The sequence below is a fragment of the Somniosus microcephalus genome, chromosome 29 (genome assembly GCF_052327205.1).
Source record: "Somniosus microcephalus isolate GS21.2 chromosome 29, FLI_Smic_1.0, whole genome shotgun sequence".
Lineage (NCBI taxonomy): Eukaryota > Metazoa > Chordata > Chondrichthyes > Squaliformes > Somniosidae > Somniosus > Somniosus microcephalus.
Genome location: NC_141015.1, coordinates 1,910,979 through 2,055,157, shown reverse-complemented (window position 1 = coordinate 2,055,157; position 144,179 = coordinate 1,910,979). Strand labels below are relative to the sequence as shown.

Below are 144,179 nucleotides of genomic sequence, written 5' to 3'. Positions count from 1 at the left end.
TTTCATCGGTACTTAAACTAAACTAAACTCTCTCTCTCTGTGTCTCTCTCTGTCTCTCTCTCTCTCCGTCCTCTCTCCCTCTGTCTCCCTCTGTCTCCCACACTGGGGCGCTCTCACTCTCTCTCTGTCTCTCTATTTCCCTAATCTCTCTCTCTGTCTGACTCTGTCTTTCTCTGGTTCTCTCTCTCTCTCTTGCTCTCTCTCTCCCTCTGTTTCTGTCTCTGTCTCTCTCTCTCCCCGTCTGTCACTCTCTGACTTTGTCTCTCTTTTTTTCCCTGTCTCTTTATCTTTTTCTGTGTGTCTCTCTCTGTCTCTCACTCTCTGTCTCTGATTCTGTGCCTATCACTGTCTCTCACTTTCTCTCTGAAGCTATCTCTCTCTCTCACTCTCTCCCTCACTCTGTCTCTCTCTCGGTCTCTCTCACTCTATCTCACTCTATCTCTCTCTCTGTCTCTGCCTCTCTCTCCCTCTCTGTCTCTGCCTCTCTCTCTCTCGCTCTGATGATATCTCTCTTGCTATCTCTTTCTGTCTCTCTCACTCTATCTCTTTCTCTGTCTCTGACTGTTTAGCTCTCTCTCTGTCTCTTTCTCTTCACCCTCTCTGTCTCTCTGTCTCTCCCACTCCATCTCTGCCTCTCTTTCTCTGTCTCGCCCTGTCTCTACCTCTCTCGTTGCCGCCCACTGTCTCTGTTTCTCTCTCGCAAACCGACTCTCTCTCTCTGTCTCTCTCTCGCTGTCTCTCTGTCTGTCTCTCACACTCAATCTCTGTCTGTCTTTCTCTGTCGCTCTCTCTCTCTCACTGTCTCTCTCTCTCTCTCTTACTCTATCACTCTCAATATCTCCCTTTCAGTCTCCCTCTCTGTCTCTCTCTCACCTACTTATCTTTCTGTCTCTCTCTCTCCATCTCTCTATCTCTCTCCGTCTCTCTCTCTGTCTGACTCTGTATCTCTCTCTCAATCTCTCCCTCACTCTCTCTCTCTGCAACTCTCTCTCCCTCTGTCTCTCTCTGTGTCTCTCTCTCCCTCTCTCTGTCTTTCTCGCTCTCCCTCTCTCTATCCCTCTCTGTCTCGTTCTGTCTTTCTCTGTCGCTCTGTTTCTCTGTCTCTCCATCTGTCACTCTCTCAAGCTCTCTCTCACACTCTCTCTTTCTGTCTCTCTCTCTCTGCCTCACTCTCTCCACCTTCTCGATCTTTCATTGTCTCTGTCTCACTCTCTCGCTCTGTCTCTCTCTGTCCCAATTTCTGTCTCTGTCTCTCTGCCTCTCTCTCTCGCTCTCTCTCTCGCGCTCTCTCTCTCTGTCTCTCGCTCTGCCTCTCTCTCTGGCTCCCTCTCTCGCTCTCAAACTCTCTCTCTCTCTGTCTCTCTCTCTGTGTCTCTCTCTGCCTATCTCTCTCTCTGTCTCTCTCTCTCTCTCTCCGTCTCTCTATCTCTCTGTGCCTCTCTCTCTGTCTTTCTCTGTCTGTCTCCCTGTCACTCTTTCTCTGACTCTCAAATTCAAATTCAAATTCAAATGCTTTATTGGCATGAAAGTTTACAGAGAACCATATTGCCAAAGCTTACATAGCAAAAAGGTACATTTTCAACATTTTGTAGGTGTCAATCGATTTGACATTTGTTGGGTACATACAATATTACTTTTAAACAATATTAATTTTAAACAGTCTTTGTACTTCATTTGGTACATTCAATATTAATTTTAAACAGTCTTAATTTTAAACAGTCCTCAGGTTGTGACATGTTGTTACATATTTGGCCCCAAGGTATGGTCTGTCTCCTTCTCCCAGGACTAATCTCAATTTTGACAGGTCATCCAATTCCTTGAAATCTGGGGTTGTTTGGCTTAGCTTGTTGAATAATATGTTTCTTGATGTGTTGAATTTTTCGCATTTTAGGAGGAAATGCATTTCTGTTTCAACCTCGCCGGCCAGACATTGATCGCATATTCTATTCTCTCTAGGCTGCCAGGATTTCTTGTATCTGCCTTTTTCAATTTCCAGTTGGTGGTCGCTTAGTCTGTATCTGGTGAGGGTCTGTCTCTGTTTTGTGTCTCTGATGGTCGTGAGGTAGTCTGCCAGTTTATATTCTCTTTTTAGGGCCCGGTAACATTCTAATCTGCTTTGGCTTTCGGTTATTTTGTTCCAATGTTCCAGGTAGGTTTCTTTGCATTGTTTAATGATTTGGTTCACTCGGATTGGTGTTTGGACGGCTGTGTTGGTCTGGGGTTGGTCAGGGTCCGGCTGAGTACTTAGTTTCAGTAGCAGCTGACTCAGGGGACTCTTTTCTGGGTTTAGCTCTTGGGTCTGAAATGCTTTGAAATGAAGGGTGTCTGGGGAGCTAGATTTGAGGTGATTTAGGAAGTTTAGTGCTCGTTTTTGGATGTTTATTATCAGTGGGTATCTGCCTAGTTCGGCTCTGCATGCATTTGTTGGCGTTTTTCTTTGGATGCGAAGGATGCTTCGGCAGAATTCTGCATGTAGGGCTTCTATTGTGTGTTTTTCCCATTTGGTGTAGCTTTGGTGATTTAGCGGGCCCCATACTTCACTACCGTACAGTGCAATGGGCAGGATTATGCTGTCAAATATTTTGAGCCAGATTTTGATTGGGATTTGGATGTTGTAGAATTTTCTTTTTATTGCATATAGGGCTCTTCGAGCTTTTTCTTTTAGTGCATTCACTGCTATGTTGAAGCTCCCTGATGCTGTAATAGTTAGACCAAGGTAGGTGTAGCTCATAGTGTGTCCTATAGTGGTATCACTGAGGGTAAACTGGTATTTGTTTTCCTGACATCTGGGCCTTTTTTGAAAAATCATGATGTTAGTTTTTTTTAGATTTCTCTGTCTCTCGCTGTCTCTCTAATTCTCTCAATCTCTCACTCTCTCACACTCTCACTGTCTCTCTCCCTCTTTCTGTGTATCTCTCTCTCTCGTGCTCTTTAAAGCTCTGTGTCTCTGTCTCTCTCACTGTCTCACTCTCACTCCCCTCTCTCTCTCAGTCTCTCGCTCTGCCTCATTCTCTGTCTCTCTCACTGTCTCTCTCTTTCTCGCTCTCTCTCTGTATCTCTCTCTGTCTCTTTCTCTCTCTGACTCTCTCTCTCTGTCTCTCTGTTTATCTTCCTCACAATCTCTGACTCTGTCACTGTCTTTCTCTCTCTGTCTCTCTCTGTCTCTATCTCTCTGTTTCTGTCTGTCTCTCTCTCTCTCTCTCTGTCTCTCATTCCCTGTCTCTGACTCTCTCTCTCTGTCTCTCTCTCTGTCTATCTTTCTGTCTCTCTTTCTCTGTCACTCTGTGTCTCACACTGTCACTCCCTCTGTCTCTCTGTCTCTCGCCCTCTCTCTTAGTCTTTATCCCTCTGTCTCTGTCTCTCTGCCACTGTCTCTCTCTCTTTCTGTCACTCTCTCCATCTGCCTGTCTCTGTCTCACTGTCTCGTTCTCTCTCTGACTCTCTCAGCCTCTCTCTCTCTCTGTGTCTCTCACTTTCCCGTCCTCAATATCTCTGTCTCTGTAGCTCTGTATTTGTCTTCCTCTCTCATTCATTCTCTCTCTCTCCCTCTCTCTCTCTGTCTCATTGTCTCTGTCACTGTCTCACCCTCTCTGTCTCTGTCTCTCTCTCTAATGCTGCCTCTCTCTAGCTCTTTCTCAGTCTCTCTGTCGCTGACTCGCTCTCTGTCAATCTCTCTCTGTCTTTGACTCTCTCTCTCTGGTCCTCGCTCTCTGTCTCTGTCACTCCGTCTCTATCTCTCTCTTTTCTGCCCTTGCAGCGCGTTCCTATGCAGAGCTAGACAGATAGCTAACAACTTGATATCTTCCCATAAAAATCACAAGGCTTGACTTTTCTTGTAAACTTTACTGAAAGATTCTTATTGTGAAACTGAAATACAATACAGAAGTGGAAGCACACATTTGTACATAAGCAAATAACTGATATGCATACACAAACTTAGGTAAGCATGAGCAACACAGTACATTTGGCATGTAACTTACCAAAACACGTGAAAACACAGCTTACTGTGAATATACATTTAGCAAACTGAAAGGCATTCTCTTACATTCACTTTAAATTAGCCCTGTACATAGTGCATCAAAATACTGCTACAAGTTAACCAGCTAGATAAAGAGAGCGAGCAATTCACGGCTAGCTGTGTAGGTTTGCTTACAGAGAAAGGTTACAAACTAAACATTTTCTGCAAAATATAGTGTACACTAATCATCTATAACATTCTCAAGTACTTACAGACAAATAGTGTCCAAGGCCGAAGCATAACAAGAGAATAACTGCAACACCATGTGTCGAGCTGCAGGTCTAGTGATATACAGCAATTTTACTTTACTGCACTTTACTGCGCTTTACTGCACTTGCTAGGTAACAAATATCCACTAGGTGGTGGCACACAATGGCAATCGATCCAAATTAAATAAACCCCTGAATTAACTTGAAAACTAACATAAATTCCTAAAGGAAGGCAGCACACCCTTTGTCTCTCTCTCTGTCTCTGACACTCTCTCTGAATCTCTCTCTCTCTCTGGCTCTCTCTCTCTTTCTCTCTGTATCTCTGTCTCTCTGTCCCTCTCTGCCTCTCACTCTCTGTCTCTCCCTCATTCTGTCTCACTCTTTGTCTGTCTCTGTTTGGCTCTCCCACTCACTCGCTCTTTCTGTCTCTCTGTCTCTCACTATCTCGCTGCTTCTCTATCTCACTCCCTCTCACTGTTTCTCTTTGTCTCTGTCTGTCTATCTCTATGGCCTAGAAATTGGGTATAGCCCGCTTGGGGCATTAGAAATGGCGGATTGCAAATTTTATAGCCAGACGCAACTTATCGACACCTCATGTGATATTGGGTTGCAGCGCCCCAAAGGTGATTGAGGCGTGAGTTCAGGCATTACACGGGGCACCTAAGGCGCTAACATGCCGGCGCAACCCAATATCGGGGCGTCCAGCCGCAGCACAGGTGTTCTCAATTACCCATGACCAAGAGACTTCCAGGCGCCGGCCAGCTCTTAAAGGGGTGGGTCAGGCAGCTCCAGCATCCACAGTCTGCGCCTTGTAGGCCTGCAAATCGGCGCAGGCCCTTCTCTGGCACAAAAATGTTGGAGCATATGGAGAGGGTGAGGCAGAGAGCAGAGCGCTTCACCAATGAGTCTCTGGAGGAATTGGTGGCCGCAGTGGAGCGCCGGCGAGATGTCCTCTACCCCAACAATGGCAGGACGTCTAATCATAAGGACTACCGACAAGCTTGGAGGGATGTTTCTCAGAGGGTCAACTCCAGTAGAATGGCGACCAGGAGCCCTGTGCAGTGCAGGAAGAAATTCAACGACCTGACTCGGGTCATGAGGGTGAGTGGAGTTAATTTAAACTTATGCATCCCTCCATTAGCACCTGACTTTATGGCTACAGGGTGTGCTATGCCCCACTGGCCATCTGTCAGCAAGCACCCATGGCCCCTTCTGGTCACCAATATGCACATTTGAGTCAGGGCATCATGTAAGGTCTGGTCCACCATGGGGGGCATGAGATGATAACCCAGGGCATCATGTAAGGGCTGTTCCACCATGGGGGGCATGGGATGATAACCCAGGGCATCATGTAAGGGCTGTTCCACCATGGGGGGCATGAGATCATCATTCAGTGCATCATGTAACATCACTTCCTGTCCTTTGCCCTGCAGGCCAAGCTGGCGAGAAACCGCAAGGAGCAGCTTCGCACCGGAGGAGGCCGTCCTCAACTGCAGCCTCTGACGGATCTCGAGGAGAGAGTCCACCAGATTGTGGGAGGATGGCTGAGTGGTCCTGTCACCACTGCAGCTGCCGACCCCATTGTCCACAGCGATGGTAAGGTTCTCTACTATTACAGCTGTCACCTTCAAGTTGTTTCCCCCGCCAGCATGCTTTCTCAATGTGGAGCCATGTCATAGCATTGCCGCACTGTTGCATCCCTTGCTGCCAAACTGTCCTTTTGCTAAAGCCACTCTTCAACCTCCCTGCTTTCAGATGCTGCATCACCAGCTCGGGAGCCGGCCCCTCAAGCTGCCAGTGCCAGTGCCTCTGGAGGCGATGACCAGGAGGAAGCCGGACCATCCGTGCCAGCCTCAGGGGAGCCACCGCATCGGGAGACCGGGGATAGTAGTTCTCTTGAGGGGACGGGCGTTGCTCTGATGAGGAGCCAGTTGCAGGAACCAGCGGCCTGCAGCAACGCGCGGGGGGTAGGGATGCTCGGGGGCCATCTCCCCGGAGGGCGAGGGAGGCCACCATGACTGCTGCACAGAGTGCAGAGGAGGTGCGTAGCCTAGCTGAGATGAGCGCCCAGGCCCGGCTCAGGCACACTGAGCTGATGGCTGCAGTGGGTAGGATGCCTGAGTCGATCGACACATTGCAGAGAGTGTGCTGGACTTTGCGGCAGCAATGGAAAGGACTGTCCAGGGCTTCGGCCCAGCAATGGAAAGGTCTGTCCAGGGCTATTCCAAGGCAGTGGAAAGGTCTGTCCAGGGCTATTCCAAGGCAGTGGAAAGGTCTGTCCAGGGCTTGTCCAAGGCAGTGGAAAGGTCTGTCCAGGCCTTGTCCGAGGCAGTGGAAAGGACTGTTTTGGCCTTGTCCGAAGCAGTGTAAAGGACTGTCCTTGGCTTTTCCCAAGCACAGGCACCTGCCACGCAGGTCCTCACTGCTGCCATGCAGTCACTTGCTGTCCTCGTCCACACGCAAATTGAGGCCACGTGAACACTCTCTGCTGCCACCCTAGCTGCATCAGGCAGGATCACCCCAGGCCCTTGCAGCACAACAGCAGGCCATGAATCTGTGGAGCAGTCGATTGTGGTGTATAATCCTGTGCAGCCCCGTCAGAGTGCTAGTGTTTCGGCCGACCACGGTGCAGGTGTCCGCTCTCTGCATGTGAGCAGTCCTGATTCCACCGCTGGCACGTCAGCAGAGCAGCTGCCACCACCTGCGCGGCAGACTGCTAGCAGACATGCCTAGTTGGAGCAGCCTGCTTGTGCGACCTCCAAGCCCAGAGGTCGTCCAGGCCGTCCCTCAGGGGCTTCAGCGCTTCCAGACACTCAGCAGGCGATCCCCAGCCTTGACGCAGCCACTGGGGTCCAGTTACGGAGGAGCTGCAGGGAGGGAAGTGGCCGACCTCGTAAGACGAGTCGGTCTCCATCAAGGGGTTACCAGTAGAAAGAGGTGCTAAGACGTCTCTATTTCTGGATTTAAGGCCGTCCACACCTGCTGTGTTTGTTTGTTATGGTTTGGTAAGTTTTGCCGGGTTGCCAGACAGTTATCTGTTAGTTTGTAAGTTATGATTTCTGTTAACATTACGTTGTCATGCTGGAAGGAAGCACTTGTTTGAAAATAAAGAAAACTTTTTATTTACAATCGAGCTGTACACTATTTACAATCATCGAGGCCTTCATAGGCTTTCAGCGAACCGGAGGGTGCTGTTCGAATCACAGCCACCATTCCATCCGAGGGGCCTAGAACCGAGTCCAGTGAGCCTCTGACGAACGGCCCTTCCAGTTTCTGGAGCCCTCCCATCTTCCTCCTCCTCCTCCTCCTCCTGAAACTCCTCACCCGCATGCTGCTCCTCCTCCTCCTCCTCCTCCTCCTCCTCGTTAGCCTGCTCTGCTGGACCTTGAGGGTCTGCTGGACCTTGAGGGTCGGCTGGCGCTGGCTGGGTGCGTCGAATTGCCAGGATGTGGAGCATGCAGCAGACAACAACAATGCACGCCACATGCTCTGGCGAGTACTGTAGGGCGCCCCTCGAATGGTCTAGACAACGGAAACGCTGCTTCAGCACGCCAATTGTGTGCTCCACAATGTTCCTGGTGGCCTGATGGCTGTTGTTGTAATGCTCTTCTGCCTGGAGCTGGGCAAACGGAGCAGGGTCATGAGCCATGGGCAGAGTGAATAGCCCTTGTCGCCCAGAAGCCAGCCTCGTGGGTGAGCCGGGGCCTTGAAAAGTTCAGCCACTGAGGTCTGCCGCAGGATGAATGCATCATGGCTGCTGCCAGGGAATTGTGCGTTCACCGCCATGATCATCTGCTGGTGATCACAGACCAGCTGCACATTAAGGGAGTGGAACCCCTTTCGGTTACGGAACTCCTCCAGATTCTGTAATGGCGCCCGCAAAGCCACGTGTGTGCAATCAATGGCCCTCTCCATCATGGGGAAGTCCGCAATAGCCGCAAAGCACTGTGCGCGCTCCCCCTGCTTCTCCAGGGTCATAGGGAAGGTGATTAACTTGCGCCTCCTTTTGTAGAGGGCAGCTGTCACTTGCCGGATGCAGCAATGCACCGCAAATTGAGAGATATTTGATATGTCCCCAGCTGCTGCCTGAAATGATCCGCTGGCGTAAAAGTTGAGAGAAACAGTGACTTTCACGGCCACCGACAGAGAGGTCCTGCACCGTATCCGCGGCTGCAGATCCCCAGCAAGCAGGTGGCACAGCTCAGTGACAACATCCTTACCAAATCTGAGCCTTCGCAGACACTGCTCCTCCGACATGGTAAGGTAGGAGACCTGCTGCCTGAAAAACCTGGCAGCGTATGGTCGGATTTGGTGACGTCCATTGGCCCTCCTCCTTCTGGCCAATCCCGGCCCTCTCTCCCTCCGTCTCTGTGCCCTTGCTAGTTGTTCAGCTAGGATGACGTTCCCCTCCAAAGCAGCTCCCATTATTCTGGCCGACGAGTAAGACGCAGTCAGCTTTCTGGATCCAACTGTTCTGGACAGGGCTGCAGGTCCCAAGGCTCCTCTGGCTCAATAAGAACAAGTCTGTGTAACTGAAGGTCTGCAACTCTCTCCAGCAGCGAGCAGTATGGCCAGGCAGAATGGCTGCCGGTTTTATAATTGTGCTGTCCCATTTAAAGAGTGCCCCCCGAGTCCGAGAAGGACCTGGTAACGTTCCATCCAACTGTCACTAATAGCGGCAGGCGGAACGGAGGGGGGCACCACTGAATTTCCGGTACGGGGCGCCAAAAAGGCGTTGCACAATGAAATGACGTCATTATCTGGCTGCGCCCGCAAGCGGGCACAAAGACATAGCGCTGGCACTAACAGGCTACTCAATATGGCAGGATGTGCTAGGATCACTGCGCACTCTCTCTTACTCAATTCTCAATTCTCAATTCAAATGCTTTATTGGCATGAAAGTTTACAGAGAACCATATTGCCAAAGCTTACATTGCAAAAAGGTACAGTTTTCTAACATTCTGTAGGTGTCAATCGATTTGACATTTGTTGGGTACATACAATATTACTTTTAAACAATATTAATTTTAAACAGTCTTTGTACTTCATTTGGTACGTTCAATATTAATTTTAAACAGTCTTAATTTTAAACAGTCCTCAGGTTGTGACATGTTGTTACATATTTGGCCCCAAGGTATGGTCTGTCTCCTTCTCCTAGGACTAATCTCAATTTTGACAGATCATCCAATTCCTTGAAATCTGGGGTTGTTTGGCTTAGCTTGTTGAATAATATGTTTCTTGATGTGTTGAATTTTTCGCATTTTAGGAGGAAATGCATTTCTGTTTCAACCTCGCCAGCCAGACATTGATCGCATATTCTATTCTCTCTAGGCTGCCAGGATTTCTTGTATCTGCCTTTTTCAATTTCCAGTTGGTGGTCGCTTAGTCTGTACCTGGTGAGGGTCTGTCTCTGTTTTGTGTCTCTGATGGTCGTGAGGTAGTCTGCCAGTTTATATTCTCTTTTTAGGGCCCGATAACATTCTAATCTGCTTTGGCTTTTGGTTATTTTGTTCCAATGTTCCAGGTAGGTTTCTTTGCATTTTTTAATGATTTGGTTCACTCGGATTGGTGTTTGGACGGCTGTGTTGGTCTGGGGCTGGTCAGGGTCCGGCTGAGTACTTAGTTTCAGTAGCAGCTGACTCAGGGGACTCTTTTCTGGGTTTAGCTCTTGGGTCTGAAAGGCTTTGAAATGAAGGGTGTCTGGGGAGCTAGATTTGAGGTGATTTAGGAAGTTTAGTGCTCGTTTTTGGATGTTTATTATCAGTGGGTATCTGCCTAGTTCGGCTCTGCATGCATTTGTTGGCGTTTTTCTTTGGGTGCGAAGGATGCTTCGGCAGAATTCTGCATGTAGGGCTTCTATTGTGTGTTTTTCCCATTTAGTGTAGCTTTGGTGATTTAGCGGGCCCCATACTTCACTACCGTACAGTGCAATGGGCAGGATTATGCTGTCAAATATTTTGAGCCAGATTTTGATTGGGATTTGGATGTTGTAGAATTTTCTTTTTATTGCATATAGGGCTCTTCGGGCTTTTTCTTTTAGTGCATTCACTGCTATGCTGAAGCTCCCTGATGCTGTAATAGTTAGACCAAGGTAGGTGTAGCTCATAGTGTGTCCTATAGTGGTATCACTGAGGGTAAACTGGTATTTGTTTTCCTGACATCTGGGCTTTTTTTGAAAAATCATGATGTTGGTTTTCTTTAGATTTACTGTTAGAGCCCAATTTTGGCAGTATTTGTCGAGTAGGTCTAGTTGTTGCTGTAATCCCTGTTCTGTGGGAGACAGCAGAACCAGGTCGTCCGCATAGAACAGGGATTTCACTTCTCCATCCAGGAGACGGAGACCTGGTGACTCGCTTTGCTCCAGCATGTCTGCTAATTCATTTATGTATATGTTGAACAGGGTCGGGCTCAAATTGCAGCCCTGCCGGACGCCTCTTCTCTGGGTGAAGAAATCGGTGCGTTTGTCTCCAATTTTGACCCCGCATTTGTTTTTCAGATACATTGATTTAATAAGGTCATAGACTTTGCCCCCTATTCCACACTGAAGAAGTTTATAATAGAGCCCTTCGTGCCATATAGAGTCAAAGGCTTTCTTGAAGTCGATGAAACAGGCGAATATTTTCCCATTTTTTGTTTGGTGTATATGTTTTCCAATGAGGGTGTGAAGGGTATAGATATGGTCGGCTGTGCGGTGTTTTGGAAGAAAGCCTATTTGGTTTTTTCTGAGGATATTATGTTTGTTAAGAAAATCAAGTAATCTACTATTTAGAATACTGCAGAATAACTTCCCTAGACAACTGTTGACACAGATGCCGCGGTAGTTATTTGGGTCTGATTTGTTTCCACTTTTATATATGGGGGAGATTAGTCCTTGGCACCAGATATCGGGAAAACAGCCTGAGCGTAATATGATGTTGAATAGTTTGAGTATCGCACCCTGCATCTCCATATTGCTGAACTTGAGCATTTCATTTTTGATGTTGTCTGGGCCACAGGCTTTCTTTAGGTGGAGAGATTTTGTTTTTGTGGCCAGTTCTTTCCATGTGATTGGGGAGTCTAGAGGGTTTTGGTTGTCTTTAATTGTTGCTTCTAATGTGTGGAGTTTTTCTGTGACCTGATGTTGACTTGGGTTTGTTTCGTTTATTGGGATGTCTTTGTAGAGGTTTTCAAAATGTGTTCTCCAGATGTTTCCATCTTGGATTGGTAATGCTTGCAATTGTGTTGTACTCAGGTTATTCCACATTTCCCAGAATTGTTTTGGATTGGTGGAGTTTTCAATTTCTTCGAGTATTTTGTGGGTATAGTTTTGTGTTTTGTTCCTAATGGTGTGTTTATATCTTTTGAGGGTTTCATTGTATCTAGTACGTAGGTCCGGATTGTTTGGTTGGTGATGCTTTTGGTTTGATATTTTTCTCAGGTCTTTTCTGGCATTTTTGCATTCGTGGTCAAACCATTTCTTATTTTTATTTTGTCTTTTGTGACGCTTCCTCTTCTGTTTCACAAGGTCGGCTTTTGCAGCTGCCTCATGGAAGATCATATTTATATCCTCTATGGCCATGTTTACACCATCTCTGGTGATCTCGTATGGGTTTTCTTTAAATTTTGATATTTTACTTGTGAGATCAGGTGACTTTAGTGCTGTGATGAATTTTTCTCCACTGTCTGGGGCCCATCTGTATGTCTGGTTTATTTTATGGAGCTTACTGGGTTCCTTTTTTGTGTCTGTAGTTTGGGCAGAAAGTTTAAGGTACATATTTATTTGGTTATGGTCTGAGAGGGGGGATTGCTGCCTGACAGTGAATGAGTTGATATCGCAGGGGTCCAGGTCAGTGATTGTATAGTCCACCACACTAGACCCAAGAGTTGAGGAGTATGTGAGTCTCCCTAGGGAGTCCCCTCTGAACCTACCGTTAACTATGTACAGGCCTAAGGCTCGGCAGAGTTGCACTACCTCCCTACCGCTTTTATTTATTTCACGATCAAGGTTGTTCCGATTTGCGATGGCTGGTGTGACATCTAAAGGGGTCTGGCCAAACACATGGTTGTTTCCCTGTGGGTCTATGAAGTCAGGTTCACAACCGGTCCTTGCATTTAGGTCCCCACATATTATCACCTTTCCTTGGGCCTGGAAATGGCTGATTTCCATGTGGAGAGTATCAAATAACTCCTCTTCGAAATATGGCGATTCTATTGGAGGTATGTAGATCGCACATAAGTAAACATCTTTTTTTGCTATTCCTATATTTTTATCTAGTTTTAGCCATACGTGTGATTTTCCCTGTTTTACCGGTGAGATGTGTTTGTCCAGTTCTCCCTTATACCACACCAATATTCCCCCGGAGGTTCTGCCCTTGCGTGTTTTAGTGTTCTTTACTGAGGGCACAATGATTTCATGGTACATTGGAGGACAGTGGGTCGGCACGTCCTTTTGGCACCATGTTTCTGTTAACACAATTATATCAATGTCTTTTATAGCTTTTAGGAATTCAGGGTCTGTACTCTTCATCCCAAAAGTTGAGGAGCGGAGGCCCTGGATATTCCAGCAGCTTATGTGGAAAGAACGCATTTATATAGTTCAATAAAACGAAATAAAATGGACCTATTTTGTGGGATGAGTGTGGAAACATTATTTTCTATAATGCTAAATGATGATTTAGTATAAATTTCATGAGGCATGCACATATATCTATCTAATAATAGTAATAATACTGATAAGATAACAATAATGATAATGATAAATAACAATATTAATAATTTCTCCGGCTTTCTATCAGGCTGTTCAGCATCGTCATGATCTTTCTCAGTTCTTGGTCTACAGTCTGTGGTCTAGAGGGGGGTCTTGGGTCAGGTATAAAAGCACGGTTCTGTTGTTGGTTTTGTAAAGGGGGGTGGGGGACATTGGTGGTCCTGTTTGGGCTCCCAATGGTAGAGGGGGTGGGAGGGCTGCGTCTTTTGGCAGTGTTTATGAGGTTTCTTGCGAAGACCCACATCCGCTGTTTGAGTAGATGTATTTCGTCATAGAGGTCCCTTGTGTTGATGTTTGGATGATGGGCCAGGGAGACGTTGGGGAGGACAGAACATCTCGTGTCGATCTCCCTGTTGGTGTTGTGGATTATATAGGCTGGGGTGTCCTTTCTGGGCAGTAGTGTGGAGATCACGATCCGCGCCTCGGGGAATTCCCTGCTGGCCTTTTCCGCCATCCTGCTCACCGCCCTAGCAGTGCCTTCCTGTAGGGTGCGTAGGTCGTTCGTGCCTGTGTGGTCCAGAAACTTTCCGTTGGAGTCGGTCAGCAGGACCGCCTGAGGGGCTGGTTTTTCAGACTGGGTAACAGTAGTCTGGGTAGGACTCGCCTGGTGGCTGGTTGTTGGCTGGGTTTCTGGGATATGTTGTGTGGCAGGAGCGGGGTTTGGGGCTTTCGGTGTGTCATCGTTTGGGGGGGTATCTGTCGGTTTTTGTGTTCCTGTGTGTGAGGACTGGGTAGCAGTAGTCTGGGCATGACTCGACTGAGGGTTGGTTGGAGCGGGGTTTGTGGCTTTCGGTGTGTCTTCGTGTGGGGTGGCATCCGGCGGGTTCTGTGTCCTTGTGTGTGTTTTTGTGTCCTCAGGTTTTTGGACCTTAAGAGGTTTGTGTTGCCTGCTGAGCCTTTCTACGGTCTCCTTCGTTTTGTTTTGTTGAGTACGGAGTTCTTTGATCTCATTTCTTTGCTCCTCTATGGTCTTTCTCAGTTTGTGGATGGTGGACTCGTGTTCTGTTTTTAGCTGTTTGAATTCCTCCTTCAAATTCTTGGCCAGTGTTTCTCTGTATTCGTTGAAATCAAGTTCTAGTTTGGCCAGATTCTCTTTCATCATTTTGTTTTCGTTGAGAGGTGTGGGGGGGGTGGAGATGGACAGGGAGGTGTTTTCCTCTGCTGGTCTCTCTTCTTCTTCCTCCACTTGGCTCTCATCATCCTCTGTTCGACTCTCTTTTGTTTCCTGTCCATTGGTCCTCTTTGTGTCTGCCTTAGTTTTCAACTGGGGGAATTCCTTTTCGAAGGAGTCCAGATTTTCCACATTCCCCTGTATCATGATCTTTCTATTTTTGTTGTAGTAGCTTATGGTTAGCAGGGGGTCATCTTTATCTAGGTTTCCATCTTTACATATTTTCAGTCTGCCTCCACTGCCAATACCTTCACTGGAGACGTATGTGTAGTGTTTTTGTAAAGTCTCCTTCCAGGAGGTGACGTATTCGGTGTAGAATATGAGGTTGTTCTTCAGCTTAGTCCCTTTGTGTGTGGTATAGTCAACGTAGAGGATCTCTGGGTTATTTTTTAGTGTTGTGTACTTGTATTTTTCCTTTGCTTTATTTTTTGTGCATTGCTCAGAATATATCATTTCCCTGCTCATTGTAGTCGTTTGTTTTTTGTCTCAGATAGATAACTTTTTTTTCTCTTTTTTGTGTCGTGTTCCACCTTAGCCCACTTTTAGGTCCAAAATTGGGAGTTTTTCAGGGGTTCATCTTTGATATAGCTGCTCTTAAAGGTTTATTTTTCTCTTTCTCTCACAGGCTCTTGGTTCGGGTAGTTTATCGTTTCTCTCGGGTTTCTATTCCTTTTCCTCGCGGGTTTGTTCTTTTTTCAGGTTTTTTTCGAACTAAATTTAAATAAAATTAAACTTTTTCCGAACTAACTTTAACTAAAATGAAACTTAGGTAGAATTAGGTAAAACTTATTTCTCCGGCTTTATTTATTTATTTATTTATTTTTCCTCTTCCGACTCTCTCACTCGCTCTCCGGGTCTCGGACTCGCTCTCTCTCTCCGTGCTCCAAACTCGTCCACTCTCCGTGCCCCGGACTCATTCGCTTTCCGCGCTCTGGGCGGATCTCTTCGCGTCGTCGTGTCGGTCTCAGGCCCCCGGGTTTTTTGATTCACCAGGCTGTTTTCTGCCCTGGTCTCCCGGTCTCCGTTCCCGCGGTCTCTGGGCTTCGCGGTCTCGGGTTCACCCTCCCCAGGCCTCTTACTTGTTTTCCCGGTTCGGGCCGCTCCTCCCGTTCTCCGACCTTGCGGTCTCGGGTTCGCCCTCCCCAGGCCTCTTACTCGTTTTCCCGGTTCGGGCCGCTCCTCCCGGTCTCCGATCCCGCGGTCTCTGGGCCTCGCGTTCTCGGGTTCACCCTCCCCAGGCCTCTTATTTACTGTCCTGGTTCGGGCTGCTCCTCCCGGTCTCCGGTCTCGCGGTTCAGGCCTCTGTCTCAGTGTGTATCTGTGATTCTCTCAGCGCTCTCTCTCGCTGTTTCTCGCTATTTCTCGCTGTTTCTCTCTCTCGCTGTTTCTCTCGCTGTTTCTCTCTCCCGAGTTACTCGGAGCAGCCGCGAACTCTGCCCAAGTTGGGAGTTGCCGTTCCCGGGACTTGTTGCTGATTTTCGGCTCTCACCTGCTCTCCGCTCCGCTGGTGCCGGGGCCGGGGGTTCGGGTTGGGTCACTTTCTTTACTCTCTCTCTCTCTGTTCCCGCGACCTCGCTCTCTCTCTCTCTGTCCCCGGGCCTTACTGTGTCTCTGGGCCGGTCTCTCGGTCTCGGTGAGCCGGGCTGTGTCCCGGGTGTCTCCGGGCTCTCGGTGTCCTGGTGCCGGGTCGCTCGGTCTCTCTCTCTCACACTCCCAATTTCTCTTTCACACTCCCAATCTCTCTCTCTCTCTCACACTCCCAATCTCTCTCTCTCTCACACGCACTCTCTCCCTGTCTTTCACTCTGTCTGTCAATCTCTCTCTCACTGTCTTCTCTCCCTGTCTCTCTCTCTTTCTCTCTCTCCTATCTCACTCTTTCTCTCTCTGTCCGTCTCTGTCTCTCTGACACCCTCTCCCTCACCCTCTCTCACTCTACATATCTCTCTCCCTCTCGCCACATGACTCTCTCTATCTGACTTGGTCCCTCGCTCTCTGTCTTTCTCTCTCTCTCGGTCTTTCTCTCTCTCTCTGTCACTATCTCTGTCTTTATCTCTCTCTCTCTGTCTCTCTCTCTCTGTCACTCTGTCACTCTGTCACTCTGTCTCTCTGTCTTTCTGTCTCTCTGTCTCCCTCTCTCTTTATCTCTCTCTCTCTAACTGTGTCTTTCTCTCCCTCTCTCTCTCATACTGTTTCTCTCTCTCTGTCTCTCTCTGTCTGTCTCTCTCTGTCACCGTCTCTGTCTCTATCTCTCTGTCACTCTCTCTCGCCGCCTCACTCTCCCTGTCTCTCTCGCACTGTCTTTTTTCTCTCTCTGTCTCTGTCTCTCTCTTTCTCTCCCTTTGCCTCTCTCTGTCTCACGCTCTCTCTCACACACACACACTCCCTCTCTGTTTGTCTCTCTGTCTCTGTCAATCTCTCTCTCTGTCTCTCTCTGTCATTCTCTGTCTCTCAGTCTGTCTCACACTCTCACTCTCAGACTCTCTCGCTTTCTGTCTCTCTCTGTCACTCTCTCTCAATGTGTTCTCTCTCTGGCTCTCTCTCTCTGTCTCTCTCTATCTCTTTCCATCTCTCTATCTCTCCCTGTCGCTCTCTCTCTCTCTGAATCTGTCTCTCGCTCTCTGTCTTTCTCTCTCTCTCTCTGTCTCTCCCTCTCTCTCTGTCCATCTTTCTGTCATTCTCTCTATCTATCTCTGTCTATCCGTCTCTCAGTCACCCTGTCTCTCTGTCTCGCTCTCTCTCTCTCTGTCTTCTGTCTCTCTCTCGCTATCTCTCTTTCTCTCTAGGTCTCTCTGTCTGTCTCTCTCTGTCTCTCTCTATCTCTCTGTCTCTCTCTATCTGTCTCTCTGTCCCTCTCTCCCTCTCTTTGTCTCTCTGACTCACTCTCTCTGTCTCTCTCGCTGTTTCTTTGTCTCTCTCACTCTATCTCTCTCTCTCTCCCTCTCTCTCTCTCTCTCTCTCGTTCTGCCTCTGTCACTCTCTAACTGCCTCTCTCTGCCTCTCTGTCTCTGGCTCTCTGTCTCTCTCTCTCTGTCTCGCTCGCTCTCTGACTCTGTCTCTCTCACTCTGTCTCTCTCTGCCTCTCTCACTCTCTCTCACAATCTCTCTTCCTCTGCCTTTCTCTCTGTCTCTGTCACACTCGCTTTCTCTGTCTTCTCTCTTTGTCTCTCTTGCTTTCTGTCTATCTCTCCTCTCTCTCCGTGTCTCTTACTCTCTGTCTCACTATCTGTCTGTTGTAGGGGGGCATCCTTTACCTGGTTTACGGTAGTTTACCTGGTCAGGCAGCCTTTTGCCACTGCACTGTGACCAATTTCAATCAGCGGTTTTGAATCGCTAAACCCTCCTTCCAGTTCTGACTGGAGGAACTTATAATTAATGATATATTAAAAACAGACAAATGGTCTGGATGCAAGAAAGTCAAATTTTATTAAAACTAAAGAAACTACACCACACGATCAAAGTAATCACGGTAAAATTGCTTAACAGGGGAAGGCAGAAGGCAAAACGAGGGATAAATGGCTACAATGTTAATTTTACAATCTTAGCAACATTCCCCTTAAATTACCACCCCTTTACTTCTCACTAGATTGTCTTGCTAGTGGGTCAGAAGCCTTTCTCACCTGCAGTCCAAAGAGTAAAAGAGAAGAGAGAGATGCTTCTGGGAAGCTATCTTTTATACCCCTTATTTGGGGGCCCGCCCAGATCTGATGTTTCTGGGCTAAAACAAAAGGTATCCAAACTGTCCACTTGTCTGGAATGGGTTTGGATAAAGTTGAAGTTTAAATGTGTCCGTTGTCTGTGATGGCTTTCGAATAAAGCTGCAGTGGTTTCAATGTGTTCTCCCATTCATGTAAACGGTTCCTCCTCAGCTTGGATGTGTCCACTTGATATATAGAACCAAATGCTAATAGCATTCAATTGCTTTGTAAAGAAAGCATTGTCCTGTGGTCATCTGGAACCGCAATTGATTGACAGTCTTGAGTGCTTAGCAAACAAAGTCCCTTTGTACATGCTGGCAGTTTCAAGCACTTGATCTTAGAGTCAATTTCAGTGAATGGATGTGCGTAAACAACCCAGTGTGCTTGCTGTCCGATGATTGGCTGATTCAAATGGGCTACTCCCCAGTGTAAACAAACAGCTTGTAGATTAACGGACCCGCCCAATACCACAGGGTGACTGACAGCTCGGGCTCCATTGAAACCCACTGCAGGGCAGCGCTGAGCTTTTTCATATGCTAACAGCCTGTCTGTTTCATATGCTAACAGCCTGTCTGTCCTTTTAAATTCTGTTTCCATGAGGTCTGTTCAGCCATTTTTAACAGTCCAAAACTCAAGAGTACATCTTTAAATAAAATGTACAATCTTGAAGTGTGCGATTTTCACAAAGTTCTTTGATTCCAGTGTCCAAGTGCTGCCCAGCTTACGAGCTTTTTAACGCAGCCTTTTGCGGTTCTGGGTATGTTTTAAAACATTGTCCAACCCAGAGACAATTTAAATCACACAGGTCTTATTATTTCCCGACCTTCGGGAGCTGAGGGGATTTTGCGACCCCTACACTGTCTCTGTCTCTCTCAACCTCTCACTCTCCATCTCTCTTTCCCTCTCGCCCTCTGACGCTCTCTCTCTCTGTACCTCTCTCGTCTTTCTCTCTCTCCCTCTGTCTCTCTCTCTGTCGCTCTGTCTCTCTCTCTCTCTCTGTCGCTCTGTCTTTCTGACTCTCTCTGTGTCTCTAACTGAATCGTTCTCCTTGTCTCTCCCTCCCTGTATCTCTCTGTCTCTCTGTCTGTCGCTATCTCTCGCTCTCTAACTCTGTCTGTCTATCTGTCTCTCTATCTCTGTCTCTCTCTATCTCTCTGTCTGTGTGTCTCTCTCTGTCCATCTCTCTCTCTCTACGCCTCACCCTCTCTGTCTCTCTTGCGCTGTCTTTCTCTCCCCCTCTCACTTTCTCTCTCTCTCTGTCTCTCTCTGTCCCTCTCTCCATCTCTCTATCTCTCTGCCGCACTCTCTCTGTCTCACGTGCTGTGTCTATCACTCTTTCTCCGCCTCTCTCTCAAATTTCTGCCTCTGTCTCTCTTTCTGTCTCTCTCTGTCTCTCTATCTCTCTCTGCCTCTCGCTTTCACTGTCTCTCTGTCTCTTTCTCCCTGTCTCTCTCTGTCTCTGTCCCTCTCAGACTCTGTCACTCTCTTTGTCCCTCTTTGTTTCTCTCTTCTCTCCCTCTCACACACACACACACTCTCTCTCTGTCTCTCAATCTGTCGCTCTCTCTCATTCTCTCACTCTCAGACTCTCTCTCTCTTTCTGTCTCTCTCTGTCACTCTCTCTCTCACTGTCTTCTCTCTCAGGCTTTCTCTCTCTCTGTGTCTCTCTCTCACTCTCCGTCTCTCTATATCTCTATCTGTCTCTCTCAAAGTCTCTCTATCGCACCCTCTCTCACTCTCCATCTCCCCCTCTCTCCCTCTGACTCAATCTCTCTGACTGCCTCTCGCTCTCTGTCATTCTCTGTATGTCTCTGTCTCTCTGCATCTCTATCTCTGCCCATCTCTCTGTCTTTCATACTCTTTCTCTTTATCTCTCTGCTTCTGTCAATGTCTCTCTCTCTCTCTTTCTCTGTCTCTCCCTCTGTCTTTCTCTCTCACTCTCTCTGTCACACACACTCTCTCTCTCAGTCTCTGTCACCCTCTCTATCACTCGCTCAGTCTCTCTCTTTCTGACACATTCTCTCTCTAGCTGTCTCTCTCAGTCTCTTTCTCTCTCTCTCCCTGCCTCACTCTCTCTGTCTCTCTCTCTCCCAATCTGTCTCTGTGTCTGTCTGTCTCTGACTCTCTGGACAGGATTTGCATTGGGCCGTGGAGGTGGGATTGGAGGTGTGTGGATGTGTTAAAATTTCAAAAACTGGTGGCGGGCCCAACCCGGCCTCCATCCGACCTCCAAGCAACTTTCATTAATTCGTGTCTAATGGCCCCGTCTCAGTCCCGCCTCCAAGAAGCGGGATAGGCCGTGAAGGCCCTTAACAAGCAATACATTGCCTCTATAATGCCATTTTGAAAGGCCTTTGTGATTTTAACACTTTTCCCCCGTGAAGCCCGCCTGTTCTGAAACACGACGGTGAAACGTTGCGGGAGCATAATTGGATTGCTGAATATCAGCTGCAGGTCAACCATTAAATAGGAGATTTGATCAGCCATCATTTCCAGGTGGCAGGCCTTTGTTGTCTCAGGTCAGGGAGAACTTTTAGAAGAATAGCTGTGGAAGTTTGGAAACTGGCACCCATCTCCATAGAGTCATAGAGTCATAGAGTTTTACAGCACAGAAAGAGGCCCTTCGGCCCATCGTGTCTGCGCCGTCCATCAATCCCTGTCCAGTCTAATCCCATTTTCCAGCATTTGGTCCATAGCCTTGTATGCAATGGCATTTCAAGTGCTCATCCAAATGCTTCTTGAATGTTGTGAGGGTTCCTGCCTCTACCACCCTTTCAGGCAGTGAGTTCCAGATTCCAACCACCCTCTGGGTGAAAAAGTTCTAAATCTCCTGCCCCTTACCCTGAATCTATGCCCCCTTGTAATTGACCCCCCTACTAAGGGGAAAAGTTCCTCTTTATCCACCCTATCGATGCCCCTCATCATTTTGTACACCTCAATCAGGTCCCCTCTCAGCCTTCTTTGCTCCAAGGAAAACAACCCCAGCCTGTTTAGCCTTTCTTCATAGATGAAACGCTCCAGCCCAGATAACATCCTGGTAAATCTCCTCTGCACCCTCTCCAAAGCAAACACATCCTTCCTATAGTATGGCGACCAGAACTGCATACAGTACTCCAGCTGTGGCCTTACCAGCGTGTTGTACAGCTCCATCATAACCTCCCTGCTCTTATATTCTATGCCTCGGCTAATGAAGGCAAGTATCCCATATGCCTTTTTAACCACCTTATCTACCTGTTCCGCTGACTTCAGGGATCTATGTACATGTACACCAAGGTCCCTCTGACCCTCTGTACTTCCTGGGGTCCTACCACTCATTGTGTATTCCCTTGCCTTATTTGTCCGTCCAAAATGCATCACCTCGCACTTTTCAGGGTTAAATTCCATTTGCCACTTTTCCGCCCATCTGACCAACCCGTTTATATCGTCCTGTAGCCTGAGGCTTTCCTCCTCGCAATTTACCTCCCCACCAATTTTCGTGTCATCTGCGAACTTACTGATCATACCTTTTACATTCTCATCCAAATCATTTATGTAGATCACAAACAGCAAGGGACCCAGCACCGATCCCTGAGGTACCCCACTGGACACAGGCTTCCAGTCACAAAAGCAACCTTCGACCATCACCCTCTGCCTCCTGCCACTCAGCCAGTTTAGGATCCAACGCGCCAAGGCACCCTGGATCCCATGGGCTCTTACCTTCTTGACCAGTCTCCTATGCGGGACTTTGTCAAAAGCTTTACTGAAGTCCATGTAAACCACATCCACAGCATTTCCCTCATCCACACACCTAGTCACCCCCTCGAAAAATTCAATCAGATTGGTCAGACATGATTTACCCTTGACAAAGCCATGCTGACTATCCCCAATTAATCCTTGCCTCTCCAAGTGGTGACTAATTTTGTCCCTCAGAATTTTTTCCAATAATTTCCCTACCACAGATGTTAGGCTCACTGGCCTGTAATTACCTGGTTTATCCCTGCTACCCTTCTTGAATAATGGTACTATGTTAGCTGTTCTCCAGTCCTCTGGTACATCCCCTGTGGCCAGAGAGGTTCTGAAAATTTGTGTCAGAGCCCCTGCAATCTCCTCCTTTGCCTCACACAACAGCCTGGGATACATCTCGTCCAGGCCTGGGGATTTATCCACTTTTTGGCCTGCTAAAACCGCTAGTACCTCCTCCCTCTCGATGCTAATATGTTCAAGTATGTCACAGTCCCCTTGCCCGATTTCTATGTCTACATCGTCTTTCTCCATAGTGAACACAGATGCAAAAAATTCATTTAAAACCCCGCCTACATCATCTGGCTCTACACACAGATTGCCACTTTGGTCCCTAATGGGCCCAACCCTTTCCCTGGTTATCCTCTTGCCCTTAATATACTTATAAAGTGTGACCTTCTGGGAAACCCCTCTCGCCAGCTTGACTGAGCACTTCCTCAACTGTGGCATTTACCAGAAGCATGGGAGCAATTTAATTCTTTCCCTTCTGGACATTTGATGAGAATGAAGACCAGCTGTGGCACCAGCAGAACCTTGAACAGCAGCAGCACCAACAGCAGCAGCACCAGCAGGAGCGCCAAGCTGCTGCTCACCCATCTGAAGCTGTACAGGCCAGAAGGAGCCAGCGCATGGAAGCCCTTTGGTGCAGGAGATACCCCCCAAACAGGGTCTACAGACAGAGGATTAGCTACCTCAACATAAGTGAGCAGCAGTGCCAAAGGCGGCTCCGACTTTCGCGAGAGGCAATGAGTGACATCTATGCAATGCTGCAGTAATACCTGCAGCCCAGTGGACCAGGTGGAACACCCTGACCAGTGGCCGGCAAATTCGCCACCGAACTCAACCTTTTTGCCTCAGGACTATTCCAGGGATCAGCAGCAGACATGAACGTCATCTCTCAGGTGGCTGCACAGTCTTGCATCATGCAGGTAACCGATGCCCTCTTTGCCATCATGCACAATCACCTTAATTTCACCAAAGATCATACAAGTGTGGTTGGATTAGCTAATCTGGCAGGCTTTCCAAGGGTGCAGGGCATCGTTGACTGCACACATGTGGCCCTTTATGCACCCCATCGCAATCCCGGTATTTTTGTCAACTGCAAGGGCTTCCACTCCCGTAACGTTCAGCTGGTGTGTGACCACAAGAAGGGAAGTTTGCATGTTTGTGCCAAGTACCCTGGCAGTTGCAAAGACTCCTTCATACTGCGCCAGTCTTGTGTGCCTCCGCTATTCAGTCCACCAGACCAACTTAACGGATGGCTACTTGGAGACAAGGGATATCCCTGAGGACGTGGCTAATGACGCCGTTGAGGAGCCCATCCAAAGAAGCTGAGGAGAGCCAAAACTCCAGCCACATTTCCACCAGGACCATAATCGAGCAAACCATTGGTCTGCTGAAGATGCGCTTCAGATGCCTGGATAGATCAGGTGGAGCCCTGCAGTACTCAGCAGCCAGGGTCTCCAGAATCGTTGTGGTTTGCTGTGCACTTCACAACATGGCACAGTGTCGTGGCTTGCATATTCCTGAGGACCAATTGGCTCCTCACATATCCTCCTCCGATGAGGAGGAGGAGGAGGAGGTGGAGGAGAAGGAAGAGAAGAGCGAAAACCAAAAACTTGCAGAGGCCCATCAACCAACGGCAGCCGTACGCGAGACCACAGCTGCCCGGGATCCAAGGAACGCACTCCTATTGGCGAGATTTGCTTAGCCTAGCCACACAAGCAATTTTGCCTCGCATCTTCTTACCTGAGCATCGACAATGGCCAAGAACCAGCTGACTCCTAGCAATTTGACCACCATACTGACAATTGCAAGTAATCCTAAGCACTCAATGTGAAAGTCCCATTAGCGAAATTACACATGCCACAAATACAGCAGTAGCCGTCAGATTTTTATTTACTTTATTCATCTGATGGCTTTTCCAAATAAAACATCAAATTGCACCCAAGTGCCTACCTTTGCGACTATTTGTGCAATCTCTTTCTCTTATGTGTGCTCCTACGTGGTGCTTCCCCAGTGGATTCAGCAGATGTGGAGGCGCCTTGCTCACTTTCCTGCTGCTCCTGTCTTGACACGTTTGGCGGGCGTCATCTTGGGTTGTGAAACTGTGAGGGCTCGTCAACAGTCTGCTGCTCCTGCAGCTGTGCAGGTGTTTGCGATGGCAATCTCATTTGGATCTGTACTGTGGTGGGGCTCTGCAGTGGCATGGAAGTGTGAGCACTTGGAGCTTCGCCCCTACTTCCTTGATGTCTGCCACCAACTTCCCTCTCATGGGTCAGGTCCCCCTCAGCGCTTGCAAGTGGCTTGAGAGCAAGCTGCTGCACATCAGGGGCGGCATGGGGACCCGTATCTGCACTGGCAGTTCTACTCAGAAGGACTTCCATGAAGGTCTGGTTTCTCTGTTCAATAGATGACCATCGCTCCTCCAGAGATGTCATTTTATTCTGAACACACACCATGTCCTCTGGCGACTTATCACTTCCAAGGAGGTTGCCAACTTTTCCATGGTGATGCGTTCATGCGCCAATGACTCCACAAATGCTCTGCTCATGTTTCCAATGGAATACTCCATTCGCTGCACACTCGCAGCGACCCCGGAGAACAAACCTGCCAGAGACACCTGCATCTGTTCCTGGAGTTCCAGCACCGCTCATCTTATAGATGACCCCAGAGGCAGATGGTCGACATGCAGCTGAGCCGAGAGGGCAGAGTCCTGCGCCCTCTGAGTAGGATTCTCCACTGCTGTTCCTGTCTCCGCAATCTGCTGATGCTCACTTGTGAACTGTGATGCACCAGGTGACAACATTACTCTATGTCCCGAAGGTCCCACCGAGGTGTGAGTGTCTGCGCTGGTGCTGGGTGCCCTGAATCCTGGTGATGCTGCGGCCTCAGAGGTTGCAGCTTCCTCTGAGGAGTCTGGAGGCTCAGGCTCTTCCTCCTGGCTAGTAGGACGAGTGCTTGCGATGGTCCTGTGTGGGAGTAAAGGAAAGAGTCAGAGATGTGATGCCAAGATTACATGCACATTGCTTATTGCAGATGATCATAACTCCATCTGTTAGAGCTTCAGAATCATTATGAGCGACTCATGCAATGTCAATGAGAGAGATGGAAAACTATTCTGTCATCAGCTTGCTGTGATGCATCTGTCTGTCCATCCCCCACTTCTGCATCTTCCTCCACTCCTACGATCTCTAGGACCACCTCCTCCCAGGTGGTGAGGTGGGCTACTGAGGGTAGCCCTCCTCCTGTCCTCGCTCTTTCTCGCTTATTGTGAGCTCTGTTTTCCTGCAATGAGGGAGACAAGTGGAGGTTGAGTGCGAATGAAGGATTGAGTGTAGAGATTCCATAGCATAGATACTTAGAAGGAGACAAACAGGGAGTGACGTGGCAAGACCAAGGGCCCTCCGTGTGTTGTCCATTGTTTTCATAGCATCATAGTGATAATGAGTGTGAGGGCTGCAAAATCGAATAGTTAGGTGAATGTGACCATAGAGAGAAAGGGAATGGATAAGGGTGCATGGATGTCATTGTCAAGTGGGATGTGGAGGAAGAGATTGTTAAGCTGAGCACTGGTGAGGAAAGGCAATGGGGATCAATTTGATGGATATGGGAAATTCATACTCACTTTTCCAGTTGAGGAAATCTACATGATATAAGGGGTTAATTTCAAGTGCTTGCTGGGTAAAAGTTTTCAGACTTGACACTGGGCAAGTGTCGATGTGTAACTAGAGCTATTGCACGTACTCGAACTACAGCCAAGAACAGATGCCTGCCCACCTAATGAGAATGTAGAAGTGGAATAATGAGTTTCTTTGATGTACCAATGACCTGATAACTTGTGACCGAAAGCAAAGCTTGCCTCCCTTATATATGATTAAAGAGGACCTCCGGTTACACGATTCATGCCCTGTTATAGATTAACGGTTGACTTATGTGTCCAGGATCCTTCTGTCAATATGTTATTTCTACCTGATGATTAATCTAAAATGTATCCTGATAGAGGAACAAAGGGATTTCAATCAAACTTGTTTGTTACACTGTATAAATATAGAACGTTTACACTGTATCATTGGAATAGTAGCCTCACCCCTTGAGTGGAGGTGCTGATTCCCCTTGCAAGAGAAGTAAAATAAAAGGCCTGTCCGTCTGACGAATCCAAGTGTGTATTGAGTCATTACCCAGAGCTAAGAAGTAAGGCACTTCTACAATTTGGAGGTTCCACCGAGATGGCTTGCTGTACCAATTGGTGAGTTAACAGACGCCGAGCACGTTGCTCGGTTGGGAAAATCCCATCGGCCGAAGGTGGTGTTTTGCCACATTTTTGGGACTTTCCCTGCCAGAAGCATAGCTGCGCACAGTCTGTTTATTCCATTGGACAGCACTGCCATCGGGTAATTGACTCACAAGGTTCGGGGGTTAAACTGCCGTTGTGACTGCTTCCCTTTCAGAAACGGAACAGAGGACCAGCCATGAGGCGCTGACGCCCCGCGAACAGGATCGTGCAGAAAAGGACTGTAGGAAGCGCTGAAATAAAGGTACCAGAGAGAGAAGGTTAAGTCAGGAATTTGATTAACTAAGGAGCTAGCGATTTATTGGAAATTGAACTAGCAAGGTTCCAGCTTGCTGAGAGAGAAGGTTAAGTCAGGAATTTGATTAACTAAGGAGCTAGCGATTTACTGGAAATTGAACTAGCAAGGTTCCAGCTTGAAGTTAGCTGGGACAAATTGAAGGCCCTTTTTGCTAAAGATTTGGCTAAAGGGAGTAGGGTAGAAGGAGAGAAGAGCTTGAAGTTAGCTGGGACAAATTGAAGGCCCTTTTTGCTAAAGATTTGGCTAAAGGGAATATGGTAAAAAGAGAGAAGAGTGGGCGGTTGTCTGAAACACAGTGTCAATGTTTAATGTTTATGAGAGTGAGTATTTAACTACTTGTTATTATCAATCAACTTTGCAGCTTTGTCCAGTAAGGCTGCATAGGTTGGGGATTTAGTAACACTTTGGTTGTTGTTTAACAAGTGTATTGTTTATTGTTTATTGTTATATGTATTAATGTTTAGTCATGTCTGATCTGTAGAGGCGTCCCACGCAGATCATAGAGTGTTACGGAATTGTTGTATGTTTTAACTAAAATATTTAAGCTGAAAAAAAACTGCAGAAGGGGTTGGAAAAGACCCAAGCCGGGGAAGTGAGTCCCGCGGCAGAATGTATGGTTGAGAAAATAGTGATGTCTTTTACATGATCCACTAAGCTATTGTGGATTCAGTATTTTCCCCAGTTAGAAATACCTTCCACGAGGGTTGAGAACCCTCGAGTTTTATACGTATGTATAGTTTATTAATCTGATCTGTAGGGGCGTACAACGCAGATCATGGATTGTCACGGGAGTTTAGATTGTTTTAAGTGAACCATTTAAGCTGCTAAAATGAGTGCTAGCGCCAGTAAGCCACCCGAGAAAGGCACGCCAGCAGCCTTTATGTTAAAGAACTGGTCAATCATCCATTGATCACCTACCAAATTGGTCCAAATGGACTGTAAATAAGACTAGACCCTTTCCCTCAGATAGTCATTTAACATAGAAAGAATTACTTGCCTCGAGAAATGTTTAACGGACGAGAGAGAAATAGAGAACAGCCAGATAAAAAGACTGCCTCTATGTTTGTTGAGTCAGAAAAAAAAATTACCCCGAAGAAACACCTTTCTCCTCTATTATGGTAGGATAACAAGGTAACTATAGAAGGATGAATAGAGGGGAATATAGAGGAAGACGTGGTAGAGTAAGAGGGTATGGACGATCTGGTAATTGTTACAATTGCGGACAACCCGGACATTGGGCAAACCAATGCCCTGTGAAAAATCGTCAGAACAAAACCTCCAATAATGGACCTCCGTTAGAGAATAAAGGTCCTAATTTCACTGTCCATAACCCTTTTTCGGACCAGTCAGGAGGTTACCCTACAAACGGACAGGGATTTAGGAGAAATAGAGATCAGAATTACTGACTGACACCAGCAGCCCCAGACCACCAAATGCCCGTTGTTTCTTTAAATTCACGCAGCGAACCTGAAATTAAAATGCAAATAGCTGGGAGACCTATGTCATTTTAGTAGATACAGGAGCAACCTTTTCAGTGTTAGGGAAAGGATATTCTGAAGGAATGCCTATTAATGGGAAAAAGACCCCGATAGCTGGATTGGCTGGAATACTACAACGCTTGAATCAATCGACTCCCCTCACAGTAAAAGTAGAAGAATTTGAGGAAGAACACTCCTTTCTGTTATCAGGAGATGTCTCTATGAATTTATGTGGAAGAGACTTGCTGTGCAAAATTAATGCTACAATTATTTGCTCCCCAGGAGTAATGGTAGAAATCCAAGTAGATAAGGCATATGCGTACCCAGTAACAGAAATAAAACACCCTGTTCTTTACGCATGGGAAATTGCCGACCCAAGTTTGAGTCCCAAACTTGTCAGTCTGTTAGGAGCGTGGGGATTCGTTACAAGCTCCATAAAACAACACCAGGAATCCCTGAAACTAGGGAAATGGCATTCAAAATTGCACTGCACGGCCTGCTATGACAAAACAGGACAAGATTATCAGCCGTTTTTAAATTTAAAATACCTCCTAACTATTAGACTGCACAGCCCTATAAAGTTACAATTAATCCAGCTGCACCATTACCCAAAAGGTCACAGTATCCATTGTCAGAGAAAGCAGAAAAAGGAATTGAGCCAGTGATGGAATCATTGTTAAAACAGGGAGTTAACGCCGGATAGAATAAAGGTCGTTTGCAACACATCGTTGCCAAAAACTAAAAGAGAAATGAAGCATTTTCTAGGAATGACTGGCTATTGTAGACAATGGATATTGAACTATTTAGAAATAACCAGACCACTATTGGACATGAGCATGACAAATTTGGAAAATTCGCGGTTACCTGACTTCCTCGGGAACCCAGATTAAAAATGCACAAGAAGTGAAAAATCTTTTACTAGCTATTCAGAGACGTAAACAGATTGCAATTATTAAGTGCCAAGCGCACACGGGGCATTTGGACAAGGTTGCGCTTGGAAACGCTGCTGCAGATAGCGCTGCTAAGTCAGTAGCTATATCAAGTACTGAACGACAAGTTTCAGCCTTCCCTGTTAGGGAAAAGCCAGAGATACCGCAGCCCCCGTCCTTAGATGATGTGCTGACCCATCAAAATAGGGCCAGTTCTGATGAAGTAAAGGAATGGGTTGTTAATCATTGTTTTAAAAACACTGACGGCTTATGGGTTCATCATGACGGCCGCATGGTGGCAGCCAAATCATTACTATCACCAATTGCCCGATGTGTTCATAAATTCACCCATGCGGGCAAAGAGGGGATGGCGGACTGTATCCTCAAGACCTGGTATGCACCAGGAATCTCAAAATTGGCAAAACAAATTTGTGAAAATTGTATTATCTGCCAGACCATGAATGCAGGAAAAAAAATCAAGAAGGTACAGCCCGCATCCCATCCAAACCCCATGGGTCCTTTTGTACACTTGCAAATGGATTTTATTGAACTACCTGTGTGCATGAGCTTTAAATATGTATTAGTTATTGTTGATATGTTTTCAAGATGGATTGAAGCGTTTCCTTGTAGAAAGAGTGACGCCACTACTGTTGCTAAATGTTTATTGAAGGACATTGTACCTCGCTTTGGGATATCAGCAAAACTGTCAAGTGACAATGGGTCCCATTTTACGGGAACAGTGATTAAGGAACTATGCAAAGCTTTACAGATTAACCAGCACCTTCATTGCAGTTATCATCCACAGTCGGCTGGACTAGTGGAAAGATATAACGGGATGCTGAAAAACAAGCTTGCAAAACTATGTAAAGAAACTGGACTTAAATGGGTTGATTTGTTACCCATAGCTTTAATGACAATGCGGTCTGCTACCAACAGAACTACAGGATTGTCGGCTCACGAGATCGTCATGGGAAGACCACAAAGATTGCCTTTTTCGGCACCTTTAACAGCTAAACAAATGGACATCCATAAAATGGAGGAAGATATGTTGAGTTATTGCATTGCACTAACCAAATGCATTTCTAGTTTCCATCAACAGGTGAAGGAAGCCCAGGTCGATCCCGCTGAAGGAAAGTGCCATACTTTCGAGCCAGGAGATAACGTCTACATAAAAATCTTCAAACGAAAGAATGGCCTTCAACCCAGATTTGAGGGACCCTTCCAAGTACTCCTGACCACAAACACCGCTGTAAAAGTAAAGGAGCGACCAACATGGATACACGCGTCCCATTGTAAGAAGGCATCAGTTGAAGACAATACACTACCAAGATGAACTGGATTTGGACTCTGATGAGATTGTTCCTTTTGTTAACGATAATTGAAACTGCCATATGGATTTACCCAGATCCTCTGAAAGGCAAACTATGTATAGAAGAATGTGTACTTTTAACCAAAAATCTCTTTTATGTTATATGCTATAATGAGACCATGAAAGTTCAGCTTCAGGACCATACTATGCAGGTACCCCCGTATCAACCCCTAAATCTTAGGGTAAGACAGGGTAAGATAGTAGAAGAAGATAGTGGACAGAGGCTTGATAAGCTGTGGGTCACATGCCCTGATACTGTATTACCAAGTGACAAAACTGTGAACGGAGGGGTTTTCTGCAATGGTAATTCAAGAGGAGGACTGGCCCTGACAGCTAAGTTAATGTTTTGTGATAATCCTTTTACACAACCCCTCGTTTCAACATCAATTACTCAGAAAAGAAAAATTAATAGGACCGCTAGGAAACAAGGAGGGAGAAGTAGAAGACTGTTAAATAAGCATAACTATCATCAAGTTAATACCTTTGTATACATGAGCTATCTGTATGCTAAAAAAACAGAACCTTGCCAAATGCTGGATATGCAGCCACATCCCTGTGCATGCAGAGGGTGGAATACCTCTAAGGCCCATTCCCTTCGAGATAGAAGAGATGGTAGGGTGGTTATTACAGTCTAATACCACCTGGAATAAGGAGGCAGCCAGTACATTTCAGACCCAAAATAGTTTAAACCCAGATCAGTTGGAAAATGAATGGAAAGATGCAGGATACAACCTTATAAAATTTGAAGGGTGGTTTCATCCCCTATATGATAATCGAAGGAATCCAGAGAGTCTATTAGTTACGTCAATGGGAACCATAAATAAAACAAAAGGAGAAGTCTGTCTTGTAAACGACAATGGAGAAGGATTGATGGTTGGATGGAGTGAGTGCAAATGTAACTACACTTTGACTAAAACTACTACTAAACCACCAGGTGCAATCGAATGGCCTTATTGGGGATGGTGGAATCTGTCCACAGTACAAAATTTGACTAGCAAAAAAATCTGGAAAGGAGAATACGGAATAGGAATGATGCACCAGATATGGAACAAATTTGAAGCCTATAATAACACCTATTTCATCTGTGGGCATAGAGCATACCCTTGGTTACCACAAAATTGGACTGGGTCATGTTACTTGGGATATGTAGTGCCCTATATACATCATATTTCATCTTTGGATAGCCACCCTGGGACACGAGTAAAACGAGCCATTACAGAAACTGAAAGGTTCTTTGCTATAGCATTTCCCTGGTATGGAACAGGGAAGCTGGCAAGAGAATCTATAAACATGGCAGCAGTGCTGGAACAAATAGCCAATGATAAACGCAGAAATGGTGGCTATGCGCACTGTTGCTTTACAAAACCGCATGGCTCTGGACTAATTGTTGGCAAAAGGGGGCACATGTGCAATCATAAAAACCGAATGTTGCACCTATATCCCAGATAGCTCAGAAAATATCACCAACCTGGTAAACCACATAAAGGAGGCTGTAGAGAAACTACGTCAACCTGAACCATGGTCCATGTGGGATTGGATTTCAGGATGGGGAGGAGCACTAGGAAAGCAAATTTTGGAAACCTTAATCGCAATTGTGATGATAATAATTTTAATTAGTTTATTGATTGGTTGTTTAAAATTATTGTGTACAAAAGTCCTTTCCTTATTAACGTCAACTCCTCCAGTACCAATGATGTCTGAATATGAGGATATTAAGGGTGAGACCTTTGATGTAGAGTTTCTTAAACTTAGCGAAATAGATTGTCCTTAGAAAGGACAAAAGGGGGGAATGAGGAAATCTACATGATATAAGGGGTTAATTTCAAGTGCTTGCTGGGTAAAAGTTTTCAGACTTGACACTGGGCAAGTGTCGATGTGTAACTAGAGCTATTGCACGTACTCGAACTACAGCCAAGAACAGATGCCTGCCCACCTAATGAGAATGTAGAAGTGGAATAATGAGTTTCTTTGATGTACCAATGACCTGATAACTTGTGACCGAAAGCAAAGCTTGCCTCCCTTATATATGATTAAAGAGGACCTCCGGTTACACGATTCATGCCCTGTTATAGATTAACGGTTGACTTATGTGTCCAGGATCCTTCTGTCAATATGTTATTTCTACCTGATGATTAATCTAAAATGTATCCTGATAGAGGAACAAAGGGATTTCAATCAAACTTGTTTGTTACACTGTATAAATATAGAACGTTTACACTGTATCATTGGAATAGTAGCCTCACCCCTTGAGTGGAGGTGCTGATTCCCCTTGCAAGAGAAGTAAAATAAAAGGCCTGTCCGTCTGACGAATCCAAGTGTGTATTGAGTCATTACCCAGAGCTAAGAAGTAAGGCACTTCTACACAGTGCGCAGAATGTCATGAAATATCTTTCTGCACTGAATCCAGGTTCTGTGGGTTACTGATAATGAGTTGACCTCCTCTGCCACCTGGATACACACAGCCTTGGTCTGCTGGGGAAGCTTCTTCCTCCCTGAAGAATGGAAAGCACCTCTTTATGAGCTCTTGCTCCCTCAACTAAAGCCTGCAGGGCAACATCGTCAAATCTAGGAGCAGACCTAAATCCTTCACTGGCCAGTCTGCCTCCAGATCCCTCTAGCATGAAAGGCCAAAAGGTTGGCAGTCTGCAGAAGAACGAAGGCTTGTTGCAGGCCTTAAATGCAGCAGCAATGATGATGTCATCGGATGCAACTTTCAAACTGGAGAAACTCATTTGCCATGGGTTCCCAAATGCTGGAACTCAATTGGCCAATTAAGTTAAATTCGCATCAATCTCCCAGATCGATTTTGATTCGGGTGGAAAACACAAAATGCGGATTACACGATGCCAGCCCGCCCCTGAATCAAAATCCAGCCCAGAGAGTTACACAGCACAGAAAGAGGCCCTTTGGCCCATCGTGTCCGCGCCGGCCATCAAGCCCTGTCTATTCTAATCCCATTTTCCAGCACTTGGTCCGTAGCCTTGTATGCTATGGCGTTTCAAGTGGTCATCTAAATGCTTCTTTAATGTTGTGAGGTTTCCTGAATCTACCACCCTTTCAGGCAGTGAGTTCCAGATTCCAACCACCCTCTGGGTGAAAAGTTTGTCCTCTAAACCTCTTGCCCCTTATCTTGAAACTATTCCCCCTGGTTATTGACCCCTCTACTAATGGGAAAATTTCCGTTCTATCTACCATATCTATGCCCCTCATAACTTTGTACACCTTGATCACTTCCCCTCCTCAGACTTCTCTGCTCTAAGGAAAACAACCCCAGCCTGTCCAGTCTCTCTTCATAGCTGAAGCGCTGCAGCCCAAGTAACATCCTGGTGAATCTCCTCTGCAGCCTCTCCAATGCAATCACATCCTTCCTATAGTGTGTCGAACAGAACTGCACACAGTATTCCAGCTGCGGCCTAACTAGCATTTGGCACAGCTCCATCATAACCTCTCTGCTCTTATATTCTATGCCTCGGCTAATGAAGGCAATTATCCCATATGACTTTTTAACGACATATTCTACCTGTCCTGCTGCCTTCAGGGATTTACGAACATGCACTCCAAGACCATTTGAAACTCTGCCCTTCCTAGGGTCCTACAATTCATTGTGTATTCCCTTGTTTTGTCAGTCCACCCAAAATTCATTAACTCACACTTTTCAGGGTTAAATTCCATTTGCCACTGTTCAGCCCATTTAACCAACCCGTCTATATCATCCTGTAGCCTGAGGCTTCACTCTGCGCTATTTACCACTCCACCAATTTTTGTGTCATCTGCAAACTTACTGATCATATCTTCCACATTCATATCTAAATCATTAATGTACACTACAAACAGCAAAGGACCCAGCACCGATCCCTGCGGTACAGCACTGCACACAGACTTCCAGTCACAAAAGCAACTTTCGACCATCAGCCTCTGCATCCTGCCATGAAGCCAATATTGGATCCAATGTGGCAAATTGCACTGGATCCCATGGGCTCTTACCTTCTTGACCAGCCTCCCAAGCGGGACTTTTTGAAAAGCCTTACTGAATTCCGTGTAGACTAAATCAACTGCACCACCCTCATTAACACACCTAGTCACCCCATCAAAAAATGCAATCAAATTGGTTAGACATAATCTCCCCCTGTCAAAGCCATGCTGACTATCCTTGATTAATTCTTGTCTCTCCAAGTGGAGACTAATTCTGTCCTTCAAAATATTTTCCATTACTTTCCCTACCACTGATGTAGGCTCACTGGCCTGTAAATTCCCTGGTTTATCCCTACTATCCATCTGGAATAACGGTACTACGTTAGCTGTCCTCCAGTCACCTGTGGCCAGAGAGGTTCTGAATATTTGTGTCAGAGCCCCTGCAATTTCCTCCCTTGCCTCACACAGCAGCCTGGGATACATCTCGTCTGGGCCTGGGGATTTATCCACTATTAAGCCCACTAAAACCGCTAGTACATCCTTCATCTCAATACTAATTTGTTCAAGTATATCACAATCCCCCTGCCTGATTTCTATGCCTACGTTGTCCTTCTCCATAGTGAACACAGATGCAAAATATTAATTTATAACATCACCTACATCTTCCAGCTTTACACAAAATTTGCCACTTTGGCCCCTAATGGCCCCTACTCTTTCCCTGGTTATCCTCTTGCGCTTAATATACTTATAAAACACCTTGAGATTTTACTTTATTTTGCCCGCCAGAATTTTTTATGCCCCCTCTTTGCTCTCCTAATTTATTTTTAAAATACCCCCCTGCACTTTCTATACTCCTCTAGGTCTCCCACTGTTTTAGTCCTTTGTATCTGCCAAAAGCCTCCCTTTTTTTCGTAATCCATTCTTGTATATCCCTTGACAACCAGGGTTTCCTCGAAATGTTAGTCCACCCTGGACATTTACGGGAACATGTTGGCTTTGTACTCTCTATGTCTCCTTTCTGAAAGACTCCCACTGCTCTGATGTGGACTTTCCTACAGGTAGCTGGTCCCAGTCCACTTTGGCCAGATCCTGCCTGATCATATTAAAATCGGCCTTCCACCAATTTAGACATTTTATTTGAGGTCCATCTTTGTCCTTTTCCATGTCTACCTTAAATCTCACCGAATTATGGTGACTGTCACCAAAATGCTCTTCTAATGACACTTCTACCACTTGCCCGGCTACATTCCCTAGAATTAGCTCCAGTACCGCCCCTCTCTTGTAGGACTTTCTATGTGCTGGCTCAAAAAGCGCTCCTGGATGCACTTTATGAATTCCGCACCCTCTAAGCCTTTCACACTCTGACAATCCCAATTAATATTGTGGAAGTTGAAATCCCCTACTATTATTACCCTATTATTTCTAAACGTCTCTGAGATTTGCCTATATATCTTTTCTGCTATCTCCCCCTGACTGTTTGGGGGCCTATAATGTATGGGCTAATCATGTTCTTAATTCTTATGTTCTTATATTCTTATGTTCTCATGTACTCTTTGTTTGCGATCTGTAGACATTATTTTACTGATTTTGTTGATTGCTGTTTGCCTTGATTTGACTTGTTCAGTACCCAGTGTATTTGATTCCTAGGGCATTTGCTACTATAGCCTTAGCTTTACGGAAACATTTCAGCCCAAAACATAGTGTTGTTTCTGAGTTTTCTTTTCCACTTACAGTGCCCTCCCTCATTTCACAACATCTGCCAAATTGATCAATTTACTTTGAGCATTCTATCCTTTATTATTGAGGTAAATTAGCAATGATAACTGTCCCAACACCGATCTCTGGAAAGCCCACTCAGTTCTCCCCCGCATTGACCTAACTCCTGTAACATTTATCAATTGTTTTTTTACCATTTAGCATCTTTGTTATCCAGCAGATCAAAGATAATATTCCAATGTTTGACGTGTTACTTTGAAACGTTTATTCCCATAATTGTTCAAATAACTGTAACTAATATCAGTTGCCCTGGGACAGAACTGCACGCTGGAGATTTCCCTGCCATAGAAATAAGGGCTGCTTTCAATGTGTCACTTCACAGTTTCCACCGGGCCTGATATATCCATCACAACAGGAATCATCGCTCCTCAAAATAAATGGATCTCCCGCTACTTCATCGGATAGAAGCTATTTACTACCCGATTCTCGCAGCCGTTGGTATTCCTGGTAAGTGGTTTTAAACAAATACTAATTGAATACATCTCTGTTTACTATATGGCTTCTCATGCTTCTTGTCTGACGAAGCGGCAGATTTTCTTATTCCTCTCTTGCACAGTTATGTAAGCTGTAATGTCAGGTTAAGCCTAATGTTCCCGGTTTAATTAACGTTGTGTATTCTTTCACACTCCAGCTTCTAGTGACGTCACCGTGCTTATTCTGAACTGAATGTCTTGCAATCTGGTTTCAGGATCAAACGTCATTATCACGTGCGATATAGGGTCGCCTGATTTAACCTCTGTACCATGTAAATAACTACACAGAGCTGAATAATACCGTGACCCTCGCTTTCTCCAAAATTTACTTTGAAATAATTGAAACTGTATATTAATGATTCCTCTGCTGTTGGAAGGAAAGAAAGCACTACCCAGTCACTTTATTTCTATTTCAGCAAAATGTCTTTTGAATTGTCTACAGTGAGCATATCAGTAATATTTGCTAAAACACAACACAACGTTGTATAAGTTTACGAATTCTGAGGTCTGATTTTATTTATAATTTGAAGCAATGTTCAATCATGTCTGCACCTTGAGCACTTCCGTGGATCACATGATTCAGCTCTGTCCAATTTTGTCCTCTCAGTCCTGTTTTTGTGTTTTACTGCAAAAGGTGCTGCTAACTATAACTGAATTACATTGGAAAGTGTAGCGGTTTCAGGTTATTCCTCATCAAGTTCCCGTGTATCATTGGGCATCCTAAATTACCATGATAATGCAGGCGAGTCGCGCAAGCAGTTGCTCTGTTCTTGCTATATTTTCCCAATTAGTAAGTCGTGCAACATATTATTGAATACAACCCTATCAGTTATCTTTACACTGCTTCATTTTTGAAACGACTCCACTGTAGTTATAATTTATCATTATAAGGTCCGATCCAATATGCATGTTTTGACTTGGTTTCCAGAGTTCCGGAATCTAATTCGAATAGTTGTGTGTTCAAGTCTAATTCTGATATTTACACCTATAATATTTAGGTAGTGCTGCGTTGTCAGAGTTGTTAAACCACGGTTACTATTTTAAACCAGGTCTCTGTGCAGGTGGCACAGTTCTCAGAGTTCACCCGTTGTTGTTGCCAGTGTTGCAGTCTTAAACCAGCAAAATTAAAATTGTTGCCCATTGAATCCCACACGTTTGCGCATTGGCTGCAACAACTGTGTTAACAGTTCAGAAATTAATTGGTGCTTAGAAATGTTCTCAGAAAATGAATGGTGCCACAGAAAAATGCAATTCTGTGTTGCTATTGTGCAACGCATACTGTTGCTAAACTAATGTGGACTTAGGTAATTTGTAGATATACCAATCATTCTGTGGTTTATCAAAGGGCAGCGCGGTGGCATAGTGGTTAGCACTGTTGCCTCACAGCGCCAGGGACCCGGGTTCGAATCCGGCCTCGGGTGACTGTCTGTGTGGAGTTTGCACATTCTCCCTGTGTTTGCGTGGGTTTCCTCCGGGTGCTCCGGTTTCCTCCCACAGTCCAAAGATGTGCCGGTTAGGATGATTGGCTATGATAAATTGACCCTTAGTGTTAGGGGGATTAAATACGTGAGGTTACAGGGATAGGGTGGGATATGTGTTGGTGTAGGGGTTATGGTGATCGGGTGGGATATGTGTCAGTGCAGGCTCGATAGGCCAAAATGGCCTGTATCTGCACTGTGGGGTTTCTGTGATTCTGTGAAAGTAGGGTCATTACAGTAACTACACCACAACGGGTAGAAATGAGAAATAGCAAGGGGAGGAAAACGTTAGTGGGTGTGATATATAGGCCTCCAAATAGTAATATGGAGGTGAGGGAAGGCATAAAAAGGGAAATTAGAGAAGCGGGCGATAAGAGCACAGCTGTCATCATGGGTGACTTTAATTTACATATTGATTGGACTACCCAAATTAGTAAAAATTCTGAGGAGGAGGAATTCCTGGAATGTTTTCGGGACGGTTATCTGGACCAATATGTCGAGGAGCCGACTCGAGATCAGGCCATTTTAGACTGGGTATTGTGCAATGAGAAGGGACTTATCAGCAATCTTCTTGTACGAGGCCCCTTGGGTCAGAGCGATCATAATATGATCGAGCTCTCAGTCGAGATGGAGAGTGAGGAAATTGAATCAGAGACTAAGGTCCAGAACTTAAATAAAGGGAATTACGAGGGTATGAGACGGGAATTGGGTAAGATTGATTGGGTGGTGTTTCTGGGGGGATTGACAGTGGATAGACAATGGCAAGCATTCAAAGATAGAATGGAAGAATTCCAGAACATGTTTATACCGGTTTGGCATAAAAATAAACCTAAAAAAGTGACTCAACCGTGGATAACGAGGGAAATTAGGGACAGCATAAAATCAAAAAAAAGGGCATATCAACTGGCAAAAAAAAGCACCAGACCGGAAGATTGGGGGCAGTACAGGATACAGCAAAAGAGGACAAAGGGATTAATCAGGAAGGGGAAAATAGAATACGAAAGTAAACTTGCAGCAAACATAAAGACAGACTGCAAAAGCTTTTATCGGTATATCAGGAGGAAAAGACTGGTAAAATCCCAAGTCGGTCCCTTGCAGTCCGATTCGGGAGAATATATAATGGAGAATAAGGAAATGGCAGACCAATTAAACTCATACTTTGGTTCTGTATTCACAAAGGAGGACACAAATAACCTCCCAGGAATATCGGCAAACATAGGGACTAATGAGAGGGAGGAGCTGACAGAAATTAGTATCTCTAGGGATATGGTGTTGGGTAAGTTGAGGGGACTGAAGGCCGACAAATCCCCGGGGCCTGATAAACTACATCCTAGGGTACTTAAGGAGGTGGCCCTGGAGATAGCAGATGCTCTAAGGATCATCTTCCGGAACTCCATTGACTCGGGAACAGTACCCGTGGATTGGAGGGTAGCTAATGTTACCCCAATATTTAAAAAGGGGGGTAGAGAGAAAGCAGGGAATTATAGACCAGTAAGCCTTACATCGGTTGTGGGCAAAATGCTAGAGTCCATTATTAAGGATAAAATAGCGGAGCACTTGACAAATGGGGAAAGGATCGGACAGAGTCAACATGGATTTACAAAGGGTAAATCGTGTTTGACTAATCTGCTGGAATTTTTTGAGGAAGTAACTGGTAAAATAGATGGGGGAGAGCCAGTGGATGTGGTGTACCTTGACTTCCAGAAAGCCTTCGATAAGGTTCCACACAAAAGATTATCATGCAAAATTAAGGCTCATGGGATTGGGGGCAAAGTATTAACGTGGATAGAGAACTGGCTGGCGGATAGAAAACAGAGAGTTGGAATAAACGGCTCGTTTTCGGAGTGGCAGGCAGTGACCAGCGGGGTGCCGCAAGGATCTGTCCTGGGACCCCAGCTGTTCACAATATATATAAATGATCTGGATCAGGGAATTGGATGCAATATTTCCAAATTCGCTGACGACACTAAACTAGGAGGAGGGGTGGGCTCTGATGAGGATGTCAGGAGGCTGCAGTGCGATTTGGACAGGTTGGGGGAATGGGCGGATACGTGGCAGATGCACTATAATGTGGATAAATGCGAGGTTATCCACTTTGGGTGTAAAAACAGGAGGGTAGATTATTATCTAAATGGCAATAGATTGGGAGATGGGGAAGTGCAGAGGGACCTGGGTGTTCTTGTGCACCAGTCACTGAAGGAGAGCATGCAGGTGCAACAGGCGATTAAGAAGGCAAATGGTATGTTGGCCTTCATATCAAGGGGGTTCGAGTATAGGAATAGGGATACCTTACTACAGCTGTACAAGGTGCTGGTGAGACCGCATCTGGAGTATTGTGTACAGTTTTGGTCGCCCCATCTGCGGAAGGATGTTCTTGCCATGGAAAGAGTGCAACGGCGATTCACCAGGCTGATACCTGGAATGGCGGGAATGACCTACGAAGAGAGATTAAATAGTTTGGGCTTGTACTCACTGGAGTTTAGAAGATTGAGAGGGGATCTCATCGAAACATATAAAATTATGGCAGGCCTGGACAGGCTGAATTCAGAGAGAATGTTTCCAATGGCCGGGGAGCACAGAACCAGGGGCCACAGTCTAAAAATAGCGGGCAAATCATTTAAAACAGAGATGAGGAAGAATTTCTTCACTCAAAGAGTGGTGAGCCTGTGGAATTCCCTGCCACAGAGGGCTGTGAAGGCTAATTCAATAAATATTTTCAAGAGAGAATTGGATATATTTCTGAAGGCTAAGGGGATTAAGGGTTACGGAGAAAAGGCGGGGACGGGGTACTGAACTGGTAAGATCAGCTATGATCTCAGACGAAGATCAGCCATGATCTCATTGAATGGCGGAGCAGGCTCGAAGGGCCGAATGGCCTACTCCTGTTCCTATCTCTATGTATCTATGTAACTGAAAAGTATGTCTTCTGAATATATTATTTTTACTCGCCTGCCCATCAATATGAGTTCAAAAAGAGGTTCTATTTTGATCGAGCAGTGGTTAATGCAAAACGCAATTATTTGTACATTTTAATGTTAACTTCAGCAAATAACTGAAGGGAAAATGTATTTATTAGGAAGAAGTGGTTGGTAGTGCTGTTGGGGAGGATTTAAACTGAAATGGCAGGGGCTTAGAACCTGTGCAGGGAGACAGAGGAAAGGGAAGCAAGGATAGAAACAAAAGAACGGAAGGAAACATAGAAACATAGAAGATAGGAGCAGGAGTAGGCCATTCGGCCCGTCGTGCCAATCCGCCATTCAATGCGATCATGGCTGGTCATCCAAATTCAGTACCGAGTCCCTCCTTTCTCCCCATACCCCTTGATCCCTTTAGCCTTGAGAAATATATCCAATTCGTTCTTGAATATATTTAATGAATTGGCCTGTACTGCCTTCTGTGGTGGAGAATTCCACAGGTTCACCACTCTCTGGGTGAAGACATTCCTCCACATTTCTGTCCTAAATGGCCTACCCCTTATCCTTAGACTGTGACCCCTGGTTCTGGACTCCCTGACCATCGGGAACATCATTCCAGCATCTAGTCTGTCTAGTCCTGTTAGAATTTTATAAGTTTCGATGAGATCCCCTCTCATTCTTCTAAACTCCAGCGAGTACAAGCCGAATCGATCCAATCTCTCCTCATAAGTCATTCCTGCCATCCCAGGTATCAGTCTGGTGAATATTCGCTGAACTCCTTCCATGGCAAGAACATCCTTCCTCAGATAAGGCGACCAAAACTGCACACAATACTCAAGATGTGGTCTCACCAAGGCCCTGTACAACTGCAGCAGGACATCCTTGTTCCTGCACTCAAACCATCTCGCTATGAAAGCCAACATATCATTTGCCTTCTTAACCGCCTGCTGCACCTGCTTCAGCGACTGGTGCACAAGGACACCCAGGTCTCGTTGCACTTCCCCTTCTCCCAATCTATTGCCATTCAGACAATAACCTGCGTTCCTGTTTTTGCTAACAAAGTGGATAACCTCACATTTATCCACGTTATAATGTATCTGCCATGCTTCTACCCAATCACCCAACCTGTCCAAATCTTCCTGGAGTTTCTCGGCATTCTCCTCACAGCACACACGCCCACCCAGCTTTGTGTCGGTTGCAAATTTGGAGATATTTCACCTAGTTCCCTTGTCTAGATCATTAATATATATTGTGAATAGCTGGGGTCCAAGGACCGATCCCTGTGGTACCCCACTAGTCACTGCCTGCCACTTGGAAAAAGACCCGTTTATTCCAACTTTTTGCTTTCTGTCTGCCAACTAGTTCTCTATCCAAGTCAGTACCTTTCCCCAATCCCATGTGCCTTAACTTTACACGCTAAAAAGGAGAAAAGCAAAAGTGGAAGGCAGAGTAATCAAGGGTGTAAATCTAACAGGGCTATAGTAAATACTAATTCCGAAAGGACTCTGAGTGTTACAAAATCAAGCCTGTAGGGTTTGTGTCTTAATGTGAGGAGCATTTGTAATAAGGTGGATGAATTAGCTGCGCAAATAGATGTAAATGGATTTGATATAATTGTGATTGCGGAGACTTGGCTCCAGCATGATCAAGACTGGGAGTACAACATCCAGGGGTATTCAATATTCAGGAACGACATGATAAAAGGAAAATGAGGTGGGGTAGCATTGCTGGTTAAAGAGGAGATTAACACAATAGTAAGGAAGTATATTAGCTCTGATGATGTGGAAGCAGTATGGCCAGAGCTGAGAAATACCAAGGGGCAGAAAACGTTAGTGGGAGTTGTATACAGACCTCCAAAGAGCAATGCTGATCTTGGGGAAGACATTAAACGGGAAATTATAGATGCATGCAAAAAGGGCACAGCAGTATTCATGGGTGACTTTAATCTACATATAGATTGGGCTAACCGAATTATTAACAATACTGTGGAGGAGGAATTCCTAGAGTGTATATGATATGGTTTCCTGTACCAATATGTCGAGGAACACACTACAGATCAGGCCATCGTACACTGGGTATTATGTAATGTGAACTGATTAATTTGCAATCTTGATGTGCGAGGCCTCTTGGTTTGGAGTGATCATAATATAATAGAATTCTTCATTAAAATGGAGAGTAATGTAGTTGACACAGAGACTAGGCCCCTGAATGTAAATAAAGGAAACTACGATGGTATGAGGCACGAGTTGGCTAGGATGGATTGGGGAACGTCACTTAAAGTGTTGACGGCGGATAGGCAATGGCAAATATTTAAAGATCACATGGATGAACTACAGAATTTGTTCATCCCTGTTTGGCATAAAAATAAAAGAAAAACGGTGACTCAACCACGGCTAACAAGGGAAATTAGAGATAGGATAAGATCCAAGGAGAGAACATATCATTTGGCCAGAAAAAGCAGCAAACTCGAGGATTGGGAGCAGTTTAGTATTCAGCAAAGGAGGACAAAGGGATTAATTAAGAGGGGGAAAATAGATTATGAGAGTAAGCTTGCAGGAACATAAAAACTGACTGTTAAATCTTATATAGATATGTGAAGAAAAAAAGATTGGTGCAGTCAAGCGTAGGTCCCTTGCAATCAGAATCAGGGGAATTTTTAACGGGGAACAAAGAAATGGCAGACCAATTAAATACATACTTTGGTTCTGTCTTCATAAAGGAGGACACAAATAACATCCCAAAGAGGTCGGGGAACATATAGTATAATGAGAGGGAGGAATTGAATGAAATCAGTGTTTGTAGGGAAATGGTGTTAGGGAAATTGATGGGAGTGAAGGCCGATAAATACCCAGGACCTGATAATCTGCAAGCGAGGGTACTAAATGATGCAGCCCTAGAAATAGTAGATGCATTGCTGGTCATCTTCCAAAATTCTATAGACTCTGGAGCAGTTACCATGGATTGCATGATATCTAATGTAACACATGTTTTTTAAAAAGGTGGTAGAGAGAAAATGTTTAAGTATGGACTGGTAAACCTGACATCGGTAGTGGGGAAAATGCTAGAGTCCATTATAAAATATGTAATAACAGAGCACTTGTAAAACAGTGACAGAATCGGACAAAGTCAGCATCGATTTACAAAAGGTAAATCATGCTTGACTAATCTACTGGAATATTTTGAGGATGTAACTGGTAGAATAGATAAGGGAGAACCAGTGGATGTGCACTGTCAGAAGGCTTTCAATAAGGCCCCGCATAAGAGATTAGCGTTCAAAGTTAAAGCACATGGGATTAGTGGCAAGGTACTGTCTTGGATAGAGAGCTGTTTGGCAGGCAGGAAGCAAAGAGTTGGAATAAACGGCTCTTTTTCTGAGTGGCAGGCAGTGACTAGTGGGGTACCGCATGCATCGGTCCATGGACCCCAGCTATTCACAATATATATTAATGATCTAGACGAGGGAATTGGATGTAATATCTCCAAGTTTGCAGACGTCACAAAGCTGGGTGGCGTATGTGCTGTGAGGAGGACGCCAAGAAACTCCAGTGTGATTTGGAAAGATTGGGTGATTGGGCAGAAGCATGGCAGATGCAATATAACATGGATAAATGCGAGGTTACCAACTTCGGTGGCAAAAACAGGAAGGCAGATTATTATCTGAATTGCAATAGATTGGGAAAAGGGGAAGTGCAACGAGACCTGGGTGACCTTGTGCACCAGTTGCTGAAGGTAAGCAGGCAGGTCCACCAAGCGGTTAAGAATGCAAATGGTATGTTGGCCTTCGTAGCGAGAGGATTCGAGGACAGGAGCAAGGATGTCTTGCTGCAGTTGTACGGGGCCTTGGTGAGACCACACATTGAGTATTGTGTGCAGTTTTGTGCACTTTATCTAAGGAAGGATGTTCTTGCCATGGAGAGAGTGCAGCGAAGATTCACCAGACTGAAACCTGGGATGGCAGAAATGATGTATGAGGAGAAATTGGGTCGATTAGGCTTATATTCACTAAAGTTTAGAAGAATGAGAAAGGATCACTTGAAACTTATAAAGTTCTAACAGGACTAGGCAGACTAGATTCAGGAACGATGGCGGGAGAGTCCAGAACCAGGGGTCACAGCCTAAGGATAAGGGGTGAGCCATTCAGGACTGAGATGATGAGGAATTTCTTCACTCAGAGAGTGGCGAACCTGTGGATTTCTCTACCACACAAGGCAGTTCAGGCCAATTCAGTAAATATATTCAAGAAGAAGTTAGATATATTTCTTAAGGTTAAAGGGATCAAGGGATATGTGGAGAAAGCAGGGACAGGTTACCAAGTTTGGATGATCAGCCTTGATCTCATTAAATTGTAGATCAGGCTCAAGGGGCCGAATGGCCTACTCCTGCTCCTATTTTCTATGTTTCTATGTAAAATTCTTCGCATATTTCAGTGTTTAATACTGTAGATATTTGAGTGTTTAATTCTTTGAATATTTGTGTTTATTATTTGAATAATTCGGTAAAAGATTCGTTTGATGTTTCAGTATTTACTTCAGTGGTTATTTGAGTGGATAATTTTGGATATTTTAATTTAATTCGGTCAAAGTTTGGGTGCATAATCGGATGGATATTTCTTTGTATATTTCAGTATTTATTTCGATAGATTATTGAGTAGATATTTCGGAGAACATTTCTTTGGATATTTCTTTAAAACATGAGTTGCATAATTCAGTAAATAATGATGTTGATAATTTAGTAGCTGTTTATTTGTATAATTCATTTGAACGTTTTGCTCGAACTTGCCGATCCAGTGCAATTTCTGTCAATGTAACATGAGGTTGTTTTAAGAATGTAACGTTTTGCTTCTGTCGGTTAATTTCTCTTTAAATGCACACCGACTTTTCTTTATTGAAAACCTTTCATTCGGTCCGTCGCTGGCGGTATTACACTTTGATATTCCAAAGTTTTATCCATGCTCAGCCAGGGAGCCCACACCGACACCATAATCAGGGAATACGCACAGGTGAAGGTAGAAAGTTACTCAGCTTCAATTCCACCGGAGCCTCCCTTATGGGAACCCGGCTGTCCAAACATCTGGTGTATGCCCTTTCTGACGCTGGCTTCACTTCAGGCGATGCTGTCCACTTCATCTGGTTGCAGCCTCTCTGCAACTGGGTCTAAAACTAATTGGATCATAATAATGCAACACATTCAGCAATTTATTACATCGTTCTCGCTTCTCAACCACAGCGAGCTATTCTGCAGGTTTGTCAATTAGTGGCACCACCTCTTGTTTTTGCAATGGACTGGCTTCTTCGCATTAACCAGAAGCTGATTTTAAACGAGTGGATTCATATCTTCGAATTGAACCTGCAGCCTGTTCACTCCCCATTGTAACTGCACACTGCACAGTCCAGTATCCATTGAAAATCCGCCCTGCCCATTTCAATTGCACATTACCAGTCCCTGTTGCTCCTTAACTCTGAACAGTTCCCATTGCTCCTTAACTCTGACCAGTCCCCATTGCTCCTTCACTCGGAACAGTCCCCATTGCTCATTCAATCTGACCAGTCCCCATTGCACTTCTCTCTGTTCAGTATCCATTTGTCCATCACTTTGACCAGTCCCCATTGCGCCATCCCTCTGACCTGTCCCCATTGCTGCTTCACTCTGCCCAGTCTCCATGTGTCCTTCAATCTGAACAGTCCCCATTATTCCTTCAAGCTGAACAATCCTCATTGCTCCTTCAATCTGAGCTGTCCACATTGCTCCTACACTCTGACTAGTCCCCATTGCTCATTCCCTCTGAACAGTCCCCAATTCTCCTTCACTCTGACCAGTCCCTATTGCTCCTTCGTTCTGACCAGTCACCATTGCTCCTTCACACTGACCAGTCTCCATTGCTCCATCACTCTGAGCAGTCTCTATTGCTCCTGCACACTGACCAGTCCCCATTGATCCTTCACTGACCTGTCTTCATTGCTCCTTCACGATGACCAGTCCCCATTGCCCCTTCACGCTGACAAGTCCTCATTGCTCCTACATCCAGGCCAGCCCCCATTGCTCCTTCTATCTCACCAGTCTCCATTTCTCCTTCATTCTGACCAGTCCCCATTGACCCTTCTCTATGACCAGCCCCATTGCTCCTTCTCTCTGACCCGTCCCCAATTCTCCGTCACACTGACCACTCTCCATTGCTCCTTCACATTGACCAGTCTCCATTGTTCCTTCACTCTGACCAGTCTCCATTGCTCATTCACACTGACCAGACTAGAGTGCTCCTTCTCTCTGACCAGTCTCCATTGGTCCTTCATTCTGACCAGACCCATTGCTCCTAGACTCTGCCCAGACCCGATTCCTACTTCACTCTGACCAGTCCCCTTTGCTCATTCACTCTGACTAGTCCCCATTGTCCTTCACTCTGACAGGTCAACATTGCCCCTTCACTCAGACCAGTCCCCATTGCCCCTTCAGTCTGACCAGTCCCCATTGCTCCTTCAATCTGACATGTCTCCATTGCTACTTCACTCTGAACAATCCCCATTGCACCATCCCTCTGACCTGTCCCCATTGCTGCTTCACCCTGCCCAGTCTTTCAATCTGACCAGTCCTCATTATTACTTCAATCTGAACAATCCCCATTGGTCCTTCAATCTAAGCAGTCCACATTGCTCCTACACTCTGAGCTGTCCCCATTTCTCCTTCATTCTGACCAATCTCCATTGATCCTTCAATCTGACCAGCCTTCAATACTCCTTCAATTTGACCAGTCTTCATTTTCCTTCCCTCTGATCAGTCCCCGTTGCTGCTTCACTCTGATCAGTCCCCATTGCACTTCATTCTGCCCAGTCCCCAATGCTACTAATTTCTGACCAATCCCCATTGCTCCTTCCCTCTGACCAGGCCACATTGCTCTATCACTCTGAACAATCCCCGTTGCTCCTACCCTCTGACCTGTCCCCATTGATTCACTCTGCCCTGTCTCCATTTGTCCTTCACTCTGACCAGTCCCCATTGCTCCTTATCTCTGACAAGTCCCCATTGCACCTTCACTCTGAGCACTTTCCATTTCTCCTTAACTCTGACCACTGTCCATTTGCTCCATCACTCTGACCAGAGCCCATTGCACATTCCATCTGACCAGACACCATTGCTCCGTCACTCTGACCAGGCTCCATTGCTCCTTCACTCTGAATCAACTCCATTGCTCCTTCACTCTGACCAGTATCCATTGCTGCTTCAATCTGTCCAGTCACCATTGCAACTTCAAGCTGACCAGTCCCCATTGCAACTTCAGTCTGACCAGTCCCCAATGATCCTTCGCTCTGAGCAGTATCCATTGCTCCTTCGCTCTGAGCAGTATCCATTGCTCCTTCACACTGGCCATTCTCCATTGCTCCATCATTCTGATCAGTCTACATTTGTGCTACAGTATGACCAGTCCCCATTGCTCCTTCACTCAGAACAATCCCCATTGCTCCTTCCCTCTGACCAGTCCCCATTGGTCGTACATTCTGACCAGTCCCCATTGCCCCTTCACTCTGACCAGTCCCCATTGCCCCTTCAATCTGACCAGTCCCATTGCTCCTTCACTCTGTACAATCCCCATTGATCCTTCCCTCTGACCTGTCCCCATTGCTACTTCACTCTGCCCAGTCTCCATTTGTCCTTAAATCTGACCAGGCCCCATTATTCCTTCAATCAGAACAATTCCCATTGATCCTTCAATCTGAGCTGTCCACATTGCTCTTTTACTCTGACCATTCTCCATTTCTCCTTCACCCTGACCACTTCCCATTTCTCCTTCACTCTGACGAGTCCCCATTGCACCTTCTCTCTGACCACTCCCCATTGCTCCTTCATAGAGTCATAGAGTCATACAGCACAGAAAGAGGCCCTTCAACCCATCGTGTCCATGCCGGCCATCAAGCCCTGTCTAATCTAATCCAATTTCCAGCATTTGGTCCGTAGCCTTGTATGATATGGCATTTCAAGTGCTCATCCAAATGTTTCTTGAATGTTGTGAGGGTTGCTGCCTCTACCACCCTTTCAGGCAGTGAGCTCCAGATTCCAACCACCCGCTGGGTGAAAAAGTTTTTCCTCAAATCCCCTCTAAACCTCCTGCCCCTTTGTGGTAAACCACTTTTATCGTTACACTATAGTTATATTGCTCCTTCACTCTGACCAGTCTCCATTGCTCCTTCACTCTGACCAGTCTCCATTGCCCCTTCACTCTGACCAGACTCCATTGCTCCTACACACTGACCAGTCCCTATTACTCCTACACACTGACCAGTCTCCATTGCTCCTTCACTCTGACCAGTCTCCATTGCTCCTTCACTCTGACCAGTCCCCATTGCTCCTACACTCTGACCAGTCTCCATTGCTCCTACACTCTGACCAGTCTCCATTGCTCCTTCACTCTGACCAGTCCCCATTGCTCCTACACTCGGACCAGTCTCCATTGCACCATCACGCTGACCAGTCCCCATTGCTCCTACACTCTGACCAGTCTCCATTGCACCATCACGCTGACCAGTCTCCATTGCTCCTTCAATCTGACCAGTCCCCATTGCTCCTTCACTCTGACCAAACCCCATTGCTCCTTCATTCTGACATGTCTCCATTGCTCCATTATTATGTCCAGTCTCCATGGCTTCAGCACTCAGACCAGTTGCAATTGTTCTTTCTCTCTGACCATTCCCCATTGCTCCTTCCCCCGGAATAGTCTCCATTTCTCCTTCACTCTGACAAGTCTCCATCACTCCATTATTATGTCCAGTCGCCAATCCTCTTTCACTCTGACCAGGCTCCATTGCCCCTGCACCCTGACCAGTCCACATTCCACCTTCACTCTGACCAGCCCCCATTGCTCCATCACTCTGACCAGTCGCAATTGCTCTTTCTCTCTGACAAGTCCCCATTGCTGCTTCATTCTGACCAGTCCCAATTGTTCCTTCCCTCTGAACAATCTCTATTGCTCTTTCACTCTGACCAGACTACATTGCTCCTTCACTCTGACCAGTCCACATTGCTCCTTCACTCTGACCAGTCCACATTGCTCCTTCACTCAGACCAGTCCCCATAGCTCCTTCACTCTGACCAGTCTCCATTTCTCTTTCATTCTGACCAGTCTCCATTGCTCCTTCACCCTGACCAAACCCCATTGCTCCTTCATTCTGACATGTCTCCATTGCTCCATTATTATGTCCAGTCTCCATGGCTCCATCACGCTGATCAGTTGCAATTGCTCTTTCTCTGACGATTCCCATTGCTCCTTCCCTCTGAATAGTCTCCATTTCTCCTTCACTCTGACAAGTCTCCATTATTCTATTATTATGTCCAGTCGCCATTGCTCTTTCACTCTGATGAGGCTCCATTGCCCCTGTCCCTTTACCAGTCCACATTCCACCTTTACTCTGACCAGTCCCCATTTCTCCTTCCCTCTGAGCAGTCCACATTGCTCCTTCACTCTGACCTGTCTCCATTGGTCCTTCATTCTGACCATTTCCCATTGCACCTTCCCGCTAAACAGTCTCCATTGCTCCTTCACTCTGACAAGCCTGCATTTCTCCTTCACTCTGACCAGTCCCCATTGCTCCTTCACTATGACCAGTCCCCATTTCTCCTTCACTCTGACCAGTCCCCATTGCTCGTTCAATCTGAGCAATCCCCATTGCACCTTCACTCTGACCATTCCCCCATGGCTCCTTCAATATGAGCAGTCTCTTTGCTACTTCACTCTGACCAGTTCCCATTGCTACTTCACTCTTACCAGTCTCCATTGTGCATTCACCATGACCAGTCTCCATTGCTGCTTCAATCTGACCAGTCCCAATTGCTCATTCACTCTCAACATTCCCCATTGCTCCTTCAATCTGACCAGTGCCCATTGCTCCTTCACTCTGACCTGTTCCCACGGCTCCTTCCCTCTGACCAGTCACCATTGCACTTACTCTCTGACCAGTCCCCTTTGCTCAATCACCCTGTGCAGTCTCCATTTCTCATTCACACTGACCAGTCTCCATTGTTCCTTCACTCTGACCAGTCCCCATTGTTCCTTCACTCTGACCAGTCCCCATTGCTCCTTCACTCTGACCAGTCCCCATTGCTCCTTCATTCTGACCAGTCTCTATTGCCCCTTCATTCTGAGCATTCTCCATTGCCCCTTCACTCTGACCAGACTCCATTGCTCCTACACTCTGACCAGTCCCCATTTCTCCTTCACTCTGACCAGGCTCCATTGCCCCTTCATTCTGACCAGTCTCCATTGCTCCATCACTCTGACCAGTCGCAATTGCACTTTCTCTCGACCAGTCCATATATCGCCATCATTCTGACCAGCCCCCATTGCTTCTTCACACTGACCAGTCTTCATTTCTCCTTCATTCTGAACAGACACCACTGTCGCGTCACTCTGACCAGTCTCCATTGCAGCTTCAGTCTGACCAGTTTCCATTGCTGCTTCAATCTGTCCAGTCCCCATTGCTCCTTCTCTCTGACCAGTCCCCAGTGCACCTTCATTCTGACCAGTCCCCATTAACCATTCACCCTGGCCATCCTCCATTGCTCCTTCACACTGACCAGTCTCCATTTCTCCTTCAATCTGACCAGTCTCCATTGCTGCTTCATTCTGACCAGCCCCCATTTCTCCTTCACTCTGACCAATCCCCATTGCTCCTTCACTCTAACAAGTCCCGGTTGCTCCATCATTCAGTCCGTCTCCATTGATCCATCGCTCTGACCAGTTGCAATTGTATTTTCTCTCTGACCAATCCCCATTGCTCCTTCAATCTGCCCAGTCCCAATTGCTCCTTCCCTCTGAACCGTCTCTATTGCTCCTTCACTCAGACCAGTCTCCATTTCTCCTTCACTCTGACCAGTCTCCATTGCTCCTTCACTCTGACCAGTCCCCCTAGCTCTTTCACTCATAACTGTCTCCATTGCTGCATTATTCTGACCAGTCCACATTGCTCCTTCACTCTTACCTGTCTCCATTGGTCCTTCATTCTGACCATTCCCATTGCTCCTTCCCGCTAATCAGTCCCCATTGCTCCTTCACTCTGACCAGTCCCCATTTCTCCTTCACTCTGACCAGTCCCCATTGCTCCTTCAATCTGAGCAATCCCCATTGCACCTTCACTCTGACCAGTCCCCCATGGCTCCTTCAATATGAGCAGTCTCTTTGCTACTTCACTCTGAGCAGTGCCCATTGCTACTTCACTCTTACCAGTCTCAATTGTGCCTTCACCCTGACCAGTCTCCATTGCTGCTTCAATCTGACCAGTCCCAATTGCACGTTCACTCTCAACAGTCCCCATTGCTCCTTCAATCTGACCAGTGCCCGTTGCTCCTTCACTCTGACCTGTTCCCACGGCTCCTTCACTCTGACCAGTCACCATTGCACTTACTCTCTGACCAGTCCCCATTGCTCAATCACCATGAGCGGTCCCCATTTCTCCTTCACACTGACCAGTCTCCATTGTTCCTTCACTCTGACCAGTCCCCATTGCTCCTTCACTCTGACCAGTCCCCATTGCTCCTTCACTCTGACCAGTCCTCATTGCTCCTTCACTCTGACCAGTCTCCATTGCCCCTTCACTCTGTCCAGTCTTCATTGCTCCTAAACTCTGACCAGTCTCCATTGCTCCTTCACTCTGACCAGTCCCCATAGCTCCTTCAATCTGACCTGTCTCCATTTCTCTTTCAATCTGACCAGTCCCCATTGCTACTTCAATCTGACCAGTGTCCATTGTCGCTTCACTCTGACAAGTCTCCATTTCTCCTTCATTCTGACCAGTCTCCATTGCAGATTAACTCTGACCAGTCTCCATTGTCGCTTCACTCTGACCAGTCCCCGTTGCTCCTTCATTCTGACCAGTACCCATTGCACTTTCAATCTGACCAGTCCACATTGCTACTTTACTTTGACCAGTCTCAATTGTCCTTTCATTCTGACCAGTCTTCATTTCTCCATCAAGCTGATCAGTCTCCAATGCTCCATCAATCTGACCAATCGCAATTGCTCATTATCTCTGACCAGTCTGTATATCTGCTTCATTCTGACCAGTCCCCATTGCTTCTTCACTCTGACCAGTCTCCATTTCTCCTTCATTCTGACCAGTCTCCTTTGTTGCGTCACTATGACCAGTCTCCATTGCAGCTTCAGTCTGACCAGTTTCCATTGCTGCTTCACTCTGACCAGTCTCCATTGGTCATTCGTTCCGACCAGTCCTGATTGCTCCTCCACTATGACCAGTCCCCATTGCTCCTTCACTCTGACCAGTTCCCAATGTCCTTCAAACTGACAGTCGCCATTGCTCCTTCACTCTGACCAGTCCCCATTGCTTCTTCAATCTGACCAGTTCCCATTGCCCCTTGACTCTGACCAGTCTTCATTGCTCCTACATTCTGACCAGTCTCCATTACTCCTTCACTCTGAACAGTCCCCATTTCTCCTTCCCTCTGACCACTCCCCATTTCTCTTGCACTCTGACCAGTCCCCATTGCTCCTACCATCTGACCAGTCTCCATTTCTCCTTCACTCTGACCAGTCTCCATTGCTCCTTCACTCTGACCAGTCTACTTTGCTCCTTCACTCTGACCAGTCCCCATTGCTCCTAGCATCTGACCGGTCTCCATTGCTGTGTCAATCTGACCAGTCTCCATTGCTCCTTCACTCTTACCAGTCTCCATTGCTCATTCACTCTGACCAGTCTCCATTGCTCCTTCATTCTGACCAGTCTCCATTACACCTTCAATCTGACCAGTCCACATTGCTCCTACAATCTGACCAGTCTCCATTACTGCTTCATTCTGACCAGTCCCCATTTCTCTTTCACTCTGACAAGTCCCCATTGCTCCTTCACTCAGACCAGTATCCATTGCTCCTTCACTCTGAATAACCACATTGCTACTTCTCTCTGACCAGTCTCCATTTCTACTTCACTTTGACCATTCCCCTTTGCTCTTTCACGCTGACAAGTCTCCATTGCTCCTTCACTTTGACCAGTCCCCATTGCCCCTTGATTCTGACCAGTCTCAATTGCTCGTTCAATTTGACCAGTCCCCTTTCTCATTTACTCTGACCAGTCTCCATTGCTCCTACAATCTGACCAGTCCCCATTTCTCCTTCACTCTGACCAGTCCCCATTTCTCTTTCACCCTGACCAGTCTCCATTGCTCCTTCACTCCGATCAGTCTCCATTACTCCTTCACTCTGACCAGTCCCCATTTCTCCTTCACTCTGACAAGTCCGCTTTGCTACTTTACTCAGACCAGTCTCCATTGCCGGTACATACTGACCAGTCTCCATTGACCCTTCACTCTGGCTTGACCACATTGCTACTTCTCTCTGACCAGTCTCCATTGCTCCTTCACTCTGACCAGTCCACATTGCTCCTTCACTCTGACCCGTCCCCATTGCTCATTCATTCTGACCTGTACACATTGCTCCTTCACCCTGATCAATCTGCATTGCTCCTTCACTCTGACCAGTCCCCATTGCACCTACTCTCAGTCCAGTCCACATTGATCCTTCACTCTGACCAGTTTCTTTTGCTCCTTCACTCTGAACAGACTCCATTGCTGCTTCACTATGGCCAATCTCCATTGCTCCTTCACTCTGACCAGTTCCCATTGCTCCTTCCATCTGACCAGTCTCCATCGCTCCTTAACTCTGACCAGTCCCCATTGCTACTTCACGCTTACAAGTCAACATTGCTCCTTCATTCGGACCAATCTCTATTACTCCTTCGCTCTGACCAGTCTCCATTGCTCCTTCATTCTGACCATTCTACATTTCTCCTATAACCTGACCAGTTAGCATTGCTCCTTCAATCTTACCCATCCCCATTTGTCCTTCAATCAGACCAATCCCCATTACCCTGACCAGCTCCCATTGCTCCATCACCCTGACCAGTCCCCATTTCTCCTTCACACTGACCAGTCCCCATTGCTCCTACACTCTGACCAGTCTCCAGTGCTCCATCACTCTAACTAATCTCCATTGCTCCATTACCCTGACCAGTCTCTTTTGCTCCTTGTCGCTGACCAGTCACCATTGCTCCTACACACTGACCAGCCCCCATTGCTCCTTCAATTTGGCCAGTCCCCCTTGCCGCTTCCATCTGACCAGTCCCCGTTCCTCCTACATTCTGACCTGTCTCCATTGCTACTTCATCTGACCAGTCCCAATTGCTCCTACCCTCTGAACAGTCTCCATTGCCCCTTCACCCTAACCAGACAGCATTGCTCCTTCACTGTGACCAATCTACTTTGCTCCTTCAATCTGACCCATCTCCATTGCTCCTTCACACTGACAAGTCTCCATTGCTCCTTCACTCTGACCTGCCCTCATTGTTCCTTCACTCTGACCAATAACCATTGTTCCTTCACTCTGACCAATAACCATTGTTCCTTCAATCTGACCTGTCCTATTTGCTCCTACAATCTGACCAGCCTCCATTGCTACTTCACTCTGACCAGTCCACATTGCTCCTTCACTCTGACCAGTCCGCATTGTTCCTTTACTCTGACCAGTCCGCATTGTTCCTTTACTCTGACCAGCAGTTCCTATTGCTCCTTCATACTGATCAGTCCCCAATGCTCTTTCAGTCTGACCAGTCTCCATTCCTCCTTCAATCTGACCAGTTTCCATTGCTCCTTCACACTGACCATTCCCCATTGCTCCTTCTCTCTGACCAGTCGCCATTGCTCCTTAACTCTGACCAGTCACCATTGCTCCTTCACTCTGACCAGTCTCCATTGATCCATCGCTCTGACCAGTCGGCAAAGCTCCTTCACTCTGAGCAGTCCCCATTGCTCCTTCACTCTGGCTAGTCTCCATTGCTCCTTCCCTCTGACCAGTCTCCATTCCTCCTTCACTCTGACCAGTCTCCATTACCCCTTCACTCTGACCAATCCCCATGGCTAATTCAATCTGACCAGTCTCCATTGCTCCTTCACACTGACCAGTCTTCAGTGCTCCTTCAATTTGACCAGCCTCCATTGCTGCTTCACTCTGACAAGTCTCCATTGCCCTTCAGTCGGAACAGTCTCCATTGCTCCTTAAATCTGACCGGTCCCAATTGCTTCTTCACTCTGACCAGTCTCCATTGCTTCATCACACTGACAAGTCCCCATTGCTCCTTACCTCTGACCATTCTCCATTGCTCCTTCACACTGAGCAGTCTCCATTGCTCCTTCCCTATGAGCAGTTTCCATTTCTCCTTCACTCTGACCAGTTCTCATTGCTGCTTAAATCTGACCACTCTCCATTGCTACTTCACTCTGACCAATCTCGAATGGTCATTCAGTCTGACCAGTCGCTATTGCTCCTTCATTCTGACCAGTCTCCATTGATCCATCGTTCTGACCAGTCGGTAAAGCTCCTTCACTCTGACCAGTCTGCATTGCTCCTTCACTCTCATCAGACAAATTGAACCTTCACTCTGACTGGTCTGCATTGCTCCTTCACTCTGACCAGTCCCCATTGCTCCTTCACTCTGACCAGACAAATTGAACCTTCACTCTGACCAGTCTCAATTGCTACTTCACTCTGACCAGTCTCCATTGCTCCTTCACTCTGACCAGACAAATTGATCCTTCACTCTGACCAGACAAATTGATCCTTCACTCTGACCAGACTGTATTGCTCCTTCACTCTGACCGTCCCCATTGCTCCTTCACTCTGACCAATCTCCATTGCTACCTCACTGTGACCAGTCTACCTTGCTCCTTCACTCTGACCAGTCCCCATTTCTAATTCACACTGACCTCTCTCCATTGCTCCTTCCATCTGACCAGACTCCATTACACCTTCACTCTGCCCATTCGCCATTATTCCTTCACTCTTACCAGTGCCCATTGCTCCTTCTCTCTGACCATTGCTCCTTCACTTTGAACAGTCCCCATTTCTAATTCACCCTGAGCGGTCCCCATTGCTCCTTCACGCTGACCAGTCTCCATTGCCCCTTCATTCTGACCAGACTCCATTGCTCCTTCCCTCTGACCAATCCCCATTGGTCCTTTAATCTTATCAGTCCCCATTGCTCAATCAATCTGACCAATCCCCGTTGCTCCTTCATTCTGACCAGTTCCCATTGCTCCTTCACTCTGACCAGTCCCCACGGCTACTTCAATCTGACCAGTCTCCATTGCTCCTTCACTCTGAACAGTCTCCATTCCTCCTTCACTCTGACCAGTCTCCATTGCTCCTTCACTCTGACCAGTCTACAGTGCTCCTTCAATTTGACCAGTCTCCATTGCTCCTTCACTCTGACCAGTCTACAGTGCTCCTTCAATTTGACCAGTCTCCATTGCTCCTTCACTCTGACCAGTCTCCATTGCTCCTTCACTCTGACCAGTCTCCATTGCCCCTTCACTCCGAACAGTCTCCATTGCTCCTTAAATCTGACCAGTCCCAATTGCACGTTCACTCTGTCCAATCCCCACTGCTCCTTCACTCTGACCAGTCTCCATTGCTCCGTTACTCTGACCAGTCCCCATGGCTCCATTATACTGACCAGTCCCCATTGCACCTTCAATCTGACCAGTCCCCATTGCACCTTCAATCTGACCTGTCCCCATTGCTCCTTCATACTGACCAATCCCCATTGCTCCTGCTCTCTGACCAGTTCCCATTGTTCTTTCACCCTCACCAGGCTCGATTTCTCCTTCAATCTGACCTGTCCCCTTTGCACTTTCACTCTGACCAGTAACCATTGAACCTTCTCTCTAACCAGTTCCAAATGCTCCTTCAATCTGACCACTCCCTATTTCTCCTTCACACTGCCCAGTCAAGAGTGCTCCTTCAATTTGTACCGTCTACATTGCTTCTTCACTCTGACCAGTCTCAATTGCTTCACCACACTGACCAGTCCCCATTGCTCCTTACCTCTGACCATTCTCCATTGCTCATTCGCACTGACCAGTCTCCATTGCTCATTTACTCCGGCTGGTCTCCATTGCTCCTTCACTCTGACCCAGCTCCATTGCTCCTTCACTCTGAACAGTTTCCATTGCTCCTTCCTCCTGACCAGTTTCCATTTCTCCTTCACTCTGACCTGTTCCCATTGCTCCTTCAAACGGACCAGTCCTCATTGCTGCTTAACTCCGACCCCTCTCCATTGCTACTTCACTCTGACCAATTGCCATTGCTCCTTCACTCTGACTAGTCCCCATTGATCCATCACTCTGTCCTGTCTCCATTGTTCGATCATGCTGAATAGTCGGCATTGCTCCTTCACACTGACCAGTCTCCATTGCTCATTCCCTCTGACCAGCCGCCATTTCTCCTTCACTCTGACCAGTCCCCATTGCTCCTTCTCTTTGCCCAGTCCCCATTGCTCCTTCACTTTGACCAGTCCCCATTGCTCCTTCACTTTGACCAGTGTAACATTTTCATACTGAATTATCATTGGCCCGCATGCATCTGTAAGGAATACCTATTATATTCACATGCTGTGTTGTCATTGGCCTGCAGACATCTGTAAGTTGTCCTAACTCCTTCTTGTCCCCACTGTGCTGTATGATTGAGATCACAGACCTGATGCTTCATAAAAGAGTTTAAACTGTAATACTCCATTGTCCTGCAATTTATTATTTTTATACAAAGTGTGTAAAACAAGACATAGTGTCAGAACAGGGATTTGAAATGGACATCGTTGGAGCTCCCTTACCTCGAATGAATTGGGATTTTTTGCACTTACATAGAGAATGGAGCAAGTTCAAGCAACACGTGGAGTTGATATTCTCGGGTCCATTGAAAAGCAAAGGGGAGGAAGAAAAATGCAGCTACCTACTCCTGTGGATCGGAGAAAAAGGGAGAGACATTTTTAACACATGGTATCTCAGTACGGATGAAGGAAAGGTACTGAAAAATTATTTTGCCCGTTTTGAATCATATATGATGCCCAAGACAAATACGATATTCGCTAGGTACAACTTCCAGGAGAAAGTACAAGGAGCTAGTGAGTCGTTTGAACAGTTCGTGACTGAGTAAGTACTACTGGTAAAAGACTGTGAATATGCAGATGATAAAGATGAGATGGTCAGAAACCGCATCGTGTTTGGAATACATTCAGCTAAAGTGAGAGAGAAACTTTTGAATGTTGGGTCTGGGCTAACGCTGGACAAAGCTATGGACATAGCTAGATCACACGAGATAGCCCAAGCACAGTTGAAAACCATAACCGGTGCCATGAGCATCTTGTGTGAACAGACAGTGCACGCAGTTATTAGACACAAACCAAAGAACACTGCCCAGAGAGTGTGTTTCAGAAGAGAAAGAACAGAGAGAGTTCTAAAAGTGAGTGACACAGACATAAAACGCTTCAAAAACTGTGGATATTGTGGATACAAGATGGCTGGAGAAAAGGAGCCATGCCCTGCCAAAGGAAGGCAATGTGCTAAATGTGGTAAATGGAACCACGTTGCTAAATTTTGCAGGACTGTTTTGGGAAGGGCAGTACACAGTGAGTGACAGCCAAATGCCAGATAGAGAGCCAAATGCAGAGGAACTGTTTATTGATTCTGTGTCACAGAAAAAATCAGATTTCAGAGACTGAGCAAACCTTTGCCGATATTGAGATAGGGAATCAGGGCACAGAGCTTAGGTTTAAACTAGACACTGGAGCTCAGGTTAATGTAATTCCTCTGAGTGACTATCACAGCTTGGAGGATGAAACAGAGCTACAGCCCACCTCACGCAGACTGACCAGCTATGGGGGTGAGCAGCTCATTGTAAAAGGCACATGCGTGATGAAATGCAAGTACAAAGAAAGCAACATGATGTTGGACATTTACATTGTTGACACTCGAGCACCTCCAGTGCTAGGTGTAAAGGCATGTTTAGACATGGACCTCGTCAAGCTAGTCCTATCATTGACAGCACCAGTTGAGAAGCAGACAGTCATGGAGGAGTTTGCTGACGTTTTCAAAGGAATCGGACTATTCCCAGGTGAATTCACTATTCACCTAGACCCAGCAGCAACCCCTGTGGTTTGGCCACCGAGAATGATACCCCTTGCTCTACATAGTCGCCTGAAGGAGGGCTGCAGAGCATGGAGCATACAGAAATCATCATTAGGGAAAAGAACCGACAGAGTGGGTCAACGCGTTAGTAGTGGTTGAGAAACAACGTACAGGCAAGCTCAGAGTCTGTCTCGACCCCAGAGATTTGAACAAGGCTATCAAACGCCCTCACTACCCTCTACCAACGCTAGATGACATCACACCCAAGCTAGTGGGAGCACGTTACTTCAGTGTAATGGACGCACGATCAGGATACTGGACTATCAAGCTCACGGAAGAGTCATCTAAGCTGATAGCGTTCAACACACCATTTGGACGCTACCATTTTCTGCGTTTACCATTTGCTCTTATCTCTGCTCAGGATGAATTCCAGCGGAAGATCGACAAAGCCTATGAAGGCCTCGATGGAGTAGTCACAATCGTAGATGACATCCTCATCTATGGCAGAAATAGACAGGAAAATGACAGGAACCTCATTGCGATGCTACAAAGATCACGGGAGAAAGGTATCCAGCGCAACCCCGAGAAAAGCATAATCGGATCCACCGAGATCAGTTATTTTAGGCATTGCCTCTCAACTGATGGCATTAAGCCAGATCCAGAGAAAATCTCCATCATCAAGAAGATAGAGCCGCCGCAGAACCGTGCAGAGCTAGAGACAGTACTAGGCATGGTTAACTACTTAGCCAAGTTTGCCCCGAGCCTCTCCGAAATCAATGCACCCATGCGTCAGTTGCTCAAACAATCCAATGAGTTCCTGTGGGATAGCATTTCAGAAAATGAAAGACCTAATCACCAGAGAACCAGGACCAGTTCTTGCCTACATCGACTCCAACAAAGAGCTCAGCCTACAAGTGGACGTGTCAAAGTACGGGCTAGGTGCAGTATTACTGCAAGAAGGAAAGCCCATCGTCTATGCTACCAGATCTGTCACAGACAGTGAAATCAACTATGCTCAAATCGAGAAAGAGCTATATGCAATTCTGTTTGGATGTAAGCGTTTCCGCCAGTACGTCTATGGCCGACAAGTCATTGTGGAATCCGACCACAAGCCCCTCGAGTCAATCATGAGGAAACCACTAGCCACAGCCCCACAAATGCTACAGAGAATGATCCTTCAGCTACAGAAGTACGACTTCACAATCATTCACCGTCCAGGCAAAGACATTCCTGTCGCAGACACGCTCTCCAGAAAGTCTCTTAGCTACCAGGACAGCAGCCTCAGGGAAGACATGGATGTGTAGGTGCACATGGTGTACAACAGCTTACCTGTGAGTGACTCAAAACTGAAGGAGATCCGAGCAGGAACAGAGAAAGATGCACAACTCACACTGCTGAGCAAAGTCATACATGAAGGATGGCCTGAGGAAAGGAGGAAATGCCCTCTGAGCATTCTGAATTCTGGAACCACAGAGACAAACTGTCACAAATCAATAGAATCTTCTTCAAGGGGAGAAAATCATCATTCCTACCAGTCTCAGAGAAGAGATGTTGTCAAAATTTCATGCTGGACATATGGGCATAGAAAAATGCAAACAAAGAGCACGTGACATTATGTTTTGGCCCGGAATGTGCAAACTCATTGAGGACATTGTCGGAAAATGTTCCGTTTGTCTAGAACGTCGCCCATCAAATGTCAAAGAGCCCATGATACCTCATCGCATCCCAGACAGGCCCTGGCAGGTTGCGGCAACGGATCTGTTCACATGGAACAACGAGGAATACATAGTGATTGTTGATTGCTACAGCAGATTTTTTGAACTGGCCAAGCTTCACAGCACCACATCTGCAGATGTGATCCACAAGCTAAAGGCAGCCTTTGCCAGGCATGGCATTGTAGAGACTTTAGTCTCAGACAATGGCCCCAATACAAATCAAAAGAGTTCGAGTCGTTTGCAAAGACATGGGATTTCACACATGTCACATCAAGCCCACGTTACCCTCAAAGTAATGGCCTGGCTGAAAAAAAAGTCCAGATTGCAAAAGCACTCATGGACAAAGCCAAAGCAGACAAAAGAGACCCTTACATTAGTCTGCTTGAGTAACGCAACACGCCGGTTGACAACTTCAAGTCACCAGCACAGCTGCTGATGAGCCGCAGACTTCGCTCAATCCTCCCAAGCACCAACCAGCAGCTGCAGCCAGAGGTCGTCAGCTGCAAGCAAGTGCACGCAAAACGTGTACAGAGACAGCAACACCAAAAGAGATACTATGACAGGTCAGCTAGACTACTGCCGCCGCTGCACAATGGAGAATCCGTCAGAATCCAGGAGCATGACTACTGGAAGCCAACAGTTGTCATCCAGCCAGCTGACATTGAGCAATCATATCACGTCCGCACCCCAGAAGGACAGGTGTCGCAATGGCAGGCACCTCCTGAACACCAAGGAACAACACCGTCATTCCGACAAGAGGATCAGTTCAACAGAGTGTGATGAATAGAGCAATACACACAACACATCATGCTTACCTGAACCTAAACCTGAACCTGAATTGTTGACCGATTCAGGAGCATGCTCAGTTCCATAACACACAAGGTCGCTGCCCTAAAAAAAAACTGTACATCGTTATTGAAACGTTGAGATGTTTTCAGTGCTAGTTAAATGCTGAGTTTACTTATATGTCCATTCTCCATTGCTACTTTAGTCTGACCAGTCTCCACTGCTCCATCAGTCTGACCAATCTCCATAGCTCCATCATTCAGACCACTCTCCATTGCTCCTTCTCTCTGACCAGTACCCTTTGCTCCTTCACTATGACCAGTCACCATTTCTCCTTCAAACTGACCAGTCTCCGTTGCTCCTTCCCTCTGACCAGTCCCCATTGTCCGTTCAATCTGACCAGCCCCCATGGCTCTTTCATTCTGAGCAGTTCGCATTGCTCCTTCACCCTGACCAGTCCCGATTGCTGCTTCAATCTGACCAGTGCCATTTGCTCCTTCCCTCTAAAGACTCTACATTGCTCCTTCAATCTGACCAGTCCCCATTGCTCCTTGCCTCTGAACAGTCTCCATTGTCCATTCATTCTGACGTGACTCCATTGCTCTTTCACTCTGACCAGTCCACATTTCTCCTTCACTCTGACCAGTGTCCATTGCTCCTTCCCTCTGGCCAAACCCCATTGGTCCTTCACCATGAACAGTCTCGATTGCTCCTTCAATCTGGCCAGTGTCCATTGCTCCTGGATTGGAGGGTAGCTAACGTTACCCCACTATTCAAAAAGGGGGGTAGGGAAAAAGCAGGTAATTACAGACCTGTAAGCCTTACATCAGTTGTGGGCAAAATGCTGGAGTCCATCATTAAGGATGAAATAGCGGAGCACTTAGCAAATGGGGACAGGATAGGACAGAGTCAACATGGATTTACAAAGGGTAAATCGTGCTTGACTAATCTATTGGAATTTTTTGAGGGAGTAACTGGTAGAATAGATGGGGGAGAGCCAGTAGATGTGGTGTACCTGGACTTCCAAAAGGCCTTCGATAAGGTCCCACATAAAAGATTAGCATGGAAAATTGAGGCTCATGGGATAAAGGGGAAAGTTTTGGCGTGGATAGGGAACTGGCTGTCAGATAGAAAACAGAGAGTTGGAATAAACGGCTCATTTTCTGAATGGCAGGCAGTAACAAGTGGGGTACCACAGGGATCTGTCCTGGGCCCCCAGCTGTTCACAATTTACATTAATGACCTGGATCAGGGAGTCGGATGCAGCATTTCCAAATTTGCAGACGACACTAAACTAGGAGGGGGGGTGGGCTCAGAGGAAGAGACCAGGAAGCTCCAGAGCGATTTGGACAGACTGGGCGATTGGGCGGATAAATGGCAGATGCACTATAATGTGGACAAGTGCGAAGTTATCCACCTTGGGTGCAGGAACGGGAGGGCAAATTATTATTTAAATGGCAATAGATTGGGAGAGGGGGAAGTACAGAGAGACCTGGGTGTTCTTGTACACCAGTCACTGAAGGCGAGCATGCAGGTGCAACAGGCGGTCAAGAAGGCAAACGGTATGCTGGCCTTCATAGCAAAAGGGTTAGAATACAGGAACAGGGATACCTTGCTGCAGCTGTACAGGGCACTGGTGAGACCACACCTCGAGTACTGTGTACAGTTTTGGTCGCCTCATCTGAGGAAGGATGTTCTTGCCATGGAGGGGGTGCAGCGGCGATTCACCAGGCTGATACCAGGAATGGCGGGAATGACCTATGAGGAGAGACTATGTAGTTTAGGGATGTACACACTGGAGTTTAGAAGATTGAGAGGGGACCTCATAGAAGTGTATAAAATTCTGACAGGTCTAGACAGACTGGATGCAGAAGGAATGTTTCCCTTGGCGGGTGAGAACAGAACTAGAGGACATAATTTAAGGATAAGGGCTAAACCATTTAGGACAGAGATGAGGGGGAATTTCTTCACTCAGAGAGTGGTGAACCTGTGGAACTCATTGCCACAGAGGGCAGTGTACGCCAGCTCATTAAATATATTTAAGAGGGAATTAGATATATTTCTACGGGCAAAAGGGGTTAAGGGTTACGGAGAGAAGGCGGGGACGGGATACTGAATTAAAGGATCAGCCATGATCTCATCGAATGGCGGAGCAGGCACGAAGGGCCGAATGGCCTACTCCTGCTCCTATCTTCTATGTATCTATGTATCTATGTAATCTGACCATCCCTATTACTCCTTCACTCTGACCAGTCTCCATTGCCCCTTCACACTGACCAGTCTCCATTGCTCTTTTAATCTGACCCGTCTACATTGCTCCGTCACTCTGACCAGCCTCCATTGCTCCTTCACTCTGACCAGTCCCCATTTATCCTTCACACTGACCAGTCGCCATTGCTCTTTCACTCTGACCAGTCCCCATTGCTCTTTCACTCTGACCAGACTCCATTGCTCATTATCTGACCATTATCCATTGCTTCTTCACTCTGAACATTCTCCATTGCTTTTTATTCTGACCAGTCTCCGTTGCTTCTTCACTCTGACAAGTTTCCATTGCTCCTTCACTCTGACCAGTCCCCATTGCTCCTTAACTCTGAAGAGTCCCCATTGCTCCTTCAGTCTGAATAGTCCCCATTGCTCCTTCACTCAGAACAGTCCCCATTGCTCCATCGCTCTGACCAGTCTCCATTGCTCCATCACTCTGCCCGCTCTCCATTGCTCCTTCACTCTGACCAGTCCCCTTTGCTCCTTCACTACGACCAGTCACCATTTCGCCTTCAAACTGACCAGTCTCTATTGCTCCTTCACTCTGACCAGTCTCCATTGCTCCTTCCCTCTGACCAGTCACCATTGTCCTTTCAATCTGACCAGCCCCCATGGCTCCTTCATTCTGAGCAGTTCGAATTGCTCCTTCAGCCTGACCAATCCAGATTGCTGCTTCAATCTGACCAGTGCCATTTGCTCCTTCCCTCTAAACACTCTACATTGCTCCTTCAACCTGACCAGTCCCCGTTGCTCCTTGCCTCTGAACAGTCTCCATTACCCATTCACTCTGACCAGACTCCATTGCTCTTTCACTCTCACAAGTCCACATTTCTCCTTCACTCTGACCAAACACCATTGGTCCTTCATCATGAACAGTCTCGATTGCTCCTTCAATCTGCCAGTTTCCATTGCTCCTGCAATCTGACCAGTCCCTATTTCTGCTTCACTCTGACCAGTCTACATTGCTCCTTCACTCTGACCAGTCTACAGTGCTCCTTCAATTTGAGTAATCGCCACTGCTCCATCACTTTAACCAGACTCCATTGCTCCTTCAAAATGACCAGTCTCCATTGCTCTTTTATTCTGACCAGTCTCCATTGCGCCTTCACACTGACCAGTCCCCATTGCTGCTTCACTCTGACCAGTCTCCATTGTTCTTTCACACTGACCAGTCCCCATTGATCCTTCAATCTGAGCAATCCCCGTTGCTCCTTCTCTCTGATCAGTTGAGATTGTTCTTTCACCCTGACCAGGCCCAATTGCTTCTTCTATCTGACCTGTCCCCTTTGCACCTTCTCTCTGACCAGTCTCCATTGTTCCTTCACACTGACCAGTCTCCATTGCTCCTTTAATCTGACCAGTCTCCATTGCTCCTTCATTCTGACCAGTCTCCATTGCTCCTTCATTCTGACCAGTCTCCATTGCTCCGTCCGTTTGACCAGTATCCATTAGTCCTTCTCTCTGACCAGTCGACATTTCGCCTTCACTCTGACAAGTCTCCATTGCCCATTCAATCTGACCAGAAGCCATTGCTCCTTCACTCTGACCAGACACCATTCCTCCTTCAACCTGACCATTCCCCATGGCTCCTTCATTCTGAGCAGTCCCCATTGCTCCTTCAGCCTGTCCAGTCCCCATTGCTGCTTCAATCTGACCAGTCCGAGATGCTCCATCCCTCTGAACTGTCTCTATTGCTCCTTCACTCTGACCAGTCTCCGTTTCTCCTTCAATCTGAACAGTCTTCACTTCTCTTCCACTCTGACCAGTCCCCATTGCTACTTAACTCTAACCAGTCTCGATTGCTCCTTCAATCTGACCAGTCTCCATTTCACCTTTACTCTGACCAATCCCCATTGCTTCTTCAATCTGATCAGCCTCCATTGCTAATTCACTCTGACCAGTCCCCATTGCACCATCAATTTGACCAGTCCCCATTGCTCCTTCACACTGACCAGTCTCCATTGCTCCTTCAATCTGACCAGTCTCCATTGCTCCTTCACACTGGCCAGTCCACATTGCTCCTTTACAGGGACCTGTCTCCATTGCCCCTTCATCTGGCGAGACTGCATTGCTCCTACATTCTGTCCAGTCTCCATTGCTCTTCCACTCAGACCAGTCCCCATTTCTACTTCACTCTGACCAATCTCCATTGTAGCTTCACTTTGACCAGTCTCCATCGGCCCTTCTCACTGACCAGACCCCACGGCTCATTCATTCAGAGCAGTCTCCATTGGTCCTTCAGCCTGCCCAGTCACCATTGCTCCTTCACTCTGACCAGTCTCCGTTTCTCCGTGAATCTGAACAGTCTCAACTTCTCACCACTCTGACCAGTCCCCATTGCTACTTCACTCTAACCAGCCTCGATTGCTCCTTCAATCTGATCAGTCCCCATTGCACCTTCAATTTGACCAGTCTCCATTGCTCTTTCTCTTTGACCAGTCTCCATTGCTGCTTCATTCTGACCAGTCCCCATTGCTCATTCACACTGACCAGTCACCATTTATGCTCCACTCTGAACAGTCTCCATTGCCCTTTCACTTTTGCCAGACTCCATTGCTCCTACACTCTGACCAGACCCCATTGCTCGTGCACGCTGACCAATCCCCATTGATCCTTCACTCTGACCAGTCTCCATTACTCCTTCACTCTGACCGGTCCCCATGGCTCCTTCAGTCTGAGCAGTCACTATTGTTCCTTCATGCTGACTGGTGCCCATTGCTACTTCACTCTGACCAGCCTCCATTGTCCCTTCACTCTGACCAGTCCCCTTTGCACCTTCACTCTGATCAGTCCCCATTGCTCCTTCACTCTGACTTGATCCCACGGCTCCTTCAATCTGACCATTCCCTATTGCTCAATCACCCTGACCAGTCCCCATTGCTCCTTCACGCTGACAAGATTCCATTGCTCCTTCAATCTGACCAGTCCCCATTGCTCCGTCAAACTGACCAGTCCCCATTGCTCCTTCACTCTGACCAGTCTCCATTGCCTCTTCAATCCGACCCGCCTCCATTGCTCGTTTAATCTGACCAGTCCCCATTGTTCAATCATTCTGACCAGTCCCCATTGCTCCTTCAATCTGTGTGTCCCAGTTATGTTTAGGATCAATCACTGGACACAGACAACAAGAATAACTTTTAACAGGTCTTTACTATTCGGAGGTCAGGGCTGAACTGCCCAGCAAATCCCTACACAACACTTATATACCGGTGTGGTCACCACCGGTATTACAGTATTACAGTATACAGCAGCCAAGAGAAAGTAGTACATCTCTTAAGGTAGTTCTCTTAAGGTGGAACAGGTTACATACACCACAATCCTCCTTTTTTAGCTTAACAGTTATATCCCCATTTAACATAACATAATAACATATATATATATACAACTTCATGCAAAACAGTTCAAAGATTCAGTCTCTGAGGGGGCCTCCTGATTCGGGTTGGATAACGCCTTTCAGGGGTCTCTGATACTCGTTGCTGGGGTGACTCATCTAGTTGGTCTCTTATGGATTGGACATCATCATCAGGTACATTCACTTCTGAGGTAGATGCTTCAGGTTCACTAACTTCTTCCACGGTTGTCTCTGCCGTAACCATGGGTTCGACCCTTGTTCTCGATTCTACCAGTTGGTCAGCATGACGTCGTATTACATTTTCACCAATATCTACCGTGTACATCAGGGGTCCTTGTCTGGCCCGAATTGTTCCAGATTGCAAATTTCTCATTTTTATAGTCCCGGGCTAACACTGGTTGTCCTATTTCGAAGCTCCGAGTGGTCTTGTTATTTATATGCTGGAACTGTTTGTTTTCAACTTCCCTCCGCACATTTGGTTTTAACAAGTCCAGCCTGGACTGCAACCTCCTGTTATAGAACATCATGGCAGGACTTTGGTTTGTCACTGCATGAGTGGCGTTTCGCTATGCCAGTAGGAATTTGTCCACCTTGTGTTGTAGTGGAATCTGATCTTCGCTCATGGCCTTTATTGCTTTTTTAAACGTTTGTACAAATCTCTCGGCCAACCCGTTTGTAGCCGGATGATATGGGGCAGAGGTAAAATGTTTCACCCCATTCTTCTTCATGAATCTCTGGAATTCTTCTGACATGAACTGCGGTCCGTTGTCTGAACATATTTGTTCTGGCAATCCATTTCTTGCAAATATCGTTCTTAACACCGCGATTGTCTTTTCCGAGGTAGTGGTAGTCATCTTAATCACTTCTGGCCATTTAGAATGTGCGTCCACCGCAATTAAAAACATGGAGTCCATGAAAGGACCAGCAAAGTCAATATGTACACGTTGCCATGGGGTTGAAGGCCATTCCCATGGATGCAGCGGTGCAATCGGAGGTGCATTTTGCACTTTTTGGCACCCTGAGCAGCTTTTCGTCAGCTCCTCTATCTGTTGGTCGATACCCGGCCACCACACATAAGCCCTAGCAAGGCTTTTCATCTTGACTCCCCCCAGGTGACCTTCATGCAGTTCCTTTAGAACTCTCTCTCTTAGCTTAGGAGGAATAATCACCCTTGTTCCATACATCAATGTTCCTTGACAGACGGACAGCTGTTCTCGTCTTGCTGAGAATGCCGGTAACAGTGGATCACCATGTGCTGGCCATCCCTTCACTGTCACTTCGTAGACCCTGGACAGTGTCGGGTCGTTCCTGGTTTCTCTTTCAATACTTGCATTGGTGACTGGTAAACATTCGATGATGGTCGAGTGAAATAACTCAACAGGGTCAACCGTCGGTGCCTCCTCCTCTGTAGGTAGTGGCAGGCGCGACAGCCCATCAGCATTACCATGCTGCTTTGTACCTTTGAATTCTATCTGATATTGATGTGCCCCCAGGAAAAGGGACCATCTCTGGAGTCTCTGTGCTGTCATCACCGAAACACCCTTCTTAGGGTTAAAAATGGATACCAACGGCTGGTGGTCTGTCAGAAGCGTAAACTTTTGGCCCTGCAGGTAATGATTAAACTTCTTTACTCCCCACACAAGGCTGAGAGCCTCCCTATCTATCTGAGCATAGTTGCGCTCAGCAGAGGTCAATGATCTGGATGCGAACGCAACTGGCCTCTCCTGGCCATTTGGCAACTTGTGTGAGAGTACTGCCCCAATACCATATGGAGAAGCATCACAAGCCAAACGAATAGGCAGCGTTGGGTTGAAGTGAGCCAACACTTCCTCTGAGGTGATCAATGCCTTGCTTTCGCGAAAGGCCCTCTTACAGTCCTCACTCCACTTCCATGGTACTCCCTTCTGCAAAAGAGCGTTCAGCGGGTGCAGCGCCGTGGATAAATTTGGCAGAAACTTATGGTAATAGTTAATCAACCCTAGAAACGACCTCAATTGGGATACATTATCCGGAGCGGGAGCCTTCACAACAGCTTCGATCTTGTCAGGAGACTTATGAAGCCCCTCCTGCTCAATGACATGACCGCAGTACGAGATCTGCTTCTGAAAGAATTCACATTTCTGGCGATTAACTCGAAGACCATATTCTTTCAATCTGGTGAGCACCAGTTCCAAGTTTGCAAGGTGTTCCTCGTCATCATCTCCTGTAATCAGAATATCGTCCAGGTAACATTGTGTACCTGGAATTCCCTGTAATACCTGCTCCATGGCCCTCTGCCAAATTGCTGGAGCCGATGCCACTCCAAAAACCAGTCTATTATACCGGTACAAGCCTCTATGCGTTTTGATCATGAGATACTGGCGTGACTCTTCCTCAACTTCCATCTGTAAGTACGCCTGCGCCAGGTCTATCTTGGTGAAGTGTTTCCCACCAGACAACGAAGCGAAGATATCCTCAATCCGCGGAAGCGGATACTGCACCGTGTGAAGCACCGGATTAACAGTGATCTTGAAATCTCCACAGATGCGAACCTTCCCCGGTTCCCCCGGCTTGTTGCTCGATGAACGCTTCATGACGGGGACAATGGGCGTGGCACACTCACTCCAGTCTACCTTAGACAGTACTCCTGAACGTTCTAGCCCTTCCAGCTCAGCTTCCACAGCAGGTCGTATTGCATAAGGCTTTGAAAAATTTCGGGTTTGCATGTTCTTCAACCTTGATGTTTGCCATAATTCCTCTCAGTGTTCCCAGTCCCTGTTGGAACACCTCTTTAGCATCGTCCAATATTCTGGACAATCGTTTAGGTTTGACATCTTTTGTACCGGAATCTACCGTTAGTGCTTTTAAGGAATGCCAGTCCATATTTATTTTCCTAATCCACTCCCATCCTAGTAGTGGTGGGCCTCCCTCAGGTAGCACATATAAGTCCATTCCTCGGCTTTCTTTGCCCTTGTGGACCACCTTTACCTCTATCTTCCCGATGGGGTATACTCTTTGCCCCGTGTATGTTTTCAATACAATCTCCGTATCCTGTAGGGGAATATGTGGGAATAACCTTTTGTAATCTTTCTTATTCATGACCGTCAATGCCGATCCAGTGTCCAATTCCATCTTCACTTGGACTCCTGCTATCTGAAGTGTGACCCAAATTGTTTGGAGGTCTGCTTCCTTACCAACATTGTGTACTCTTAGACTACCCAGTTCATTACTGCTGGAGTCTGAATCTGACTTCTGTTCGTTCGAACTGTTCTCTGTCACCTTGTGTACCTTTCTGTACTTTTCCTGCGGTGACTTTTTGTTGCTGGTCTTCTTTCCTGACCGGCATACCTTAGCTATGTGACCAAGCCTGCCACATTTTCTGCATTCCTGATTTTTGAACCAGCACTGGTCTGATCGTGCGTTGTCTTTCCACAACGATAACATTTTACTGTACTCAAGACCATTTGATTGGTGCAGAGTTCCGGTGACCGTAGCTGCATTTCCACAGTGCCTCTCGCTGCAGCTTCTTGCGATGCTGCAATAGTGACAGCTTTATCAAGCGTAAGATCATTCTCCTCAAGCAGTCGCTTTTGTGTTCCTTCTTTTAACAATCCACACACAAATTTATCTCTCAGCGCATCTGCTAGTCCTGTTCCAAACTGACAGTACTTCGATAGCTTACGTAGTTCAATTAAAAATTCAGCGTTGCTTTCATCTTTCAACTGCGTTCTCCTGTAAAATTTAAATCGTTCCGCTATCATCAGCGGCGTGGGGTTTAAATGATTTTTCAGGACAGTAACAATATTCGCGAAAGTCTGATCCGCCGGTTTATTTGGTGATAGAAGCTGCTGCAATAGCCCGTATGTCTTCGCACCCATTGAGCTTAATAAGGTTAGTGCTTTCTCAACATCTGGTACCTTATTTGCTTTACAATAAACTTCCATGCGTTCTACATACGTGGTCCAATCTTCGATATCGCTATCAAAGGTATTAATGCTCCCATGTTTAGGCATCCTTGCAAGTTTTTAAATTTTTCTTTTTCTCAAAATGGCGGCTTCCCACGCTTGTCTTCTTCCCCTGCCTACTAAAATGGCGGCTTCCCATGCTTGGCGGTCTTTCCCGCGCTCGTCTTCTTCCCCCGCCGACTACAATGGCGGATTCCCGCGTTTGCCTTCTTCCCCCGCTGGCTGCAATGGCGATTGACTTGCTGCTGCCGTTCTCGCCTCCCCAGCGGTTCTCACTCCCCGACGCTGCTTTGCCTCGCAGCCCCGCTTGTAGCCCGGTCCTTTACACCGGCTGCATTTGAATTCTCCGCGGCTCTCGTGCCTTAAGCTTCTCAACTCCCCGACGCTGCTTTGCCTCGCAGCCCCGCTTGTAGCCCGGTCCTTTACACCGGCTGCATTTGAATTCTCCGCGGCTCTCGTGCCTTAAGCTTCTCAACTCCCCGACGCTGCTTTGCCTCGCAGCCCCGCTTGCAGCCCGGTCCTGTACACCGGCTGCGTTTGAGTTCTCCGCGGCTCTCGAGCCTTAAGCTGCCCCAGTCGCTGCGCCTCTTGGCCTCGATTGCAGCCCGGCCCTTTCTACCGGCCGTGGTCGAGCTCTCCTCCCTTATTCCTCCGTTTTCCCTCCCCTACTCCACAGTCAACGCGGCCGACTTTCTGCTCGTGTCGCTGATCGGCTTACCCACCACCGTGGTAGAAGGGATGATCACTGCCTGTCGCTGATGGAGGGCTTCATGGTCTGAATTCTTTTTCTTTTTAACCCGGGTTCTCGATGCCTCCCATGCGATGGTGCTCAGCAGGATGATGAGGGTGGATGCCTCTTCTCGACGCCCGTTTTGAGGACGAAGCTGCCTTGGATGTAAAATTGCCGCAGGGTAAGATCGGACTCGTCGCCACTGTTGAGTCTGTGTGTCCCAGTTATGTTTAGGATCAATCACTGGACACAGACAACAAGAATAACTTTTAACAGGGCTTTACTATTCGGAGGTCAGGGCTGAACTGCCCAGCAAATCCCTACACAACACTTATATACCGGTGTGGTCACCACCGGTATTACAGTATTACAGTATACAGCAGCCAAGAGAAAGTAGTACATCTCTTAAGGTAGTTCTCTTAAGGTGGAACAGGTTACATACACCACACTGACCAGCATACATTGCTCGTTCACTCTCACCAGTCCCCATTGCACCTTCAATCTGACCAGTCCCCATTGCTCAATCACTCTGACCAGTCCCTATTTCTCCTTCACTCTGACCAGTCTCCATTGCCCCTTCTCTCTGACCAGACTCCATTGCTCCTTCACACTGACCAGTCCCTATTTCTCCTTCACTCTGACCAGTCTCCATTGCCCCTTCTCGCTGACCAGAATCCATTGCTCCTTCACACTGACCAGTCCACATTTCTCCTTCAATCTGACCAGTGTCCATTGCTCCTTCCTTCTGACCGATCCCAATTGATCCTTCAATGTGACCAATCCCCATTGCTCCTTCTCTCTGACCAGATCCCATTGCTACTTCACACTGACTAGTCGCCATTGCTCCTTCACTCTGACCAGTCTCCATTGCTGCATTACTCTTACCAGTCCAGATTGCTCCTAAACTCTGACCTGTCCCCATTTCTCTTTCGATCTGACCAGTACCCATTGCTCCTTCACACTGACCAGTCCGCATTGCTGCCTCAATCTGATCAGTCGCAATTGCTCCTTCACTGTGACCTTTTCCTACGGCTCCTTAAATCTGAGCAGTCTCCATTGCTCCTTCACTCTGACCAGTCACCATTGCACCTTTACTCTGACCAGTCTCCATTGCTCGTTCACACTCTCCAATCTCCATTGCTCTTTCACTCTGACCAGTCTCCATTGCTCATTCAATCTGACCAGACCCCATTTCTCCATCACTCTGTCCAGCTCCCGATGGCTACTTCACTCTGAGCAGTCTCTATCGCTCCTTCACGCTGACCAGTGCCCATTGCTACTTCACTCTGACCAGCTCCATTGTCCCTTCACTCTGACCAGTCCCCTTTGCACCTTCACTCTGATCAGTCCCCATTGCTCCTTCACTCTGACTTGATCCCACGGTTCCTTCAATCTGACCAGTCCCTATTGCTCAATCACCCTGACCAGTCCCCATTGCTCCTTCATGCTGAGAAGATTCCATTGCTCCTTCAATCTGACCGGTCCCCATTGCTCCTTCAAACTGACCAGTCCCCATTGCTCCTTCACTCTGACCAGTCTCCATTGCCCATTCACTCCGACCCGTCTCCATTGCTCGTTTAATCTGACCAGTCCCCGTTGCTCCTTCACTCTGACCAAACTCCATTGCTCCTTCGCTCTGTCCAGTCTCCTTTGCTTCTTCAGTCTGAGCAGTCTCCATTGCCACTTCACTCTGACCAGTCTGCATTGCTCCGACATTCTGATCAGTCTCCAATTATCCTTCACTCTGACCAGTCGCCATTGCTCCTTCAAACTGACAAGTCTCCATTGTTTCATCACACTGTCCAGTCTCCATTGCTCGGTCACCCTGAACCATCGACATTGCTCCTTCACTCTGACCAGTCCCCATTGCTCCTTCACTCTGACAAGTCTCCATTGCCCATTCTATCTGACCAGACTCCATTGCTCCTTCACTCCGACCAGTCGCCATTGCTCCTCACCTCGGAACAGACTCCATTGTCCCTTCACTGTGACCAGTCTCCATTGCCACTTCATTCTGACCAGTCTGCATTGCACCTTCATTCTGAGCAGTCCCCATTGTTCCTTCAGCCTGTCCAGTCCCCATTGCTGCTTCACTCTGACCAGACCCAATTGCTCCTTCCCTCTGAACTGTCTCTATTGCTTCTTCACTCTGACCAATCTCCAATGCTCCTTCACACTGACAAGTCTCCATTGATCCATCACTCGGTCCAGCCTCCATTGCTCGATCACTCTGAACCGTCGACATTGCTCCTTCCCTATGACTGGTCCGCATTGCTCCTTCACGCTGACAAGTCTCCATTGCCCATTCAATCTGACCAGACTCCATTGCCCCTTCACTCTGACCAGTCCCCATTGCTCCTCACCTCGGAACAGTCTCCATTGTCCCTTCACTTTGACCAGACACCCTCCCTCCTTCAACCTGACCATTCCCCATGGCTCCTTCATTCTGAGCAGCCCCCATTGCTCCTTCCCTCTGAACTGCCTCTATTGCTCCTTCACTCTGACCAGTCTCAGTTTCTCCTTCAATCTGAACAGTCACCACTTCTCTTCCACTCTGACCAGTCCCCATTTCTACTTCACTCTAACCAGTCTCGATTGCTCCTTCAATCTGACCAGTCCCCATTTCACCTTTACTCTGACCAGTCCCCATTTCTCCTTCAATCTGACCAGTCTACACAGCTCCATCACTCTGCCCAGTCTCCATTGCTCCTTCAATCTGACTAGTCCCCATTGCTCCTTCAATCTGACCAGTCACCATTGCTCCTTCACACTGACCAGTTTCCATTGCTCCTTCACTCTGACCAGTCCCCATTTCTCCTTCACACTGGCTAGTCCACATGCTCCTTCACACGGACCTGTCTCCATTGCCCCTTCATCTGGCGAGACTCCTTTGCTCCTACATTCTGTCCAGTCTACATTGCTCTTCCACTCAGACCAGTCCCCATTGCTCCTTCTTACTGACCAGTCCCCATTGCTCCTTCAAACTGACCAGTCACCATTTCTCCTTCACTCTGACCAGTCTCCATTGCCCTTTCACTCTGACCAAACTCCATTGCTCCTTCACTCTGTCCAGTCTCCATTGCTACTTCACGCTGACCAGTCTGCATTGCTCCGACATTCTGATCAGTCTCCAGTGCTCCGTCACTGACCAGTCACCATTGCTCCTTCAAACTGACAAGTCTCCATTGTTCCATCACTCTGTCCAGTCTCCATTGCTCGGTCACCCTGAACCATCGACATTGCTCCTTCACTCTGACCAGTCGCCATTGCTCCTTCACTCTGACAAGTCTCCATTGCCCATTCAATCTGACCAGACTCCATTGCTCCTTCACTCTGACCAGTCCCCATTGCTCCTCACCTCAGAACAGACTCCATTGTCCCTTCACTCTGACCAGCCTCCATTACTCGTTGTCTCTGGCCAGTCCCCATGGCTCATTCGATCTGACCAGTCTCTATTACACCTTCACTCTGACCAGTCCCCATGGCTCCTCCAATCTGAGCAGTCTCCATTGCTGCTTCACTCTGACCAGTCCCCTTTGCACCTTCACTCTGACCAGTCCCCATTGCTCCTTCACTCTGACTTTTTCCCACGGCTCCTTCAATCTGGCCAGTCACCATTGCACATTATCTCTGACCAGTCACCATTGCTCAATCACCTTGACCAGTCCCCATTGCTCCTTCACGCTGACCAGTCGCCATTGCTCCTTCACTTTGACCAGTCCTAATTGCTCCTTCACTCTGAGCAGACCCCATTGCTCTTTCAATCTGACCAGTCCCCATTGCTCCAGCAATCTGACCAGTCCCCATTGTTCATTCACTCTCCCCAGTCCACATTGCACATTCATTCTGACCACTCCCCATTGCTCCCTAACTCTGAGCAGCCCCCATTGCTCCTTCCCACTGACCAGTCCACGTTTCTCCTTCACTCTGACCAGTGCCAATTGCTCCTCTCCTCGGACCAATCCACATTGGTCCTTCAATCGGACGAGTCACAATTGTCCCTTCATTCTGATCATTCTCCTTTTCTCCTTCACTCTGACCAATTCCCATTGTTCCTTCAATCCGACAAGTCCACATTGCTCCATCAATCTGACCAGTCGCAATTGTTCCTTCACACTGACCAGTCCCCATTGTTCCTTCAATCTGACCAGTCTCCATTGCCCCTTCGCTCTGGCCAGTCTCCATTGCTCCTACAATCTGAGCAGCCTCCATGGCTCCTTCACTCAGAGCAGTCTCCAATACTCCTTCACTCTGACCAGTCTCCGTTGCCCCTTCTCTCTGACCAGATTCCATTGCTACTTAATTCTGACCAGTCTCCATTGAACCTTCACTCTCACCAGACTCCATTGCTACTTCATTCTGATCCGTCCACATTTCTCCTACACTCTGACCAGTGTCCATTGCTCCTTCTCTCTGACCAATCCGCATTGCTCCATCAATCTGATCAACCCCCATTGCTCCTTCACTCTGATCATTGGCCATTGCTCCTTCAAACTGACCAGTCGGCATTACTCCTATATTCTAACTGGTCCCTATTTCTCCTTAATTCTGACCAGTCTCTATTGCTCCGTCACTCTCACCAGACTCCATTTCTTCTTCACTCTGACCCGTCCACATTTCCCCTTCACTCTGATCACTGTACATTGCTCCTTCCCTCTGACCAATCCCCATTGCACCAGCAAACTGACCAGTCCCCATTTTTCTTTCACTCTCACCAGACCCCATTGCAACTTCAATACGGCCAGTCCCCATTGCTCAATCACTCTGACCAGTCCCCATGGCTCCTTCAAACTGAGCAGTCCACATGGCTCATTCAATCTGAGCAGTCTCCATTGCTCCTTCACTCTGACCAGTCCCTATTTCTCCTTCACTCTGACCAGTCCCCATTGCTCCTTCCCTCTGAATACTCTCCATTGACCCTTCACTCTGACCAGACCCCATTGCTCCTTCCCTCTGAATACTCTCCATTGACCCTTCACTCTGATCAGACCCCATTGGTCCTTCACACTGACCAGTCCCCATTGCTACTTCACACTGACTAGTCCCCATCGCTCCTAAACTCTGACCAGATCCCATTGCTCCTTCACACTGACCAGTCCCCATTGCTACTTCACACTGACTAGACCCATTACTACTTCACACTGACAAGTCCCCACTGCTCCTACACTCTGACCAGTCCCCATTGCTCCTACACTCTGACCAGTCCCCATTGCTAATTCACACTGACTTGTCCCCATTGCTCCTACACACTGACCTGTCACCATTGCTTCTTCACTCTGACCAATCCCCATTGCTCCTTCAATCTGACCAGTCCCCATTGCTGCTTCATAGAGTCATAGAGTCAGAGAGTTTTACAGCACAGAAAGAGGCCCTTCGGCCCATCGTGTCTGCACCGCCCATCCATCCCTGTCCAGTCTAATCCCATTTTCCAGCATTTGGTCCATAGCCTTGTATGCAATGGCATTTCAAGTGCTCATCCAAATGCTTCTTGAATGTTGTGAGGGTTCCTGCCTCTACCACCCTTTTAGGCATTGAGTTCCACATTCCAACCACCCTCTGGGTGAAAAAGTTCCTCCTCAAATCCCCTCTAAATCTCCTGCCCCTTACCCTGAATCTATGCCCCCTTGTTATTGACCCCCCTACTAAGGGGAAAAGTTCCTCTTTGTCTACCCTATCTATGCCCCTCATCATTTTGTACACCTCAATCAGGTCCCCCCTCAGCCTTCTTTGCTCCAAGGAAAACAACCCCAGCCTGTTTAGTCTTTCTTCATAGCTGAGGCGCTCCATCCCAGGTAACATCCTGGTGAATCTTCTCTGCACCCTCTCCAAAGCAATCACATCCTTCCTATAGTGAGGCAACCAGAACTGCACACAGTACTCCAGCTGTGGCCTCACCAGCGTTTTGTACAGCTCCATCATAACCTCCCTGCTCTTATATTCTATGCCTCGGCTAATGAAGGCAAGTATCCCATATGCCTTTTTAACCACCTTATCTACTTGTTCCGCTGCCTTCAGAGATCTATGTACATGTACACCGAGGTCCCTCTGACCCTCTGTACTTCCTAGGGTCCTACCACTCATTGTGTATTCCCTTGCCTTATTTGTCCGTCCAAAATGCATCACCTCGCACTTTTCAGGGTTAAATTCCATTTGCCACTTTTCCGCCCATCTGACCAACCCGTCTATATCGTCCTGTAGCCTGAGGCTTTCCCCCTTGCAATTTACCACCCCACCAATTTTCGTGTCATCTGCAAACTTACTGATCATCCCTTTTACATTCTCATCCAAATCATTTATGTAGATCACAAACAACAAGGGACCCAGCACCGATCCCTGAGGTACCCCACTGGACACAGGCTTCCAGTCACAAAAGCAACCTTCGACCATCACCCTCTGCCTCCTGCCACTCAGCCAGTTTAGGATCCAACGTGCCAAGTCACCCTGGATCCCATGGGCTTTTACCTTCTTGACCAGTCTCCTATGCGGGACTTTGTCAAAAGCTTTACTGAAGTCCATGTAAACCACATCGACAGCATTTCCCTCATCCACCTCCCTAGTCACCCCCTCGAAAAATTCAATCAGATTTGTCAGACATGATTTACCCTTGACAAAGCCATGCTGACTATCCCCGATTAATCCTTGCCTCTCCAAGTGGAGACTAATTTTGTCCCTCAGAATTTTTTCCAATAATTTCCCTACCACAGATGTTAGGCTCACTGGCCTGTAATTCCCTGGTTTATCCCTGCTACCCTTCTTGTATAATGGTACTACATTAGCTGTTCTCCAGTCCTCTGGTACATCCCCTGTGGCCAGAGAGGTTCTGAAAATTTGTGTCAGAGCCCCTGCAATCTCCTCCTTTGCCTCCCACAGCAACCTGGGATACATCTCGTCCGGGCTTGGGGATTTATCGACTTTTTGGCCTGCTAAAACCGCTAGCACCTCCTCCCTCTCGATGCTAATATGTTCAAGTATGTCACAATCCCCTTGCCCGATTTCTATGTCTGCATCGTCTTTCTCCATAGTGAACACAGATGCAAAAAATTCATTTAAAACCCCGCCTACATCATCTGGTTCTACACACAGATTGCCACTTTGGTCCCTAATGGGCCCTACCCTTTCCCTGGTTATCCTCTTGCCCTTAATATACTTATAAAACATCTTAGGATTTTCCTTTATTTTGCTCGCCAGTGTTATTTCATGGCCCCTCCTCACCCTCCTAATTTCTTTTTTAAGTATGCCCCTGCACTTTTTATACTCCTCTAGGGCTTCTTCCGTCTTTAGTCTTTTGTAACTGCCAAAAGCCCCCCTTTTATTTCTAATGCATTTTTGTATCTCCCTTGTCATCCAAGGTTCCCTTTGCTTGTTGGTCCCACCCTTGACCTTTACAGGAACATGTTGGCGCTGTACTCTCTCTATTTCCCTTCTGAAAGTCTCCCACTGTTTTGATGTGGATTTTCCTATAAGTAGCTGCTCCCAGTCCACTTTGGCCAGATCCTGCCTTATCATATTAAAATCGGCCTTCCCCCAATTTAGAACCCTTATTTCCGGGCTGTCTTTGTCTTTTTCCATGACCACCTTAAATTTCACCGAATTATGGTCACTGTCGCCAAAATGCTCTCCTACTGATACTTCCACCACTTGCCCGGCTACATTCCCCAGAATTAGGTCCAGTACCGCCCCCTCTCTTGTTGGACTTTCTACATGTTGGCTCAGAAAGCTCTCCTGGATGCACTTTAAGAATTCTGCACCCTCTAAGCCTTTCACACTCTGACTATCCCAATTTATATTGGGGAAGTTGAAATCCCCCACTATTATTACCCTATTATTTTCACACTTCTCTGAGATTTGCCTACATATCTGTTCCTCTATCTCCCCCTGACTGTTTGGGGGCCTATAGTACACTCCCAGCAAAGTGCTTGCCCCCTTTTTGTTTTTAAGTTCTACCCATATGGCCTCATTTGAGGAACCCGCTAATATATCATCCCTCCTTACAGCAGTAATTGACTCCTTAATTAATATTGCAACACCCCCTCCCCTTTTACACCCCCCTCTGTCTCGCCTGAAGATTCTATACCCCGGAATATTGAGCTGCCAGTCCTGACCTCCCTCAACCATGTCTCCGTGATGGCAACAATATCGTACTCCCATGTGTTCAACAACAACTTCAGTTCATCCACCTTATTTGCAAGACTCCTTGCATTAAAATAAATGCCTTCCAGCCCTGCCATATTCCCTTTTGCCTTCACATATTTGCTCTGCCTTCCCAGCTGACTTGTTTTTTCCTCTGTATTTGGCTGTAAATCACCCCCTACTATAGCTCCACTCTGTACCCCATCCCCCTGCCAAGTTAGTTTAAACCCCCCCCAGCAGTGCTAGCAAACCTCCCCGCAAGGATATTGGTCCCCCTCTGGTTCTGGTGTAAACCGTCCGACTTGTACAAGTCCCACCTTTCCCAGAAGCAGACCCAGTGATCCAGGAAACTAAAGCCCTCCCTCCTGCACCATCCCTTTAGCCACGCATTCATCTGTTCTATCTTCCTATTTCTATACTCACTAGCACGTGGCACCGGGAGTAATCCAGAGATTACAACCTTTGAGGTCCTGCTCTTTAATCCTTCACCTAGCTCCCTAAATTCTTGCTGCAGGACCTCATCCCTCTTTTTACCTATGTCGTTGGGTCGAGGCTGTTCACCCTCCCCCTCCAGAATGCCCTGCAGCCGCTCAGTGATATCCTTGACCCTGGCACCAGGGAGGCAACAAACCATCCTGGATTCACGTCTACGGCCACAGAAACGCCTATCTGTTCCCCTTACTATAGAATCCCCTACCACTATTGCTCTCCCACTCTTTTTCCCCCCTTCCTGGGCAGCAGGAGCACCCCCAGTGCCAGGAAGTTGGCTGCTGCTGCCTTCCCCTGGTGAGTCATCCCCCTCAACAGTATCCAAAGCGGTATACTTGTTTGAGAGGGGAATGGTCACAGGGGTCTCCTGCACTACCTGCCTGCTTCTATTGCTCCGCCTGGTGGTCACCCATTTCCTGTCTTCCTGTGCATCTCTTCCCTGTGGTGTGACCAACTCACTAAACGTGCTATCCACGACCCTCTCAGCATCGTGAATGCTCAACAACCCATCCACCCGCAGCTCCAGCGCCTCAATGCGGTCTGCTAGTAGCTGCAGATGGATGCATCTCTGGCACACGTGGTCATCAGGGGCACCGGGGTCCCTGAATTCCCACATAGAGCAAGAGGAGCATATCACGGGGCTGGGCTCACCTGGCATGACCTTCCCTTTACTTAATTTAAACTAATTTACTATCACCAATTAAAATTATCTCTAAGGCGCTTGTATAGTCTACCAACAGTCCCTGCTACACCAGAAAAGACCCTAGTAACTCTAAACTACAGAGTTAAAGTTTAAAAAAGAGAAATACTCACCAACCAATCACTTACCTGCTCCCTGGTGACGTCACACACTGATTACTTTTTACCTCTCTCCCCGCTGCTGAGTTGGTTTTTATACCGGGCTCCTCCTCTGCTGCTCCCGCTGCTCCGACTGGTCTCGGGCCTCTGCTGGTCGCCGGTTTTTATACCGGGCTCCTCCTCTGCTGCTCCCGCTGCTCCGACTGGTCTCGGGCCTCTGCTGGTCGCCGGTTTTTATACCGGGCTCCTCCTCTGCTGCTCCCGCTGCTCCGACTGGTCTCGGGCCTCTGCTGGTCGCCGGTTTTTATACCGGGCTCCTCCTCTGCTGCTCCCGCTGCTCCGACTGGTCTCGGGCCTCTGCTGGTCGCCGGTTTTTATACCGGGCTCCTCCTCTGCTGCTCCCGCTGCTCCGACTGGTCTCGGGCCTCTGCTGGCCAGTCCCCATTGCTCCTTCACCCTGACCCATCTCCATTGCTCCGTCAATCTCACCTGTCTCCATTGCTCCAGCACTCTGATCAGCCTCCATTGCTCCTTCACTGTGACCAGTCCCCATTACTACTTAACTCAGACCACTTTGCATTGCTGCTTCACTCTGACCAGTCTGCATTAAACTTCAATCTGAAAAGTTCCCATTGCTACATTACTCTGACCAGTCCACATTTCTCCTTCACCCTGACCATTCCCCATTGCACCTTCACTATGACCAGTCACCATTACTCCTTCACCCTGACCGTTCCCCATTGCACCTTCACTATGACCAGTCACCATTACTCCTTCACCCTGACCAGCCTAATGTTCACTTTGACTCTGAGGAAACCCCATTGCCCCTTCAATCTGACCAGTCTCCATTGCTTTTTCACTCTGACCAATCTCCATCGGTCCTAAACTCTGATCAGTCTCCATTGCTCCTTCACACTGACCAGTCCCCATTACTCCTTCACTCTGACCAGTCACAATTGCTCCCTCGCTCTAACCAGACTCTGTTGTTCTTTCACTCTGACCAGTCTCCATTGCCCTTCTCTCTGACCAGTCTCCAATGCTCCTTCACTGTGACCTGTCCCCATTGCACCTTCCCTCAGACCACTTGGCAGTGCTCCTTCTGTTTGACCAGTCTCCATTTCTCCTTCAATCTGACCAGTCCCCTTTGCTCCTTCCCTCTGACCAGACTCCATTGCTCCTTCACTGTGACCAATCCCCATTGCTACTTCCCTCAGACCACTTGGCAGTGCTCCTTCACTCTGACCAGTCTCCATTGCTCCTTCATTCTGACCAGTTCCCGTTACTCCTTCCCTCTGTGCAGTCTCCATTCATCCTTCACTATGACCAGTCCCAGTTGATCCTTCTCTCTGAACAGTCTCCATTGCTTCTTCTCTCTGACCAGGCAACATATCTCTTTCAAACTGACCAGTCCCCATTGATCCATCACTCTGACCAGTCTGCATTGCTCCTTCATTTTGAACAGTCTCCATCGGTCCTGCACTCTGACCAGGCCCCATTGCTCATTCAATCTGACCATTCTCCATTGCTCCTACACTCGGACCAGTCTCCATTGCTCCTTTACTCTTACCAGTCTACATTGGTCCATCACACTGACCAGTCCCCATTGCTCCTTCACTCTGACCAGTCCACATTGATCCTTAACTCTGACCAGTCCCCATTGCTCTTTCACACTGACCAGTCCCCATTGCTCCTTCACTCTGACCAGTCCGCATTGATCCCTAACTCTGACAAGTCCCCATTGCTCTTTCACACTGACCAGTCCCCATTGCTTCTTCACTCTGACCAGTTCCCATTGAGACTTCAGTCTGAACAGTCTTGATTGCCCCTTCACGCTGACCCGTCCACACTACTCCTACACCCTGACCACTGCCCATTGCTCCTTCACTATGACCAGTCTCCTTCGGACCTTTACACCGACCTAGTCTCCATTGGTCCTTCACTCTAACCAGTCCCCATTACTCCTTCACTCTGACAATTCCCCAATGCTCCTTCACTCTGACCAGTCTAAATTGCTCCTTCACTCTGACCAGTCCCCATTACTCCTTCAATCTGACCATTCCCCAATGCTCCTTCACTCTGTCCAGTCTCCATTGCTCGTTCACTCTGATCAGTCCCCATTACTCCTTCAATCCGGCCAGTCCACATTTCTCATTTCCCCAGACCAGTCCCCATTGCTCCTTCATTCTAAGCAGTCCCCATTGCTCTTTCACTCTGACCTCTCGGCATTGATCCTTAACTCTGAAAACTCCCCATTGCTCCTTGACTCTGACCACTCCCCATTGCTCCTTAACTGACCTGTCAACATTGCTAATACACTCTCACCAGTCCCCATTGCTCCTTTGCTCTGGCTAGTCCATATTGCTCCTTTACTATGACCAGTCCCCATTGCTCCTTCACACTGACCAGTTCCCATTGATCGTTCACTCTGAACAGTCCCCATTGATCGTTCACTCTGACCAGTCCCCATTGCTCCTCTACTCTGACCAGTCCCCATTGCTCCTACACTCTGACCACTCCCATTGCTCCAAAACTATTAACACTCCCCATTGCTCCTTAACTCTGACCAGTCTACATTTCTCCTACACTCTGACCACTCAAATTCAAATCGCTTTATTGGCATGATAAGGTACATCTTATGTTGCCAAAGCATCATAATACATTTATGGTTGAACACATAAACGCAGTTCTATTCATACAGTGTATAAACAGGTATATCCCTGAGTGTATAAATAAACAATCGCATTATTTATATATACTCTTCTTAGTTTACTGGTTGTCCCTCTGTTCATGGCAAGCTGTAACATTGCTCCTTCGCTAAGACTAGTCCACATTTCTCCTTCACCATGACAAGTCCCCATGATTTCTTTTACTCTGATCGCTCCCCATTGCTCCATCAGTCTGACCAATCCCCATTGCTCTTGCACTATGACCAGTCTCCTTCGGTCCTGCACTCTGACCAGTCCCCATTGCTCCATCATTCTGACCAGTCTCCATTGCTCATGCAGTCTGATCAGTCCACATTTCTCCTCAAACCTGACCAGTCCACATTGCTCCTCAAATCTGCCCAGTCACCATCCGTACTTCACTCTGACCAGTCCCCATTACTCCTTCACTCTGACAATTCCCCAAAGCTCCTTCATTCTGACCAGTCTAAATTGCTCCTTCTCTCTGACCAGTCCCCAGTACACCTTCAATGTGACCAGTCCCCGTCGCTTCATCACTCTGACCAGACCACATTTCTCATTTCCCCTGACCAATCCCCATTGTTTCTTCACTCTGACCAGTCTCCATTGGTCCATTACACTGACCAGTCCCCATTGCTCTTTCACTCTGACCGCTCCCCATTGCTCGTTAACTCTGACCAGTTTACATTTCTCCTACACCCTGACCACTCCCCATTGCTCCTTCAGTCTGTCCAGTCACCATCCGTCCTTCACACTGACCAGTCTCCATTTCCCCTTGTCTCTGACCAAGTCTCCATTGCTCCTTCACCCTGACCAGCCTCCATTGGTCCTTCATTCTGACCACTCCCCATTACTCCTTCACACTGACCATTCCCCACTGCTCCTTCAATCTGTCCAGCCTCCATTGCTACTTCACTCTGACCAGTCCCCATTACTCCTTCACTCTGACCATTCCCCATTGCTCCTTCGCTCTGGCTAGTCCATATTGCTCCTTCACTATGACCAGTCCCCATTGCTCCTTCACACTGACCAGTTCCCCTTGAGCCTGCACGCTGACCAGTCCACATTTCACCTTAATCGTGACCAGTCTCCATTGCTCCTTCACTCTGACCAGTCCCCATTGATCGTTCACTCTGACCAGTCTCCATTGCTCCTTCACCCTGACCAGCCTCCATTGGTCCTTCATTCTGACCACTCCCCATTACTCCTTCACACTGACCATTCCCCACTGCTCCTTCAATCTGTCCAGCCTCCATTGCTACTTCACTCTGACCAGTCCCCATTACTCCTTCACTCTGACCATTCCCCATTGCTCCTTCGCTCTGGCTAGTCCATATTGCTCCTTCACTATGACCAGTCCCCATTGCTCCTTCACACTGACCAGTTCCCCTTGAGCCTGCACGCTGACCAGTCCACATTTCACCTTAATCGTGACCAGTCTCCATTGCTCCTTCACTCTGACCAGTCCCCATTGATCGTTCACTCTGACCAGTCTCCATTGCTCCTTCACTCTGACCAGTCCCCATTGATCATTCACTCTGACCAGTTGCCTTTGCTCCTTCACTCTGACCAGTCCACATTTCACCTTAATCGTGACCAGTCTCCATTGCTCCTTCACTCTGACCAGTCCCCATTGATCGTTCACTCTGACCAGTCTCCATTGCTCCTTCACTCTGACCAGTCCCCATTGATCGTTCACTCTGACCAGTCCCCTTTGCTCCTTCACTCTGACCAGTCCACATTTCACCTTAATCGTGACCAGTCTCCATTGCTCCTTCACTCTGACTAGTCCCCATTGATCATTCACTCTGACCAGTCTACATTTCTCCTACACTCTGACCACTCCCCATTGCTCCTTCACTCTGACCAGACACGATTTCTCCTTCGCTAAGATCAGTCCAAATTTCTCCTTCACTCTGACAAGTCCCCATGACTCCTTTACTCTGATCTCTCCCCATTGCTCCATCAGTCTGACCAATCCCCATTGCTCCTGCACTATGACCAGTCCCCATTGCTCCTTCATTCTGACCAGTCTCCGTTGCTCCTGCAGTCTGATCAGTCCACATTTCTCCTCAAACCTGACCAGTCCGCTTTGCTCCTTCAATCAGTCCAGTCACCGTTCGTCCTTCACTCTGACCAGTCCCCATTGCTCCTTCAATCTGTCCAGTCTCCATTGCTCCTTCCCTCTGACTGGTCCCCATTACTCCTTCACTCTGACCAGTCCACATCTCTCATTTCACCAGACCACTCTTCATTGCTCCTTCATTCTGACCAGTCTCCATTGCTCCTTCACTCTGACCACACCCCATTGCTCCTTCAATCTTACCACTCCGCATTGCTCCTTAACTCTGACCATTCCCCATTGCGTCTTCACTCTGACCACTCTCGCTTGCCCCTTCATTCTGACCAGTCCCCGTTGCTCCTTCACACTGACCAGTCCCCATTGATCCATCACTCTGACCAGTCTGCATTGCTCCTTCATTTTGAACAGTCTCCATCGGTCCTGCACTCTGACCAGGCCCCACTGCTCCTTTATTCTGACAATTCTCCATTGCTCCTACACTTGGACCAATCCCCATTGCTCCTTTGCTCTGACCAGTCCATATTTCTCCTTCACCCTGACCAGTGTCCATTGCTCCTTCATTCTGACCAGTCTCCATTGCTCCTTCATTGTGACCAGTCCCCATTGCTACTTCCCTCAGACCACTTGGCAGTGCACCTTCACTCTGACCCGTCCCCATTGCTTGTTCATTCTGGCCATTCTCCATTTCTTCTTCTCTCTGATCAGTCCCCATTGCTCCTTCATTCTGACCAGTCTCCATTGCTCCTTCACTCTGACCACACCCCATTGCTCCTTCAATCTTACCACTCCGCATTGCTCCTTAACTCTGACCATTCCCCATTGCGTCTTCACTCTGACCACTCTCGCTTGCCCCTTCATTCTGACCAGTCCCCGTTGCTCCTTCACACTGACCAGTCCCCATTGATCCATCACTCTGACCAGTCTGCATTGCTCCTTCATTTTGAACAGTCTCCATCGGTCCTGCACTCTGACCAGGCCCCACTGCTCCTTTATTCTGACAATTCTCCATTGCTCCTACACTTGGACCAATCCCCATTGCTCCTTTGCTCTGACCAGTCCATATTTCTCCTTCACCCTGACCAGTGTCCATTGCTCCTTCATTCTGACCAGTCTCCATTGCTCCTTCATTGTGACCAGTCCCCATTGCTACTTCCCTCAGACCACTTGGCAGTGCACCTTCACTCTGACCCGTCCCCATTGCTTGTTCATTCTGGCCATTCTCCATTTCTTCTTCTCTCTGATCAGTCCCCATTGCTCCTTCATTCTGACCAGTCCCCATTACTCTTTCATTCTGACCTCTCCCCATTGCTACATCATTCTGACAAGTCCACATTTCTCATTTCCCCTGACCAGACCCCATTGCTCCTTCATTCTTAACAGTCTACATTGCTCCTTCACTCTGACCAGTCCCCATTGCTCCTTCACTCTGACCAGTCCCCATTGCTCCTTCACTCTGACCAGCATATATTGCTCTTTCACACTGACCAGTCCCCATTGCTTCTTCACTCTGACCAGTTCCCATTGAGACTTCATTCTGAACAATCTTGATTGCCCCTTCACTCTGACCCATCCACACTTCTCCTACACATGACCTCTGCCCTAGTCTCCATTGGTCCTTCACTCTGACCAATCCCCATTACACCTTCATTCTGACCAGTCCCCATCACTTCATCACTCTGACCAGTCCACATTTCTCATTTCCCCAGGCCAGTCCCCATTGCTCCTTCACTTTGACCAGTCTCCATTGGTCCATCACACTGACCAGTCCCCATTGTCCCTTTACACTGACCAGTCTCCATTGGTCGTTCACTCTGACGAGTCCCCATTGCTCCTTCACACTGACCACTCCCATTGCTCCATTACTCTGCCCACTCCCCATTGCTCCTTAACTCTGACCACTCCCCATTGCTCCTTAACTCTGACCAGTCTACATGTCTCCGACAATCTGACCACTCCCCATTGCTCCTTCATTCAGAACAGGCATGATTGCTCCTTCGCTAAGACCTGTCCACATTTCTCCTTCACCAATACTAGTCCCCATGACTCCTTTACTCTGATCTCTCCCCATTGCTCCTTCAATCTGTCCAGTCACCATCCGTCCTTCACACTGACCAGTCTCCATTCCCCCTTGCCTCCGACCTAGTCTCCTTTGCTCCTTCACCCTGACCATCCTCCAATAGTCCTTCAATTTCAACACTCCCCATTACTCCTTCACTCTGACCATTCCCCACTGCTCCTTCAATCTGTTCAGCCTCCATTGCTACCTCACACTGACCAGTCCCCGTTACTCCTTCACTCTGACCATTCCCCATTGCTCCTTCGCTCTGGCTAGTCCATATTGCTCCTTCACTATGACCAGTCCCCATTGCTCCTTCACACTCACCAGTTCCCATTGAGCCTGCACTTTGACCAGTCCACATTTCTCCTTAATCGTGACCAGTCTCCATTGCTCCTTCACTCTGACCAGTCCCCATTGATCGTTCACTCTGACCAGTCCCCTTTGCTACTTCACTCTGACCAGACACGATTTCTCCTTCGCTAAGATCAGTCCAAATTTCTCCTTCACTCTGACAAGTCCCCATGACTCCTTTACTCTGATCTCTCCCCATTGCTCCATCAGTCTGACCAATCCCCATTGCTCCTGCACTATGACCAGTCCCCATTGCTCCTTCATTCTGACCAGTCTCCATTGCTCCTGCCGTCTGATCAGTCCACAATTCTCCTCAAACCTGACCAGTCCGCATTGCTCCTTCAATCAGTCCAGTCACCATCCGTCCTTCACTCTGACCATTCCCCATTGCTCCTTCACTCTGACCATTCCCCATTGCTCCTTCAATCTGTCCAGTCTCCATTGCTCCTTCACTCTGACTGGTCCCCATTTCTCATTTCCCCAGCCCAGTCACCATTGCTCCTTCACTCTGACCATTCCCCATTGCTCCTTCACTCTGACCATTCCCCATTGCTCCTTCAATCTGTCCAGTCCCCATTACTCCTTCACTCTGACCAGTCCACATTTCTCATTTCCCCAGCCCAGTCACCATTGCTCCTTCACTCTGACCAGTCTGCATTGCTCCATCACTCTGACTACTCCCCATTTCTCCTTCACTCTGACCACTCCCCATTGCTCCTTAACTCTGACCATTCCCCATTGCGTCTTCACTCTGACCAGTCTCGCTTGCCCCTTCATTCTGACCAGTCCCCGTTGATCCTTCACTCTGACCACTCCCCATTGATCCATCACTCTGACCAGTCTGCATTGCTCCTTCATTTTGAACAGTCTCCATCAGTCCTGCACTCTGACCAGGCCCCATTGCTCCTTCAATCTGACTATTCTCCATTGCTTCTACACTTAGACCAGTCCATATTTCTCCTTCACCCTGACCAGTCCCTATTACTCTTTCATTCTGACCAGTCCCCATTTCTACATCATTCTGACAAGTCCACATTTCTCATTTCCCCTGACCAGACCCCATTGCTCCTTCACTCTTACCAGTCCACATTTCTCCTTCACACTGACCAGTCTCCATTTCACCTTCACTCTGACCATTCTCCATTGCTCCTTCACCCTGGCCAGTCTAATTTTCACTTTAATTCTGAGGAAACCACATTGCCCCTTCAATCTGACAATTCCCCATTGCTCCTTCACTCCGACCAGTCCCCATTGCTACTTCAATCTGACCAGTCTCCATTGCTCCTTCTCTCTGACCAGTCTCCATTGCTCCTTCACTCTGACCAGTCGCCATTGCTACTTCACTCTGACCAGTCTCCATTGCTCCTTCACTGTGACCAGTCCCCATTGCCACTTCCCTCAGACACTTGGCAGTGATCCTTCACTCTGACCTGTCGCCATTGCTCGTTCATTCTGACCAGTCTCCATTTTTCCTTCTCTCTGATCAGTCCCCATTGCTCCTTCTATCGGAACTGTCCCCATTGTTACATCATTCTGACAAGTCCACATTTCTCATTTCCCCTGACCAGACACCATTGCTCCTTCACTCTGACCAGTCGCCAATGCTTCTTCACTCTGCCCAGTCCCCATTAAATTTTCACTCTGCCCAGTCGCATTGAACTTTCATGCTGCCCAGTCCCCAATGAAATTTGACTCTGCTGAGTCCCCACTGATGTTTCATTCTGCCCAGCTCCTTTGAACTTTCGCTCTGCTCAGTCTCCATTTAAATTTCACTCTGCTCAATCCCCATTGAACTTTCACTCTGCCCAGTCCACATTGAAATTTCACTCTTCCCAATGCCCATTGAATCTTCACTCTGCCCAGTCCCATTGAACTTTCACTCTGCTCAGTCCCTTTTGAACATCCACTCTGCCCAGTCGCATTGAACATTATCTCTGACCAGTACCCATTGAACTTTCACTCTGACCAGTCCCAATTGAACTAACACTCAGCTCAGTCCCATTGAACTATCAATCTGCCCAATCCCATTGAAATTTCTCTCTGCCCAGACCACAATGAACTTTCACTCTGCCTAGTCCACAATGAAATTTCACTCTCCAGTCCCCATTGAAGTTTCACTATACCCAGTCCCCATTGAACTTTCACTCTGCCCAGTCCCCATTGAATATATAATCTGCCCAGTCCCCAATGTAATTTCACTCTGCCCAGTCCCCATTGAACTTTCACTCCGCCCAGTCCCCATTGAACTTTCACTCTGCCCAGTCCCCATTTAACTTTAACTCTGCTCAGTCCCCATTGAACATTCACTCTGCCCAGCCCACAATGAACTTTCACTCTGCCCAGTCCCATTGAACATCCACTCTTGTCAGCCCAATTGAAATTTCCCTCTGCCCATTCCCATTGATCTTTCACTCTGACAAGACCCATTGAAGTTTCACTCAGCTCAGTCCCATTGATCTTTCACTCTGAAAAGTCCCCATTGAACTTTCACTCTGCCCAGTCCCACTGAAGTTTCACTCTGCCCAGTCCCCATTGAACTTTCAATCTGCTCAGTCCCATTGAACGTTCGGTCTGCTCAGTCCCATTGAACTTTCACTCTGCCCAGTCCCCATTAAATTTACACTCTGCGCAGTCCCCATTGAACTTTCAATCTGCCCAGTCCCACTGAAGTTTCACTCTGCCCAGTCCCCATTTAACTTACACTCTGCCCAGTCCCCATTGAACTTTCAATCTGCTCAGTCCCATTGAACGTTCGATCTGCTCAGTCCCATTGAACTTTCACTCTGCCCAGTCCCCATTAAATTTACACTCTGCGCAGTCCCCATTGAACTTTCAATCTGCCCAGTCCCAACTGAACTTTCACTCAGCCCAGTCCCACTGAACTTTCACTCTGCTCAGTCCCCATTTATCTTTCACTCTGATCAGTCTCTTTGAACTGTCACTCTGCCCATTCCCCATTGAAATTTCACTCTGCCCAGTCCCTATTGAACATTCAATCTGACCAGTCCACATTGAACTTTCACCCTGCCCAGTCCACATTGAACTTTCACTCTGCCCAGTCCCATTGAAATTTCCCTCTGCCCAGTCCCATTGAACATTCACACTGCCCAGTCCCATGGAACATTCATTCTCTTCCATCCCGTTGAACTTTCCCTCTGCCCAGTCCCATTGAACATTCACTCTGCCCAGTCCCATTGAACATTCACACTGCCCAGTCCCATGGAACATTCATTCTGTTCCGTCCCGTTGAACTTTCCCTCTGCCCAGTCCCATTGATTTTACACTCAGACCTGTCCCCATTGAACTTTCTCTCTGCTCATTCCCATTGAACTTTCACTCTGCCCAGACCCCATTGAAATTTCACTCTGCTCAGTCCCCATTGAACATTCACTCTGCCCAGTCCCCATTGAACTTTCACTCTGCCCAGTCCCCATTGAACTTTCACTCTGCACAGTCCCTATTGAACTTTCACTCTGCCCAGTCCGCATTGAACATTCACTCTGCCCAGTCCCATTGAACATTCACACTGCCCAGTCCCATGGAACATACATTCTGGTCCGTCCCCATTGAAATTTAACTCTGATCAGTCCCCATTGATCTTTCAATCTGCCCAGACCCCTTTGAACATTCGCTTTGCTCAGTCCCCATTTAAATTTCTCTCTGCTCAATCTCCATTGAACTTTCACTCTGCTCAGTCGCCATTTATCTTTCACTCTGCCCAGTCCCTATTGATCACTCAATCTGCCCAGTCGCCAGTGAACTTTCACACTGCCCAGTCCACATTGAAATTTCACACTGCCCAGTCCACATTGAAATTTCACACTGCCCAGTCCACATTGAAATTTCAACCTGCCAGTCCCATTGAACATTCACACTGCCCAGTCCCAATGAAATCTCACTCTGCCCAGCCCCCGTTGAACTTTCACTCTGCCCAGTCGCATTAAACATTCACTCTGCGCAGTCCCCATTGAAATTTCAATCTGCCCAATCCCATTGAACTTTCACTCTGCTGAGTCCCCATTGAAATTTCGCTCTGCCCAGTCCACTTTGAACTTACACTCTGCCCAGTCCACAATGAATTTTCACTCTGTCCAGTCCCGACTGAACTTTCTCTCTGCCCAGTCCCCATTGAACTTTCACTCTGCTCAGTCCCATTGAACTTTCAATCTGCCCAATCCCATTGAAATTTCACTCTGCCCAGTCCCCATTGAATATTTAATCTGCCCAGTCTCCAATGTAATTTCACTCTGCCCAGTCCCCATTGAACTTTCTATCTGCCCAGTCCCCATTGAAGCTTCCCTCTACCCATTCACCATTGAAATTTCACTCTGCTCAGTCCTCATTTAAATTTAACTCTGCTCAGTCCCCATTGAACATTCACTCTGCTCAGTTCCCATTGAACTTTCAATCTGCCCAGCCCACAATGAACTTTCACTCTGCCCAGTCCCTTTTGAACATCCACTCTGCCCAGTCCCATTGAACATTCACTCTTGTCAGCCCAATTGAACTTTCCCTCTGCCATTCCCATTGATCTTTCACTCTGACATGCCCCATTGAAGTTTCACTCAGCTCAGTCCGATTGATCTTTCACTCTGAAAAGTCCCCATTGAACTTTCACTCTGCCCAGTCCCCATTGAACTTTCACTCTGCTCAGTCCCCATTGAACTTTCGCTCTGCCCAGTCCCCATTGAACTTTCGCTCTGCCCAGTCCCCATTGAACTTTCGCTCTGCTCAGTCCCCATTGAACTTTCGCTCTGCTCAGTCCCCATTGAACTGTCACTCTGCCCAGTCCCATTGAACTTTCACTCTGCTCAGTCCCCATTGAACTTTCACTCTGCTCAGTCCCCATTGAACTTTCAATCTGCTCAGTCCCCATTGAACTTTCACTCTGCCCAGTCCCATTGAGCTTTCCCTCTGCCCAGTCCCATTGAACATTCACTCTGCCCAGTCCCATTGAACATTCACTCTGCCCAGTCCCATTGAACATTCATTCTGGTCCGACCCCATTGAAATTGAACTCTGCTCAGTCCCCATTGATCTTTCAATCTGCCCAGACCCCTTTGAACATTCACTCTGCTCACTCCCCATTGAAATTTCACTCTGCTCAGTTCCCATTGAAATACACTCTGCCCAGTCCCCTTTTAAATTTAACTCTGCTCAATCCCCATTGAACTTTCACTCTGCCCAGTCCCTATTGATCACTCAATCTGCCCAGTCCACATTGAAATTTCACACTGCCCAGTCCACGTTGAAATTTCAACCTGCCAGTCCCATTGAACATTCACACTGCCCAGTGCCAATGAAATCTCACTCTGCCCAGCCCCCGTTGAACTTTCACTCTGCCCAGTCCCCCTTCAAATTTCAATCTGCCCAATCCCATTGAACTTTCACTCTGCTGAGTCTACATTGAACTTTCACTCTGCTCAGTCCACAATGACATTTTTCTCTGCCCAGTCCCCATTGAAGTTTCACTCTGCCCAGTCCCCATTGAACTTTCACTCTGCCCAGTCCCCATTGAAATTTCACTCTGCCCAGTCCCCATTGAAGTTTCACTCTGCCCAGTCCCCATTGAACTTTCACTCTGCCCAGTCCCCATTGAAATTTCACTCTGCCCAGTCCCCATTAAATTTTCACTCTGCCCAGTCCCATTGATCTTTCACTCTGCCCAGCCCCCGTTGAACTTTCACTCTGCCCAGTCCCATTGAACTTTCACTCTGCCCAGTCCGCATTGAACTTTCACTCTGACCAGTCCCATTGAACTTTCACTCTGCCCAGTCCCAATTGAACTATCACTCAGCTCATTCCCATTGATCTTTCACTCTGACCAGTCCGCATTGAACTTTCACACTGCTCAGTCCCATTGAACTTTCACTCTGCCCAGTCGCCATTGAACTTTCATTCTGCCCAATCCCATTGAAATTTCACTCTGCCCGGACCACAATGAACTTTCACTCTGCCCAGTCCACAATGAACTTTCACTCTGCCCAGTCCCCATTGAAATTTCACTCTGCCCAGTCCCCATTTAACTTTTACTCTGCTCAGTCCCCATTGAACATTCACTCTACTCAGTCCCCATTGAACTATCAATCTGCCCAGCCCACAATGAACTTTCACTCTGCCCAGTCCCTTTTGAACATCCACTCTGCCCAGTTGCATTGAAAATTCACTCTGCCCAGTCACATTGAACAATCACTCTTGTCAGCCCAATTGAACTTTCCCTCTGACAAGCCCCATTGAAGTTTCACTCACCTCAGTCACATTGATCTTTCACTCTGACAAGCCCCATTGAAGTTTCACTCACCTCAGTCACATTGATCTTTCACTCTGACAAGCCCCATTGAAGTTTCACTCACCTCAGTCACATTGATCTTTCACTCTGAAAAGTCCCCATTGAACATTCACTCTGTCCAGTCCACATTGAAATTTCACTCTGCCCAGTCCCCATTCAGCTTTCACTCTGCCCAGTCCCCATTAAATTTTCACTCTGCCCTGTCCCCATTGAACTTTCAATCTGCCCAGTCCCATTGAACTTTCACTCTGCCCAGTCCCCATTGAACTTTCACTCTGCCCAGTCCCCAATGAAATTTCACTGCCCAGTCCGCATTGAACTTTCAATCTGCCCAGTCCCCATTGAACTTTCAATCTGCCCAGTCCCCATTGAACTTTCAATCTGCCCAGTCCCCATTGAATCATCCCACTACCCATTCCCCATTGAAATTTCAATCTGCTCAGTCCCATTGAATCTTCACTCTACCCAGTCCTATTGAACTTTCACACTGCCCAGACCCCTTTGAACATTCACTCTGCCCAGTCCCATTGAACATTCACTCTGCCCAGCCCCATTGAACTTTCATTCAACCCTTTCCCCATTGAACATTCACTCTGGTCAGTCCCATTGAACTTTCCCTCTGCCCAGTCCTATTGATCTTTCACTCTGCCCAGTCCCCATTGAACTTTCATTCAACCCTTTCCCCATTGAACATTCACTCTGCCCAGTCCCCATTGAACTTTCATTCAACCCTTTCCCCATTGAACCTTCACACTGCCCAGTCCCCATTGAAATTTCAATCTGCTCAGTCCCATTGAACCTTCACTCTGCTCAGTCCCATTTGAACATTCAATCTGCCCAGTCCACGTTGATCTTTCGCACGGCCCGGTCCCCATTGAACTTTCACACTGCCCAGTCCACATTGAACTTTGACACTGCCCAGTCCCCATTGAACTTTCACTCTGCCCAGCCTCATTGAACTTTCCATCTGCCCAGTCCCATTGAACTTTCACACTGCCCAGACCCCTTTGAACATTCACTATGCCCAGTCCCATTGAACATTCAATCTGCCCAGTCCCATTGAACATTCACTCTGGTCAGTCCCATTGAACTTTCCCTCTGCCCAGTCCTATTGATCTTTCACTCTGCCCAGTCCCCATTGAACTTTCATTCAACTCTTTCCCCACTGCACATTCACTTTGCCCAGTCCCATTCATCATTAACTCTGCCCAGTCCCATTGAACATTCACTCTGCTCAGTCCCATTGAAATTTACCTCTGCCCAGTCCCATTGAACTTTCCCTCTGACCAGTCCCCATTGAAATTTCACTCTGCCCAGTCCGCATTGAACTTTCAATCTGCCCAGTCCCATTGAACTTTCACTCTGCCCAGTCCCCATTGAACTTTCATTCTGCCCAGTCCCCATTGAACTTTCATTCTGCCCAGTCCCCATTGAACTTTCACTCTGCTCAGTCCCCATTGAACTTTCATTCTGCTCAGTCCCCATTGAACTTTCATTCTGCCCAGTCCCCATTGAACTTTCATTCTGCCCAGTCCCCATTGAACTTTCTCTCTGCTCAGTCCCCATTGAACTTTCATTCTGCTCAGTCCCATTGAACTTTCACTCTGCCCAGTCCCATGGAAATTTCACTCGGCCCAGCCCCCGTTGAACTTACACATTGCCCAGTCCACAGTGAACTTTCACTCTGCCCAGTCCCATTGAGCATTCACGCTGGTCAGACCCATTGAACTTTCCCTCTGCCCAGTCCTATAGATCTTTCACTCTGACCAGTCCCCATTGAACTTTCACTCAGCTCAGTCCCATTGATCTTTCACTCTGACCAGTCCCCATTGAACTTTCAATCTGCCCAGTACCCTTTGAACATTCACTCTGCCCAGTCCCATTGAACTTTCACTCTGGTCAGTCCCAATGAACTTTCCCTCAGCCCAGTCCCATTGATCTTTCACTCTGCCCAGTCCCATTGATCATTCACTCTGCCCAGTCCCATTGAACATTCACTCTGGTCAGTCCCATTGAACTTTACCTCTGCCCTGTCCCATTGATCTTTCACTCTGACCTGTCCCCATTGAACATTTACTCAGCTCAGTCACATTGAACCTTCACTCTGCCCAGTCCCCATTGAAATTTCACTCTGCCCAGTCCCTATTGAACATTCAATCTGACCACTCACCATTGAACTTTCACTCTGCCAGTCCACATTAAACTTTCACTCTGCCAATCCCATTGAACATTCACTCTGCCTAGTCCCATTGAACATTCACTCTGGTCAGTCCCTTTGAAGTTTCACTCTGCCCAGTCCCATTGATCTTACACTCTGACCAGTCCCCTTGATCTTACACTCTGACCAGTCCCCATTGCACTTTCACTCAGCTCAGTCCCATTGAACTTTCACTCTACCCAGGCCACATTGAACCTTCACTCTGCCCAGTCGACAATGAAATTTCACTCTGCCCAGTCCCCATTGAACTTTCACTCTGCCCAGTCCCCATTGAACTTTCGCTCTGCCCAGTCCCATTGAAATTTCACTCTGCTCAGTCCCCATTTAAATTTCACTCTGCTCAATCCCCATTGAAATTTCACTCTGACCAGTCCGCATTGAAATTTCAAACTGCCCAGTCCCATTGAACTTTCAGTCTGTCCAGTCCCCATTGAACTTTCACTGTGCCCAGTCCCCATTGAACTGTCACTCTGCTCAGTCCCATTGAACTGCCACTGTGCCCAGTCCCCATTGAACTTTCATTCTGCCCAATCCCCATTGAACTTTCACTATGCCCAGTCCTCTTTGAACTTTGACTCTGCTCAGTCCCATTGAACTTTCATTCTGCCCAGTCCCCATTGAAATTTCACTCTGCTCAGTCCCCATTGATCGTTCATTCTGCCCAGTCTCCATTGAAATTTCCCTCTGCTCAGTCCACATTGAAATTTCACTCTGCGCAATCCCCATTGAACTTTCACTCTGCTCAGTATGCATTGAACTTTCACTCTACCCAGTCACCATTGAACTTTAACTCTACCCAGTCACCATTGAACTTTAACTCTACCCAATCACCATTGAACTTTCACTCTGCCCAATCCCATTGAACTTTCACTCTGCCCAGTTCCCTTTGAACATTCACTCTGCCCAGTCCCATTGAGCATTCACGCTGGTCAGACCCATTGAACTTTCCCTCTGCCCAGTCCTATTGATCTTCCACTCTGACCAGTCCCCATTGAAAATTCACTCCGCTCAGTCCTATTGATCTTCCACTCTGCTCAGTCCCCATTGATCTTTCATTCTGCTCAGTCCCCATTGAACTTTCACTCTCCTCAGTCCCCATTGAACTTTCACTCTGCCCAGTCCCCATTGAACTTTCACTCTCCTCAGTCCCCATTGAACTTTCACTCTGCTCAGTCCCCATTGAACTTTCACTCTGCCCTGTCCCCATTGAACTTTCTCTCTGCTCAGTCCCTATTGAACTTTCTCTCTGCTGAGCCCCCATTGAACTTTCACTCTGCAGAGTTCCCATTGAACTTTCACTCTGCCCAGTCTCATTAATCTTTCATTCTGCCCAGTCCCCTTTGAACTTTCACTCTGCCCAGTCCCCATTGAACTTTCACTCTGCCCAGTCTCATTAATCTTTAATTCTGCCCAGTCCCCTTTGAACTTTCACTCTGCCCAGTCTCATTAATCTTTCATTCTGCCCAGTCCCCTTTGAACTTTCACTCTGCCCAGTCCCCATTGAACTTTCACTCTGCCCAGTCTCATTAATCTTTAATTCTGCCCAGTCCCCTTTGAACTTTCACTCTGAACAGTCCCATGGAAATTTCACTCTGCTCAGCCCCTGTTGAACTTTCACACTGCCCAGTCCACATTGTACTTTCACTCTGCCCAGTTCCATTGAACTTTTACTCTGGCTAGCCTCTTTGAACATTCACCCTGCCCAGTCCCATTGAAAATTCACGCTGGTCAGACGCATGAACTTTCCCTCTGCCCAGTCCTATTGATCTTTCACACTGACCAGTCCCCATTGAACTTTCTCTCAGCTCAGTCCCATTGATCTTTCACTCTGACCAGTCCCCATTGAACTTTCACTCTGCGCAGTCCCATTGAACTTTCACTCTGCTCAGTCCCCATTGAACTTTAACTCTGCTCAGTCCCCATTGAACTTTCACTCTGCCCAGTCCCCATTGAACTTTCTCTCTGCCCAGTCCCTATTGAACTTTCTCTCTGCTCAGTCCCTATTGAACTGTCACTCTGCCCAGTCTCATTAATCTTTAATTCTGCCCAGTCCCCTTTGAACTTTCACTCTGATCAGTCCCATGGAAATTTCACTCTGCTCAGCCCCCGTTGAACTTTCACACTGTCCAGTCCACATTGTACTTTCACTCTGCCCAGTTCCATTGAACTTTTACTCTGGCTAGCCTCTTTGAACATTCACCCTGCCCAGTCCCCTTTAACATTCACCCTGCCCAGTTCCATTGAAAATTCAAGCTGGTCAGACGCATTAACTTTCCCTCTGCCCAGTCCTATTGATCTTTCACACTGACCAGTCCCCATTGAACTTTCTCTCAGCTCAGTCCCATTGATCTTTCACTCTGACCATTCCCCATTGAACTTTCACTCTGCGCAGTCCCATTGATCTTTCCCTCTGACCAGTCCCCATTGAACTTTCTCTCAGCTCAGTCCCATTGATCTTTCACTCTGCCCAGTCCTCATTGAAATTTCAATCTGCCCAGTCCCATTGAACTTTCACTCTGCCCAGTCCCCTTTGAACATTCACTCTGCCCAGTCCCATTGAACATTCACTCTGCCCAGTCCCATTGAACTTCCTTTCAGCCCTGTCCCCATTGAACATTTACTCTGCCCAGTCCCATTGATCATTCACTCTGCCCAGTCCCATTGAACATTCACTCTGGTCAGTCCCATTGAACTTTACCTCTGCCCTGTCCCATTGAACTTTCACTCTGCCAGTCCACATTAAACTTTCACTCTGGCCAGTCCCCATTAAATTTCCACTCTGCGCAGTCCCCATTGAACATTCAATCTGCCCAATTCCATTGAACTTTCACTCTGCCCGGAACACAATGAAATTTCACTCTGCCCAGTCCACAATGAACTTTCACTCTGCCAAGTCCCCATTGAACTTTCATTCTGCCCAATCCCCATTGAACTTTCACTATGCCCAGTCCTCTTTGAACTTTAACTCTGCTCAGTCCCATTGAACTTTCATTCTGCCCAGTCCCCATTGAAATTTCACTCTGCTCAGTCCCCATTGATCGTTCATTCTGACCAGTCCCCATTGCACTTTCACTCAGCTCAGTCCCATTGAACTTTCACTCTGCCCAGTCCCCATTGAACTTTCACTCTACCCAGGCCACATTGAACCTTCACTCTGCCCAGTCCACAATGAAATTTCACTCTGCCCAATCCCATTGAACTTTCACTCTGCCCAGTTCCCTTTGAACATTCACTCTGCCCAGTCCCATTGAGCATTCACGCTGGTCAGACCCATTGAACTTTCCCTCTGCCCAGTCCTATTGATCTTCCACTCTGACCAGTCCCCATTGAAAATTCACTCAGCTCAGTCCCATTGATCTTTCATTCTGCTCAGTCCCCATTGATCTTTCATTCTGTCCAGTCCCCATTGAAATTTCGCTCTGCTCAGTCTCCATTGAACTTTCACTCTGCCCAGTCCCCATTGAACTTTCTCTCTGCTCAGTCCCTATTGAACTTTCTCTCTGCTGAGTCCCCATTGAACTTTCACTCTGCTCAGTCCCCATTGAACTTTCACTCTGCTCAGTCCCCATTGAACTTTCACTCTGCTCAGTCCCCATTGAACTTTCACTCTGCTGAGTTCCCATTGAACTTTCACTCTGCCCAGTCTCACTAATCTTTCATTCTGCCCAGTCCCCTTTGAACTTTCATTCTGCCCAGTCCCCTTTGAACTTTCACTCTGATCAGTCCCATGGAAATTTCACTCTGCTCAGCCCCCGTTGAACTTTCACACTGCCCAGTCCACATTGTACTTTCACTCTGCCCAGTTCCATTGAACTTTTACTCTGGCTAGCCTCTTTGAACATTCACCCTGCCCAGTCCCCTTTAACATTCACCCTGCCCAATTCCATTGAAAATTCACGCTGGTCAGACGCATGAACTTTCCCTCTGCCCAGTCCTATTGATCATTCACTCTGCCCAGTCCTATTGATCATTCTCTCTGCTCAGTCCCCATTGAACTTTCTCTCTGCTCAGTCCCTATTGAACTTTCACTCTGCCCAGTCTCATTAATCTTTCATTCTGCCCAGTCCCCTTTGAACATTCACTCTGCCCGGTCCCCATTGAACTTTCACTCTGCCCAGTCATAGAGTCATAGAGTTTTACAGCACAGAAAGAGGCCCTTCGGCCCATCGTGTCTGCACCGTCCATCAATCCCTGTCCAGTCTAATCCCATTTTCCAGCATTTGGTCCATAGCCTTGTATGCAATGGCATTTCAAGTGCTCATCCAAATGCTTTTTGAATGTTGTGAGGGTTCCTGCCTCTACCAGCCTTTCAGGCAGAGAGTTCCAGATTCCAACCACCCTCTGGGTGAAAAAGATCCTCCTCAAATCCCCTCTAAATCTCCTGCCCCTTACCTTGAATCTATTCCCCCTTGTTATTGACCCCCCTACTAAGGGGAAAAGTTCCTCTTTATCTACCCTATCTATGCCCCTCATCATTTTGTACACCTCAATCAGGTCCCCCCTCAGCCTTCTTTGCTCCAATGAAAACAACCCCAGCCTGTTTAGTCTTTCTTCATAGCTGAGGCGCTCCATCCCAGGTAACATCCTGGTGAATCTTCTCTGCACCCTCTCTAAAGCAATCACATCCTTCCTATAGTGAGGCGACCAGAACTGCACACAGTACTCCAGCTGTGGCCTCACCAGCGTTTTGTACAGCTCCATCATAACCTCCCTGCTCTTATATTCTATGCCTCGGCTAATGAAGGCAAGTATCCCATATGCCTTTTTAACCACCTTATCTACCTGTTCCGCTGCCTTCAGGGATCTATGTACATGCACACCAAGGTCCCTCTGACCCTCTGTACTTCCTAGGGTCCTACCACTCATTGTGTACTCCCTTGCCTTATTTGTCCGTCCAAAATGCATCACCTCGCACTTTTCAGGGTTAAATTCCATTTGCCACTTTTCCGCCCATCTGACCAACTCGTTTATATCTTCCTGTAGCCTGAGGCTTTCCTCCTCACAGTTTACCACCCCACCAATTTTCGTGTCATCTGCGAACTTACTGATCATACCTTTTACATTCTCATCCAAATCATTTATGTAGATCACAAACAGCAAGGGACCCAGCACCGATCCCTCAAGTACCCCACTAGACACAGGCTTCCAGTCACAAAAGCAACCTTCGACCATCACCCTCTGCCTCCTGCCACTCAGCCAGCTTAGGATCCAACGCGCCAAGGCACCCTGGATCCCATGGGCTCTTACCTTCTTGACCAGTCTCCTATGCGGGACTTTGTCAAAAGCTTTACTGAAGTCCATGTAAACCACATCCACAGCATTTCCCTCATCCACACACCTAGTCACCCCCTCGAAAAATTCAATCAGATTTGTCAGACATGATTTACCCTTGACAAAGCCATGCTGACTATCCCCGATTAATCCTTGTCTCTCCAAGTGGAGACTAATTTTGTCCCTCAGAATTTTTTCCAATAATTTCCCTACCACAGATGTTAGGCTCACTGGCCTGTAATTCCCTGGTTTATCCCTGCTACCCTTCTTGAATAATGGTACTACGTTAGCTGTTCTCCAGTCCTCTGGTACATCCCCTGTGGCCAGAGAGGTTCTGAAAATTTGTGTCAGAGCCCCTGCAATCTCCTCCCTTGCCTCACACAACAGCCTGGGATACATCTCGTCCGAGCCTGGGGATTTATCCACTTTTTGGCCTGCTAAAACCGCTGGTACCTCCTCCCTCCCGATGCTAATATGTTCAAGTATGTCACAGTCCCCTTGCCCGATTTCTATGTCTACATCATCTTTCTCCATAGTGAACACAGATGCAAAAAATTCATTTAAAACCCCGCCTACATCATCTGGCTCTACACACAGATTGCCACTTTGGTCCCTAATGGGCCCTACCCTTTCCCTGGTTATCCTCTTGCCCTTAATATTCTTATAAAACATCTTAAGATTTTCCTTTATTTTGCTCGCCAGTGTTATTTCATGGCCCCTCCTCGCCCTCCTAATTTCTTTTTTAAGTATGCCCCTGCACTTTTTATACTCCTCTAGGGCTTCCTCCGTCTTTAGTCTTTTGTAACTGCCAAAAGACCCCCTTTTTTTCCTAATGCATTTTTGTATATCCCTTGTCATCCAAGGTTCCCTTTGCTTGTTGGTCCCACCCTTGACCTTTACAGGAACATGTTGGCATTGTACTCTCTCTATTTCCCTTCTGAAAGCCTCCCACTGCTTTGATGTGGATTTTCCTACAAGTAGCTGCTCCCAGTCCACTTTGGCCAGATCCTGCCTTATCATATTAAAATCGGCCATCCCCCAATTTAGAACCCTTATTTCCAGGCCGTCATTGTCTTTTTCCATGACCACCTTAAATCTCACCGAATTATGGTCACTGTCGCCAAAATGCTCTCCTACTGACACTTCCACCACTTGCCCGGCTACATTCCCTAGAATTAGGTCCAGTACCGCCCCCTCTCTTGTAGGACTTTCTACATGTTGTCTCAAAAAGCTCTCCTGGATGCACTTTAAGAATTCTGCACCCTCTAAGCCTTTCACACTCTGACTATCCCAATTAATATTGGGGAAGTTGAAATCCCCCACCATTATTATCCTATTATTTTCGCACTTCTCTGAGATTTGCCTACATATCTGTTCCTCTATCTCCCCCTGACTGTTTGGGGGCCTATAGTACACTCCCAGCAAGGTGCTTGCCCCCTTTTTTTAATTTCTACCCATATGGCCTCATTAGAGGAACCCACTAATATATCATCCCTCCTTACAGCAGTAATCGACTCCTTAATTAATATTGCAACACCCCCTCCCCTTTTACACCCCCCTCTGTCTCTCCTGAAGATTCTATACCCCGGAATATTGAGCTGCCAGTCCTGACCCTGCCTCAACCATGTCTCCGTGATAGCAACAATATCGTACTCCCATGTGTTCAACAACAACTTCAGTTCATCCACCTTATTTGCAAGACTCCTTGCATTAAAATAAATGCCTTCCAGCCTTGCCATATTCCCTTTTGCCCTCACATATTTTCTCTGCCTTCCCAGCTGACTTGTTTTTTCCTCTGTATTTGGCTGTAAATCACCCCCTACTATAGCTCCACTCTGTATCCCATCCCCCTGCCAAGTTAGTTTAAACCCCCCCCAGCAGTGCTAGCAAACCTCCCCGCAAGGATATTGGTCCCCCTCTGGTTCAGGTGTAGACCGTCCGACTTGTACAAGTCCCACCTTCCCCAGAAGCAGGCCCAGTGATCCAGGAAACTAAAGCCCTCCCCCCTGCACCATCCCTTTAGCCACGCATTCATCTGTTCTATCTTCCTATTCCTATACTCACTAGCACGTGGCACCAGGAGTAATCCAGAGATTACAACCTTTGAGGTCCTGCTCTTTAATCTTCCACCCAGCTCCCTAAATTCTTGCTGCAGGACCTCATCCCTCTTTTTACCTATGTCGTTGGTACCAATGTGGACCACGACCTCTGGCTGTTCACCCTCCCCCTCCAGAATGCCGTGCAGCCGCTCAGTGACCTCCTTGACCCTGGCACCAGGGAGGCAACAAACCATCCTGGATTCACGTCTACGGCCACAGAAACGCCTATCTGTTCCCCTTACTATAGAATCCCCTACCACTATTGCTCTCCCACTCTTTTTCCTCCCTTCCTGGGCAGCAGGAGCACCCCCAGTGCCAGGAAGTTGGCGGCTGCTGCCTTCCCCTGGTGAGTCATCCCCCTCAACAGTATCCAAAGCGGTATACCTGTTTGAGAGGGGAATGGTCACAGGGGTCTCCTGCACTACCTGCCTGCTTCTATTGCTTCGCCTGGTGGTCACCCATTTCCTTTCTTCCTGTGCGACCCTTCCCTGCGGTGTGACCAACTCACTAAACGTGCTATCCACGACCCTCTCAGCATCGTGAATGCTCAACAACCCATCCACCCGCAGCTCCAGCGCCTCAATGCGGTCTGCTAGTAGCTGCAGATGGATGAATCTTTCATTCTGCCCAGTCCCCTTTGAACTTTCACTCTGATCAGTCCCATGGAAATTTCACTCTGCTCAGCCCCCGTTGAACTTTCACACTGCCCAGTCCACATTGCACTTTCACTCTGCCCAGTCCCATTGAACATTTACTCTGGCTAGCCCCTTTGAACATTCACCCTCCCCAGTCCCCTTTAACATTCACCCTGCCCAGTTCCATTGAATATTCACGCTGGTCAGACGCATGAACTTTCCCTCTGCCCAGTCCCATTGATCTTTCACTCTGACCAGTCCCCATTGAACTTTCACTCTGCTCAGTCCCATTGAACTTTCACTCTGCCCAGTCCTCATTGAAATTTCAATCTGCCCAGTCCCATTGAACTTTCACTCTGCCCAGTCCCCTTTGAACATTCACTCTGCCCAGTCCCATTGAACATTCACTCTGCCCAGTCCCATTGAACTTTCTTTCAGCCCTGTCCCCATTGAACATTTACTCTGCCCAGCCCCATTGATCATTCACTCTGCCCAGTCCCATTGAACATTCACTCTGGTCAGTCCCATTGAACTTTACCTCTGCCCTGTCCCATTGAGCTTTCACTCTGCCAGTCCACATTAAACTTTCACTCTGGCCAGCCCCATTAAATTCCCAGTCTGTGCAGTCCCCATTGAACATTCAATCTGCCCAATTCCATTGAACTTTCACTCTGCCCGGAACACAATGAAATTTCACTCTGCCCAGTCCCCAATGAACTTTCACTCTGCCAAGTCCCCATTGAAATTTCACTCTGCCCAGCCCCCATTGAACTTTCACTCTGCCCAGTCCCATTGAACATTCACTCTGCCCAGTCCACATTGAACTTTCACTCTGCCCAGTCCACATTGAACTTTCACTCTGCCCAGCCCCCATTGAACTTTCACTCTGCCCAGTCCACATTGAACTTTCGCTCTGCCCATTCCACAATGAAATTTCACTCTGCCCAGTCCCCATTGAACTTTCACTCTGCCCAGTCCCCATTAAACTTTCGCTCTGCTCAGTCCCATTGAACTTTACTCTGCCCAGTTCCCATTGAACTTTAACTCTGCCCAGTTCCCATTGAACTTTAACTCTGCTCAGTCCCGATTGAACTTTAACTCTGCTCAGTCCCGATTGAACTTTCACTCTGCCCAGTCCCATTGAACATTCACTCTGCCCAGTCCCCATTGAACTTTCACTCTACCCAGTCCACATTGAACTTTCGCTCTGCCCATTCCACAATGAAATTTCACTCTGCCCAGTCCCCATTGAACTTTCACTCTGCCCAGTCCCCATTGAACTTTCACTCTGCCCAGTCCCCATTGAACTTTCACTCTGCCCAGTCCCCATTAAACTTTCGCTCTGCTCAGTCCCGATTGAACTTTCACTCTGCTCAGTTCCCATTGAACTTTCACTTTGCCCAGTCTCATTGAACATTCATTCTGCCCAGTCCCCATTGAACTTTCAGTCTGCCCAGTCCCATGGAAATTTCACACTTCCCAGCCCCCGTTGAACTTTCACACTGCCCAGTCCACATTGAGCTTTCACTCTGCCCAGTCCCATTGAATTTTCACTCTGCCCAGTCCCCTTTGAACATTCAATCTGCCCAGTCCCCTGTAACAATCACTCTGCCCAGTCCCATTGAACATTCACGCTGGTCAGACACATTGAACTTTCCCTCTGCCCAGTCGTATTGACCTTTCATCTGACCAGTCCCCATTGACTTTTCACTCTGCTCAGTCCGATTGAACTTTCACTCTGTCCATTCCGCATTGAACTTTCCCTCTGCTCAGTCCCCATTGAACTTTCATTCTGCCCAGTCCCCATTGAACTTTCACACTGCTTAGTCCCATTGAACTTTCAACCTGCCCAGTCCACATTGAACCTTCCCTCTACCCATTCACCATTGAAATTTCACTCTGCCCAGTCCCATTGATCTTACATTCTGCCCAGTTACCATTGAAATTTCGCCCTGCTCAGACCCCATTGAACTTTCACTCTGTTCAGTCTCCATTGAACTTTCACTCTGCTCAGTCCCATTGACTTTCACTCTGCCCAGACCCCATTGACTTTCACTCTGCCCAGTCCCATTGACTTTCACTCTGCCCAGTCCCATTGAACATTCACGCTGGTCAGACACATTGAACTTTCCATCTGCCCAGTTCTATTGATCTTTCACTCTGACCAGTCCCCTTTGAACTTTCACTCTGCTCAGTCCCCATTGAACTTTCACTCTTCCCAGTCCCATGGAAATTTCACACTGCCCAGCCCCCGTTGAACTTTCACATTGCCCAGTCCACATTGAACTTTCACACTGCCCAGCCCCCGTTGAACTTTCACATTGCCCAGTCCACATTGAACTTTCACACTGCTCAGTCCCATTGAACATTCACGCTGGTCAGACACATTGAACTTTCCATCTGCCCAGTTCTATTGATTTTTCACTCTGACCAGTCCCCTTTGAACTTTCACTCTGCTCAGTCCCATTGAACTTTCACTCTGCCCAGTCCCCATTGAACTTTCAATCTGCCCAGTCCCTATTAAATTTTCACTCTGCCCAGTCCCCATTGATCTTTCAATCTGCCCAGTCCCATTGAACGTTCACTCTGCCCAGTCCACATTGAACTTTCACTCTGCCTAGTCCGCATTGAACTTTGACTCTGCTCAGTCAACATAAGAACATATGAACATAAGAAATAGGAGCAGGAGTAGGCCAATCGGCCCCTCGAGCCTGCTCCACCATTCAATAAGATTGTGATAAAAATGATAACTTCCGGGAAGTTATGTCATCACTTCCTGTGAACTATGAACTATGAACTGTGTACATACCTCACTTCCTGTCATATGTCACTTCCTGTTGGACTGGTATAAATACTGGTCTGTTCAGTATTGTAAGAGGCTTCTACCAGAGGCATGGTAAAGACCTCTCTTGTGTATATAGTGTGTTTATAAGTTACTTAAAGCTTACTTTAAAGTTACTTGATGGTAAGTCTCCATTTTCTTACATCAATTTAAGTAACTTAGTATTTACACTGACAAATACTAGACCTTCAGACAAACTCGGAAGTTAAGGATCCAGGGAACCACCCATCATGGAGAAAATCCTTAGACCTATTCGTCTGGACTTGGACCCGAATACACCAGCAGCTGGCAGGGTATGGAAGCATTGGTATCGTACTTTTGAGAATTTTCTGGATGAATGTAAAGCGGATGCTCCTGCTAAATTGAAGATACTTGTCAATTATGTGACCCCAAAAGTGTTCGAATATGTTGATGACTGGGATAATTATGAAGAGGTGATTCGGGCACTTAAGAAACTGTATGCGAAGACCCCAAATGAGGTCTATGCTAGACATCTACTGGCCACAGCCCGACAAGGGCCAGGGGAATCAATTGACGAATTCCTGCAAGAACTTCGCAGGCTCAGCGTAGATTGTAACTTTCAGGCAGCCTCAGCTGAGCTGTACCGCCAAGAAATGATTCGTGATGCTTTCATCTGCGGGATTGCCTCTCCATTTATACGCCAGCGTCTACTAGAAAGTAAAACACTTGAGCTAGAAAAAGCTTTTGACCTAGCTTGTTCACTGGATTTGGCAAAGAGAAATGCAGACCTCTATCAGCTGCCCAGATCTCGATCTGCTGCTGTAGCTGCAACCAGACAATTCAAGCGGTCTCAGGTGAACCCTATCATGGGGGAATCTAATTCTGATAATTCTGATGAAGAAGAGGAGGACGACCCCACTTTAGCAGCCTCTTGGCAATCTAGGAAGGAATGCTTCTTTTGTGGAGATGCTTTTCACCCTAGGAAAACCTGCCCTGCTCGCAATGCAATCTGCAGTTATTGCGGGAAAAAAGGACACTTTGCTAAAGTTTGCCTATCAAGGGCCTCTACGAGGGCCAATCCAGCTAAGGCCTACCGAACTGCCCCAATTAGGGCCTATCAAGATGCTCCAGCTAGGACCTATCAAGCTTCCTCTCGAGCTCTCTCCCGAAGAAGCACACCGAGAGTTTTAGCCACTCTCTGTGCAACGACACCAATTACAGCTGCTTGCCCACAGAACCTGTCTCAGGCAGCCACAAAAATTTCAATTAAAGGGCATACCTTAGATGCCTTAATTGACTCAGGAAGTACTGATAGTTTCATTAAGGAACAGATTGTTGCGAAATTGAAACTACATGTCTTCCCATCGGACCAGGCAATTGCGATGGCCCAGTCATCACTTAATACCAGAATCTCCGGCTTTTGTGCTGTTGATATGACACTTCATGGTCGTATGTATCCCTCCACCCGACCTTCGGTGCTCAAAGACTTATGTAGTGATCTCCTCTTAGGGCTGGACTTCCAAAAACAGCATAAGAAACTCACCATTGAGTTTGGTGGATCCAAACCCGGACTTACTATTTCTAATATACCATCTAAATTACCATTTTGTGCATGGGCATTCTGCTCCACTATGTCATCCTCCACTCTCATGGATGTCCACAATGGTTTGTGTCATCCTGGCGTTACGCGCATGCTACATTTTGTACGATCACGGAATCTCCCTTTTTCCACTGGAGATGTAAAGAAAATATGCTCAGAATGCCGGCTTTGTGCGGAATTAAAACCTCAGTTCTTCCGCCCCTCAGATGGTATACTCATACATGCAACCCAACCGATGCAACGACTTAGCATCGATTTTAAGGGCCCAGTGCCCTCTTCAACTCGGAACACATATTTGCTCACCATGATCGACGAATATTCACGTTTTCCGTTTGCCTTCCCCTGCTCCAATATGCTGGCGTCCACAGTAATCTGCTGCCTTGAGCAGGTATTTTCTCTCTGTGGCATGCCGGCTTATATTCACTCAGATCGGGGTCCATCCTTTATGTCAAGGGAACTCAAGGACTACCTCTCAGAACGGGGAATTGCTACAAGCAAAACAACACCATACCATCCCATCGGAAATGGGCAGGTAGAGAGGTATAACGGTATCATCTGGAATTCCATACGTCTCGCTTTAAGATCTCGGGGCCTACCAGACCAGCAATGGGAAACAGTGCTTCCGGATGCATTGCACTCTATACGGTCCCTGCTTTCTACAGCCACAAATACTACACCTCATGAGCGGTTCTTTGGATTCCAGCGTCGCTCATCTCATGGGACATCACTCCCGTCATGGCTAACTACTCCTGGACCTGTATTACTCCGAAGATACGTTCGGACGTCTAAAAATGACCCTCTTGTAGACGAGGTCGAACTAACCGATGCCAACCCCACCTATGCAAACATACGATATTCCGACGGCCGAGAATCTACCGTATCATTACGGGATCTGGCTCCCTGCCCACCAGGACCTAGTGGGACATCGGGTGATGGCATTTCACCAGGAAACTCTTGGGACCTATCGGGTACCCCTCTCCAGGATCCTGATCGGACACCAACTAGCTTGGTGCCGGTAGAACCCCGTGCTCAAGGTTGCGACCCTCCCAGTACCGCGCATGAAAGTACTGATCCGCCACAGACCAGCTCTGCACCTCCCTCTGAACAGAGGCAGTCCGACTTTGAACCTATTGGGGCTCGTACTCGAAGCCATGATCTCCCCGACCCTTCACAGGGCAACCCAGGCCACACAGACTCTGACCAATGGCCAACCGCATGTAAGCGGACCAGCGACCTTCTACGATGGGAATCCAAACGGGTGCGACTCTTCCTTGTTCGGCGGCTGCGGACCAAAAGGTAGACCACAGCCTCCTAATCCTGCAGGAGGGAAGAATGTGATAAAAATGATAACTTCCGGGAAGTTATGTCATCACTTCCTGTGAACTATGAACTATGAACTATGAACTGTGTACATACCTCACTTCCTGTCATATGTCACTTCCTGTTGGACTGGTATAAATACTGGTCTGTTCAGTATTGTAAGAGGCTTCTACCAGAGGCATGGTAAAGACCTCTCTTGTGTATATAGTGTGTTTATAAGTTACTTAAAGCTTACTTTAAAGTTACTTGATGGTAAGTCTCCTTTTTCTTACATCAAAGATCATGGCTGATCTGATCCTAACCTCAAATCTTCTATCACTCTGCATCCACCCGAACCCATGTGATCTCCCGGGAGAGGCAAAAAACCAGATAAAGACCCAATGGCCAATTTGGGAGAAAAAAATCTGGGAAATTCCTCTCCGACCCATCTAGGCGATCGAAATTCTTCCAGGAGATCACTCTGTCCCTATATTTTCTACAGTACTTACCTTCTGTAAAGGCGATCTCCACCCCAGCCAGGAACAGGAATAAAACCATCTCCTGAAATCTAACACAGAATTAGAACACAGTAGGAGCAGAACAAGGCTACACGGCCCCTGGGCCCACTCCACTACCCACAGGGCCATGACCATTCCTAACCTAGACTCATGTCCAATTTTCTGCCCGCTCCCCGTAACCCTTAATTCCCTTTACTTCTAGGAAACTATCTATTTCTGTTTTAAATTTATTTAATGATGTAGCTTCCACAGCTTTCTGGGGCAGCAAATTCCACAAACCTACCACCCTCTGAGTGAAGAAGTTTCTCCTCATTTCAGTTTTGAATGAGCAGCCCCTTATTTTAAGATTATGCCCCCTAGTTCTAGTTTCACCCATCATTGGGAACATCCTCACCGCATCCACCCGATCAAGCCCCTTCACAATCTTATATGTTTCAATAAGATCGCCTCTCATTCTTCTGAACTCCAATGAGTAGAGTCCCAATCTACTCAACCTCTCCTCATATGACCACCCCCTCATCCCCAGGATTAACCGAGTGAACCTTCTTTGTACTGACTCGAGAGCAAGTATGTCTTTTCTTAAGTATGGACACCAAAACTGTATGCAGTATTCCAGGTGCGGTCTCACCAATACCTTGTACAACTGCAGCAATACCTCCCTGTTTTTATATTCCACCCCCTAGCAATAAAAGCCAACATTCCATTGGCCTTCTTAATCACTTGCTGCACCTGCATACTAACTTTGAGTTTCGTGCACCAGGACCCCCAGATCCCTTTGTACTACAGTACTTTCCAGTTTCTTGCCATTAAGATAATAACTTGCTCTATGATTTTTCCTGCCAAAGTGCATAACCTCACACTTTCCAGTATTGTATTCCATCTGCCAAATCTCTGCCCACTTACTTAGCCTGTCAATGTCCCTTTGCAGGTTTTTTATGTCCTCCTCACTCACTACTTTCCGTCCCATCTTTGTATCACCTGCAAACTTTGATATGTTACACTCGGTCCCCTCCTCCAAATCATTAATATTGATTGTAAAGAGTTGGGGACCCAGCACTGACCCCTGCGGAACACCACTAGTTACTGGTTGCCAATCTGAGAACGAACCATTTATCCCAACTCTCTGCTTTCTGTTAGAGAGCCAATCCGCCACCCACGCCAGAATATTACCCCCAATCCCGTGCTTTTTTATCTTGAGCAATAATCTATTGTGTGGCACCTTGTCAAGTGCCTTTTGGAAGTCTAAATACACTACATCCACTGGTTCCCCTTTATCCACACTGTATGTTACTTCCTCAAAAAACTCAAGCAAATTTGTCAAACATAACTTCCACTTCATGAAACCATGCTGAATTTGTCCTATTAAATTATGTTTATCCAAATGTCCTGTTACTGTCTCCTTAATAATGGACTCTAACATTTTACCAACCACAGATGTTAGGCTAACAGGTCTATAGTTTCCAGCCTTCTGCCTACTACCCTTTTTAAATAAGGGTGTTACATTAGCAGTTTTCCAATCTGCCGGGACCTTTGCTGAGTCCAGTGAGTTTTGGAAAATTATTACCAATGCATCCACAATCCCTACCGCTACTTCCCTCAAGAACCTAGGATGCAAGCCATCAGGTCCAGGGGATTTATCCGCCTTGAGTCCCATTATTTTACCAAGTACCACTTCCTTAGTGATTTTAATCGTATTTAGTTCCTCCCCCCCTAGAGCTCCCTGTTTGTCCAGTTTTGGGATATTCTTAGTGTCCTCTACTGTAAAGACTGATACAAAATAATTCACTCGGCTCAATCCCCATTGAACTTTCACTCTTCTCAGTCTCCATTGCACTTTCACTCTGCTCAGTCCCATTGAAATTTCACTCTGCCCAGTTCCCATTGAACTTTAACTCTGCTCAGTCCCCATTGTACTTTCACTCTGCTCAGTTCCCGTTGAACATTCACGCTGCCCAGTCTCATTGAACTTTCAATCTGCCCAGTCCCCATTGAACTTTCACTCTGCACAGTCCCATGGAAATTTCACTCTGCCCAGTTCCCATTGAACTTTAACTCTGCTCAGTTCCCATTGAACATTCATGCTGCCCAATCTCATTGAACTTTCAATCTGCCCAGTCCCCATTGAACTTTCACTCTGCCCAGTCTCATGGAAATTTCACTCTGCCCAGCCCCCGTTGAACTTTCAAACTGCCCAATCCACTTTGAACATTCACTCTGCCCAGTCCCATTGAACATTCACTCTGCCCAGTCCCATTGAACATTCACTCTGTTCAGACCCATTGAACTTTCCTTCTGCCCAGTCCTATTGATCTTTCACTCTGACCAGACCCCATTGAACTTTTACTCAGCTCAGTCCAATTGATCTTTCACTCTGCCCAGTCCCCACTGAAATATCACTCTGCCCAGTTCCCATTGAACTTTCACTCTGCCCAGTCCCCATTGAACTTTCACTCTGCCCAGTCCCCATTAAATATTCACTCTGCCCAGTCACCATTGAACTTTATTTCTGCCCAGTCCCATTGAAATTTCAATCTGCCCAGTACACATTGAACTTTCACTCTACCCAGTCCACAATGAAATTTCACTCTGCCCAGTCCCCAGTGAACTTTCACTCTGCCCAGTCCCCATTGAACATTCACTCTGCCCAGACCCCATTAAATTTTCACTCTGACCTGTCCCCATTGAACTTTCAATCTGCCCAGTCCCATTGAAATATCACTCTGCCCAGTCCACGTTGAACTTTCCCTCTGCATAGTCCACCATGAAATTTCACTCCAACTCGTCCCCATTGAACTTTCACTCTGCCCAGTCCTCATTGAACTTTCACTCTGCCCAGTCCCCAATGAAATTTCATTCTGCCCATTCCCCATTTAACTTTCACTCTGCCCAGTCCCCATTGAACTTTCACTCTGCTCAGTCTCATTGAACTTTCACTCTGCCCAGTCCCCTTTGAAATTTCACTCTGCCCAGTCCCCTTTGAACATTACTTCTGCTCAGTCCCATTGAACATTCACTCTGCCCAGTCCCATTGATCTTTCATTCTGACCAGTCCCCAATGAAATTTCACTCTGCCCAGTCCCCATTGAACTGTCACACTACACAGTCCCCATTGAACTTTTACTCTGCCCAGCCCCATTTATCTTTAGCTCTGCCCAGTCCCCTTTGAACATTACTTCTGCTCAGTCCCATTGAACATTCACTCTGCCCAGTCCCATTGATCTTTCACTCTGACCAGTCCCCATTGAAATTTCACTCTACCCAGTCCACATTGAACATTCACTCTGCCCAGTCCCCATTAAACATTCACTCTGCCCAGTCCACATTGAGCTTTCACTCTGCCCAATACATATTGAACATTCACTCTGCCAGTCCCATTTTACTTGCACTCTGCCCAGTCCTCAATGAACTTTCACTCTGCCCTGTCCCCATTGAAATTTCATTCAGCCCAGTCCCCATTGAACATTCACTCTGCCAATTTCCCATTGAACTTTCACTCTGCCCTGTCCCCATTGAAATTTCATTCAGCCCAGTCCCCATTGAACATTCACTCTGCCAATTTCCCATTGAACTTTCACTCTGCCCAATCCTCATTGACCTTTCATTCTGCCCAGTCCCCATTGAACTTTCATTATGCCCAGTCCCATTGAATTTTCACTCTGCCCAGTCCCATTGAACTTTCACTCTGCCCAGTCCCCATTGAACTTTCATTATGCCCAGTCCCATTGATCTTTCACTCTGCCCAGTCCCATTGAACTTTCTATCTGCCTAGTCCCCATCGATCTTTCACTCTGCCCAGTCCCCATTGAACTTTCACTCTGCGCAGTCCCCATTGAACTTTCACTCTGCGCAGCCCCCATTGAACTTTCACTCTGCTCAGTCACCATTGAACATTCACTCTGCTCAGTCCCCATTGAACATTCACTCTGACCAGTCCACATTGAACTTTCACTCTGCCCAGTCCCCATTGAGCTTTCACTCTGCCCAGTCCACATTGAACTTTCACTCTTCCCAGTCCGCATTGAACTTTCACTCTTCCCAGTCCGCATTGAACTTTCACTCTGCCCAATCCTCATTGACCTTTCATTCTGCCCAGTCCCCATTGAACTTTCATTATGCCCAGTCCCATTGAATTTTCACTCTGCCCAGTCCCATTGAATTTTCACTCTGCCCAGTCCCCATTGAACTTTCATTATGCCCAGTCCCATTGATCTTTCACTCTGCCCAGTCCCATTGAACTTTCTATCTGCCTAGTCCCCATCGATCTTTCACTCTGCCCAGTCCCCATTGAACTTTCACTCTGCTCAGTCACCATTGAACATTCACTCTGCTCCGTCCCCATTGAACATTCACTCTGACCAGTCCACATTGAACTTTCACTCTGCCCAGTCCCCATTGAGCTTTCACTCTGCCCAGTCCACATTGAACTTTCACTCTTCCCAGTCCACATTGAACTTTCACTCTGCCCAGTCCCCATTGAGCTTTCACTCTGCTCAGTCCCCATTGAGCTTTCACTCTGCCCAGTCCACATTGAACTTTCACTCTTCCCAGTCCCCATTGAGCTTTCACTCTGCTCAGTCTCCATTTATCTTTCACTCTGCTCAGTCTACTGAAATTTCACTCTGCCCAATCCCCATTTATCTTTCACTCTGCTCAGTCACATTGAACTATCACCCTGCCCAGTCACAATTTATCTTTCACGCTGCTCAGTCCCATTGAGCATTCACTCTGCCCAGTCCCAATTGTGTTTTCACCCTGCCCAGAGCCTATTGAACTTTCACTCTGTCCAGTGCGCATTGACCTTTCACTCTGCCCAGGACCCCTTGAAATTTCACTCTGCCCAGTCCTCATTGAATTTTACTCTGCCCAGTTCCATTGAAAATTATTTCTGCCCAGTCCCCATTGAAATTTCACACTGCCCAGTCACCATTGAACTTTCTATCTGCCCAGTCCACATTGAACGTTCACTCTTCCCAGTCCCCATTGAACTTTCACTCTGCCCAGTCCCCGTTGAATTTTCACTCTGCTCAGTCCCCATTGAACTTTCACTCTGCTCAGTCCCCTTTGAACTTTCACTCTGCCCAGTCCCCATTGAACTTTCACTCTGCCCAGTCCCCATTGAACTTTCATTATGACCAGTCCCATTGAATTTTCACTCTGCCCAGTCCCATTGAACTTTCACTCCACCCAATCCCCATTGAACTTTCACTCTGCTCAGTCCCCTTTGAACTTTCACTCTGCCCAGTCCCCTTTGAACTTTCACTCTGCCTAGTCCCCATTGAACTTTCACTCTGCCCAGTCCCCATTGAACTTTCACTCTGCCCAGTCCCCGTTGAACTTTCACTCTGCCCAGTCCCCATTGAACTTTCATTATGACCAGTCCCCATTGAATTTTCACTCTGCCCAGTCCCATTGAACTTTCACTCCACCCAATCCCCATTGAACTTTCACTCTGCCCAGTCCCCATTGAACTTTCACTCTGCCCAGTCCCCATTGAACTTTCACTCTGCCAGTCCCCATTGAACTTTCAATCTGCTCAGTCACCATTGAACATTCACTCTGCCCAGTCCACATTCAACTTTCAATCTGCTCAATCACCAGTGAACATTCACTCTGCCCAGTCCCCATTGAACTTTCACTCTGCCAGTCCCCATTGAACTTTCAATCTGCTCAGTCACCATTGAACATTCACTCTGCCCAGTCCACATTCAACTTTCAATCTGCTCAATCACCAGTGAACATTCACTCTGCCCAGTCCCCATTGAACTTTCCCGCTGCCCAGTCCCCATTGAACTTTCACACTGCTCAGCCCCATTGAACTTACACTCTGCTCAGTCCACATTAAACTTTCACTCTGCCCAGTCCCCATGGAGCTTTCACTCTGCCCAATACATATTGAACTTTCACTCTGCTTAGTCCCCATTTATCTTTCACTCTGCTCAGTCCCGTTGAACTTTCTCTCTGCAAAGTCCCCATTTATCTTTCACTCTGCTCAGTCCCATTGAACTTTCACTCTGCTCTGTCCAAAGAAGTTTTACTCTGCCCAGCCACCAATTATCATTCACTCTGCTCAGTCCCATTGAACTTCCACTCTGCCCAGTCCCAATTTATCTTTCACGATGCTCATTCACATTGTACATTCACTCTGCCTAGTCCCCATTGAGCATTCACTCTGCTCAGTGCCTATTGATCATTCCCTGCCCAGTCTCCATTGAACTTTCACTCTACCCAGTCCACATTGAACTTTCCCTCTGCCCAGTCCCCATTGAACTTTCACTCTGCCCTGTCCCCATTGAACTTTCAATCTTCACAGTCCACATTGAACTTTCACTCTGCCCAGTCCCCATTGAACTTTCACTCTGCCCAGTCTCTATTGAATTTTCCCTCTGCTATGTCTCTGATGAACTTTCACTCTGCCAGTCCCCATTGAACTTTCACTCTGCCTAGTCCCCATTGAACTTTCGCTCTGCCAGTCCCCATTGAACTTTCGCTCTGCCAGTCCCCATTGAACTTTCAATCTTCACAGTCTACATTGAACCTTCACTCTGCCCAGTGGTCATTGAAATTTCACTCTGCCCAGTCCCATTGATCATTCACTCTCCCCAGTCCCATTGAACTTTCACTCTGCTCAGTCCCATTCAAATTTCCCTCTGCTCAATCCACATTGAACTTTCACTCTGCCCAGTCCACATTGAACTTTCACTCTCCCCAGTCCCCATTGAGCTTTCACTCTGCCCAGTCCCCATTGAACTTTCACTCTGCCCAGTCCCCATTGAGCTTTCACTCTGCCCAGTCCCCATTGAGCTTTCACTCTGCCCAGACCCATTGGACTTCCACCCTGCTCAGTCCCATTGAACTTTCACTCTGCTCAGTCCCATTGATCATTCACTCTGCCCAGTCACAATTTATTTTTCACTCTGCTCAGTCCCATTGATCATTCACTCTGCCCAGTGCCCATTGACCTTACACTCTGCCCAGTCCCCATTGATCTTTCACTCTGTCCATTCCCCATTGAAATTTCACGCTGCCCAGTCCACATTGAACTTTTACCCTGCCCAGTGCCTATTGAAATTTCACTCTGCCCAGTCCCATTGAACATTCACTCTGCCCAGTCACACTGAAAATTCACTCTGCCCAGTCCCCATTGAAATTTCCCTCTGCTCAGTCCCATTGAACTTTCACTCTGCCCAGTCCCATTGAATTTTCACTCTGCCCAATCCCATAAGAACATAAGAAGAAAAGAAATATGAGCAGGAGTAGTCCAATCGGCCCCTCGAGCCTGCTCCGCCATTCAATAAGATCATGGCTGATCTGATCCTAACCGCCAATCCACTATCACAGAACCATCTCCTGAATCTAGCAGAATTAGACACACGAAATAAGAGCAGGATCAGGCTACACGGCCCCTGGGACCGCTCCCCTACCCACAGGGCCATGACCGATCTGAACCTAGACTCTTGTCCAAATTCCTGCCCGCTCCCCGTAACCCTTAATTCCCTTTACTTCTAGGAAACTGTCTATTTCTGTTTTAAATTTATGTAATGATGTAGCTTCTACAGCTTTTTGGGGCAGCATATTCCATGGACCTACCACCCTCTGAGTGAAGTAGTTCCTCCTCATCTCAGTTTTGAAAGAGCAGCCCCTTATTCTAAGACTATGCCCCCTAGTTCTAGTTTCACCCATCATCGGGAACATCTTCCCCGCATCCACCCGATCCAACCCCTTCACAATCTTATATGTTTCAATAAGATCGCCTCTCATTCTTCTGAACTCCAATGAGTAGAGTCCCAATCCACTCAACCTCTCCTCATATGTCAATCCCCTCATCCCCGGGATTAACCAAGTGAACCTTCTTTGTACTGATTCGAGAGCAAGTATGTCCTTTTTAAGTATGGACACCAAAACTGTACGCAGTATTCCAGGTACGGTCTCACAAATACCTTGTACAACTGAAGCAATACCTCCCTATTTTTATATTCTATCCCACTAGCAATGAAAGCCAACATTCCATTGGCCTTCTTAATCACTTGCTGCACCTGCATACTAACCTTTTGAGTTTCGTGCACCAGGACCCCCAGATCCCTTTGTACTTCAGTACTTTCCAGTTTCGTGCCTTTAAGATAATAACTTGCTCTACGATTTTTCCTGCCAAAGTGCATAACCTCACACTTTCCAGTATTGTATTCCATCTGCCAAATCTCTGCCCACTTACTTAGCCTGTCTATGTCCCCTTGCAGGTTTTTTATGTCCTCCCCACTCACTACTTTCACTCCCATCTTAGTATCATCTGCAAACTTTGATATGTTACACTCGGTCCCCTCCTCCAAATCGTTAATATAGATTGTAAAGAGTTGGGGACCCAGCACTGACCCCTGCGGAACACCACTAGTTACTGATTGCCAGTCTGAGAATGAACCATTTATCCCAACTCTCTGCCTTCTGCTAGATAGCCAATCCTCTATCCATGCCAGAATATTACCCCCAATCCCGTGATTTTTTATCTGAAGCAATAATCTTTTGTGTGGCACCTTGTCAAATGCCTTTTGGAACTCTAAATACACTATTCCACTGGTTCCCCTTTATCCACCCTACATGTTACTTCCTCAAAGAACTCCAGCAAATTTGTCAAACATGACTTCCCCTTCATAAAACCATGCTGACTTTGTCCTATTAAATTATGATTATCCAAATGTCCTGTTACTGTCTCCATAATAATGGACTCCAAAATTTTACCTACCACAGATGTTAGGTTAACCGGTCTATAGTTTCCAGCCTTCTGTCTACTGCCCTTTTTAAATAAGTGTGTTACATTAGCAGTTTTCCAGTCTGCCAGGATCTTTGCCGAGTCCAGGGAGTTTTGGAAAATTATTACCAATGCATCCACAATCCCTACTGCAACTTCCCCCAAGACCCTAGGATGTAAGCCATCAGGTCCAGGTGATTTATCCGCCTTGAGTCCCATTACTTTACCGAGTACCACTTCCTTAGTGATTTTGATCGTGTTTAGCTCCTCCCCCCCCCCCCATAGCCCCCTGTTTGTCCAGTGTTGGGATATTCTTAGTGTCTTCTACTGTAAAGACTGATATAAAATATTCATTCAGTGTTTTTGCCATCTCCGTATTTCCCACCATTAATTTCCCAGTCAGATCCTCTAAGGGACCAACATTTACTTTAGCCACCCTTTTTCTTTTTATATAACTATAAAAACTCTGACTATCTGTTTTTATATTTTTTGCTAAGTTACTTTCATAATCTATCTTCCCTTTCTTAATCAATCTTTTTGTTATTTTTTGTTGTCTTTTAAAGTTTTCCCAATCCTCTATCCTCCCACTAGATTTGGCTACCTTATATGCCCTTGTTTTTAGTCGAATACTATCCTTAATTTCTTTACTTAGCCACGGATGGCTGTCTTGTCTTTTACACCCTTTCCTTCTCAGTGGAATATATATTTTTTGGAAGTTGTAAAATAACTCCTTAAATGTGCACCACTGATCATGTATCGTCTTACCCTTTAATCTATTTTCCCAATCCACTCTACTCAATTCCGCTCTCATACCTTCATAGTCTCCTTTATTCAAGCTTAGCACGCTTGTTTGAGATCCAACCTTCTCACCCTCTAATTGAATATGGAATTCAACCATGTTATCGTCACTCATTCCAAGGGGATCCTTTACTAGGACATTTTTAATTAATCCTGTCTCGTTACACAGGACCAGATCCAAGGTTGCTTGCCCCCTGGTCGGTTCAGTTACATAGTGCTCAAGAAACCCATCCCTAATACACTCAAAGAACTCATCCTCAAGGCAGCCCTGCCCAATTTGATTTGTCCAATTAATATGAGAGTTAAAATCCCCCATAATTATAGATGTTCCCTTATTACAAGCCTCAACTATTTCCTGATTGATACTCCGTCCAACAGAGTTGCCACTGTTCGGAGGCCTATAGACTATGCCCACTAGTGTTTTTTTCCCGTTATTATTCCTTACCTCCACCCAAACTGTTTCATTATCCTGATCTTTTGACCCAATATCATTTCTCTGTATTACAGTGATTCCTTCCTTTATTAACATAGCCACCCCACCTCCCCTTCCTTCCTGCCTGTCCTTCCTGATCGTTAAATAACCTGGTATGTTTAATTCCCAGGCATTGTCACCCTGCAGCCATGTTTCTACAATGGCCACAAGATCATACACATATGTAGTTATTTGCGCCATTAACTCGTCTATTTTGTTACGAATGCTACATGCATTCAGATAGAGAACTTTCAAAGATGTTTTGTGACACTTAGTTCCTGCTTTTGCCCTTTTTATTACTTTACCTTTTACTCCATACCTTCTGCCCCTTCCTGACACGCTCTGGTTTTTAATTTCCCCACTGCTACCTAAGCCTTTGACCTTCTCTGTTGTCATTTTTATTATTTGCTCTCTAGGAACCTCCCCCCCACTAGTTAGTTTAAAGCCCTCTCTACAGCCCTAGTTATATGATCCGCCAGGACTCTAGTCCCAGCACTGGCCAAGTGAAGCCCGTCCCAACGGAACAGCTCCCTCCTGCCCCAGTACTGGTGCCAGTGTCCCAGGAAGCAAAACCCATTTCTCCCACACCAGTCTTTGAGCCACACATTTAACTCTCTAATTTTATTTGTCCTAGCCAAATTTGCTCGTGGCTCAGGTAATAATCCAGACATTATTACCCTTGTGGTTCTGCTTTTTAATTTGAACCCTAGCTGCTCAAACTCCCTCAGCAGAACCTCCTTCCTTGTCCAATCTATGTCGTTGGTACCAACATGGACCACGACAACTGGATCCTCCCCCTCCCACTCCAGGTTTCTCTCCAGTCCAGAGGAGATGTCCTTTACCCTGGCACACAACCTTTGGGACTCTCGCTCTCGGCTGCAAAGAACTCTATCTATCCCCCTAACAATACTATCCCCTACCACTACAACATTTCTTTAACTCCCCCCACTTGAATGGCCCCCCGATCCACGGTGCTGTGGCCAGGTTGCTCATCCTCCCCGCAGTCCATGTTCCCATTCTCACAGGGAGCAAGAGCCTCGAACCTGTTGGACAAGAGCAAGGGCTGCGGCTCCTCCAACACTACCTCCTGGATCCCTGTACCTGCCTCACTTCTAGTCACACCATCCTGACCCTGGCCACGGACTACATCTGAATTTATTAATCTAATTAAATTTCACAGTTTCTACTGAACTTTCTCTCTGCTTAGTCCCCATTGAACTTTCACTCTGCCCAGTCTCATTGAAGCTTTTTTCTGCCCAGTCCCCGTTGAACTTTCACACTGCCCAGTCCCCATTGAACTTTCACTCTGCTCATTCCCCAGTGAAGATTCACTCTGCCCAGTCCCCATTGAACTTTCTCTCTGCCCAGTCAACAATGAACTTTCACTCTGCCCAGCCCCCATTGAAATTTCAATCTGCCCAGTCCGCATAGAACTTTCACTCTGCTCAGCCCCCATTGAACTTTCACTCTGCCCAGTTCCCATTGATCTTTCACTCTGCTCAGTCCCCATTGAACTTTCACTCTGCTCAGTCCCCATTGAACTTTCACTCTGCTCAGTCCCCATTGAACTTTCACTCTGCTCAGTTCCCATTGATCTTTCACTCTGCTCAGTCCCCATTGAACTTTCACTCTGCTCAGTTACTATTGAACTTTCACTCTGCTCAGTCCCCATTGAACTTTCACTCTGCCCAGTTCCCATTGATCTTTCACTCTGCTCAGTTTCTATTGAACTTTCACTCTGCTCAGTCCCCATTGATCTTTCACACTGCCCAGTCTACATTGATCATTCACTCTGCCCAGTCCACATTGAACTTTCACTCTGCCAAGTCACATTGAACATTCACTCTGCCAAGTCCCATTGAAATTGCACTCTGCCCAGTCCCAATTGAACTTTCATTCTGCCCAGTCCATTGAACTTTCGCTCTGCCCAGTCCCCATTGAAATTCCACTCTGCCCAGTCCCATTGAACATTCTCTCTGCCCAGTCCCCATTGAACTTTCACTCTGCCGAGTCCCATTGAAATTGCACTCTGCCCAGTCCCCATTGAACTTTCACTCTGCCCAGTCCCATTGAACATTCACTCTGCCCGGTCCCCATTGAACTTTCACTCTGCCCAGTCCCCATTGAACTTTCACTCTGCCTAGAACCCATTGAATTTTCACTCGGCCCAGTCCCATTGAACTTTCACTCTGTCCAGTCCCATTGAGCTTTCACTATGCCCAGTCATCATTGTACTTTCACTCTGCTCAGTCCCCATTAAGTTTTCACTCTGCCAAGTCCCCATTGAACTTTCACTCTGCCCAGTCTCTATTGAACATTCACACTGCTCAGTCCCCATTGAAATTTCACTCTGCCATGTCCACATTGAACATTCATTCTGCACAGTCCACATTGAAATTTCACTCTGCGGGTCCCCATTGAACTTTCACTCTGCACAGTCCCCATTGAAGTTGCACTCTGCTCAGTCCCAATTGAACATTCACTCTGCCCAGTCCAAGTTGAACATTCAATCTGCCCAGTCCCCAATGAACTTACACTCTGCCCAGTCACATTGAACTTTCACTCTGCCCAGTCCCCAATGAACTTACACTCTGCCCAGTCACATTGAACATTCTCTCTGCCCAGTCCCCATTGAACATACACTCTGCCTGGTCCCCATTGAACTTTCTCTCTGCCCAGTCCCCATTGAACTTTCCCTCTACGCAGTCCCATTGAGCTTTCACTCTGCCCAGTACCTATTGAACTTTCACTCGGCATGGTTCCATTGAAATTTCACTCTGTCCAGTCACATTGAGCTTCCACTATGCCCAGTCCTCTTGAAATTTCACACTGCTCAGGCCCCATTGAACTTTCATGCTGCCCAGTCCCATTGAACTTCCACTCTGTTCAGTCCCCATTTATCTTTCACTCTGCTCAGTCCCCATTTATCTTTCACTCTGCTCAGTCCCATTGAACTTTCACTCTGCTCAATCTGTTGAAATTTCACTCTGCCCAATCCCCATTTATCTTTCACTTTGCTCAATCACATTGAACTTTAAGCCTGCCCAGTCACAATTTATCTTGCACTCTGCTCAGTCCCATTGATCATTCACTCTGCTCAGTCCCAATTGAACTTTCACTCTGCCCAGTCCCATTGAACCTTCACTCTGCCCAGTCCCATTGAACTTTCACTCGGCCCAGTCATCATTGTACTTTCACTCTGCCCAGTCCCATTGAACTTTCACTCTGCCCAGTCCCCATTGAACTTTCACTCTGCCCAGTCCTCATTGAACTTTCACTCTGTCCAGTCCCATTGAACTTTCACTCTGTCCAGTCCCATTGATATTTCACTATGCCCAGTCATCATTGTACGTTCACCCTGCTCAGTCCCCATTAAGCTTTCACTCTGAGCAGCCCCCATTGAAATTTCACTCTGCTCAGTCCCATTGAAATTCCATTCTGCCAAGTCACTTTGAACTTTCACTCTGCACAGTCCGATTGAACTTACACTCTGCCCAGTCCCCATTGAACTTTCACTATGCCCAGTCCTCATTGAACTTTCACTCTGCCCAGTCCCCATTGAACTTTCACTCTGCCCAGTCCCCATTGAAGTTTAAATCTGCCCAATCCCCATTGATCTTTCCCTCTGCCCAGTCCCCATTGAACTTTCACTCTGCCCAGTCCCCATTGAACTTTCACTCTGCCCAGTCCACATTGAACTTTCACACTGCCCAGTCCACATTGAACTTTCACTCTGCCAATTCCCCATTGAACTTTCCCTCTGCCCAGTCCACATTGAGCTTTCACTCTGCCCAGTCCCCATTGAAATTTCACTCTGCCCAGGCCACAATACAACTTTTTCCCGCCCAGTGTGGTTGAATGTTCACCGTCCACTTAACATTGCAGCTTCACTCCGCCCAGTCCCCATTGAAATTTCACACTGCCCAGTCCCCATTGAATATTCACTCTGCCGAGTCCCCATTGAACTTTCACACTGCCCAGTCCCCATTGAACTTTCACACTGCTCAGTCCCCATTGAATATTCACTCTGCCGAGTCCCCATTGATCTTTCACTCTGCTCAGTCCCCATTGAACTTTCACACTGCTCAGTCCCCATTGAACTTTCACGCTGCTCAGTCTCTATTAAACTATACCTCTGCTAAGTCTCTATTGAACTTTCACTCTGCTCAATCCCCATTGAACTTTCACTCTGCACAGTCCCCATTGAACTTTCACTCTGCCCAGTCCCCATTGAACTTTCACTCTGCACAGTCCCTATTGAACTTTCACTCTGCTCAGTCCCAATTTAAAATTCACTCTGCCCAGTCCACATTGAACTTTCACTCTGCCCAGTCCAATTGAACTTTCCCTCTGCCCAGTCCCCATTGAACTTTCACTCTAGCCAGTCCCATTGAGCTTTCACACTGCCCAGTCCCCATTGAACTTTCACTCTGCCCAGTCCCATTGAACATTCACTCTGCCCAGTCCCCATTGAACTTTCACTCTGCTGAGTCCCATTGAAATTGCACTCTGCCTAGTCCCATTGAACATTCACTCTGCCCCGTCCCCATTGAGCTTTCCCTCTGCCCGGTCCCCATTGAGCTTTCACTCTGCCCAGTCCCCATTGAACTTTCACTCTGCCCGGTCCCCATTGAACTTTCACTCTGCCCAGTCCCCATTGAACTTTCACTCTACCCAGTCCCATTGAACTTTCACTCTGTCCAGTCCCATTGAGCTTTCACTATGCCCAGTCATCATTGTACTTTCACCCTGCTCATTCCCCATTAAGCTTTCACTCTGCGCAGTCCCCATTGAACTTTCACTCTGCTCAGTCCCATTGAACTTCCATTCTGCGAAGTCACTTTGAACTTTCACTCTGCACAGTCCGATTGAACTTACACTCTGCCCAGTCCCCATTGAACTTTCACTATGCCCAGTCCCCATTGAACTTTCACTCTGCTCAGTCCCATTGAACTTCCATTCTGCGAAGTCACTTTGAACTTTCACTCTGCACAGTCCGATTGAACTTACACTCTGCCCAGTCCCCATTGAACTTTCACTATGCCCAGTCCCCATTGAACTTTCACTATGCCCAGTCCCCATTGAACTTTCACTCTACCCAGTCCCCATTGAACTTTCACACTGCCCAGTCCACATTGAACGTACACTCTGCCCAGTCCTCATTGAACTTTCACTCTGCCCAGCCCCCATTGAAATTTCACTCGATCCAGTCCCCATTGAACTTTCACTCTACCCAGTCCCCATTGAACTTTCACACTGCCCAGTCCACATTGAACGTACACTCTGCCCAGTCCTCATTGAACTTTCACTCTGCCCAGCCCCCATTGAACTTTCACTCTGCCCAGTCCACATTGAACTTTCACTCTGCCCAGTCCTCATTGAGCTTTCACTCTGCCCAGTCCCCATTGAAATTTCACTCTGCCCAGTCCACAATGCAGCTTCTTCCTGCCCAGTCCGGTTGAATCTTCACCGTCCACTTAACATTGCAGCTTTAGTCCGCCCAGTTCCCATTGATACTTTCCTCTGCACAGCCTTCCTTTAGCAACCACGGCGCTTAGTCCAGCCTTCATTCCATTATGGGTTTATTTCCCCCACCTTCTAATCTCAGGGCCGTCACTTCCCTGTCTTCATTGAAACCTCAACCGGCCCAGTCTGGATTAAACCTTCACTCTGCACTGTTCACATTGAACCTGCATGCCGCCCAGTCCAGTCCCAATTTAGCCTTCAGCCACACAATCCCCATTGCACATTCACATCACGCAGTCCCCATTGATATTTCACTAGGCCAAGCCCCCTTTAAACATTGACAAAATACTGGGAATAAAGCCGATAAATCCTGAAGGCCTACACCCTGGAGGTCAAAAAGTGGTCGGTGCAGAGATAATGAATGCATTATCTTCCAAAATTCACTAAATTACATAAATGTCCCAACGAATTGGAAAATACCAAATTTCACCCTACTGTTCAAGAAAAGACGGAGAGAGAAATCAGGGAACCACATTCCAGTTTGCCTGACGTCAGTCGTCGGGAAAATTCTGGAATCCATTCATAAGGAAGTGGTATCAGGGCACTTAAAACATTATAATATTATTCGGCAGAGTCATCATGGTTTGTTTTATACATATTTTGAATTCAGGCGTCGATGGCAAGGCCAGCATTTATTTCCCTTCCCTAACTTCTCTTGAGAAGGTGGTGGTGACAATTGAGTAGCTTGTTAGGCCATTTCAGATGGCAGTTCAGAGTCAAACACAGTGCTGTGGGTCTGGAGTCACATGTAGGCAGCCCAAGTAAGGAGAGCAGATTTTCATCTCTAAAGGGCATTAGCGAATCAGATGGGTTTTTCCAACAATCTACCAGCTTCCTGGTTACCATTACTGCTGGATTTTTATTCCAGATGTAATTAATTAACTGAATTTAAATTCCCCAACTGCCGTGGTGGCATTTGACCTCACTTGTCCTGGTCATTAGTCCAGGCCTCTGGATTACTAGTTCCAGTAACCTAACCACTATGCTACTCCACATTGATTTATAAAAGGGAAATCGTGTTTACCAAAGTTAGTACAGATTGGTGAGTTTGTAAGTAACAAGGTAGATGATGGGAATCCAGTGAATTTCGAAAAGGAATTCGATAAGATGCCATATAAAAGGCTGCAACTCACATAAGGGTTGAAGGATTAATTGTTAATATATTAGCTGTGATATATGATTGGTTAACGGAAAGAAAATTTAGAGTAGTGATAAACAGGATATTTTCCGGTTGGCTATAACTAGTGGGTTGCGGCAAGGATCAGTGTTTGAGCCTCAGCTTTTTACAAACTATATTAATGAATGAGATGAAGGGCCCGAGGGCAATGCATATAAGTTTGGTGATGATACAAAGCTAGCTGGAAAATGAAGCTGTAAGGAGGACACTTTGGCCTAGAAATTCAGTTGGTTGCGCCAGCCATTAGCGCCTTAGGAGGAGTAGATTCCGGGCGCGAGGCGGCTTGCGCCCGGGTGAAGCGCGAACTGCACCTCGCCCCAACTTCACTAGAGATTTAGCGGCGGCGCAAAGTATTTGCGCGCGCTCAGCTGCGCGCGCAGATCATGACGTCATTTCCTCGTGCAACGCCCTTTGTGCGCCCCCAACCAGAACTTCAGTCGCGCTGCCCCATTGTGCGCCTGGCGCCCCTAGCGACTGTGAAGTGGAATGGTGCTCAGCCGATGCGGGGCGCGGGGGGCGCAAATTAAAGGGCACTCATCCTGCAATATAAAACGCTGCCATTTTGCAGCACATCTTCTTGCGAAACGGATCTTTGGAGAGAGACCAAGGTAGATAGCTTTCTGCTTTGGCCCAACACTCGGACAGGTACTTCTGGCTTCAGGCCACAGCTTTCAACAAGTTTTTGCCTTCATTGACATCTCATTGTTTGCCAGCATATTATGGGGGATGCAATGGGTGTAAACGCTGGCTTTCTCAATTACATCCAAAGGGCTCAGAGACGCCATGAGTGACTGACAGCCCTGGCTAGACGGAGAGGGGGCAACAGGCGTCGGCAAAGGAGGCCTTACCCACCCAGGGTATACCGCCAGCAGTTCTCCTATCTCCAGATGTCTGAGGAGCAGTGTGTTCGGAGGCTGCGATTCAGAAGGGAGGTGGTCACAGAGATCTGCCAGCTGCTTGCCGGTGATCTGCAGCCACAGCTGAGGTGCAGGACGTCTCTATCGGTGGTAGTGAAGGTGACGGTGGCTCTCAACTTTTATGCCACCGGCTCCTTCCAAGCCGCTACTGGCGACATTGCCAACATCTCCCAGTTCGCCGTGCATTGCTGCATCCACCAGGTGACCAATGCCCTTTTCAAAAGGAAACGTCAGTTCATCTCCTTCTCCATGGCCCTTGCCAAGCAGCAACAGCGTGCAATGGGCTTTGCAGCATTCACGGGCTTCCCCATGGTGCAGGGCGCCATTGACTGCACGCATGTGGCTTTGCGGGCACCTCTGGAGAATGCCGAGGATTACCGCAACCGGAAGGGCTACCATTCGCTGAACCTGGTGTGTGACCACAGGCAGCTCATCCTAGCTGTCAATGCCCGCTTTCCAGGCAGCAGCCATGATGCCTTCATCCTCCGACAGACTTCTGTGGCAGACATGTTCCAGGCCCAGCCTCACCCACGAGGATGGCTTATCGGGGACAAAGGCGATCCTTTGTGTACCTGGCTGATGACCCCGATCCGTGCGCACAGCACCCCTGCTGAAGAGCGATACAACGAGAGCCATCAATCGACCAGGAACATCATCGAACAAACAATCGGCGTCCTGAAGCAACGGTTCCGCTGTCTCGATCGTTCCGGGGGAGCACTGCAGTATTCGCCGGAGCGAGTCTCCCATTTCGTCGTCGTTTGCTGCATGCTGCACAACCTGGCTATCCGCAGGACTCAGCCACTGCCACCACACATTGGAGGACCACCTGAGGAGGAGGAGCAGGAGGAGGAGGAGGAGGAGGACCAGCACAGGAGGGAGGCACAAAGTGCAAGGGCCGCCCATCGCCGGCTTATTGAACGTCGGTTCTAGGCCCCCTCTCAGGGACTGGCTTGTGCCAATGTCAGCAAATGAATGTAGCCGCTCCACAAGCCCTCAGCCGAGCAGGGCAACCAGGACTTAACCAAAAAACCATGCACACAGCAATTTAACAACAAAAATTTATTGAAAACCTCTGCCCTTCCCACATTACATGCTCATGTGGAGAAGCCCCCTCCAAAAACACAAAAATACCAGTCTCGGCCTTACAAAAGGAAAGAAAGACACCAGTCTCGGCCTTACACAAATAAAGAAAGACACCAGTCTCGGCCTTACACAAAAAAAGATATACACCAGTCTCGGCCTTACACAAAAACAGATAGACACCAGTCTCGGCCTTACACCCAAACAACTGCACAAGTGTCGGCCTTCCAACAAGCACCAGGCATTTGTGCATACCTCTACTTTTTGCCCTGCGAGGACGATGCCTTGCGCATCCTTGCCTGGCCCCTGCCCGCCCTGCTCCTCCTCAATGGGAGCCCAGTGGCTGCAGCAAGGCTGGGGGAAGGCTGCTGAGGGGCAGATGGCGAGACGGCAGATGCCCTCGGGGGTCGGCCTGCACCAGCTCTGGCCTTGGAGGGGCCAGCTGCTGACTGCTCCAACTGTGGCTGGGCGGCAGCAGTCTGTCCAGCAGCTCGTGGCAGCTGCAATGGTGGAGTGGCAGTGTCGGCTGCAGGAATGGTGGCAACCTAGCAGATCGCAGGTGCTCGCTGGTCGCCTGACACATTGGCACTTGCACGGGCCAGCAGTGCAGCATGCGCAGCAACCAGCTGAAGGACAGATTGCTGGGCTGCTGCTGCACAGCGAGTGCCCTGGCGAGGCCTGGCTGATCCAGCGAGGGTGGCAGCAGTTAGTGCCCGTGTGGCCCTGGTCTGTGTCCGCAATACACCAGCCAGTGAATGGACGGCACAACTGAGCACTCGGCTAGAAGCCGACTGTGCTGCATTGATGTCCTGCACACTCCTGGCCTGTGCTGCATTGAATTGTTCCAGACTCCTGGCCTGTGCTGCACTGAATTGTTGCAGACTCCTGGCCTGTGCTGACCCGAATTCCTGCACACTCCTTGCCAGTGGCTCTATGGAGTCAGGCATCCGTGCCACTGCAGCCATGAGCTCAGTGTGCCTGCGCTCAGCCTGGATGGCCATTTCCTCTAGGAGGCGCACCTCCTCTGCGCTGACCGTCGCAGGACTGGAGGCCGCACTCACCCTCTGGGGAGAAGTCCGCCGAGCTTCCCCATCCCTCCCGCGTTGCTGCAGGCCGCTGGGCCCCGGAGCTTCACTCTCCTCCGACCCTTCCCCCCGGCTCCCCTCCAGGGAAGACGTGTCCCCTACATCGGCATGGGCTGGCACAGCTGAGGGTGGCACTGATGGGCCGGCTTCCTCTTCCTCCTCCTCGTCTTCCGGAGGGCTGACAGTGGCAGCTTGAGGGCCCGTCTCCTCACCTGGCGATTCACCATCTGAAAGCAGGAAGGCACAAGAGTAGCTTTAGAGTGAGGACAGGGCGGCAGCGAGGGAGGCATGAGTGGTGCCATTCACCGCATTGGTCGGACAGTGGCAAAGAATGCTGATCTGATGCGCAAGTGGAACGAGAGAGGTCCAAAAGGTCATGCCCTTACCATTGGTGCCCAGAACAGGGTCGGCATCTCCAGTGGCGACGGGGCCAATCAGCCGGCCTCCCATAATGCGCTCCACACGCTGGTCGAGGTCGGAGAGCTCTTTGATGTCAGGACGGCCTCCCCCGGTCTCAGTTTGGTTGCGCCGGTTGTGCGCAACCTTGGCCTGCAAAAGAAAGGACGGCCTCTAAGTACAGTGTGTAGCCCTGATCTTGTATGCACTGCCTCCCATGGTCGAATAGCTTGTACAGTGTATAGCCCTGATCTTGTCTGCACTGCCTCCCATGGTCGAATAGCTTGGACAGTGTGTAGCCCTGATCTTGTCTGCACTGCCTCCCATGGTCGAATAGCTTGGACAGTGTGTAGCCCTGATCTTGTCTGCACTGCCTTCCATGGTCGAATAACTTGGACAGTGTGTAAAGTGCTGAATGAGCAAGTGATTTTCATGCCAGTCCCATAGCTGCTGGATGAGGGCTGGCCATTAGGGATTTCAGGTCCCTTTGCCCATAATGTGAGGTGCACATGCAAGGATGAGGAGGACACTGGAAAGGGTACTCACCCTGACAACCCGAGTGAGGTCGTTTGAACTTCTTCTGGCATTGCACAGCAGTCCTGCCAACCACGCTGTTGGAAGAAACCCTGTTGGACACCTCCCTCCAGGCTTTCCGGTAGGCGCTGGGCAGCGGCCTCTTGCCACCTTCTGGATACAAAACATGGCGCCTGCGCTCCACTCCGCCAACCAGCACCCTCAGGTCACCGTCGCTGAAGCGCTGCGCTCTCTCCTTGGCCTTCTCCATAGTCCTGGGCGTTGTACAGGTGAAGCTGAAGTGGTCAGGCCTAGGTTGAGGGCTGCATAGAGTCATAGAGTTATACAGCACAGAAAGAGGCCCTTCGGCCCATCGTGTCTGCGCCGACCATCAATCCCTGTCCAGTCTAATCCCATTTTCCAGCATTTGGTCCGTAGCCTTGTATGCAATGGCATTTCAAGTGCTCATCCAAATGATTCTTGAATGTTGTGAGGGTTCCTGCCTCTACCACCCTTTCAGGCAGTGAGTTCCAGATTCCAACCACCCTCTGGGTGAGAAAGTTCCTCCTCAAATCCCCTCTAAACCTCCTGCCCCTTACCTTGAATCTATGCCCCCTTGTTATTGACCCCCCTACTAAGGGGAAAAGTTCCTCTTTACCCTATCTATGCCCCTCATCATTTTGTACACCTCAATCAGGTCCCCCCTCAGCCTTCATTGATCCAAGGAAAACAACCCCAGCCTGTTTAGTCTTTCTTCATAGCTGAGGCGCTCCATCCCAGGTAACATCCTGGTGAATCTTCTCTGCACCCTCTCCAAAGCAATCACATCCTTCCTATAGTGAGGCGATCAGAAATGCACACAGTACTCCAGCTGTGGCCTCACCAGCGTTTTGTACAGCTCCATCATAACCTCCCTGCTCTTATATTCTATGCCTCGGCTAATGAAGGCAAGTATCCCATATGCCTTTTTAACCACCTTATCTATCTGTTCCGCTGCCTTCTGGGATCTATGTACACCAAGGTCCCTCTGACCCTCTGTACTTCCTAGGGTCCTACCACTCATTGTGTATTCCCTTGCCTTATTTGTCCGTCCAAAATGCATCACCTCGCACTTTTCAGGGTTAAATTCCATTTGCCACTTTTCCGCCCATCTGACCAACCCGTCTATATCGTCCTGTAGCCTGAGGCTTTCCCCCTTGCAATTTACCACCCCACCAATTTTCGTGTCATCTGCAAACTTACTGATCATCCCTTTTACATTCTCATCCAAATCATTTATGTAGATCACAAACAACAAGGGACCCAGCACCGATCCCTGAGGTACCCCACTGGACACAGGCTTCCAGTCACAAAAGCAACCTTCGACCATCACCCTCTGCCTCCTGCCACTCAGCCAGTTTAGGATCCAACGTGCCAAGTCACCCTGGATCCCATGGGCTTTTACCTTCTTGACCAGTCTCCTATGCGGGACTTTGTCAAAAGCTTTACTGAAGTCCATGTAAACCACATCGACAGCATTTCCCTCATCCACCTCCCTAGTCACCCCCTCGAAAAATTCAATCAGATTTGTCAGACATGATTTACCCTTGACAAAGCCATGCTGACTATCCCCGATTAATCCTTGCCTCTCCAAGTGGAGACTAATTTTGTCCCTCAGAATTTTTTCCAATAATTTCCCTACCACAGATGTTAGGCTCACTGGCCTGTAATTCCCTGGTTTATCCCTGCTACCATTCTTGAATAATGGTACTACGTTAGCTGTTCTCCAGTCCTCTGGTACATCCCCTGTGGCCAGAGAGGTTCTGAAAATTTGTGTCAGTGCCCCTGCAATCTCCTCCTTTGCCTCTCACAGCAACCTGGGATACATCTCGTCCAGGCCTGGGGATTTATCCACTTTTTGGCCTGCTAAAACCGCTAGTACCTCCTCCCTCTCGATGCTAATATGTTCAAGTATGTCACAGTCCCCTTGCCCGATTTCTATGTCTACATCGTCTTTCTCCATAGTGAACACAGATGCAAAAAATTCATTTAAAACCCCACCTACATCATCTGGCTCTACACACAGATTGCCACTTTGGTCCCTAATGGGCCCTACCCTTTCCCTGGTTATCCTCTTGCCCTTAATATACTTATAAAACATCTTAGGATTTTCCTTTATTTTGCTCGCCAGTGTTATTTCATGGCCCCTCCTTGCCCTCCTAATTTCTTTTTTTATGCATGCCCCTGCACTTTTTATACTCCTCTTAGGATTTTCCTATAAGTAGCTGCTCCCAGTCCACTTTGGCCAGATCCTGCCTTATCATATTAAAATCGGCCTTTCCCCAATTTAGAACCCTTATTTCCGGGCAGTCTTTGTCTTTTTCCATGACCATCTTAAATCTCACCGAATTATGGTCACTGTCGCCAAAATGCTCTCCTACTGACACTTCCACCACTTGCCTGGCTACATTCCCTAGAATTAGGTCCAGTACCGCCCCCTCTCTTGTAGGACTTTCTACATGTTGCCTCAAAAACCTCTCCTGGATGCACTTTAAGAATTCTGCACCCTCTAAGCCTTTCACACTCTGACTATCCCAATTAATATTGGGGAAGTTGAAATCCCCCACTATTATTATCCTATTATTTTCGCACTTCTCTGAGATTTGCCTACATATCTGTTCCTCTATCTCCCCCTGACTGTTTGGGGGCCTAAAGTACACTCCCAGCAAAGAGATTGCCCCCTTTTTGTTTTTAAATTCTACCCATATGGCCTCATTAGAGGAACCCGCTAATATATCATCCCTCCTTTCAGCAGTAATTGATTCCTTAATTAAAATTGCAACACCCCCTCCCCTTTTACACCCCCCTCTGTCTCTCCTGAAGATTCTATACCCCGGAATATTGAGCTGCCAGTCCTGACACTCCCTCAACCATGTCTCCGTGATAGCAACAATATCGTACTCCCATGTGTTCAACAACAACTTCAGTTCATCCACCTTATTTGCAAGACTCCTTGCATTAAAATAAATGCCTTCCAGCCTTGCCATATTCCCTTTTGCCTTCACATATTTGCTCTGCCTTCCCAGCTGACTTGTTTTTTCCTCCGTATTTGGCTGTAAATCACCCCCTACTATAGTTCCACTCTGTATCCCATCCCCCTGCCAAGTTAGTTTAAACACCCCCCAGCAGTGCTAGCAAACCTCCCCGCAAGGATATTGGTCCCCCTCTGGTTCAGGTGTAAACCGTCCGACTTGTACAAGTCCCACCTTTCCCAGAAGCAGACCCAGTGATCCAGGAAACTAAAGCCCTCCCTCCTGCACCATCCCTTTAGCCACACATTCATCTGTTCTATCTTCCTATTCCTATACTCACTAGCACGTGGCACCGGGAGTAATCCAGAGATTACAACCTTTGAGGTCCTGCTCTTTAATCTTCTACCTAACTCCCTAAATTCTTGCTGCAGGACCTCATCCCTCTTTTTACCTATGTCGTTGGTACCAATGTGGACCACGACCTCTGCCTGTTCACCCTCCCCCTCCAGAATGCCCTGCAGCCGCTCAGTGACATCCTTGACCCTGGCACCAGGGAGGCAACAAACCATCCTGGATTCACGTCTACGGCCACAGAAACGCCTATCTGTTCCCCTTACTATAGAATCCCCTACCACTATTGCTCTCCCACTCTTTTTCCCCCCTTCCTGGGCAGCAGGAGCACCCCCAGTGCCAGGAAGTTGGCTGCTGCTGCCTTCCCCTGGTGAGTCACCCCCTCAACAGTATCCAAAACGGAAAATCTGTTTGAGAGGGGAATGGTCACAGGGGTCTCCTGCACTACCTGCCTGCTTCTATTGCTCCGCCTGGTGGTCACCCATTTCCTATCTTCCTGTGCAGCCCTTACCTGCGGTGTGACCAACTCACTAAACGTGTTATCCACGACCCTCTCAGCATCGCGAATGCTCAACAACCCATCCACCCGCAGCTCCAGCGCCTCAATGCGGTCTGCTAGTAGCTGCAGATGGATGCATCTCCGGCACACGTGGTCATCAGGGGCACTGGCAGTGTCCCTGAATTCCCACATAGTGCAAGAGGAGCATATCACGGGGCTCGGCTCTCCTGGCATGACCTTCTCTTTAATTAATTTAAATTAATTTACTATCAGTGTGCAGGGCGTGGCAGGCAAACAAATCGACCCTCCCCCTTTAAGAGCTGACCAGCGCCAGAGTGTCTGCCGTCAATCAAAAACTCACCGCAACTGCGCTGCACCCGGCCTCGGTGGTATCGCTCAGCACCGCCGGCTTAGCACCTAAAGATAGTCGTGCATCACCTGTTTTAGCGCAGCAGCAACCTCTTGGGGCGTTGCGACTGAATATCGGCGAAGGGGGCGCGACTTTGCGCCGGGCGCAAACTTTAGCGGCCGCCTGACTTTACCGCCCCAAAAGTGGCTATACTGAATTTCCAAGCCAAAGAGCCTGCAAAGTGATATAGACATGGGGGCAATAATTTGGCAGACGTAATATAACGTGAGGACGTGAGGTTATTCACCTTAGTAGCAAGATTAGAAAAAAATGTTTTTTTTAATGTTGAGAAATTATAAAATGTTGGTGTTCAGAGAGATTAAGGCCTAGAAATTCACTTTGGGCCCACCAGCTGGCGTGCGCCCAAAAGTTAGCGCTGAGCGCGGAGCCAGTTGCGCCTGTCAGATATTCAGTTTTTGCGCCCCAAGTCAGAACCGGGCGCTATTCCAGGGTGTGCCCGCCCCTGCTTGGGGCGCTGAAACTGAATTTCAGCGCTCTAGGCGCCGCTGCGCCACCCGCTGCGGAGCGGTAGGCTGCGGTACTGCAGGCCTTCTCCTTCTCTTAAGGGGGAGGTGCCTGCAACGGGGAGATCGCCGCTGGATGGTGCCGGCAAATGAGCCCGGCACCACGGAGAAGGGCCGGGTTCGCGGAAAGCAGCCGGCAATGCCGCGGGGGTGGGGTCGAGGAGGTCGGGGAAGGAGGTGTGGGCAGGCGGCCGCCGATAAAGCGGCCGGCCGCACCTCCACCTTAAAGCGCCCCACTAAGGCTACAGTTCGGCCCCGTTTTCTGATCGCTGTTTGCGGCTGCTGCGGAAGAGGCGGCCGCAACTAAATATGGCGGTCGAGCCGGTAGCGGGGTGGTAGCGGGGCACTGCGCACACCGATGATGTCATCAGTGGCGGCGCAGTGCTACTGGCTAACGCCGCCATTACCGCAGCGCTGAATATCGGCGAAAGCTCAGCAAATGGCGCAAAAGCCCTCTTTGGGCGAAAACTGGGTGCAAAGCCTACTGAATTTCTAGGCCTAAGTGTCTTCGTCATCAAACTGGTAGCATGTAGATACAGCAAGCAATTGAGAAGCCAAATGCTATGTTGGCCTTTATTGCAAGGGGTTGGAATACAAGAGTAAGGAAATCTTCTTACAATTAATTGTGCAGGGCTCTGGTGATATCATACCTGGAGTGCTGGGCAGTTTTGCTCTGCTTATCTGAGGAAAGATATACTTCCCTTAGATTCGTTGCAACGAAGGTTCACTCGATTGATCCCTGGAAATGGAGAGCTGTCCTATGATGAGAGAATGTGTAGAGTGGGCCTTTACTCTCTGCAGTTTAGAAGAATCAGTGGTGACCACATTCAAACAGATAGGATTCTGAGGGGGACTGATAGCATAGATGCTGATAGGTTGTTTCCCTGGGGGAAATAGGTAGCATAGACTAAAGATTAGGGGTCAACCATTTAACACCGCAAAGCGGAGGAATGTATTCAGTCAGAGTACTGTGAATCTTTGGAATTATCTACATGAAACGGCTGTGGATATTGATTCATTGAGCATAATCAAGGCTGAGATGGATAGGTTTTTAGACTCTAGGGGAATCAGGGGATATGGAGATTGGACGTGAAAGTGAAGTTGAGGTCGAAGATCTGCCATGATCTTATTGAATGGCTCGAGGGGACGTATGGGTAACTCCTGCTCCTAATTGTTATGATCTTATGTTTTTTAGTCACCCACCCAGTTCAATGTCAATCAGTCCTTCACCCCACACATTTCCTACTGCATTTTACCCTCGCCCGGTCCCCATCATCCCTTTACGCTGCCCTGTCACTCTTCTACCGTCAACCTGCCCAGTTCCCATTGGCCATTTACTCTGACCCGTCACCATTCTACCGTCACCCTGCCCAGTCCCCTTTGGCCTTTTGCCCTGCCCTGTCACACTTCTGCCGTCATCCTTCCCAGTTCCCATGGGCCATTTACCCATACCCATCACCATTCTACCGTCACCCTGCCCAGTCCCAATTGGCCCTTTACACTGCAAAGCATTCTGCACATTCAGCCTGCCCCATTGATACATCACTCTGGCCAATCCAGCGCTCATTAAACATGTATGTCCTCCCTCTGTATGTTCACTCCCCAAGGTCAGGATGGAATTTTCAATCCTCCGTGCCACTATTGAACCTTCATCCCACCCAGTCCTCATTGAACCTACACCCACCCAGTCCTAATTGAAACTTCACTCCCCAAAGTCCACTTTGCAATTCTAACCCGACCTGCCACAAATTAACCTCCAGTCGACCAGTCCTCATTTGAACCATCTCGACGCCCAATCCCACTGAATCTTCACTCCGTTCAGCCTCCATTGAAATGTTACCCCACAAAGTACACATTTAACCTTCACCGCGAACTAGCTCCTTTGAACGTACACTCTGCCCAATCCACATTGTATATTCGCTCCGCCGAGTCTCCATTGAACTTTCACCCCATCCAGCCCACAGAGAACCTTCACCTCGCCCAGTGCGCATTGCAGATCCAGTGTTCTTGCTCAAGTTGTGACGGCATTGTGCCTATTTCAATTTAATGGCTGCTTTCGATTCTCGAATTGCTAGTTCACTTATTGCCCCTAAATTGCCCCTATCTCATTTTCGTCCAGATTGCCATTGGTTCGTTGCCCCCAGGTGAGTCTGTGTTCTTTTAATTGTTGTTCATTTCTTATTATCACATTTACTCTCCTGAAATAATCATTTTACCACATTTCTAAATAGAAAAGTATGACTGTGCACAGAAAGGAATCAATTGGCATTATTCCATGCAAATATCGCAAAATTTCGCTCAAAAAACACTTTGGAATCAAAGTTTTTGTGTATATCGTGCATAACCTCTCCTTTGTTTCTTTCTCTTACTGTTAACTTGGTGGCGATTTTGATCCTCTCCCGAGGAAAGTGCAGTCTCTCCAAATGTGTCACTCGCTACCTGGTGGCCATGGCAATGGCCGATCTCCTGGTTGTTATCACCCACGTCATCTTAATTGTTGATATGTATTTGCCACTTTCTTTCTTGAACATTACCCCTGTGTGTTGTCTAAATGCAGTCCTGCTGTTTGCAGCTACCGTGGCCTCAGTTTGGTTCACAGTGGGTTTTACTTTTGATCGGTTTGTGGCCATTTGTTGTCAGAAGCTGAAAACAAAATATTGCACCGAGAAAATGGCGGCTGTTGTTATCGGAGTGGTGAGTGCACTGAGCTGTTTAATTAGTCTTCCAAGGTACTTTATATTTGAACCTGAATATATAATGGACAATGTACCCTGGGGTTGCGCCTTGAAACCGACGTTTTTTACTTCACCGTTATGGGCAGCATTTGACTCGTTTGATCTTACATTAACACCGTGTGTCCCGTTCTTTATGATGTTGTTGTTCAATTCTCTGACCGTCAGATATATTTTAGTGGCCAGTAGAGCGCGCACGGAGCTCCGGGGCCGCAGCCCTGGGGAGAATGGCAAGGACCCAGAGATGGAGAGCCGAAGGAAATCCATCGTTTTACTCTTCAGTATATCCGGCAGTTTTATATTGTTGTGGAGCACAGTCATTGTATACTTTGCATCTCTGCATGTATCAAATGCCCGGCACTATATGACCATTGAAATTGAATCAGTCGCATTCATGCTTCAAAATCTAAGTTCCTGCACAAACACATTCATTTACGCAGTGATCCAGACTAAATTCAGAGCAGAGCTGATCAACGGCGTGAAATTCGCACTCAATAAAATTGTTAAATTAGTTAAATCATAGAAACAGCTGTAGACTTTTTGTTTGAATTGAAATAAAAACCTCAGTTCGTGAAGATGATCACTTATTGCAGTAGCATAAAACGGGCGGATGAGGATGTGAGTGTGATGAAATATTCCATTCATCACTCATCAGTATTTCTCTGCCTGTGACTGTGGTTGGTTTCAGTTTCATTTCCATTGTATTGTACTGTGTGTAGGGCTCCGCCCATACCTGGCTCCTATGTAAGCTGGCCCAGCCTGCAGCACATCCAGTACGGCAGACTTCTGGATGGAAGATACATTCTCCTCTGTGTGTTACCTTCTAAGTCAATAAAAGCCTTGTTTTGTTTCGCTAACATCGAGTCTCGGATTTATTGAGGCATATCAATTTTATTGACTTAATTTTCAACACAATGGATCAACTCTTGAAACCCGAACGTTTGGATTTGGACCAGCATGCTTCAGACGCATCGGCATGCTTCGGACACTGGTTTATGTGTATGGAATTCTTCCTGGACAATTCCGCAGCCGTCAAAGATGCTACAGACGCTGCGAGTATGAAACTCGGAATTCTGCAGAATTGGGTAAGCCACCGGGTTTACCCCCTCATCCAAGACGCCGACACGTACCCGGCTGCCTGCGACATCTTTAAGGCGCATTACCAGCAGCCTACGAATGAGGTGTATGCTAGGCATCTGCTCGCTACTCGCGCACAGCGACCAGGGGAATCGGTGGAGGAGTTCCTAGGCACCCTGAAAACGCTTGGCAAAGACTGCAAGTGCCAAGATGTAAAAGCCGCAGTGTACACTGACGAGCTTGTTCGCGATGCCTTTATCACAGGCCTCAGCTCCACTTACAGCCGGCAGAGACTGCTGGAAAAAACGGGATTGGGCCTGAAACAGGCTGCGGACACAGCATGATCCCTGGATGTGGCCCAGAGAAACTCGGACGCCTACTCTTCAGCCCGCGCCATCCACGCCGCCACGTGTGCACCAAGGGCGCCGCCATCTTGGAAGGCATCTTCCCCGCCCGGCAGCCCGACACCGTCGAGGCCCCGCTCTCCCCCCAGAAGCCCTACGACAGCCGCGACGCGTCGGGGACCCAACTGCTACTTCTGCGGGCAGCCGAAGCACACCAGAAACCTGTGCCCGGCGAAAGGCACCACCTGCTTTAAGTGCGGTAAGAAGGGGCACTTTGGGAAGGTGTGCAGAGGGAACCCTGCCGGAAAACCCGCCACCGCCGCGTGTACGCCGTGGGAGCGGCCATCTTGGACGCCATCTTGCCCGACCTCGTGGGGTCCACCATCTTGTGAGCAGACAGCGTGGACGCCATCTTGTCTCGATCAGGGCCCTACAGTGGCATCGGTCACAGTGGACCAGACCAGGCCGCATCCGCTATCCAAATCAATGGTGGACATCGAGGTAAACGGGTGCAGGGTTAAATGTTTAATTGACAGTGGAAGCACGGAGAGTTTTATCCACCCTGAACTGGTACAACAACTCTCCCTAAAGGTGGTCCCTACTCGGGGTACCATCTCTATGGCTGATAAAACCCAGACATCGACCATTATGGGTTACTGCATGGTACAATTGTCCGTTAACGGAACTGTATACGATAATTTTAAAGTATTAATCATGAAGAATCTATGTGCGAGCGTGATCTTGGGCCTGGATTTCCAGTGCTACCAACAAAGCATCACGCTCAATTACGGTGGGTCCCAGCCGCCCCTCACAGTGTGCGGTCTGGCTACCCTGAAGGTAAAGCCGCCTTCGCTATTCGCGAACCTTACCCCTAACTGCCGGCCAATAGCGACCAAAAGCAGGAGGTACAGCTGGGAGGACAGGCGGTTTATCGCGACCGAGGTAGACAGGCTCCTGAAAGAGCACATTATTGAACGCAGCAATAGCCCGTGGCGCGCCCAAGTGGTGGTGGTAAGGGGTAGCGAGAAGAAACGGATGGTGATCGACTATAGCCAAACGATCAACAGGTACACCCAACTAGACGCCTACCCGCTACCCCACATATCAGAAATGGTGAACCAAATCGCCCAATACCGGGTGTTCTCCACCATCGAACTCAAGTCAGCGTACCACCAGCTCCCTATCAGACCAGAGGACCGCCCGTACACCGCCTTCGAGGCGAACGGACGCCTCTACCAATTCCTCAGAGTCCCCTTTGGGGTGACGAATGGGGTCTCGGTCTTCCAGAGGGAGATGGACCGCATGGTCGATGACAACCACTTGCAGGCAACCTTCCCCTACCTCGACAACGTCACCATCTGCGGTCACAACCAGCAGGATCACGACTCGAACCTCGAGAGGTTCCTGAAAACCGCACAAAAACTCAACCTCACCTACAACGAGGACAAGTGCGTTTACAACACCACACGCCTCTGCATACTAGGCAGCGTGGTGGAGAATGGGGAAATCAGACCAGACCCCGACCGATTGCGCCCCCTACGGGAGCTGCCCCTGCCCAACACTCCCAAAGCCCTGAAAAGGTGCCTGGGATTATTTTCTTATTATTCCCAATGGGTCCCCAACTACTCCGACAAAGCCCGCCCCCTCTTGAAAGCATCCTCTTTTCCGCTCTCTGCTGAGGCCCATGCCGCCTTCAAAAGCATTAAGTAGGATATTGAGCGGGCCACGCTACAGGCAGTGGACGAGAACACTCCCTTTCAAGTGGAAAGTGATGCGTCTGACTTTGCCTTGGCGGCCACCCTCAACCAGGTGGGGCGGGCGGCCCGTAGCTTTCTTCTCGAGGACCTTCAAGGGCCCGAGATCAGACACTCCTCCGTAGAAAAGGAGGCCCAAGCCATCGTGGAGGCAGTGCGCCACTGGCGCCACTACCTAGCCAGCAAACGCTTCACCCTACTTACCAACCAGTGGTCGGTAGCGTTTATGTTCAATAATAAACAGAGGGGGAAGATTAAAAATGATAAGATTCTTAGGTGGCGGATCGAGCTCTCCACCTTCGATTATGACATCATTTACCGGCCAGGGGCCCTTAACGAATCCCCCGACGCCCTCTCACGAGGGATGTGTGCCAGCGCCACCGGGGATCGGCTACAGACCCTCCACAATGACCTCTGCCACCCAGGGGTCACGCGGCTGTTCCACTTCATAAAGTCCCGCAACTTACCCTACTCGATTGAGGAAGTTCGGACCCTGACCAGGAACTGTCGCACTTGCGCTGAGTGCAAGCCTCGGTTCTACCGCCCAGATAGAGCCCACTTAATCAAAGCTACACGGCCCTTTGAGCAGCTCAGCTTAGATTTCAAGGGCCCCCCTCCCATCCGTCGACCGCAATGTTTACTTCCTGAACATTGTGGACGAATACTCTCGTTTCCCATTCGCCTTCCCCTGCCCAGACATGACCAGCGCCACGGTCATTAAATGCCTCAACAGCCTGTTCTGCCTGTTCGGTATGCCGAGCTACATCCATACGGATAGGGGGGCGTCCTTCATGAGTGAAGAGCTACGCCAGTACATGCTGTCCAGGGGGATCGCCACGAGCTGTACCACCAGCTACAACCCCCGGGGTAACGGTCAAGTGGAGCGAGAGAACGGGACAGTATGGAAAGCAGTCACTCTAGCTCTAAGGACCAAAGGCCTCCCTG

At 47.7% G+C, this 144,179-nt stretch overlaps 1 pseudogene; it reads left to right on the top strand.

Moving 5' to 3' along the window:
- Positions 1 to 36,271: 36,271 nt before the first annotated feature.
- LOC147098192 (uncharacterized) lies at positions 36,272 to 140,434 on the top strand (annotated as a pseudogene).
- Positions 140,435 to 144,179: the final 3,745 nt, after the last annotated feature.